We start from the raw sequence: 144179 nt of genomic DNA on the forward strand, positions 1-144179 counted from the left end.
TCAGAGTCCAGAAAACCTGGGTTTGGATCTTGGATTTATCATCACACCTGGATGATAAGATTCTGTTGCCTCATCTGTAAAATGGAGATGAAAATACCTTCCTTGCTCTCAGGATTCTTGTGAAGTCAAGAGAGGCAATGCCTGTACCCCTTCCCAGAGAGGCCTGGCCCATGGTAATTGCCTCATAAATGGTGGATTGTTCCATAGGTTGTGCAACTGAGACAGATTACCCAGTAGTGCAGGGAGCCCAAGTTTTGCAGTAAGTTAATGGCAGTCTTAGGCAAAAGTTAAGGCCCAGAGCTGTTTTCCACTCTGGAGCAAATCAGGCCATGTACAAGAATTTCTTCTGCAGGTTTTGGGAGGAGGCAAAATGAAACAAAAGAAAATGAAACAACATACTTCAATGAAGTAAATTATTAGGCTTTGATAATTTCTTAAATTGAGTAGACTATGGTTGGCTGGCATGAAAGGGAAGTTTTTATTTTTATTTTTGTTTTTGAAACACTAACCTCTCTCTATGTTTCAGTGTTTCTTCCATGTTTAGCCACAGGCATCTATATTGCTTTGAGGAGAGTTAGGATCGTTAGATAAGGAAAGCAGAAAGAAAGAAACTAATAAATTATGTTTGTACAGTCTACAACAGAAGCATAGATTCGAATGCCAGAGCTTTTGATTTATAAGAGACAGGTTTTGTTGATAGAGGGGAAAAAAAAAAAAACCTTGAGAATCCAAAGGAAAGGTCCTTAAGGAAGCAGGCTATAGAATCCATGGCATAAAATTAGGTGCCATTTAGGGGACAGTCATATTAGCTGTTTTAGCCTTTTTTGTCGAGGACCTTCTATTAACAGCAGCCTGAATGTCACCTTCACATGGGCTCTCGGAGGAGGTGAAACACCACAATGTCCCAAGATTTTTCTAAGCTCCTCCATAAGAGCTACCTATTTGTTTTTTTCAAAGATTTTATTTATTTATTTGAGAAAAAGAACATGAGCAAGAGAGCACAAGCAGGGGGAGCAACAGAGGGAGAAGGAGAAGCAGACTCCCCACTGAGCAGGGAGTCTAATGTGGGGCTCAATCCCAGGACCCTGGGATCATGACCAGAGCCAAAGGCAGCTGTTTAACCAACTGAGCCACCCAGGCACCCCAGAGCTACCTATTTGGATATTTCTCCTTTAGTGGACAACGACACTAACAAGTTACCCCAAAGCACAGCCACACTTCTCAGAAGGTGGGTGGAGATGTGGAGAGTGAACCCCTAGCACAATTATCCTGAGTCACCAGTCACCTTCATTACTTAGGTTTAATGTTAATTTGGGGAGTTAACAGAGCATAATGATTAAGAGTGTGTGCCTAATATACTGGTTCTCTCCCCTTTTTAGATGGGAAACTTTGAGAAAATTTATGAGACTCTCAACCCATTAGTTTCCTCATCTGCCAGATGGCATAATCACAGTGTCTGCTACATAGGTTTGTTTTGGTTAAAATGAATTAATACATATGAAGAACTTAGAACAGTGCCTGATACATAGAAAAGTCCACTAATTGTTATTTCTGGTTGTTCTTACCATCTGTTCAGCCACACCAGAGCAAATTTCTGTGTGTGTGGTATAGATCCGACAAACTGGCAGTTTTTTTACAATAACCAGGAGGTAAGTTACATTTCATTGTCTCAACTTTATAGATTTGTTCATTTGATTTTTTATTTATTCATTTATGCGTGCTTTCAAGAAATATTTATCTAGCCCCTTCTATCTGGCTGCCAGGCATTGTGCAAGGTGGTGAGGGTAAAATGACATAAGAGAGACATATTTCCACCCTCATGTAGTTTACAACCCCAGCTAGTCTTTTCAAATGACTTTTTCCCCTTTATCTGATCTGGGGACACAGGACAATCTCCTGAGCATATTCCCTAGTGCTGGCAATCTGGGGTCCTGCAGCAGGCCATAAAATGCATGGTATATGGGTTTAATAATGTCAGGGGAAATTTTCAGTTAATCCCTTGGACTGTGGGTACACTCAGGATTCAAAGGCCAGACCAAAATGGCATGAAGAGAAACAGAGAACTGGTAATTATCTGGTGAATTTGGGTCATGTGGAAAGCCAAACCAAATTACTTTAGCCAAGGAAAAAATGATTTTTTTTCTCTTCACATGAATTGGTAGTTTTGGTAAGATTTTGCAGGGGTCCCCCTTCCTCTCTTTGCTTTATTCCACCAGGTATTTCCTAGAAACCAGCATATCCTGGGAAAGATCTGAAGACAAGGGCTTTGAGGGAAATTACAACTGTCCATTATGGGGTATTATTTTGGGAGTGCTGGTCTTCTTTTCAGTGCATATATGGAAAATCAAAGCAAGGTTTTCAGTCACACTAGGTTGGCAGTGCTATCAAAAATCCAATCAACTCTCAGGTGCTCGAACTTTGAACTAAATCTGACAACTTTTCTTCATTTGTGAAACAAATGTTTTGAGTTAAATGCTTTATTTTAGTTCTAAATTGTATTATGAATTTGTATTTCTAAGGCAAAAAAGCAAATGAAGGGAACATGCTTTAATTTTTATGTTTTGAGTCATTTATTATCCTTTTAATAGAAGATTTCAATGTATTCCCATCCAGGAAATGGTAATGGAAATCTCCTACTTCAACGTGTAATCTATAAAATCTTGTTAAATAGTGTAATGAGACTTTGTCACTTTGTCACCTAGCTGAACTTTTACAACTCTGAGACCCAAAGTGGAATGACACCTTCCCCAAATCAGATGAAATGCCCACATATTTTACTGTGTTCTTACCAAGAAAACCCTTCAGCCAAAATCCAGCTAGTCCAAGTCAATTTTTAAGCAAAGTGCATAACCAGAAATTGGCACAAACATTTGTGTATCATCCTTTCCATATTCAAAAGCTGTCTGAGACTCATTTGATTAAGCATAAAAATAACTCTGCAAATGTCATTAGAAAGGCTGATGAACATTCCATGTCTGGTCCCTTGAATTTGTATTCTGAAGACGCATTATTAAGTCACTGCTAAATAGTTCCTCTTGTAAGAACCTGATCATGCTCTCTAGAGTTTGAAGGAATTATTTTTATATTGAGTTTAGGAGGTTTAATTTTTCTATTTCCATTCAACAGAAAGGAAACAGCTGGTAAATTAGGGAAGGCCTTTACAGTTTATTTGACTACGTAATCTCCACTGGCTTCTTTGGTTAATAGAACATCTTTATTCCAACCAGGGCCCCCTCCCTGCCAAATCTCCTCATTAAACTGAGTTGTGATTAGAAAAGAATAAATGACATTTTGTTTCATATGTGGCTCCTTCCAAGCTTCATACTCCTCTTTAAGTTTTCCTTTTACACGACTTTTCCTTGGCCTTAAGCATTTCTTCTTCCTGGCAGCTCTTCAACACAGGAGGTGCAAAAGTTCTTGTGCAGTCTTATAGACTACTACTGAATGTAACATCTCCTTGCCCCCTCCTTGGACTCAACTATTATCCATTCATTTTTTCATTCCGCAAACAATTCTAACACACAAAATGGCCTTATGTACTTTAGATTCAAGCAGTCATCTCTGAGGATGATTTATTGGTTCAGACATGGAAGTCCTCTTTCACTTTATCAGATTTTTTTCTCTATTAGGTGGGGCAGTGGTGTGTGTGTGTGTGTGTGTGTGTGTGTGTGCTTCTTTCCAGAGTCAAGAAAGACCAAAATCTACCTTGCATGTGGTAGAGTTTCAGATGTGGACAGATGTTGACTGAAAAAGTATCACTTGAGGAGTTTGTTAAAAATGGAGATTTTGGGAGGTTAGCCTGAAGATAGTGTAGGAAGATCCTGAACTCACCTCCCACAGACGCAACAAATCTACAGCTACTTATATAATGATTCCCTCTGAAAAGACCTAAAAACTTGCGGAATAACATCTCCAAAGCAAAGGATAAAAGGACCATATCGAGATAAGAAGGAGAGGCAGAGATGCAGTCTTGCTAAAAACCCCACCTCTGGCATGATGACCCACAGTTGTGAGGGATCTTACAAATATGGAGCTTATCCCTAAGGAGCCAAGTGTTTGTGCTCCACGTCAGGCACCCCAGCCCTTGGGATGTGTCCTGGAGAGAAAAGTCCCCAAAACATCTGGCTCTGAAAACCCATATGGCTCATGTCCAGGAGAACCAGAGGGCTGTAAGGAATGAAGATTCCACTTTTAAAGGGCTCATATGCAGACTCATTTAGCCTGGGACTCAGTGACAAACCAGCAGTTTGAAAAGCACCTAAACCATGTGATAAGATTAGTTTGCTAGTCTCGAAGCATTTATTAGAAGGGCAGGAGCTTGTTAAAACTCTCTGGGGACTGAGGCATTGGCAGGTGCCATTTTTTTCATTCTCCCTCTAACAGTGTAGCAGGCGGCCCACCTCTGTGCTGCTCCCATGGCCCCGCCAAAACCACACATGCAGCTCATACAGGGGATGCCCCTTGAGCACTTAGGTCTGGTGGCCAGGGGATTTCTTTTTCTGGGCCCTATGGATCTGAAACAATCAGAGAGATTGTTCCTGGTGGGCTACCACTCCAAAGCACTGCACAAACAGTAGACCAAGAAATACCTCAGTCTTCCTGTGAAAAAGGCCTATCAACTTGTCTTGGAGCTTCAGTCTGAAGGGCAGGCTCTAGGCTTACCACACATCTAGAGGCTCTTCAGGAACACAGGCCAGGGGATGCCACTTTTGTGCTCTCCCTTGACTGCACTACAGCTCATGATTACTTCCCAGAAAGGAACTCGTACACTTGTCTGGAACCCTGATTTTTGCAACTGTTGCTGAGGGGACATCTCCAGATCACATGGTTTGAAGGCCAACAGTGTTAACAATTGCAACCCCACAGGACTGGATATGTTTACATATCTTAAAAGCTGTTTCCCGAAGTTCTAGCTTCCAATCAGCTTGAAATTAGGTGCTGACTGAGATCCTGCCTTCTGGAACACTTGACATAATAGTAATAATAGAGTTAATAATAGAGTGCTATCAAGAATAAATCAGGCTGTTTAGACAATCATAAAAGTTCAGGAGACAACCAAGAGCTAGGGCAATGTTAAATGATAAGTTTCATCTTCTATATGAGGCTCCTCCTTCAAGACTGGGAGAGATGTTTCACCTAATACATTAAAAAAACAAACAAACAAAAAACCACAGAGTCAAGCAAAATGAGGAAACAGAGGAATATGTTATACACATAAGAAAAATAAAACTCCAGAAAAAGACCCTAATAAAATATGGATAAGTAATTTATCTGGTAAAGAGTTCAAGTGGTCATAAATATACTCACTGAGTTTGAGAGAATGGATGAACACAGTGAGAACTTCAACAAAGTGATAGAAAGTATAAGAAAGTACCAAACAAAGGTCATACAGCTGAAGAATACAATAATTATATAAAAAGCAGCAAGAGAAAAACAACTCGTTGTGTACAAGGGTACCCCTGTAAATCTGTCAGCAAATTTATCAGGAGAAACTTTGCAGGCCAGAAAGGAGTGATATATGTGATATATTCAAAGTTCTGGAAAGAAAAATATCCCAACTAAGAATACTCTACCTGGCAAAGTGATCATTCAGAATTGAAGAAGATAAGCAAAGCTATGGCAGTTCATCACCTACAACTGGCCTTATAAGAAATTATGTAAGTAAAGGCAATGGATCAATCAATTATAAAGCTGGTATGAAGGTTAAAAGACAAAAGTAGTAAAAATAACTATAACTATAATACTTAAGAGATATATAAAATAAGATGTAAAATGTGACATCAAAATCATAAAACATGAGGGGGTGCGGAGTAAAAATGTAGAATTTTAGAATGTGTTCAAACTTAATGCACTATCAACTCAAAATAGGCATATATATTTATATGTGAGCTTCGTGGTAACCACAAAACATAAATCTATAGTAGATACACAGAAGATAATGAGCAAGGAATCTAAGCATTAACATTACAGAAAAACCACAAGGGAAGAAAGCAAGAGAAAAAGAAAGGAACAGAGAGGAACTACAAACAACCAGAAAAGAGTCAACAAATTGGCAGTAAGTACATACCTACAATAATTACTCTAAATATAAATGGATGAAACTCTAATCAAGACATAGAGGGATTGAATGGAAAAAAAGACCCATATATGTGCTACCTACAAGAGACCTACTTCAGATGTCAGAACACACACAGATTGTGAAAGTGAAGGAATGGAGAAAAGATGTTTCATGCAAATGGAAACCAAGGGAAGCTGAGGTAGTTATACTTCTATCAGACAAAATAGACTTTAAAACAAAGAGTGTAATAGAAGACAAAATGGACATTACAGAATGATAAAGGGATCAATCCAGTAAGAAGTTATAACACTTATAAATTTTTATGCACTCAACTTGGGAGCACCTAAATATATAAAACACATATTAACAGACTTAAAGAGAGAAATTAACAGGGATACAATAATAATAGGGGACTTTAATATCCTATTTACACCAATGGATAGATTACCCAGACAGAAAATCACCATCAGCCTTAAATGACACATTAGACCAGATGGACTTAATAGATATATACAGAACATTTCATCCAAAAGCATCAGAATACACATTCTTCTCAGGTGCACATAGAACATTCTCCAGGATTGAACATATATTAGGCCACAAAATAAGTCTCAAAAAATTTAAGAAGATTGAAATCATACACAGTATTTCTGACTACACTGGTAGGAAACTTGAAAAGAATTACAAGAATAAAGTGGGAAAAACTCACAAATATGTGGAGGTTAAGCAACATGTTACCAAACAATCAATGGGTCAATGAAGAAATCAAAGAAGAAATAAAAATACCTTGAGACAAATGAGAATGGAAATACAAGATGCCAAAATATATGGTGTGCAACAAAAGCAGTTCTAAGAGAGAAGTTCATGGTGATAAGGCCTACCTCAAAAACAAGAAAAATGTCAGATAAACAACCTAACTTTACATCTAAAGGAACTAGAAAAAGAGGAATTAATGAAATCCAAAGTTAGTAAAAGGAAATAATAAAGATCAGAGCAGAAATAAATTAAATGGAGACTAAAAAGACAATAGAAAAGAACAATGAGACTAATAGCTGTTTCTTTGAAAAGGTAAACAAAATTGATTAATCTTTAGCTAGACTCACTAAGAAAAAAAGAGCAGAGCAAGGGTTCAAATAAAATCAGAACTGAAAGAGAAGTTACAACTGATACCAAAGAAATACAAAGGATCTATAAACAAGTATATGCTAATACATTGGACAACCTAGAAGAAATGGATAAATTCCTAGAAGCATAGAGTCTTCCAAGACTGAATCAGGAAGAAATAGAAAATCTTAATAGACCAATTATTAGTTAGGATATTGAATCAGTAATCAAAAACTCCCAACAAACAAAAGTCCAGGACCAGACAGCTTAACCAGTGAATTTCACCAAACATTTAAAGAAGATTTAATACCTATCCTCAAACTCTTCCAAAAAGATAAGAGAACACATCCAAACTCATTTTATATGGCCAGCATTATCCTGATACCAAAACCAGACAAAGATACCACAAAAAGAAAATTACAGCCCAATATCCCTGATGAATATAGATGTAAAAAAATCCCCAAACTCGACAAAATATTAGCAAATCAAATTCAGCAATGCTTTAAAGGATTATTCATTATGATCAAGCAGGATTTATTCCAGGGATGTGAAGATGGTTCAACATTCACAAATCAATCTATGTGATATACCACATTAATACAATAAAGGATAAAAACCATATGATCATCTCAGTGGATGCAGAAAAAGCATTTGGCAAAAGTCAACATCCATTTATGATAAAAACTTTCAATGAAGTGAATATAGACAAAATATCTCAACATAATAAAGGTCATATATGACAAGTCCAAAGCTAACATCAAATTCAGCAGTGCAAAACTGAATGCTTTTCCTTTAAGATTAGGAACAAGACAAACATGCCCTCTCTCACAATTTTTATTTGGCATAATATTGAAGTAGTAGACAGAACGATTAGAAAATTAGGGGAAAGAAACAAAAGGTATTTAAATTTAAAATGGAAGAAGTATAACTGTTACTATCTGTGAATGACATGATTTTACATACAATTGATCCTTCAACAACATAGGGTTTAAAGATGCTGACCCTCTGAACAGTCGAACATCTGTGTATAACTTTTGACTCCCTCAAAACTTACTTACTAATAGCCTACTCTTTTTTTTTATTAAATTTTATTTTATTATATTGTGTTAATCACCATACAGTAGCCTTTCCAAAAACATAAACAGTTGATTAGCACGTTTTGTATGTCGTATGTACTGTGTACTGTATTCTTACAATAAAATAAGCTAGAGAAAACATGTTATTAAGAAATTCATAGGGAAGAGAAAATGTATTTATAGTACTGTACTATATTTATTGAAAAATATCCATGTACAAGTGGACCCACACAGTTCAAACCCATTTTATTCGAGGGTTGACTCTATAGAAAACCCTAAAGGCACTAACAAAAACTTTTAGAGCTAATAAACAAATTCAGTAACATTGCAGGGTACAAAATTAATATAGAAAAATCTGTTATGTTTTTATACACTAACTAAAACTACCGGTAGGAGAAACTAAGAAAAAATTCCATTTATAATCAAAACAAAACGAATAAAATACCTAGGAATAAATTTAACCAAGGAAAAACCCATACACTGAAAACTATGACATTGATAAAAGAAATTGAGGAAGACAAATAAATGAAAAGATATTCCATGCTCATGGATTGGAAGAATTAATATTGTTAAAATACCTGTATTACCCAAAACAATCTATAGATTCAATACAATCCTTATCAAAATTTCAATGGCCTTTTCACAGAAATATAACAAATCTAAAATTTGTATGGAATCACAAAAGATCCCAAAAAGCCAAACCAATCTTTAGAAAGAAGAACAAAGCTGGAGGCATCACACTCCCTGATTTCAGAATATATTACAAAATGATAGTAAGCAAAGCAGTGTGGTGTTGAGATAAAAGCAGACACTATCTGTCAATAGAACAGAATAGAAAGCCTAGAAATAACCTATGCATATATGGTCAATTAATTTATGATAAAGGAAACAATATTCGATGGGGAAAGGGCGGTCTGTTTGATGAATGGTGTTGGAAAAAAACCAGCCACATGCAAAGAATGAAACTATATCCCTATCTTATATCACACACAAAAATAATTTCAAAATGGATTAAGGATTTCAGTATAAGACCTGAAACCATAGCGGCACCTGGGTGACTCAGTTGGTTAAGTGTACGACTCCTGATTTCAGCTCAGGTCATGATTTCAAAGTTGTGAGATCAAGCCCTGCATTGGTCTCCATGCTATGCGTGGAGCTTGCTTAAGATTCTCTCTCTCCCTCTCCCTCTGCCCTTTCCCCCGCCAAACACAAAACAAAACAAAACAAAAACAAAAAAAACCAAAACCCGAAACCATAGAACTCCTACAAGACATAGGAGATAATTTCCTTGACATCAGTCTTGGAAATAATTTTTTTGGATTTGATTCCCAAGGCAAGGGCAACAAAAGCAAAAATAAATGACACCAAACCAAACTGAAAAGCTTTTGCACGGTAAAGGAAACCATCAACAAAATGAAAAGGCAACCTACTGAATGGAGGAAGGTATTTACAAATCATGTCCAATAAGGGATTAGTATCCAAAATATTTAAGAGCTCATACAATTCAATAACAAAACAAACAAACCAACAATCTGATTAAGAAGTGGGTAGAAGATTTGATTAGATAGGCACATGAAAAGATGCTCAACATCACTAATCATCAGGGAAATGCAGATCAACCTCACAACTGTCAGAATGGCTATTATCAAAAAAACAAAAAATAACCAGTATTGACAAGGATGTGGAGAAAAGTGAACCCTTGTGTACTGTTGGTGACAATGCAAATGGGTGCAACCACTATGGAAAGCAGTATGGAATTACCTCAAAAAATTAAAATTAGCCAGCACTTGGTATCAAATGATACCATATGATCCAGCAATTCCATTCTGGGTATTTATCTTAAGAAAATGAAAACACTAATTTGAAAATATATATACACTTCTATGTTCATTGCAGCATTATTTAGAATAGCCAAGATATGGAGGCACCCTAAGGCCCATGGATAGATGAATGGATAAAAAAGATGTGGTATATATGTATACAATAGAATACAGCTCAGTCACACAAAAGAATGAGATCCTGCCATTTGTGACAACATGGATGGACCTTGAGGGTATTCTGTTAAGTGAAATACATAAGACAGAGAAAGATTTCACTATATGTGGAAATCTAAAAAACAAAACAAATGAAAAAATAAAACTCATAGACACAGAGAACAGACTGGTAGTTGCCAGAGGGTGGGGGTTGGTGGGGTAGGCAAAATGGGTGAAGCGTATCAGGAGGTATAAACTTCCAGCTATAAAATAAGTAAGTCATGGGGAAATCATGTACAGCAGGGTGACTATAGTCAATAGTATTGTATTGTATATTGGAAAGGTGCTGAAAGAGTTTTAAAATGTCCTCATTACAAGAAAATAATTTTTTGTTAACTTTGCATAGTGACAGATGGTAACTAGACTTATTTTGGTGATGATTTTGCAGTGTACAGAAATAGTGAATTAGTATGTTGCACACCTGAAATGAATATATGTCAATTACACTTTTATTTCTTTATTTACATGAGAGAGAACACATATGTGAGCAGAGGGAGGGACAGAGGGAGAGTCCCAAGCAGACTCCACACTGAGCATGGAGCCTGATGGGGGGCTCGATCTCATGACCCTGAGCTCATGACCGGAGCCCAAACAAAGAGTGGGATGCTTAACCCATTGAGCCACCCAGGAGCTCCATACACTTCAATTAAAAAAATGGAGACTTTAGAGTCCCAGTCTCTAGAAGTTTTGAACCAGTTTGGATAGAGCTTGAGGATTCTTATGTGAAGCTAGCTTTTGCCCCACTGATGTGCAGGGGTACAGTAATAGCAGTAACTATGGAACACATTAAAGAAACACCCAGAAGGCAGAATGGGAGGGCTTGACGGCTGTAGGTGGCTACACGAAGGAAGGAAAGAAAATGATCAAAGATCACTCATTTATACCTATTATTTCTAAGTTCATGTATTTACAAAAACAAAATAATACCACTCATTTAATTGATGGAGAAGCTTTCGGAATAGCTTTAATTCAGCAACACCAAACAATATTATCCAAATAATTCTTTGATTTCAAAAAATAAATGCCCAATAGAATGCACACTGTTTAATTGACTGTAAGTTTACTGAAAGTTGAATGAAAGTAAAAATGCTGTACATTTCTCTAGAATATTTAACCTATAGCCACAGACAAATGATCATATTGGCATATATATTTGTAATCCTCAATCTTAAATAGATAGTTTCAGCTAATACATTTCCCTACTAAGATTGTCCTCCTACCTACTACAATAAATGTATTTTAGACCTTTCACTCCCACCTCAAACTTTTATTGCCCCCACACCCTACACTGTCCTCACTTTTTAAAAATTATATGTTTCAGGTATATAGCATTATAATTCAACATCTGTATACACTAAAAAGTGATCCTCCCAAAAAAGTCTAGTTATCACCCATCACCTTACAGTTGGCTGCCTTTGCCTCTTTTGCCCATCCTTAACCCCTTCCCCTCCCGTAACCACTGATCTCTTCTGTGTATCTATGGGTTTTGTTTGTTTATTTGTTTGGTTTTGGTTTTGGTTTGTATTTTAGATTCCATTCCATATGGGTGAAATCATATGGTATTTGTCTTATTCATGTCATTTAGTATAATACCATCAAGTTCCATCCATGTTGTTGCAGATGGAAAGATTTCATTCTTTTTATGATGACCTTGAATCCTACTACTTCACAAAAAATGTAGACATCATCAAACATGCACACCTCATTTGTTTTTGCTCTCAAGTTTATAAGCCTATCTGCAGCTACATTTCTTTTTTCCTCCTTCCCTCCTGTTATCATTGAGGAAGTACCCCCTCTCTTATCAAATACCACTTTTTTTCCCCCTGTAAGGGTCTTGATCTTATCCCTTCTCATCTTTGCAAGGACTTTGTTCTTCATGTTTCCCCTTTTCTCTCACTTTCATCTTTGATCGTTACCTTTTTACTGGGTCATTTCTGTTAACATACATACCTTCTGTAGTATCTTCCATTAAAAATAACTCTTGGGCTCACATCCCCTTGTGTCTCTGATACGTTCTTGATCAAAAGTTCTCTATATCTTTTTCCTCATTTCCTCACCTCTCATTGATTCTTTGCTTTCACCTTAATGTGTATTCTGTCCTTATCCACCAAAATTACTCAAGAAAAGACACTGATATCTGCTACAAAAGTAACCTACTAATCATTTTTATCACCTTTCAATTTAGTGGAACACTGACGGTCTCCTTGTAACATTTTGTTGACCTCGCTCAGTGACACCTCAGTGTTCTGGTTCTCTTCCTGTCTTTGTGATTGCAGCTTCTCAGAACCCCCTTCCTTTACCCAAACTCTGAGTAATATAGCTCCTTGGGGTTTAGTCCTGGGCCCTTCACTCTTCTGCATACTCTTCCCTTAGGTGTTTCTATCCATTTTCTTATTCTAAATGATCTTCTTTTCTTCCTCCCTCCTTTCCCTTACCCCTCTTCCACCCTCTTTTTCTTCTATCTATCTATCTATCTATCTATCTATCTATCTATCTATCTAGTCTACTGCTATGGTCTGAATGTTTGTGTCTGCCCCAAATTCGTATGTTGAAAACCTAATGGTCAATGTGTTGATATTGGGAGGTGTGGGCTTTGGGAGAGGCTTGGGTCGTGAAGGTAGAGCCTCATGGATGGGATCAGGGTTTTTATAAAAAGAGACTCCACAGAGCTCCTTACTCCCTTTTGTCATGTGAGGATACAATGAAAAGTCGGCAGTCCAGAAGAAATCCCTAACCTGGTCATGTTGGCACCCTGACTTTGGAACTCCAGTTTCCAGGACTGTGGGAAATAAATTTCAGTTGTTTATAAACCACCCAGTCTGTGCTATTTTGTTATAGCAACTTGGATGGACTAAGATTTATCAACTATCTATCTATCATCTATCTATTTCCATAGAAAAATGTGTTGTTTTGCTTTCTATTGCACATATTATGCTACCATAGATATCATTCTAAATCTTCCTTTAGGCATCTATTCATGTAGTTTATAGAGATACACCCCATTTTTTAAAACTACATTATAGTGTTCATTACCATGAATTCAACAGTTATTTGATCATTTCCCCACTGTTGACATTGATATTATTTACAGGTCTTTGTTTTAACAAATAATGCTGCAACAGATATCCTCGTGCCTTCCTTTATGCACACACTTGTCAGGGCTTCTCTAGGGTAGTAAGTTGAATTGATGGAGGATATAGACATTTTAAATTTTAATAATTACTGCCCACTCACCCTCCAATGAACTAGAATATACATCCACAAGCAGAACATGAGAATACCTGTTTTTCCATACTCTTGTCAATGCTTGATATTACCAAGCCTTAAAATTTTGTTTCAATACAGGTTTCAGGGGGCTTTTATTTTGGATTAAATATACATTGAATGGTCAAATGTGTTGCTGAGGACGACTCCAAGGTTCTGAACTTGGTTGACTGAGTGATGGTGCCATAGACAGAAGTTCCAAATGGTAAATTCCTTTCAGGGGTGGGAGCTGAGAGAGGAAAATGGGTTGAAGTCGAAGTGATGGAAGATATCCAAGTGGAAATTTCCAGTAAGCCTTCAGATGATTAAGGGATTCAGAGAATGTAGTCTCTTCCCAAATCTTCTTTTCTTTTTGCCTATATAGAAAGTGTTTACTTTATGTGTTTCCCTGTGGCTCTGTTGATTACATTCTTATGTGTGGTTTCGAGCTTCTCTGGCTTCAAACCTGTATTTGTTTTGGGCATGGTTGGAGTAGAGTGCTAATGAGCCCAAGGTCATGGGTTTGATCCCCAGAAGGGCCAGTGAGTTTCATGGAGAGGAAAACTGTGTTCTGTGGTTCACAGACTTCACCCCTAATCTTGTCTACTTGTCTCTAAACTATGTAGCATTGGTCCCAAGGGGGCCCACGAGAAAGTGTGAGTGATTGTGTACAATCCATTCAAACTATTTAAAGAGTGGCTTCAAGTGGGTTTATCTGGGTTGCTTCTTCAAGAAATTTTGTCTGCCTTCCTCCTTCATCTTGTGGACAGTGATCATATTTTCAGAGACAATGTCATGATCAAAGGCACATGGAACTGTATTGCTTATGGCCACCCACATCTGTTTTCCCACATTTATTTACTTCTCAGGTAAAAGGCAGTGTGATGATCCAAGACTGTGTTGTTCAGTGCAAGCGTCTTCTTGGAAATATTTGAATATTATCAGTCTGACTTTGGGAATTGGCTTACGAATATTGTACAAATAAACTCTGGAGAGCATGAACATGCCCAAAAGACTCTCTTAGCAAACCTTTCACTGACAGATTTTCCTTATCTTATCAGGCTGTTCTAGCTTGCTGCATACTCTTAATGGGAAATACAAGTCTACACTCAGAATTCTTGCGAAATGGTCATACATGGATACAGCATAGAATGTGCTGTTTAAACGAGTGACAATGTCCATAGAACAACCTTTGGAAAAACCCACAGTAGGCATCTTCTACAAAAGCACAGAGTTGCCAGGATTTGCTGGGATGGCATCTGAAATCTGTTTCTGTGGATACTTCATTTTCAAAAATCAATCCTAGAGGTTCTCAAATTGCTTTTCCAGTTGCCTGATACATCCCTGGGTCCTGCAGGAGCAACCTCAAAGAGGATTTGGAATAATGTTACACACATATTGAAAGTTTCAAAGAAAATCCTCACAGCTTAAGAAGGACTTGAAAATAGGTTCACTTTTCTTTCATAGACTCTGTGTTTGCCACATCAGGGATATTTCTATTTGACATTATGGAAAATTTGAAAGGCTGAGGAGTAAGAGACCAGACCATCAAATATCATTTAATAGATTGCCAAGAATTACAGTGACGACTTAGAAGAATATGGTGTGGAACAAATATGACTAAAAGTAAAATGTAGAATAATTAAAGTTATATGCTGATGAATCCAAGAAAAGTGGTTAAAAAATTAGTGGACTTTTGGTTGTACATAATGACACACAAGGGACTTACTTAGATTGTTTTCTTGAATTGATTATGGTGACAAGAGCATTATTTTGGTACTATATAGGGACAACCTGAAAATACCATATAAGTAGTTAAAAATCATTATATGGAAAGTTTGTATCCCTGATGGCTGGGCTGGGCTGGGGTGAATAAAGAGAAAGGATCAGGGACAAAGCAAGAAAATGCTAGATTTGAGATTTTACATTTGCCTTTGTGGTGCAAGGAATTTTAGATTCAAACAGTACTTTCCACCTGATTTTGCTAAGTCAGACTCAAATTAGGGAAAAAAGTGACACTGATCTCTTGATAAGTGTCAGAAAAGTTGAGACTATGAACCAGAATGTACAGAGAAAAGAGTATGACAAGGTGCATCTGGGTGGCTTAGTCAGTTAAGTGTCCAACTCTTGATTTCAGCTGTCATGATCTCAGGGTTGTGAGATTGAGCCCCACCCCCACTCCCCTATCAGACTCTGCACTCAGCATGGAGTCTGCTTGAGATGCTGTCTCTTGACTATGTACTCTGGGAAACAAACTGAGGGCTTCAGAGGGGAGGGGGATGGGGGATTGGGATAGGCTGGCGATGGGTATTAAGGAGGGCACATATTGCATGGTGCACTGGGTGTTATACACAAATAATAAATCATGGAACACTACATCAAAAACTAAGGATGTACTGTATGGTGACTAACATAACATAATAAAAAATTATTAAAAAAAAAGATGCTCTCTCTCCCTCTCTGTCTGCCCTTCCCCCTGCTCTCTCTCTCAAAATAAATAAATAAATTAATTAATAATAATTTTAAAAGAGTGTGACAAGCCAATGGAGATGTTCTGCTTTGGATATCTTACATCGTTAATTAATTCTCTTATAACTAATAATAACAATGAAAGTAGTGATACCGAAGGTAACTGTACAAACTGTACAAACGTTAGGAACCACACCACACAAGAACTGATGAGCAGACCAATGCAGGACTGTGCCAGTGTTTTAATCTAGCCATAGAGAAACTGAAAAGATGAAAAAAAACAAGTTAATACAAAGTGATGAGTTTCCCTAAAGGTTAATGTATTAAACTTAAGACACTTCCCTTTATTCTATGATTTTATCCATGTTATTTAAATAAGTTCTCCTGTAGTGTCATAATGATCAATGTTTCTTTAAAAAAAAGTCCTTATTTTAGCCAAATATATTTTTCTACCTTAAGTCAATTTATACTTTTATTTTTGGAAATTTCACTCTTTTGAGAAATCTAGAAGTTTAGGGACTTGCATGATAATGTTTAATCCTCAAATAATATGAGGTAGATTATATTGTTATTATTACTATCACTTTGCAAAAGAGGAAACTGAGCCTCACAGAAGTTGTTTTAATTTGTTCAAAGCATCCAACTAGAAGTGTCAGAACGACAACACAACCCATGTCTGCCTGATTTCAGTGCTCCTGCTTCTTACCACTATGTTATTCCTTTGGGTGTTAGGGTCCAGTGAAGGAAGGAGAAACCATTCTAGGTATTGTAAACAGGGCGTATTTAATACAGGTGATGGAAAAGATGAGTAGCCAAATAAGAGAGGGGAGTCAACCCAGAGATCAATATCAGGAAGTCAGTACCTTCCCTAGGACTAGGAGAGGAGGTGGTGTTCCCATTTGAGAAAAACTACCTGGATGGGTCTAGATCCCCTCCAGCAACAGGGTGCTACTCAGGGTGGGGGCAGGGACCATGGAGGGAGGAACTGCCATTGCTGCCAACAATGCTACTTGAAGCAGAGAGAGAAAATGAGTGTGGGGGGGAATACCTTGCTTCTTCCCTCCTCCTGCCCTGCTTCTTTTGTTAGTGCCTCTTATTATTAGGCAAACTTACTCAGAAACCAGAGAGCACAGGGACTGGGAAATGTTCCTTGTGAAACAGAGTCAATGAAGGGAATATTGGGAAATGGATATGAGAGCAAACAGATAAACAACCAGTGTATTATAGCCTAAATATGTATTAAATTATTTCAGTGTACTTTTTACTATGGCAGTGAGGTCTAGAGATACCAGAAGAGACTTTTCAATATTAACAGTGTAAGAGAATTTATTTGGCTATGGGAGAGGGGGTGTGCATGTTTCCATTTCCAAATGACCTTTAAAGCAGAGAGAGGCAAAAGAAATGAGAGAATTTTGGTCTTGGGGTAACCCTGCCTTTGAGTATTTTAGGTTCTATAAAGGTGGCTGAATTAGAAGTTCTGGGCCAAATAAGGTGGCAGAGCCCAACCCTGGCTATCATTTCTGCCCCTGTCATTGTGTCTCTTTTCCTCTTTAGAGGAACAATCACTTTCTCCTCACTCTCTCTCCCTGTCTCAGAGATTTGGAGTGGGAAGGACAGTTCCGTATTTGTGGAGTAGAATGATGGATTCAGCCACCACACTTATATAGAGACTTGTCATGAATAGAGACTAGGACCTCCTCACCCCCAACTCTCCAATTTCCATTTAGAGAGAGAGACTATTACTAGTGTTTCCCCTGGAGGAGGTTGGTGGCTAAGCAGGAGCCACTGAGTTAAATAAACAAAGTAGAATTAGGAAATTATAGGGCAGGTACTCCAGTTTTAACTTTAACTAGCCATTAAAAAGGGAAACCTCCACGGGTGCCTGGGTGGCTCAGTTGGATAAGTGTCTGACTCTTAGTTTCAGCTCACGTTGTGATCTCAGGGTCCTGAGGTTGAGCCCTGCCTCGGGCTCCAGGCTCAGTGTGGAGTCTGTTTGGGATTCTCTCTCTCCCTCTCCGTTTGAATCTCCCTCTGCTCTCTCTCTCTCTCTCTCAAATAAATAAATAAAATCATTAAAGAGAGAGAGAGGGAGAGAGAGAGAAACCTCCTTTCTAGGCCACATTTCGTACCTTGCTTGAAATCCAAGGTCGAATTTTACTTCTAATGTACTGCTGCAATTGTCTCAAATCCAATTTACATCTGTTTCTGTTTTTACTGATTGCTTTATTCTTTTCAAAATCACCTCATCCCATCACAGGGTGAAGGAAAAGAACATTTAGAAACCAGATGTTATATTAACCATAACCATTACCCTTTATTGGATCCCCCAAAGATTTAATCTCTATCCATAAACAGGTGAGGAAGACACCAGCTTTCAGTTCAGCTCTACACTTTAAAGATGCCTCACTGAGAAGAGGGCAAAGGCTCTGCCATCCACCTGCCATTATGACCCAGAGAGGATCATAATTGGTATGTATAGCCCAGTAGTTCAGTTCTATCAAACCCAAAGCTCCCCTTTACGGAACAAATATTTTATGATATACCCTTTGGTGTCCCAAAGAGAAATTTATAGATAATGCTGACATATACAATTTAAATAAAAATCTAAATGATGCCTGAACCATAATATAAAGGAGAACTAAAATGAAAACAGTTTATAATAAGATAACATGCATTACAAGATAGAAAGGCTCAGGCACAACTGTATTAGAACGTGTAGTGAAGTGGTCAGATGTTTACACTTATGTGGAGAATCATGAATGTGACAGCTGCAAGCAGACTGATCTGCTCAGAGAATGAAGAGATTCAAACAGCACAATTAGCATTGTCATCAATGATATTTTTTCTAAAATAGTGGACAACACTTGGTAAAGTTCCAAATGAAATAAAGTACCACCTTCCTCTTAATATACATGGTAATTGCATTCCTGGAAAATTCAGTTTCTATTAAAATCATGCAAAAGTACTTTGATTTTGTAAGTAAATTGGAGTTATAGCTTAGGCTTAGATGATTACAAATAGGTTTGTCATCTACATGAAATGTCTGAAGCCCTAACCCCTTGCCCAATTAAATGCCAATAATACCTTCCTCACTCATGAATGACAACCCCAAATGTTCCTACACATTTCCAAAATGCCATCTAGGACTAGCATTATGCCCTTTGGAACTCCTGAGAGTGGTGTAACAAAGGCCCTTTCAAAGGGCAGAGATATAAGAACATGGGTCTCATGAAACTCACTCCCCAAATCCACATTTTTGTCTGTGGAAGCCCTGATTCAACCATGTCCCTTGACAAACTGTCAAGAGAGCAACAGGCATATTGTTGCCAAAGGTCTTGGCGAGGTTCTTCCTCATCAGCTTCTAGTTTACTTATGTGGAAGTGGTTTATTTCTGGATTGATAAGGACCCAAGTCACACACCCTCACTGAGGAATCCTGAGATTGGTTTAACATGGGTTATTACATACACCATGTGAAGGCTATCAAGAACCGACACTGCAGTGTGAATGAGCAGAGAAATGGCAGCAGGTGAGGTTGAAAGCCCAGTTAGATACATTGGTTATTGAGCAAAAATGTTTATTTATCCTGATAATATGATATTGATAAATAGTTTATCACTCAAAGGTGCAATTAGCTATATTTCTGCCTGTAGTATGTAAACCAAATTTTAATAGGAATGTATCTGTCACCGTTTGGAACTGTCCTTGTGCCCGGATTGGGGCATGAATTGCAAAGTAGTAAAAACACAGGTTTTGGTGTCCTCAGACACAGACTCAAGCCCATCCTGCCTGTATGTGACCTTTAGTAAGTTATGTAATGTCTTTGAGTCTCCATTTCCCCATCTGTAAAATAGGGTTCATAATAGTGCCTGACTCATAAAATTTTTGTAAAGACTAATGAGATAATAGAGGTAAACCACTTGACATAGTGACTGACCTATAGTAAGTGCTCAACACACATGAATATTATTTTTATTTTATTTTATTTGTTTTTTTGGGGGAAGGGGCAGAAGGAGAAGGAGAGAGATTCTTAAGCAGGATCCATGCCCAGCATGAAGCGGGACGTGGGCTCAATCTCACAACCCTGAGATCAGGACCTGAGCTGAAACCAAGAGTCAGATGCTTAACTGCCTGAGCCATCCAGGTGCCCCCCTCCACCTCCGCAAGTTCTTTCTAAGGGAGAGGATGAAGTGTTGGATAGGAAGTGATTCCAGGGAGAGTTTGCTGAAGAGAGGAAGGAGTCTTACTAAAATGACAATAGGCACATGAACAGCCAGAAATTCCTTAATGGATTTTAGTTAGCAGTGATGCTTGACATTAACAGCCAATTTCTGCCATGTGCTTACTTGCCTCCCACTTCATCATCCCCAAAACCTTTAGTGAGAGCCTGTACCCAGATTAGCCTAGTGTGAATGAAGGGGGAAAAGTATTGTCTAAGGAGAGAAGCAATGCAGTTAGAAGCTCATGGCCATAGGCAGCAGGATGTTGAGCACAAATAGGACAAGGAGGTTGGGAGCATAGGGTTAAAGAGAGCTGGGGAAACTCTGTGGGAGTGAGGGGAGTCAGGGTGAACTGCACGCGGGAAAATAATAAACTGGTATTGCTAGTAGTTCCTTAAAATCAAGTACAAGCCTCCTGAGCCTTTTTTTTTTTTTTTTTTTTACATCTAGGTAACTTTCCAAATAGTTTATGGAAGTTTTAAGAAAAGGAAAATAGAATGAGATACTTTCAAACAAAAAGAGGGAAATTACTTATCTTTCTACCTTGTGCTTCTAGAAATGCTGTTGTGAGTTTGATATGCAATAAAGATTTAGAAAGATTTGTTGAAATAAAAACTCGATGCTAAGAGCCCACAATTTTAATCTCACAATATGGGTGAATATTGAATGTTACTTGTATATTATGTGCCCTATTTGATAGAAAATCTTGTCCCAGACCCTTTGTGTCATGGATTATAACTCACTGTTGGGTTACAGTGAGTGGGGTCAGTTGATTACACCTGCTTTATTTTTAATGCATATATCGTACAATTCATACATCTTTTACATAGTTTGTACAAGCTCTTTGAAACATTTATTTTTAAATATAATCTGTAAATTCTATAAGATATCTCCATTCTGGTGTATGATTAGTTTTATTTTTCCGGGTAAGTTTTCTTGTTTATTTGTTGCAGTGACCTTAACTAATAAAAATGCTACATAACAATAGAATTCTTAAGGAATGACACATTACACCAACATTGTCCAAAAGAACTAGTTAATCAAACATGATTAATTTTAATGTAGTTACTAAAGAAAGATATATCATTTTATTATGACGCTCTAGCCATACATTTTTCCAAATATGCTTACTTAACAGTAAATGTAAGATAATGATTCAGTTAGTTACAGTTTTAGAAGTCATTAGGATTGATATTCCTCTGCCATAAATGAATAATGATTTCAAATACAATCAGAGTTAATTTAATAAAAAATATGCTTTTGAACTAAGACAGATATAACGAATGACCAATCATTATTTCCGGTTTCAAAGTAGCAGGGAAAAATTCAGTGTCTCTAAGTGCACTTATCACACTTGGCCTGTAAGTGTGATAAAACCATACGAAGCAAAACACATGATGTAATCCCAGTTCTCATAGTTCATTAACTCTCTCAGTAACAAGAGATCTGACATGGTATTTGGGGCCTTTATGTAAACTGAATACAAGCTGCATGGTGTTTGAAAGTTTTTAATATTTTGAACAGACATTTTAATGATACACAGACACAGATAAGAGATGTGAGTAGACAGTTCAAGGTTTCAGAGTCCCTCCTGCAGTGTGTTTAGCAGCAGGTACAAGATAAATATCCAAACAAAATCAGATTAAGGGATTAAAAGAAGTGACTTTGCTCTGGGTAGGTAAATGGGGCCAGTGGGTAACTTGGAAGGGATTTTTGACTATTGTTTTTATTTTTCCTACTTTTACATCAGTGCATTTTGGGCAAAAGAAAATGAATAATGTTTACTTTTAGGATGCCCTAGGCCTGGGCAATTAAACAAAAGACAGATTCTAAGGCTTGCAAAAGGTCATTCTGAAGGTTTCAGGTGATTTAGCAGGGATTAAGTAGGAGAAACTATCTCCATCTTAACTCACATTTCAATTGGGCAGTAACATTTGGACTTTTGTGTTCCCCTTTTAAAATTAACACTTTTTTTTCCTTCAAAGACCCTAACAATGACAGCTGAAGAATGGGGAGATAGAGGGACCATGTTTAAGATCAATGTATAATAAATTAGGAGGGACATTGTGGAATTTTTTTTTAAAAGGTCCCTTTAGTTCTAGGGTGTCAGCTTGGTCACCCTCTATAAAATTTTGAGGCAAATACCAAATGAATAAGGACTGGGAGGAATGGAGACAGTTTCAAAAATTCCCTGGGCCTCTGTCTTATCTATGAGAGGTTTCCCAAAAAAAGTATTGTTCTAGATAGTACTTGGTTATTTCAATTGGTATCTTTATCCTGTACCATATGCACTTTAAAGCTTCAGACAGTCCTCTCATCTCCTTTTTTTTTTTCCAATAGAAATCACACAAAGAAGATATCTATGTATCAGTTTCTAACACCTAACAGGAAAGTCTTTTAGAATATTAAAATAGCAATAAGCAAATATGTACTATAGGATTAAACACTAGCATTGAAACAAATAAAAAACAAAGAATCAACAAAATTTTCTTCTTGTTTTTGCCCCTTCATATTCTGAACTTCATGATCATTGCGAGAGAGGGGCATAAAGAATTACAATTCTTCTATTAAAATTTTTTAAATAAATGATGCCATAATGGATAAATCAGATTTATCTTTTGAAAACATTGGTACGAAAGCCCAGGTGATTTGAGTGGGAATGCTCTTTCTTATGAAGAGAGCCAAACAGGATCTGTCTCTAATAAATTAGTACACTCTTTTAAGATTAAAAAATAGCAAAAACATTTTAAATAGTCTGATTATAGCTTCAACAAGTCAAACATACACTTCTATCTAGCCTATAGTTTTAAAGAGTCTATGTGGGTTTAACTTATCATCCCTCATTCCAATATAAAAAAAGAAGAAAGAACCAAGTCATTTTGAACATTAAGATATTCATAAAGACTGTATAAAGTAAAAAACAAAAACAAAAAAACCCCAAAAACAAAAACAAACAAAAAAATCTTCACAGATTGTTAGCCATCTCTTTCAACGATTTCTCATAAATTCTTCTCTTTCCTTATCAGTAGATAACCCCCATCTCATAAGGAAATACTTTCCATCACTTCCCAATGAGATCAGTGATTGCTTTTTATGAGAGCTACTGCTCTTTGAGATGTTTAGATGAAGGGTGAGTATCTTCTATAAACCAGTAAATGCCAAAGAATGACTTAAGGGGGATGTGGCAGAAGCTATTTTTAGCAGATTTAATCTATGCATTTTTTTCTCTTTGTTTTTATTTTCTCCCCTTGCTGAATATCTGTTTTAGAGCAGAGGGCACAAAAATCAATAAGTAACTTTATCATGTTTTGTTCTGCCAGTTGCCTATAAGGTCTTTTTTTTTCCCCATGTATACTCTATGCTCTTGATCGAGGTGTTCCGATTGGATAACTTAGTATTGCTAATTTTGCCGAGTTTGAGAGCCAGCGAAAAACAGAGCCTTCTAACTTTACAAAAATTCCATCTTCTGTCCCTACACCCCCAAACTCACAATTTGGTGAACAGTACACTACTTGTGAGTGATAAAAAGTTGAAAGGTGGTGGTGACTAGACCTCATGCTATTTTATTAAGCCATCTATCTATAGAATTGTTGTTTTCATACTTTAAAAAAATATGTCTATGCTTTCTTTTTTTCTTTTTTTTCTTTTTTTTTTTTTTTTTTTTTAGTCAAGTACTTTCTTAAAGAAACAATAGCACCACATTGGCATAGCTGGCCAAACAATAAATGGGAAAGCAAAATGTGCTACATCTTTCATTTAAGCAGTCTCCCAAGTGCATAAACTAGGAACAGAAACCCTGGAGCCACAGTGCATGAGATGGTTTCATCTACACAAACATTGACATTCCAAGGAGGGGATGGATTCTCAAGGGAGGCCAGGCATTTTTTTTTTTCCCAATAAGCTTTTTCAAGGAAGTGATTTCTTCTCAGTATTCCACTGGACTCTTAGATTGTGTGCATGTGTGCACGTGCACGTGCATGCATGGGGGAGTGTTACAAGTTTTTCTTTATTTCTAGAAGAGTGGATTCTGATGGAAGGATACCTTAACTTTTTCAGTGGAGCCTCCTCATCTTAAAGTGTTCAAAAGATACTGTTAAATTATTTGGGAGAACTGGGAACAGAAATTTGTTCCAGGTATTCAGTATTGTCAGTTAAAATAGAACTAAGCTTGTAAGCTGAAAGCTCATGCTTACTGATATTTATAAGCTATTTCATAAACATTTTGAAATTGCCTCATTTGAAAAATCCAAAGCAAAGCTTATAAAAGTTTTGAGATGTGAAGTTTTAGGTGCTCCTTTTTATCGATCCCGGGTCATTCTGCGGCAGTGTGGAGATCAACTGACTTTTGAAGTTTTACATTGATTTGTCTTCTAGTTTTATTTAATTTAAAAATAGGACAGTGAGTTAGTAAAATTAGTTAATTTTTAATTCATTGACTTATGATACAGTTGGAGAGAATTATGTGTCAGAAAAAATTAAGAAAGATATGGTATTGCATATTTAAGCTTTCCTCACTAGGGTAGTTTTGGCTGTGAATAGAATTATTAAGTGAATCAAATAAGTCATAGACACTCTTAGAATTGCCATATCCAACTGCATCTGGAAACCCATAGGTCTGCAGAGGATTGCATGTAACGTGTTGCTGGGAGACAGTAATTTTAAAAGGTATACATGAAGAACAAGAAATAAGAACCAGAAGTGCCATTTTGGGAAGAGAGGTCCAGCATCTAAATCCACAGAACACGTCTGTTTGAAAACAGATAAAGGGTAAAAATGACTTCCAGTTTCTTTTACATTTGTCTATAGTGATCACGACATTGCTCAGCATGTCAGAGGTGCTCAATTCAAGTAATGCTGAGGGTCTGAGGATTTAAGCGCTTATTGGCTTAGCAGGGGTACCCACTATATAGGGCTTCTTTTTGCATATATTTGAAGATCCAGGAAGTCTTAGACTTTTTCTCGTTTTTGAACCTTGAGGTGAACCAGTGGGAAGAAAACTAGTGGGAAGAAAAGAGATGCTATTTTTGTTTTCCATGTACAATTTTCAAGAATAAAGAAATATAATTTGCATGAAGTAATCAAGCCTTGTTGCTTTTCACCAAAAAGTTTGAAGGCAGATAAAAACATCTGAATGATGGATGATTCATTTTTCTAATAAGAAAATCTTAATATGTAGATGAGAAACGTTTTCTAGGTCACCATGGGCCTGTCCTTACTGTTGGATTTTCCTGATATCAGTTGAATGGATAAGGTGCACCTGCAGAGGGCCAGAGGTCACTCTTGTAAGCAGACATAAAGGAAAATTTCTAGTTCTAAAGGAAAATTTTGCCTCTCCACTAGCAACTCTAGTCAAATATATTTTAACAAAATTTTTTTTAAAAAGTATATATAAATATAGCTAAGGATGAGAGCAAAATTTATTGAAGAAAGTGATTTTGTGATTTTTTTAGAATTAGATATTATTTCAATATTTGAAATCTTAAGCCATTTTTTTAGATTGCCCAAAGAGAAGGAATAGCTAGCTATATTGTTTAAAATGAATAGAGTATCATTTATAATATTACAAGAAGTATTACTAGATTACTAGTAACTGCCTGGAAGAGTCAATGAGTGCTAAGATGGAGTAGTCGCTCTTTCACCGGTGGAAGTCTTTTCGTTTTTCTTTTTTTCTTTTCCTTTCTCTCTTTGCACTTTGTATTCATAAATCCTAATGCAGAATTCAGATCAAATTGTAAATCAGATATTTCTAACTTACTTTGAGAGGGTTTTAAAAGAGATGGAGCTGGCAGCTTTTAACAACCAGGATAGTTGGATAGTTTGTGGGGTAGCTTCATTGACAAGAATTAGCATGTCAGAAACATTCAGCTGATCAGTTTCCTAGCTATGCCGTGAATGGGTTGTTTCTACAATTTGTTGCATCCCAGCAACTGAAGGACTCTGACCTTGTACCCTTATAGCAACCCAGGATAAAATCTGGAGCTTTATCTTTGTAATCTTCATACCACCCCTGTGAGGTAGGTAGATGGCGTATTACCCCCATTTTGTAGATGAGGAAACTGAGGCACAGAGAGGTGAAGTGACTTGCCCAAGTCACACAGTGGTGAGTCCATGACAGAGTCAGCAGATGTTTGTTACTTCAGTGAGAAATAGAAGCCAGGACTGTTAAATTCCTAGCCTTCTGTTTTTTCCACTCCTCTCTGGACTCCCCAATCAAATTTACATTAGCGGACTTTGTGTCTTAAGTTTTTCTTGGAAGGCATAATTGGGGGAATTTTGCCTTCTTTCCCAAATGGATGGATTTTTAGTACCCTTCCCCTTTGTGTCATCTTCGGCTCCAGGTTTCTTTTGTTTTGCTTTCACCTTTTACCGTTTTGGCCAGACTCTTTCATATAACAAACTACAAAATAGCACCATTGTACTAAAAAACAGAGTTTTACATACTGTTTGTGATATATCCTGTATTCTTGATATGCTAAATTTACATAGTGCTCTATATGGAAAAAATAAAAAGAGAGAAGTTACTAATCAGGTTGCACACTAACTCATCATTTGAAGGAACTGTTGGGAGTTTGAGACTTTCTATGCTTAAAACACATGCCTGAAAATGATTGGCCTCAAAATTGCAACTACTTGCATTTTTTTAGCAAGATGTGGAAAAATAAAGCTTTGTGTCTAAAATAAATGCAACCAACTTATATTTGGTACAAATGCCACAGATGGAACTTTTGGGTTAAAATCTTTTGGGTGTGCTACTTGACTGCTTGTTGCTGCTCTTGAGGAGGCCAAATTTGGCAAATATAAAGATGATGAAGTGGGGGAGGGGTAGTGATAGACAAACAAGATTATCAGACACTGTAAAACAAATGGCCTGTGTTGCGTAGAAAGAAGTGCAAATTAAAAAAAAAAAAAAAAGAATAAACCACTTAGACAAGACTGCTGAATGAATGGCTCCAGCAGTCAAGACTCAGAAACAAATTTAGTGCAACTGGATCTATACAACGCCCATGCATTTGTGGCTCTTGAGAGGCAGGGACTAAGATATATTTATATATATATATATTTTTCTCTATAGAACATTATTGATAAAGGATCAACAGCAATCTACCAACTCCAGGACCATTTTTGCAAGGTGCAAAGCTTTTAACAATTACTCCTAAAGACGATGTTGGAATGTTTACTTGCGTATTTCATTGGGGGGGAATGCCCATCTTTTGAAATGTTACCAAACTTATTTTTTTTGGTGGGTCTTCTGGTGTTTATCAGGTAACTCCTACAGAGCAAACGATCCTGCCGGTGACATGCCATTCTTCACAATTCAGGAAGGTCTTCCTACATTCTGTAGTTCTTGTTTCCTGCACTCCCTCTACTTGCGTTCTTCAAATGTACTTCCTAAAAATAAGGGAGAAAAAGTGACATTAACTTGATGAAGTTTTACGTACCCTACCCATCTATTTCTAACACTGGGTCTCCACCTTTCATATTTGATGACTCATCAGTCAATCTCACAGAGAGCTTGGGCCCATTTTTTTCTAAGAAAGAAGTATGTAAGTAGATAGGCCTTTAGTTTTTAGTTTAGTCAAACTTTACTCAGGCTACTTTTATGTGTCCCTGGTGTCATGGGGACTACAAATTGTTTTATAATCACATAGAAGTATGTTTCTATTCATCTGCCGCTATCACAGATTTGTTGACTGGAAGGAGACTCTGAAAAATCCAGAATTCTGGCCTGTGGCATCTTTTCCTACTAAGAGGAAAAAAAAAAAGAAAGGAACACACTCTGGGATCATCCTCTGCTGTTTTATTGCATTTTATTCTCGTTTAATTTTTGTAAAAAGGAGACATTTTTCATTTTTTTCTTTTTCTCCTACAGAGAGAGGGAGAGTTTTAGAAGTAGAGGATTGGGAAGTTTTATAATTGACTTAGAATCTGTAAAATCACAGATGTACTGAGCTGGTTTCAAATCCCGACTCTTTCAGTTTTAGTTACGTGAACTTGTGCAAGTGGCAATCTCTTGTGCCTCAATTTCATTTATAAACTAGCATAATAATAGTTCCTACCTTGTAGGATTAAGAATTAAAGAATTAGTACGTAAAAAGACTTATAATAGGTCTGGCACATGGTAAACACTACCTAAATATTAGCTATTTATTATTATTATTATTTACTCACAATTATTTCATCTTCATTGGAAACCATTCCTGGACTAAAAACCCTGGGTTCCTTGCTTTGGTGCTACCATTCACTTATTAGCAAACAATACTGTTATCCAAGGTATACTGAGTTTTGCTTAGAATAGAAGCCTTATATAGTAGAGACCCGTCTGTCTGTTCACTGTTATATCCTTGTGTCCAAAACAATGCCTGGAATATTGCAGTTGCTCAATAAAAAGCTATAGAATGAATTAAATGACTATAATGGGCCCTGTAATAATGTGTAGAATCAAGTCATTATACTTTTCCTATAGTTATTATTATTATTTTTTAAAGATTTTATTTATTTATTTGGCAGAGATAGAGACAGCCAGCGAGAGAGGGAACACAAGCAGGGGAAGTGGGAGAGGAAGAAGCAGGCTCATGGCAGAGGAACCTGATGTGGGGCTCGATCCCATAACGCCGGGATCACGCCCTGAGCCGAAGGCAGACGCTTAACCGCTGTGCCACCCAGGCGCCCCTATAGCTATTATTTTATCCTTGAATATATTAAAATAGTAAAGTTTATTATACAAATAAGAAGATGTGGATTAAATCTGGGAGGAAATGGCATCTGCACACATAAACATAAGGTGCTTTTTTTCTCTTGGTTTCACCTCTAGCCAGGAGGACCTTAGAGGAGGACATAATGAATCATTATTGGTACAGAATGAGTTTCAAGAATCCATAATATCCCTTTTTCCCAGAACATGTTTTCATCATGACGAAAAAGAAGAGTTCTCTCTATGGTGTCTGGAATCTCCAAATTCTTCCTTCTGGCTAAGGTAATGAACTCTTAACCCAGTCATTCTTAGGAACTTATAGGTCATTGTAAGGGACTTTGAAAATTGTTCAGATGTGAGACCTGCAGTGCGTGAGAAGCTGGGACAGAATTGATTACCATCCCTGGAAATAGTACCTATTGGCTAAGGCCCATGGGGATTTGGTAATTTTTCTTACATATAATTTTCAGCTCTACCTGGAATGTTAGAGCTATCATCAAGTCCTTCAAAAAAGCTAGTTAGCACTTTGTAAGTTGATGGTCAATATCCTGTACTGACTAAATAGAAGGAAGATAGTGTCATTGTATAAATACGTTTATTAAAATAACTAGCTCAGTGACCATTGAAAACTTGTGGGAAGAAGTTTGGCATTTGTATAGGATAGCTTGAAATGCATCTGTTAAAAATCTTGGCACTTTCCCCCCAGATACCACAGAAATTTACCAAGTCCAGTTAATATGCCTTTGTTGTTATACAAAGCAACCACTGTTAAGTTACCAGTAAATTTAAATTCCTAATCTTACACGTTATTCTGCATTTTTAAAGGGGTTCTCCCGAAAGATGGAAGAAAAACAAATGGTTCTACAGAGTTGGATCACTATTGTCCCGAACTCCTTGAAACATTTCTGTTTAGTATGCAATGGACACTGCAGATCATATGTGGCTCATCAAAACCCTCAAATGGCTATTATTAAGGATGCCACCTCTCTACCAAACTACTAATCAAATTAAATAACAGTTCTAAAAATATGCTAATTTGAGGTTGCCCTGTTTTCTCTTTAACAGGCATACCAGCTTAGAAAAAGAAGATTTTAAGAATCTGGATAATGACCACACTAGGAAATATGCTCAAGAATGAAATAGTAACAAATCAAAAGATGAGGTGTTTAATCTCCAGTCTTTCTCTCAAGCCAAATTAATCCCAGATTTACAGAAGAAAAATTTCAGGTATCTTCTATATGTCTGTCCCTCTTCAAATTCGTGAGGGCTGTGGCAAAAAGGATTGAGGTTAGCTTGGTCAACCATATGGATCTTATCCTTTTCCCCAACAGAGAGATTCTTCTTCTTTTCTCTCATAGTAGAGGTGTAAAGTGTCAGTCTGAGCACAGGGATCCTCTGGCCTATTTCTTCTGGATCTGTTTCGGCCTTGCAGCAAAGCCATGGGCAGAAACTCACTTGAGTAGAGCAGACACTGCTCCAAGTAGCATGGTTCCCAAGCACACTCGTGTAAGGTGGAGGCCATTCAAAACCAGCTGGGATGTTGTCTGGTTTGCATTTGGCTCTCTTCCCAGGCTCTCACATGTGACTTCTTTGTTGCAGACAATGACAGTGACAAAACAAAAGCACTCAGGGATTATGTCTCAGTCGCATCTGTTGCTTTGCTCATTGTCTTAATTTAATTATGCTAGCCACCCTTGACAATGGGCAGCAAGTGGAGGCATGTTAGAAGCAGCCGGAGCTGGCACCCACCTTCAATGCACTTCTTAAAGGGTTATGAAACTGTCCCACATGCAGCCAGGCAAAAACTTTTCACTTCAGCAGCTTGTCCAAGACAAACAAACCAGCAGAAACTGTTTCTAGTATGCAACTAGATAGATTTTTGAAAGGAAAGCAGTAGTGAGTAAATACTGTTTCCTATTGACACCAGGGAAAGTAAGATGATTTAAAAAAAAAAAAAGAGTGTTGCTCCTTTAGCTCACTCAGGTTGGTTGAGAAAATTTATCACTCTGAGGGAAATGTTAACCAACTCATCAGGGAATAAGTTTCAGAACATCTTAATTTGTGATATACATTATAAAACATTGTGTGCCATACACAGATATTTAGGAAGCTGGAAAATGCCTGAATTATTATATGACATTCACATTTTGCCATTGTCTCTTGGCTCTTATCCTAGCTCCTGGCTTTACAAAGGAAAGCAATCCACAAACTTTTTGATTAAAAAGATCACTGAGAGCTAATAACAATGGCAGTAACAATAACCTTGATTAACATTTGCAGACACTTTATAGTTTACATGTTAATCTCCAGTAAGGTGATATTATTTGGATCAGTCTTATTTATAACCTAAGGCTTGCTAAGATTTGGTGACTTGCTTGAGGTCATGTAAGAACAAACTGATAGACCAAGGACTAATAATTAGACAATTTATTATTTTAATAAACTACTTCTATCCCTCAGGGCTGGGCACTATATTATATATGTTAATTGGACATATTTTTCTTATTTAATTCTCCTAGTTCTCTTGGGGATGGATACTATGTCTTGCTCATTTTACCATTAAGGAATCTGAAGCTTAGAAAAGCTAAACAACATGCCTAATTTCTTATAAGGAAGACGTGACTATGGTTGGGATTTGTGCCAGTTTCTTCTGATTCTTGAGCTCACCAGTTAGCCAATCTACCATATTGCTCCCCCAAAAGATAAAACATTATTGGGTGCTTCATGGTCCAAATATCTTTCCAATAATAATAATTGACAATGTTATAAACTGCCCATAATCCCAGATGGTGGTATATGCTTGTTTAGAGGGTAAGGCAAGCTAAACTACGGAGGGGTACCGTCACTTACCACAAGAGTGAGCTGGGCCCCATTTATATTATTATTGATAGGAATCTAGTAGCACAGTATTCATTTAGGAAAAGCTAACTCTGTGGATATTATAAGCCCTTCTTTTTGCCCCACCTATCTTTATGAGATTTTGCCTGAGAAACAGTATCTAAAAGAAGGATGATAATAGTCTCTTTAAATTTCAGAGAGGAAGCAGTGATGTTTTCAATAGACTATGTTTCCATCTCAACTACTCCAAACAAGTAAGTATTGTATGACATAAAATCTAAGAAAAGCCTGGCATCCTATAAGAAATACTGAGAAAATACTGTCCAGCATGGAATATTAGCAGCCTATTGTATAGCATAAAGTCCTAACGCAGCATTGACCTTCTCCTAAAAAGGGCAAAATGGGGGGAAAAAGAGGAACAGATAACTGGGAAGATCGCCCAGATATCAGCTCTTTAACTGTTGAAAAGGATGTGCTCTAGCTATTCTCCTGGTTTGGCCTGGAGACACATGAAATTGTGGAGGACAATTTAGATGTTTCTGTATCAACTTTGATATCTCTTTACTTCAGGGAATCACAAGTTCAAATTCCAAGAGAGTTGGGTCAGCCTTTCATCTCTGGGAGCCAAGAGAGTAAGTGTCATGTGATCTACTCAGTGCTTTGGGATGTGACTTTTAAAACCAAAGGACAAAGGTGCACATTTCAAGAGACTTGTGCTCCTGGTGGGATGGTTGCCTTTGTAACAAAGTAAAAGGTATACAGATTGGGCATAATGTCAGTCTGCTCAGCCTCTTCTTTTTTTTCTGGAAATTACCTCATCCTACCTTTTCTGTCATTATGGTGGGAATGGTCATTTTTTCCAGTATTACCCTTTTCTCTGGCCATGGTCAATGGCCCAGAGCTGGCACTTTCCCAATGCCAAGACTGACTATGGTGGGGATACAAGGTAGACCCATTCCTGAGAAACACAAGATTCTTTTATTGGCAAACTTTTGGTTCAAGGACTCCCCAGTGGCTTTTCTGAACATTTCCTTAGACTCTACAGCAGTCTAAGACATTTCCACCTAACACTCTCTCCCCCTGCCCTTCTCCTTCACTTAGGGTCAGACGTGCATTGTGTTCTGATGGTTTGCCCAGGCTTCCCGGTTCCTCCCCTATTTCACACAGGTATTTCCCCTAATAAAATCCTGCTTATTTAACTCAGTTTCATCTCTGTTTCCTCAAAGACCTGGGCTTACAAACCTGGTTTGGATCCCACCTCCCCACACAGGAATTAAGGGACCTTGAGAATCATCACATTGTTCTCTCCTCTGTTTCTTCTTCTGTAAAATGAAAGGGTTGGGTAAGAGCACCCACCTCATAAAGTTGTTATGAGCGCAGGTGATCACCCTCACACATTTACCTGGCACAGTTGTGTGTGAGAGAGCCTATTCTTTTAAGGGCCCTTGATTTTGATCCATTTTATGAACTCATTTATTAGCAACATCAGTCTGCTCAGGCTTCGGTGCTATCGGAGTCCACTCTGCCTCTATCTTTGTTAAAGCATTGATGTGCTGTAGAGTAAATTATGTCCGTGTTTATTTCCCCACTAAAAAGTAAGTTCCTTGAGGGCAGGCAACATGTTTCCTTCACCTCTGTTTCCTCCCCAGAGGCATGGTGCTTCAAGCAAACATAGCAAACCAGGAAAAGCTTGCAGAATTGTTTAAACTTTTCTATAGAAGTAGTAGAATAGAGTTTAAATAGCAACCCTGGCATGGCTTCCTACTTCCTGCTGTGCTCTTTATGGGGACAAATAGCACAGAGCCCCCTCCTGTTTTGGAACTTAAAATTGGTGGGTTGTGGTACAAGAAGTATCAATGAAAAAATGCCAAAGAGTGAGGGCAGTGCATGGTTAACACACTAGAGTCCATCTTGAGTTTAGATTCTGGTCTGGCCACTTGTTAGAGCAAGACCTTGGCAAGACATTTAGCCGTACTCAGCCCAAGTTTTTAAATCTGTATAATGGGGATAATTTTAGTATTTACCCTATAGACTAATGGTAAAGATTAACTGAAATAATTCACTATAATCCTTTCCACAGGGTATGTGCTTAATAAATACCACCTATTCTTACTGGCCACTGCCCTTCTTATAGTTACTGTTGTCAAAGCACATCCCATAGGTGGGTGTTGCCTTTCCCTGGCTGGAGAAAGGGGATCTACTTACTAAGTGCTCAGAGCTCCCTTGAATGCTGGGATAGCAGATATATACCTTTTTTTTCTAGAGACTGGTGCATCCCTAGGAATCCCTAGGATTTAGGGAATTTATATTTGTCCCATAATTATTCATGGATTATCCAGATTTAGCAACTTTCTTACTCTTCAAAGGATACCACCTGACTCTATTTCAAATATTTCTGTCTGTGATGTAAGAAATCACTACCAAATTGTTTAAAAGCCTGGAAAAAAAAAAGAAAAGGAAAAAAGTGCTGAAGGGTATTTTCCCTTGTTGGCAAGAAGTATTTACGTTGCCTTTAATAGTCTTGAAGGATGTTGTAAAACACTTCAGGGTTCAGACTGCTTAGACTGTTGATTTTATGGGCAGCTTGTTTAGTTAGCTGTTTGTGTTTGTGTTACATTTTTAAATTAAAAAAAAAAGTTTAAGCACACTATCTTTCCCAGAGGGAGTTGATTTTGGAATTGCTGAAAGGTTCAAATGTTGTGGTATTTTAAAAAGTGAAACACCACATTCTAGCAATTTCACTGATATGTGCTAAAGATTCAGCACATTTTTACCTAAAAACTGGATTTGATTATTTTTTTTTCCTCAAGCCTCCAAAATGCCATACATCTGACATACAACTTATGCTGGAGTACTTAAAGTAGTGTATGAAGTGATTTATATTGCCATATTCTGAGGAGACGTGAGGCCCAGGGTTGTACCTTTTGGTGTCATTTCAACACCATAGTGATGAGTTCACAGGATCCGTAGGAAAGGGTGTTGCCCTCCTCCACTCATTCTTTGTGTGTGTGACACATCTGGGCAGAACACTCAAATGCTGTGTTCTAAATTTTCCTCCTCGCTGAATTGAGAGAAATTTTGGAAGTTTGGAAGGCTTGTCTGAACTTTTAGGATGAACAAAATAACACTATGACAAGTTAAAGTGATTTGCATCTGTTTGAGGTTGATGGGAGCCTTTCAGCATATAAAAGTAAACACGCATGGTGCCAGCGGAGCTTTTCCAAGACAGAAAATGGCGCAAGAACAATTCATGCGTGTATACAGTTTTTAGAAATCAGAATTGCTTCATTGTGCCAAAATCACTTCTACCCTTATCCTAATATTCATTTGAAGAAGGAAATAAATGTCATTATTTACAGAAAGACAAACCAGAGCACCCAACAGTGGCCTAAGTCAACTGATACTGATAAAGTAACAGTAATAATGCTATGTATCTAATTGATTCATCTATAGTTTTCTTATTTTCTAGTCCTGCAACGCCTCATAGAGCTATTCAAGCATGCCACATTCACACCATGATATAAATATTGCATATTCCCAACTCTACAACAGTCAACTGATTAGGAATCCTTACCCAACCCGCAACCTGCCACAGTCTTGCACCTAATCATTTGGAATTTTTGTCTTGCCATAATTGTTATTTATAGCTGTGAAAAGAGCACATCATATTTTCACAGATGGCAGGGATGGTTGGTCTTTGATTACTTGACATCCTGGAGCTGGCCAGACAGAAAGCCCCATACAAGCATTTATATATTTTACACAGAATTTTATGAAAACTTTTGGCATAAGAATCCCATCTTAGAAGACTGGGCCACTTGGTCAGTTTGGGTTTGTTGTAAAATCTCTTGGTCTCTCAGTGGGAACTTTGGAATTATTTTACCAGACAGGAGAACTACCATCATGCTCAGTCTTTCATAGGTCTTGCTCTTAACATCCCAACTTCCTATGGAAATCCTGACCCTACTAGTTAGAGAAGCCAGGGACAATGGTATAAACCATTGCCACCTTCTTTCCAGAGTGACAGTGATACATGCTTACTCAAATAAATGTATGTACATTTATCTGATCCAATGGGAACAAAAGTGGATGCCAGAATGAATTGAGGAAGTTAGAGGTTTACAGTTGTGGAAAGGGAAAGTGGTGGAAAAGGCATTAGATAGTTTTTTTACCAAATAACCCCAATTTCTAATAGAAGTAAGTGTAGGGTATGCTGGAATGAAGACAGTCTGGATGCACTGAACTTTGTGCTGGGTCAAGAAAGATTCTGAAGTTGCAAATTGGTTCTATGTGAAAGTTTCTGTTTTCTGATCTACAGAGCCATTCTCTTTCTCTGTAGATCAGATTAGAAGTAGTTGAAATCCATGGATCCTTAGAAGATACAATAGAAAGAAAACCAATATCTTTCTGCCCCTTCAATAATGTTTCCTTTATTTCCTGAATAATATTTAATTTAAGACTAAACCTGGGCATTGGAGAAGACAAAGGAATAATGTGATTTCTTTTGAATGATTATTAGTTTTCACATAAGAATTTGCCTTCACTGAAAGAAAAGCCAAGAAACTGTATTTACCTATAATTTTGGAAAGTGATTCACCCCAAATCCCTAGTGGTTGCAACAATGTTAAAACATAAAACTATATAAACACACACACACACACACACACACACGGAGAAAGTAGAGAAAAGAATCCCTTTTTCCTCAAAACGGTTTTCTGTAGTTAATTACAGATTGTAAATCATCAGCAAGGACATTTAGAATTAAAATTAGTTGGATGGATTCTTATTTCTATCAAACTGCCTCTTTTCAAAAGAGTTATTTTCCTGACCAATGGGTCTTAGAACTGTAACCACATTAGCTAATAAAATAAAGATAGGAATTTTCCACAATGTTTTCTAGCTCTTGTTACTTATCTAGCAGTAGCCCATCAGATCTGTAATTGAGCTTCTTGTATATGGTGAGAACTTTCCTGGCTGCTCGCTAGAAGTACGAGATACGGACTCACAGGTCCATTGTCCCACGTCTTGCATAATTTTCCTGACGTCCTCAATTTCTATTTCTCTCTTTTTGAGTTTAAACATAAGTCAGTATTTCTAAATAATATCTTTTGGTTGCTGGGTAAAAGTGAGGTAGCACTAAAGGCATTAAGGAGTCCCATCAAAGATGAACCCCAAACATGTGGACATCAGGGAAAGGTGCTCAGATTTCATTTAGCGCCCTGAGGATGGAGAAACTGATTTTGACCTGGAAATTTAGTGGCCACTGAAGAACATTTGCTAACCTCTCCTGTTCCTTCTTTAAAAGTGTGCTTGTCTTGCTTAGGTCAATAAATACTGTCACTGGTTTTCATAGCAATTAGTAGCTAGGCTTTTAATCATTTTGATGAGCATATAACCTGACGAATTCTTCACTGAAAGAAAAGCCAAGAAATTGTATTTACCTATGATTTTGGAAAATGATTCACTCCAAATCCCTAACCTCATAAAAGGGCATTCTGCTTTGTCTAAAACAATTGACCTTCTAATTGCTACCAAAGACATCAACTTTAACTTCAAACTATCAACTTTGTTCTTGGATTAAAAGTCAGTTCCCTGTTACCTATTAAATAGTGAAAAAGTCTTATTCCCTTCAGACAGACAAGTAAAAGAATAGACCTCATCTTTCCCCATGGATGCTGATGGGCTTGAGAAATTGCAAAATGTATTACTTAGGAAAACATTATTTCCTGTTGGTTGTTGGTGGGAGGGTGGTCAAGGGGTGAGGGGAGGGGGGAGGGGCTCTTGGAGGATTCATTTTTTTGCCTCTTTTTCCATCCTTACATCCTAACAGCACGCACATTCGAAGCTGTATGAGGTTTTGTTTGTTTTCAAGAGTTGTTTGAAAGAAGATCAAATGCTTGTGAAAGGCACTGGATCGGCAGCCCTAGAAACTGAAATGTCCCGGAAGCTGTGTGAGCCCGGAAATATCCCACATTTCTATTTATTTTGGCAATTTTACTTAAAACTAGTAAGAGCTGGAGTTCATGCTACAATTAAATTTTCCTCAGGCACCATGAAATGAAAACACATATTACATTTGATTTTAACTGGTTGAGAAAAATGGTGGTTTTCTGAAAGTTCATTCTGTGACCTTGAAATAAAAGTTAACGGTTCCTCACATGGGAGAGTTGAGCTTCCGCTTACGTTGGAATTATTCATAGAACTGGGGTTCTCTGGGTTGGAAGGGCTCTTAGGTCACTGAGTTCCCTTCTATCATCTGCTCAAAACCCTGCTACCACCTCACCAAAAAGTGCTGGCAAGTTTGGCCTTAAAGGTTTTAGTGATACAAGACTCACTTCCACTTAGAGATCTATTTATTTTTCAAATTGCTCTAATTTTCATTTTTTTTAAAGATTTAATTTATTTATTTGACAGAGATAGAGACAGCCAGCGAGAGAGGGAACACAAGCAGGGGGAGTGGGAGAGGAAGAAGCAGGCTCATAGAGGAGGAGCCTGATGTGGGGCTTGATCCCATAACGCAGGGATCACGCCCTGAGCCAAAGGCAGGCGCTTAACTGCTATGCCACCCAGGCGCCCCTAAATGGCTCTAATTTTCAGAACTAGATAAAATAATATTAACTAAAACTCTAATAGTGATTACTATGTGCCAGGAACTATTTTAAGCAATATAATATGTATTTGTACATACACACTCACATACACATTTATATAGATATTATCTCAATAAATCCTCACAGCCATAGGAGGTAGATTCAAATAGTACCCTTGTTGGACAGATGAGAAAACCAAGGCACAGGTAAATGACATGATTTGCTCAAGGCCACACAACCAGTAAGTGAAAGTCAGGAATTGAACCCAGGCAGTGTGACTCTAGAGTCTGTATTCTTAACTGCTATGTTTTACTGCCTCTTCAATCTTTATAATTCTCCTATATAATCCGCCTAGTACAGAGGTTGGCACATTGTACGTGCTCAATCAAAATATCTTTTGACAATTTTATTTCAGGATCATGATTCCTTCCATCTTCCCATTAGTTTTACATACAGTCATCAATTTGCCTCAAGAAATGGTAGAAACAGAATTTTAAATGATTATTAATACTCTGCCCACTTCAAAAAAGCATCAAGGAGGGCAACAGTGCATAACATTCAGTATAAAGTACTACTCGACCAGTTACCACCTTTAGCAGTGGGACCTTGAACCATTTCAGTTTAAGCTCTAAAAGGAAGTTCCAAACATGCAATGCAAGGCTTGTGTCAGTGCAACTCCTTTGCCCTCCTTCGTTTTTTTTTCTCTGTCCTTGCAAGGACGAGAGGAATCATTTCATCTCAGCAATGCTACTTATTTTTATGGTCTGTCTTTCTCTACCGCTATTCAGCTACCTGTCTCACTTATTTGTCCATCTATTTCCTCCATCTATCCATCCATCCATCCATCCACCCACCCATCCATCTGGCATTATATGCCATGTATCACTAGGTACTTGGTATTGACACTAGGAAGGAGGAGATGGAAAGACAATAATAGGTTCTTCCTGTTTACTTAGTTCATATTATTTAGAAATCACATGTAGGCATTCAAGATGACTGCTTTAGAGTTGATAAAACCCATTCCAAAAAGAAGTGTATTTTAATCCACAGTGTGAGAGTTAAGCATTTTTTAACTAAAAAGTTCCATTTGTTTTTTTTTCTTTTAAAGTCTTTGCCTCACTTCTTTTGAATGAAGTTTATCATAGAGTATAATTATAGTTTCTCCAAAGCCTTGAGTCATAATTGACATTTACTTAGTCAACAATGAAATAGGGAAGAGATAATCCCCTAAGGAAACTTTCCATAGGACATGAATTGTTAATTCTTCCGTGGAACTTAAAGAACCATCTGTATTTGCAGGCTACTCTTAGGTGGTGGTCACGATAAACATCGGCTTATGCCTGAGGCTGGTCTCAAAGCATGGATATCTTAGTGGAAGAACTCAGCAACTCCTCAGTAAGGTGGCTGACTAGATGGGCTTTGGCACCAGCCTACCCTTGTCTATTCAGATAGGCCAGGCTTTTGCAACCACAGCAGGAGTGGCTTAGCTCCCATCTGGGGTTTGACATTTCTGACTGGACCTTTTCCTCCTGGGTTGAGCCTTGGGCATGGCCTTATATGTTTTATTATGTTATATTTATTATATATCCTGGGTTTTCATTGCACCATAAAGGAAGGATGATCCTGAAGTAGAAACGGCAGGGGCATGAAGGGCCAGGCGGAAAGGAGGTTCCTTTATACCATGACATCTTCAAAGTAGGTTACTTGGATGAAATGCTTCACATCTTAGTTTAGTCATCTTCTTACCCCAAGTGTCATCATTTGCTTGGCTGACTACTTCTCTCCTACACCCTCTCTCAGCTCTTATAATTCACAATTTGGATTCACAATCTTGAGACTTTTTGATTTATATCTATGAAGACTCTAAGCCTACTAGTTAAATCAAAGAAGCTGAAGGAGAAGATTTACAAGACCTAAATTCTGTATTCTACTAAGCTTTTTTTTTTTTTACCTTCAGGGAAATCCAGCCCTTTGCTGTCATTCATGCCCTTCCTTCTGGTGGAAAACTATTAAGTTAACGGAAGATTTCATGTGCCATATATTTCTGTCCTGTCTTTTCCTTTCAAAATGCTTTCTTAGTCCATGTTGATTATGTGCTCTTCTCTGCCAGCCAGAAGGAGGGCAGCTTAGAACTCAAGCATGCCTTTACCCTTTTATGGATCTCAGTATTCTTGTCTTTAAAATGAAGGGATTGAACCAATCAACTTCAGAGGCCTTTTGTCCTACTGTGTCCATGGAACAGAAACTTGCAGGATTTCACATCTGAAAACCTAGATTTGTGTGTTGTGTGTGTGTGCGTGCGAGCACACACGCACGCGCGTGTGTGTGTGTGACAGAGATAGACATACACACAGAGTTTTATAGGAGATAGAATTAGAAGGCAGTAATCAGACATCATAAATCTTCTGTTACGGGGTAAATTGTGTCTCTCTTCGGCCATTCATATGTTAAGGTTCTGTCTGTCAGTACCTAAAATGCAGTCCTATTTGGAGCTAGGGTATTTATTGAGGTAATTATGTTAAAATGAGGTTAACACCTTCATCTGAACTTCCAGCTTCCAGAAATGTGTGAAAATATCTGTTGCTTAAGCCACCCAGTCTGTGGTACATTGTTATGGAAGCCCAAGTAGACTAATACAACTAATATATCTTTTATATCTGATTCCAAAGTGCAAAAAAAGAAGGAAAGGTTCAATGACTCCTCTTGTAGGTTACCTCACTGGCCTCACAGGTCTTTAGGCAAATACTGAGTGCCCTTTGGCCTGAACCTGGACTTGACTAAGAAACCCAGCCTCCAATGACACTGCAGGAAAGGAAATCTGGGAACTTCTATGACACAATTCAGTCTTGCTGAGAATTTTGGGCTAATATTTAACTCTGGACATATATTGACATGGGCAATTCTTCTATAATAGCTTCACACAAAATTTTAAAATACATATAAAAGCCTTGATTTTTATCTTAATTCTTTTACTCTTACTTAATTGGGTTTTTTTGGGAGGGAGGGTAATGTGTCTTATTTGCCTCTTTTATAATTTGTGTTCTTTTTTTCATTCTTGCCACTGTATTTCTTTGGACTTCTTTGGGCATTACATTTCTCTTTTCCATTCTCTCCATGTTTGTTATCCACATTCTACAACAGGTTCCTTCTCCTTCCATCACATGCATTATCTAGCTCCACCAGGCCTACTGTTCTTCATTCCTCTATAGCACTTCCCACTTTTCTTTATCGCTGTCTGCTTCTCTCTCATCGTCCTTGCCTCTGTCTGCTTAGTCCTTCTCTCCTTCAGTTTCCTTTTTTTGCCTCTGTGTTCAGTTTCTAGCTCCAGTCTCCCTTCTCTGCTCTTTCTTCTTTCCTTTCATCTGCTGACTTGTTTCCGTCCCCACCTTCTGTTCCCCTCTTGGGCGTTTCTTTGGCCCACCTTTCCTTCTCCTCTGAGACTTCGTTTTCTTGGTGGTAGATGGGGGACGATACTGTAAACATCACAAAAAGAATTGCATTGATAACAGGTGGTTCCCTTGATGTGTCCCAGAAGACAGAGCCTTTGAGTCAGCCCAGAATGCCTGGGCTCCATGTGGTACATTAGACAGCATTGATGCTGGAGGGATGTCTAGGCCTCAGTCACAAGACCCAAACTTCTAGAACTCTGGGACTCATCTCTGACCCCCACCCCTTCCCCAGCTAGAAATTGTGAGGCACTGGGTCACCTGGGAAGAGAAAGAATTAACCTGCCTTTGTCCCCTCAAGCACACTTCTCAGCCACATTCACCTAAGTTACTTCTATGATGCTTGCTCCTTGACTTACCCACTGGCTACTATGTTCTCTGTGCGCCAGATTGTGCCCAAGCCCTTTCCATCATTCACGGTGGCTCCCTGGGGTCACCTCTCTGCTAAGTTCCCTGGTCCTCCTCCAGCCTTGGCTGCAAGTGTAGGACCAGGAAGCAGCACATGTGTCACTGTGAACTTCTTGGTTTTTCTTCTTATGCTTTCTGCACAATGCTAGTTTTGGTTCCAAAGAGTAAAACCACAGTTTTTTGTTTTTGTTTTTTGGTTTTGGTTTTTTTAACAGTGTCCCCAAGGAGACCTACTTGGGCTTTACTCTCCTTACCCACCCTTCTTCACTTTCTTTTTTCTCCTTCACTTACACCCTATTCTTCAGTTCTTATTCTTTCTACTTCAGGACTAAAATTTAATTACTTTTCATTTGTTCACTCATTTATTCACTCATTCAACAAAATTTATCAAGTGACTCATGCATTAGATCATTTATGTACTTTTGATTGCATAGACAGTAGTTCTAAGGTTTGTTTGAAGTCTAGGTCATAGAAAAAGACACCTACATATTTTGATCATTAAAAATTTCTAGGTATTCTTAGAGCCAAACAGAAATTTCTATGTTTAATGGGGTTTTTTAAAAATTAAGCTTGCCATTGAATGTGAATTTCAAATAGTTCCCATTTTAGCATATTTTCTTTCCTTGTACCTTTGCAGAATACCAGGACTTGAAAAGTTACATGCTTTTTTACTAATTACAATTATGGAAGGCATTAGCACTTGTCCAACAGTTACTTTGTGCAGGTTATGAAAAGAATTTCATGTGTATTTATTAATTCTTGAAATTACTTGATGTGGTAGGTATTATTATCCCAATTTTACTGATGAAACTAAGGTTTGGATAGGTTATGTTATTTGGCCAAAGGCTCTCAGCGAAGCTAGGACTTCAGTTTTGTCTGATACCAAAGCTCACATTTAGTGACTTTTCTCCATTTAGGTTGTCCAGAGCAGTGGAAAGAAGAATTTGCAATGTGGAGTGACTAAAGGGATGGACATCTGAGGTGAGAATGGTGCTTTTTTGACCTGTAAGCCAGGAGACTGTGAGACATAATTTCTGTTTGGCCTACCCACTAGGGATAAGATACCTCAATATCTTGAGGATGGTGGATCCCTCCCCACCAGCTGGTTTACCTTCTGAGCCTTGGGCATGTCGGTGTGGCGCTGGGCACGGACTGAGCGGGCGGACTTGGCAGGCTTGAGGGGTGCGCAGTACATCTCTAACCTCCTCAGATCACAGCTCCGGAAGCAGCACTCATCCACGATGCCTGTCTGAGGTGCCCTCCGACTGCTGGAGCCATACCCGGTGGGCTTGTCTATGCAAATCAAACACAGAGTGGCCTGGCTTTAGTGGGGAATCTGCTATCTTCACAGTTCCACCCAGCCCCTGAAGCCTCTCTTCTCCCCACACCTGGTCAACCTACACATCTCAGACTCTTACTGAAGCTTCCCCAACAATTCCTGACCCTACATATCCTTCTAGATTCCAGTGTGTCTCTGGACTCGGCCCCGCACTCCTTAGCACTAACTCATGCACCATGTATTTTATTTCTGTTAATTCTCTAGTTCTCAGAAACCTGTAGTCAAGGAACTTGTCTATGCTCAAACCTAGTTTTTCTTTATATATTCACTTCATTTGGAGGCTTCTAGGAATATTAATTAAAAGAAGATCATGTTTTAAGTTTTCTTCATCTTTTTAGCAAATCTGCATAGTTTTCATGTGCAGGATAGCTCAAGTTTTTGCTCTTTTGCTTAACTGCTTCCATTGTGACATCAGGTTGAGTACCAAAGGGGTTTTAAGTCTGGAAAGGGCTCCTCATTTTACTGATGTGGAAATTGAGACTCAGTCATTCATGCAGTAAGGAGTTGAATCAGGATTCGAACTCACATCTTTCCCTGCAGAGTTCAAGTGCCTCAGAGAGCCCAGAAGACCTGTTGTGTAACTATAGATAAGATATTTAAGCCTTCTGGGCCCAGTTTGCCCATCTGTAAAGTAGGTTTAATAATATCTTCCTTTTAAGGATTCTGTGAAGATTACATGAGATAATGTAAGAAATGTGCTTAGAACATCACCTGACATAAAGCAGATCCTAAATAAATGTTGGTTCACTTTCTCTGAGTACCCTTTTCCATGATCTTATATAATCTGTGAAGAAACAGCTTTAGTATTAAGTGCATCCAGAAGCCTTGGAACTTGGGATTGATAACAATACTAGTATGATGGGGCTTCCTCTCCTATCACCCTGGAGAGACCAGAACAATCAATTCTGTTTTCTTATAGAATAACTACTACACTGAGACAGAATGAACTAAATGTCCATCTTTCACGTGATTCTAACTGCCCAGAGGGCACATCATGAATCAAATTTCTTTTGATATTTGCAAATCAGTTAGACATCTTTTCTTCACAGGTAGGTTTTAGTTTAGTTTTATTTTGCATTGTTTTGATTCGGACACACTTTTTTGGCTCTAGAATTGAAAGAGAGGGCAAAACAAGCTTACATGAACTTGCCACAGGAACTTAAATGTACCTGAGTTCTTTGTAAACTTTTTGTTAAAGTAGAACTTCTGTTAAACCAAATCTTGCTTATATACCAATGGATAAAGCAGACAAAAGTGAAACTGCTCTGGCTCAGGCAAAGGCAGGGGGAACTGGATCTTGGCTTTCTCTCATCTCCCTTATCTCCCTTGAGAAGTGGGGGGCTTGGCCTTTTGCACTGATATCTAGTCTTCATGGAGGAAAATTTGTGAACCACTGATCTTGAGAAATCCAGCTAATCAATCTGGCATATGTTCATTCTTTATTCCCAACACAGAAGACAATGTTATATTTTAAATAAGGTCTTATATTTGTAAAATAATGACACCATTCTTCAGGATGGCATTTTGAAAGTCAAAATCCCCATGTATGTTTTGAACTCCCTAGTTAGGGAAGATCAGACCCATGGTAATGGCCTGCTACCAAACTAGTTTGGCTGCCTTGCTGCTTGAAGGGCCAACCGTTCGTGGCATCTTCTACAAACCCAAATGTTTTCCTGATGTTTGGCACAGGAGCCTGGGGATGCTTCCTCCCCGTAAGGCAGGTTTATTGTCATTCTTAGGGCAGCTGGGGGTAGTAACTCAGTGAGGGTTCATTTGTGGTCTCTTTGGGTGGGGTCTGCTTTCTCACTTAGGGGCGAACCCTGTGGGCGCCTCATGGTTGAGGGGTTTGGGAGGGACCAGACAGCTGGCCCCAGTCGAAGCCTCACTAGTGCTTTCACTTGCCATTGGAGAATCCACTAGTGCAGAAGACTCTCTGGTTCTGCTCGCCAGCCAGGCCCTGGCACGCTGAGACTCGGTCAGTCCCCTGGGCAATGTAAACAATGTTTTTTAGTTTTTGTTTTTATAATCTTTTCCTGGGACTATAAATTAGAGGAAAGACACAAATGGGCTTACATGGTTCTTTGTAATCCACAAAGGACTTCTACATACTTTTTGCTAGGTGGTTATTTCAAGAGGTTGAAGGGGTCAGCCAGTTAAGAGTAGCTGATATACTGGTTTTCCTCTTGGGGTGGGAAGGAGAAGGTGACTTGACTTACTTTGAGGTATCCCTGTTGTTCACCATAGGTAACAGTTGCTCTTTGTTGAAACTATACATTTCTTAATGGGACATAATTGGGACTTTTTGTTGTTGTGTAGTATACAACAGTAATTTGATGTTTAAAGGTGGGGTGGTAAAGGTGGTTCCAAAAAACTTCAATCTTGGCTAACTCAGAAACAACTGATTTCAAAATTCATGCTTATGAGTTGAAGATGGAGAGGAATAGGGTTTGCAATTCCAGGACCTCTTTAGCATTTCCATTTCATGCATCTCTAATGTAATCTTCCTTCTGGAGGAAGACACCACTCTTAGTCTTGGGAATGCAGAAAACACTGTATGTATTGCATATTCCCTTCTTGGCAACTATCAATAGCCATGAAACTCACCACAGGTCTATTTCCTCTTATGAAGTAGAAAGTAATCATCAGCACAGCAAAAAAAATAATAACACACACACCCAAAGGTGCTTTGTCACCTTTCTGAGATGAGCTCAGAGTTTTACATGGCTCAGTCTATAAAATAGCTGTGCTTTTTCAGTCCATAGATCTATGAATTTAGGAACAGAAGTTTAGGACTTTCCTGCAATGCCCCATAAAAAAAGTTTACCTTATGTCCATATCTTTTTAAAAAAACATTGTTGAAATTGTGGTATACAGACTTGGATTTTACCATAAATGTAACTACTGGTTATCTTTAGTTACTGCAGTTCTAGAGAGATGTTTTTCTTTGTCTATTCATTACATCTACAATGGACTAATTGTACTTCATTGGGAATATATGAACATAACAAGTGTTTACCTATTGCCTTTTAAAGTTTAATTCATCCTTTGAAGTGTCCTATAGGCTTGGTTTCTGGTTCTACATCAAGATATGTAACTAAAAAAAATTATTTCTGACTAATTGAGAGGCCGCAGTTGAGGGTCAAAATTTTGTCCTTTATCTTCAAATGCCTCATATTACTTCTTTTTTTTTAAATTGAAGCATAGTTGTCATACAGTATTATATTAGTTTTAGTTGCATAACATAGTGATTCAACATTTATAAACGTTATGAAGTGATCACCATGCTAAATCTAGCTACCATCTGTCACCATACAAATTACGATGTTATTAACTATTCCCTGTGTTGCACATTGCATTCTTGTTTTTCATTTATTTTATAACTGGAAGTTTATACCTTTTAATCCCCTTCCCTTATTTTGCCCACTCCCCACCCCTTCCCCTCTGGCAACCACAAGACTGTTTTCTATATCTATGAGTCTGTTTCTGTTTTGTTTTGTTTGTTCCTTTCCGTTGTTTTTTAGATTCCACATATAAGTGAAATCATATGGTATCTGTCTTTATCCATCTGATTTATTTCACTTAGTATGATAGCTCTAAGTCCACCCATATTACTACAAATCACAAAATTTCATTGTTTTTTATAGTTGAGTAATATTCCATTGTATATACTATATACCACATCTTTTTTTATTCATTCATCTACTGATGGACACGTAGGTTGCTTCCATATCTTGGCTATTATAATTAATGTTGCAATGAACATAGAGGTAGACATATCTTTTCAAATTAGTGTTTCGTTTTTTTCAGATAAATACCCAGAAGTGGAATTGCTGGATTATATGTTCTATTTTTAATTTTTTGAGGAACCTCTATACTATTTTCCATAGTGGCTGAATCATTTTGCATTCCCACCACCAGTACACTCATATTACTTTTTTCTAGAACAAAAATAAAGACATTTGTTGGTATGGGCTAAAATCAGAAGTCTGAAACAATATGGTTTATTAGACAGGCTGTAAAATCATTTGTTCCAGTGTCAATTTTGAGAAAAATGGAGATTTTTAATCTCCTGTAAATTATAGCTCTTGTCAATATGATTAATTTTTAAATGAGGTGGAATGAATTTTTCTATCCTTGCCTTTATGAACTCCTCTTTAGGAACTATGTAATTCTGCTCCTGTGTGCAGAGTCAGAATTGGTGGGTGAATGGGAAACAAATATTGCTACTCAAAAGGTACTTCTTTTAAAGGTAATGCATTTCCCATTGCTAGAAATAGTTAAGTAAAGGCTGTATGAACACCTGCCAGAGATCTTAGGAGCATATTCCTGTATTGTACACAGTGTATGACTGCCATGATCCTGTCTACTTCAGATATTCTGAAACAAGTAAAGAAATGGAGGAGAAAACCCATCTAGGCCAAATACTCAGTATGGTTGGGAGCTACTTACATTGTCTTCAAGAAAGAAGTTCAAGTATTTTTTAACTTAGAAAGTGAAAATATTTTTTCTATTTATTACTTGAGTTCCCCAAGAAGCTTAAAATATTTTTCCTCACTTGAGACTACTACAAAAGAAATAGAATAGAAAAAGGACAGTCCTCTCTACAAGTAGGTACAGTCCCAGAGTTCTGTGGTACTGGCATTATGAAGTGACCATATACTCACTCAACCATTAGCATGAACAGATAGACATGTATAAAATTTCAAAGACTTTTTCTTGCTGACAGAGTCTTGACATTGAAAATTTATATATATATTTATTTATTTTGTCAGTAGTTTTGCTCCAAAGCATGCACACCAAATATTGCTTAGCAGACAAGTTGGCCACCACCTAACCTAGGCTTTGACTCCACTATGAGTAGACAGACATAATGCATAGTCACAGTGCACTGCTGTATCTTGAAAGTTGGCCAACAGACAGAATTCCAATGGTTAAGCAGCTGGCTTCTATAATAATAGCACTTCCCTTTAAATAATGCATGGTCAGTGGAGTAATTCAATAATCTTCAGGGCAAACTTGCTAGTTACAAGGGTTTTGGGCAGAATTGTGGCATCATCAAAACCACACCAATTAGCTGAGTCTCACATTTTGTCATGGATGCAAGCAACTTGCTTCCCTCCATCTCTGAAAGAGAAGGTGTAATGCTGAGATTAAACTGGGGTCGTCACTTCTAGAACAAAGAGCTCTAGCCATTCATTACTGGTAGAAATGGTACTACCTCTACTGTGCTATGCATGCATGTGTTTCTTATAGGTTTCTTGGGATGCAGCTGGAATGCTGTACTCAATTTTAATTTGCTTTGAAACTTTCCCTCTTATTGAGAAAGCTTTACTTTAATTATTTTAACCCTATCAATGGAAAGAGGAGACACTGATTTTAAGAATCAGTATTTAAACAACGAAAAATGCTAACAATTGCAAACAGGGAAATATCCAGTTCTGAAGACATAACCTGCTACTCTTTGGGTTCTGAGGAATAAACCTATTCTCTAGAAATTGCTAACAGGAGTAGGTTCTAAAGTCAATCATATTTTGAAAGCAGAAAAAAAGAAGTAAGACAATTCAAGTTGGCTATTTTAAAAAAATTCACAATTATGTGTTTGATGGAAAACACACATGAGGTTATTAAGTAATAAGAAACTACTTCCATTTAACTTTGATTAACTGAGGATTGATTTCAAAATTAACTACTACGGTAAGAATCCACAGAAGCCAGAAAATTAGGTTTCTTACACCAACTATTTATCCAAAACCTCCAGACATGTCGACAATTTAGAGTAACTCAGAATAACTAATTTCTTAGGGCAACGTTTCCCCATGGGCCACCTTGTCTAATAAAAAAATCATTCAGTTGACATAATTTTGCATGGTATACTTAGGAAAGTTGGGTAAAATATGAGTAATCTTGAGGTTGTTTCTACTTTAGCATTTTAATTGCTATTTTCATTGGTGGAAAAGTGAGAATCACTTCTCAATCCTTCCTACACATTTTACGGCTTTATATGGAAAACTAGGTTCCTTTCATGAATTCCTAACATAAGACTATTTATCCAAACACAAAATATGATACATTGATGGTTAATATTTTCTGAATTCATAAGATTTGCATTTAGCTTAAAACCTTTTGATGAGTCAGTATTTTACCTTTAAAAAAATTCTATGGTAATCACACTTGAATGAAAACAATTATTGAGATACATGTTGTCATGTACTTAGTAAAGATACAGAAAGAGGCTTTCACTTCTGAAAACTAGGCACATCATTATGCACCTAGAATAACATACATACACACACACACACACTTACGCATGTATCAGGGAGTCAAGTGACTTACCATCAGTATCAAGGCTACTGCCAAACACTTTGTAAATAGGACTGTTTTTGAAGAAGTGTTTTTTTTTTAAATGTATACCTATTGCCTGCCTTATATGTTGCTAGTGGACTCTATACATTTCTGCTTTTCTGCAGAAGGATCTTTCCAAGTAGGATTGACCTTTGGCATCTGTAAAAGTGAACACTGAGAAAATGTTCACTTTTCTATGAACTACATGTCATGAACTTTTCTGGAAAACCTATCACATTTAGGCATTGATTTCATTTTGTCCTATGTTAATTTTTAACTGCTGGTATTTGCTGGTCTCACTACTTCTCAGTTGGACGGGGCCATCTTTTCTAGGAATCTTGGCCCTATTTGACCCACCCCCCACCCCTACCACTCAGCAACTCTTTCTCAGCTACTAAATCCCCACAACCCCAAAAGACAAAAATCATCTCATTACCCAATCAAGTCAATGTTTGTATATCTGTGGGTCTGAAAGGAATGAAGCAGAGATCTATGGGGCTTCCCCTTTCTTTAAACCCTCCTTTCTTTTGGAAGCCTCAACTCAAGGGCAGGTGTAAAAATAGTGCTATTTAGTCCACCTCTATCTCTAAGACCAGGAAGCTAAAGCACAAGGCCTAGGAACAAGAAACCTAGCGATTCAGAGCAGAAACATTACCGTTTTAGGACTCTGGAGAAATGGGCCAACAGAGTGGGAAGCAACATGATGTATTACTTTAGCCTGATACAATGCCCTGGAGGACGAGCGTCTTGCCAGGACAGCACAATTTACTAGCTTAGGTCTGATTCCAGGGCTTGGAGGAGATAGATGTAGCCAACAAAATTATACTTTGGCAAGAGAAATGCTTTGCTGGACAGAAATGTTGTCCTAAGGGAATGGTTTGGTTTATCAACGTCTAAGGTAAAAGATAATCAGATGCCAAGAGGTCATTTTTATGTTTGAATGACTTCATTCGGGCCTGCTATATAAGTTAGCTACCATTTTCTAGTTACATAGTTTCAGTTATTTAGAATATATTACAGGATTTGGTATGATCTGCCTGTGACATCAGTCATACCAATGAAGGAGGCAATATGTGGAATGGCTAAAAGCACGGGCTTTGGAGTCAGACAGACCTGGATTCTGCCACTTATTCACTGTTCACCTTGGGCAAGGCACCAAATGTTCTAAGATGCAGAGGCTATCTAAATTGGGCATATGTAAAAGAGTACCTCCCAGGATAGATGGGAAGATTAAGTGATAATGTATGTAAAGTATTTTGCACAATGTCTGGTATGCAGTAAAGTCTAAATGAATGTTAGCTATTTTAAGTGGTATTATTATGGAGTTGAGTTGGATAACATAGCTAACTAGGCAGGTATCCTCTTCCCCCTACTCTTAAAAATGCATCCTTTCCAATGTTTGGTTGAAAAAGATCCTTTCTAGATAAAGGAGGACTGTTTGCCATTAAAATAAATGAATAACTGTTCCTTTGAAAGGATACCCAAACTATATGCTGTACAGATTGTTCTAAATAGTTGTAATCTAGAATAGACACTCTGACAATGGATGCTCCTATCAAGTCAAACAAATTAAAGTCGTATGGGCTTATCTTGACCTCTTGCTACCTTTGATTTCTCCCCAATAATTATTCAGAGTTACCATTCCCATCCATCCACTTATTTCAAAACAGTGTTGCAAGGCATGAGATGGGTGTGGGCAAAATAGATGGTTAGAAGTGGTTTCCCAATCACTTTCAACCATCATATGTGTTTTTTTCCTCTCTCTTCGCTTCCTGCCTCAGCTCTTTCTCTTCTTTTCTTCCTCTGTATCTTCTTCTCTCCTGCTATTGACAGCCGCTGATGTTTTTACTCACTGATGAATTTTAGGACAAAAGTTGATGCTATGCAGACTCCATAGTAGGCTAGGAATTAGAGTTTAGTTCCCTCCTTGGAATGACTGAAAACTAGGGCTCCCTCTCCTGCCAACCTCACTTTGGGAATAAGCAGTCACCAAGTATACAGTGTCACCAGGCCCACTTAGTCACTACTCCATCTTGGACCCATGCCTGAATGAGATGAAAACAGACAGCAAGAGAAAGAACACGAAGGGATATTGAGGAATTATGTATATGGACTTTACTTATCTCATTTTTTTGAGAAAGACTATGACGGAAATTGTAAGATGAGTCTGGCTCCAACCTGGAGATTGTAGCTATGCTACCAACATTATCTCCTATACTTGCATTGTTATTGTTCGTTTACTCTTTCAAATGTGGTAAGAGAGGCCTTGTAGGCAAAACATAAGGCACTGGTGAATAGAGGGTAACACCCCTCTCTCTGGTGCCACAGAAAGATGAATCAGCCAAAAGAGTATTAAAACACATTCTCTTTATTTTTAGTTTCACTCTGAAGTCTATCATTTCTCTTTTCTTTGCAACTTGGCACCTGCTCTGTGTTCTCAGGGGCCCTGTTCCCTGTCAGTCTCCTCACTCAGGCCTCTGTGTTTTGCTCAGGGCACATCTGGAGATTTTCCCAGGGGTGGGTGTGACACGGTCAGGATGGCAGGTGAAGGGGTGACAGCTGCCAGGGCAGTCTGGCTTGTCTGAAGGGAGAGTGTTGGGAGGTGGAGGCCCCGTAAGGAGAGGCACTGGGCCTGCATCAGGGAGTGAGCTTTTGGAAGGCAGCCTCCACAGCAGCAGAGACAGCCTTTGGCATTGCCGCAGAGAAGGAACAGCCAGAGTCAGCGACAGACTGAACACAGGGAGAAAAGGAGGAGGAGGGAGGGAAAAGGTGGTTAGGGCGTTACATGATATAAATAACCACATGGTGTGCACTTCAGTGCCAGTTGGGTTGTGTGTAATGTCCTTTTCATGCCGGTGTGTCAACAGTGCTGTTCCTGAATTGAAAGGTCCTGGAAAGTGTTTCTGTAGCACCTACAAGAGTGCCATATGCAGAGAGGGAATAAAAAGAAGGCAATGCGGTATGTTGAAAACAACATTGGATTTTAGCCCCAGATCCTTTGTGTAAATTCACAAGTCACCCAAACTCTCTGAGATTCAGTTTCCTTATGTTGATAACCAAAGTACTGGATAGTATCAAGCACTCCTTCTAACAATATGACCCTAAGGATTACCTGGATGGTTATGTTACCCACTTTCTAATCAATAATGTACATATGGGATATCAGTGCTTCTCCCTAATAATAGGGAAATATATAGTGAAGAGAAGTTTGATGAAAGAACTAGGAGTTTCCATTTTGTCAGGTTTAATTTTAGATGAAAACAGGATTTATATGCCGAATTTAAGGAAATCAGGGGTCAGTGTTGGATTTGATGGAGGAAAATAGGGAAAGTCCAATATGGAGGGGGATGTGAGTAAAAGGAGGGAACAAGACCATCTATAGGGATTGAAGAAACCAGTTCAAGGAGGATACAGGTGTGAATTAGATATAAACAATGAATCATGGAACACTACATCAAAAACTAATGAAGTATTGTATGGTGACTAACATCATAATAAAAAAAAAAGAGGGTAAGAAAGGGAGTCATTTATTGGAGCTGTTGAAATAGTAGAGAGAATCAAACTACATTCTGGAAATCAGGGTCCTGAAGGCTTTGAGGAATAAGTGAGGGATGGCCTTCACTTATGTGGACACTTGGAAATGAGAATTAGTGTGAAATAGTGGGTATAGTCTTTTACCATTACTCTTTACAAAGCTGCATCTTCAAAAAATGAATAAGCGACAAGCCCTGGGAGGGTTGCTAATATTGTTGACCAGAATGCTAATAAACTTTGTAGCACTCAGAGTGGCCAATTTTTTATTTCACTAGTTTCCTTGGTGTCTGTGAATGGTATATGAATCCTCTGTGAGATATTTAGTCCCTTCCAGGGGGACACATGCATAGTTTCCCTGGAAAATTCCAGCTACAACCATATGCTGTATCATCTCTGATAAAGTGAATGAGCTTCCAGACAGGTCATCATCTCTGCTGTTGGTACCTAACACCTGCCCGAGGGACTAAATTAGAAGACAACCATTAAAAACATGGTTTTTCAAACATCACCCCCTTTTTTGGTAAAATAAACTAATGTTAAAGTTATTAAAATTTTAAAATCTGTACAAGGAGTTCTCAAGCAAGTTGTAATATTATTTATCAAAATACCAACCAGGTATGCAGACTGAGGCTGAAAGCTTTATTTAGAGTGTTTATGTTATTTCAGGAAATTTCAGCTAAAATCTGGATTCGTGAGACCATCTTTTATTTTTCTTTCAATGGAATTTTGCTGCTATAACTTTTTTCCCTCTTCTCTTAATATTTGATAGCTTAAACATGACCAAAAGACTTGAAGTGCTTTCCTCAAATTATTGTGTTTTAGAATTTCAAACATCTTTGGACATGATAGCAAACTTAAGGTCAACTAAAGAGATTTCTTAGTAATCTGGCAATCACTAAGCCTGTTAGCTTTTAACCACCCACTCATCCCAACCTCCTTCCCCCAAATATTATTTTTCTGAATTGAAGAAGTAAATTATGAATAAGGAGAGAGAGAGGTGTGGTTAAGTTGTGGCCTGTCTCCATGATAAACACCGTTCTTAATTTTATTTCATCTAAGACTGATAGCATGCCTACCTCTTCAAAACTTATGAATGCTATTTAGCAAATATTATTCTCAATTAAGAAAAATCTCTGATTCTCTTATTTATTTTACTAAATTCAACAAAGAAACATACTTTCATCTTGTGATATTGGGAAATCACAAAAGAGAAACCAAACTCTTTTATTTTAATTTTTTCTCACATAGTCAAACATGCTGTGAATAACCACATTGCTCCGCTCTGGGACCCCACTCTGAAGCAGTGGCCTCTTGACCTTCTAGCCAGTCACTCACTTCCATGAATCTACTTTCTGAGAACTAGAGACAGTTGCCCCATAATTGTTTTTCAGTTTATCACAAAACCTATCCATGGTTGGGGAATTAATTAGCCTCATTAGGAACAAGCAACTTGAGGACTAATATATCATATTGGGACAGGATACTGCTTGTGGGACATTTTATTTCCCTTAACACTTGTCTTCTATCTGCTCTCTTTGGCTCAGATCTGATTTGAGAAGGTTGCATGGAGGCACTGTTTATGCTAATACTTAGGCAAATTAGCTCTGTCTTAACTCCAGCAGGAAGTGAGGGCCCAAGTTCAGAGGCTAACAGATCTCTTCTGATGCATAGTCTTTTAGCAGGGCAGCCTCTGTTTTCTCTTCCCAGCTTTCCAGAAAGTATCTTCTCCCCTGTAACCCCACACCCAAGCCTCTCACACTTGTGAGAAAGGAGGATATCAAATCCATTGACCTCTTGATGGGTATGGTCTCTATAATCTCCACTATGTCAATTAGATGCATATTTGTATAAAAACTACATATAGAAACCTTCAGGCTGATGAGAAGAAATGATCCTCAAGGTCTTGAAGCAACTTCTATATACTTGGTATGAGAGGAGAGTAGTAAAGCTTTTTAACTGAGTAGTGTGGATTCTGATAAGAGAATGTGGCGAGAGCTGCATACATCCTCATTCCTGAACTGTGAGTTCAAGTCATTGATGATGACTTCTTAAAAGAATGATAGGAAAAAGGGGGCTGTTGGTCTATAAACATTTTAATTACTTCTAAAGACTTGCTAACATTTATTTTTCTTCTCAAACAACTTCTTGTCCTCCTCTTCCTCCTCCTCCTTTGCTTCTGGTTCAAGATGATACTCTGGTAAAGGTCACTTGTGAAGTCCTAGTCTTCACATATCTTCTCACTGAACCAGTGCTCCCACGGTCCACTGAGATCTGCCCTTGGCAGGCATTTCCCGCAGTCAGACTACAAATCGTCATAAATTCCTTGCATTCTTCACAACATCTGTGCCTTCTTTTGCCACATCTTTTTTCCTGGTACTCAACAGGCCACAAATTACCCTGGACTTCTCTTTCCAGGCTGTTGATGTCTTAACACTCTCTTTTCAAACCAAATTCCTCTCTTGTCCTTGGCTGTGGCTCTTGGCTCCCCAGACTTCTCATCTCCCTCATCTGGGTTAGTCATCTGTAGCGTCACCAGTAGTGTCTCTTTCTCCTAGCCTTCTATCTGGCCTAAAATTAAACGTTTCTTCAAATGTCAGAGTTACTACACCCAACCATGCTACCTGGTTGGATGCTGAGTTAAGCTCCCTAATATGATTGAAACACTGTAGTGCAGACAGTACCTCCATACAGCAAGAACACTTGTCGAGACTCAAACCCAGAGGATGCTGATTAGCCAGTGTAAGGAAAAGAACTATAATAAGACCCAAAGATACTATCAAATGAGGTTGCAAACTTTTCCATTAAAAACAAGTTTCTCTTGAGAGTGAAAGGCAGCATTTCATTCTTTCGTTCATTTTATATTTAAACTTATTTCTTTGACATTTAGAACAATGGGGGCCTTTGCAATAAAAACATTACCCATAGCTTCCCTTTGTTGAGTGCTTTCTATTAAACTACTATCGTAAATATTACTTTTCCTGTTTTTTTTTTCACTTACACCCTACGGCACTACATGGAGTAAGCATTATTACTATATCCATTTTACATATGAGGAAACTGACACTTAGCAAGGTTAAGTAACTTGACCCAAATCATACAGCTAGAGAGTTGCAGAGCCATTTCCCTTCAGCTGAGGACACCTTGAAAATGGGAGAAATCCCAGGCGAGGAAAAACTCTGAAGTTGATACTGTTACTGGGATTCTCAAAGGCATGTGCTGTTAATATCCATGAAGGATGTGGGTGAAGCCGTTTATGTCCATCAACCCCAGGGTTTAAGCACATGCGGTAGATAGTTTTACACTAGCTATTCTAGAGAGTGTCAGAGGGAATGCCATGGCTTTTGCCCTTGAGAGAGAAGTCTATGCAATCCTATAGTTTGGGGTGCAGCTGGGTATGTGATGCTCACATCTCACTCAGTATACTGTGATTCTTTCCAGTTCCAGAAGGGGCAGCAGCCAGACCATCTTGTTTCCAATTCTTTTGAATTGCCAAAGTTATAACAACTTTAGCAGAAATTGAAATAAAGAAATTTTACCCATAATCTTGGTATCTCAACAAATAAAATTATCTTCGCTAAATTGTTTTCTAGTCTCATCCAGATGCACACATCACTTTGACATAGCTACAGTCACAGCCTAAAATTAATGCAGTATTGTGTTTTCTTTGCTTAACATTATATTGCAAGCATTTTCTATATTGCTAATAATCTTCATAATTATAATTTTAAAGCAGCACAATTTTTTATTGAGTAGATTTTTCATCATTTATTTCTTTAACTATTTTCTTGCTACTAGACATTTAGGCTATTTCCAGTTATATCATTATTTTAACTAACATAACACTGTTTTTGTGCCCGTAACTTTCTACTCTCTGAGGTAATTTATAAGATTAAATTCCCAGTTGGGACGCCTGGTGGCTCAGTCAGTGAAGCATCTGCCTTCGGCTCAGGTCATGATCCCAGGGTCCTGGGATTGAGTCCCACATCGGGCTCCTTGCTCAGTGAGGAGTCTGCTTCTCTCTCTGCCTGCAGTTTCCCCTGCTTGTGCCCTCCCTTCTTTGACAAATAAATAAAATCTTTCAAAAAAATATTAAATTCCCAGGAATGGAATTGTTAAGTCTCAAAGGATGTTGTCAAACAATCCAATTTTGATGAAAGACCATGATTTTGCATAAAGATCAGAAGAGAAGACCAAAGGACTAAGACAGAGAATTATATCCACATATTTTCTCAGGATTAGAAAAGACACAGCCAAGGTGGAGCACAAACAGGAATCTTACCTGCATCCCATGAATTAGAATAAAAGAACTGATTTCTGTTTTCAATTACTAGTGCAGTTTCCTCTGAAGGAAACATGGGGTGTAACCAAGACTTGGCCTTGGCATCCAAAGGTTTGCTAAGTAGAAATAAAACCAGGGAAAATGAAATTGATGACAAGAGACCCTGGTTCTCAACTTTCAAAATTACCAAGTACCTATGAGGTTTCTTCTTAAGGTGGGGGGAGTGGGAGCTCAAGGAGCCAAGACAGCACCACACCCCACTGTATGGAGTAGGGAAATTTGTATTGTAAGTAACAAAAGTCTCTGTTCTTGTTCTTCTTCTGAACCCAAGTTCTCCATGGAATACCAGGCTTTTGCCCAATCCACTTTTGGGGAGTAATATCCCTGACCATCCATTACAAAATTTGGCAAACTATACCTGTCCTTCTTCTCCCACATTATTCTTCTCCTGCTTATTATGGAGCACCTAAAATGTTCTAGATACTGCTCTCAGTACTGAGGATAAGTGAACAAAACAGACAAAAATGGGGTAACGGGTCACCATTCCCTTTATAACCGTGATTACTGTTATAGCCCTGAAGGAGACTGTGTGCAGGGATGCTGAACTCAACAATTCAATGACAGTTGCCCAGAGCAATCGAAGTCTGAGTCTAGCAATAGGAGTTTCCTTCAGGCCCTTGTGAAAATTCCTGTTTGAGGACTTCATTCCCACCAACCTCCCTGAAGGTGTAAAATGATTACTTTATATGTCATAACCAGCACTTAACTACCTATTAGTCTTTATTTTCTGTTTTATGAAGAATGGCAATTTTTGCCAACTTGATTTGAAGCATCTTAAGAGCAGAAACTGTCTCATATTTCTGTGTCTAGAAGGACAGCATTGGGCTCTAATCAGGAACTTCATAGATGCTTATTGATTAGTGGATTGGTAAGTCAGGTGCACAAACAGTACACATAGAGGTGCAATATGAAGACATTTTACCTTGGTAAGAAGAAATCCAACATCAGGACTAGTCCCTGTGTCTCTGTTTATCTTAACTCATGTAGCAGTAAATATCTTCATTGAAATAACTTTCTACTCCTTGAGATCATTTATAAAAATAAATTATATTAATAATGGGATGATGATAGTATGTACCTCTATCAGGTTGTGATGAGGTAAGGCACAAAGAGAGCCTGGAACAGTGAGCAGCACAGAGCAAACATGAAATGCCACCTCCCATCACCATCCTTAGCATCACTACTCATAGATTAGTTGGGAGGCTGTGCAAGGAAGTTAGCGCTCCAGAGCCAGTTTGCCTGAATTCAGATGCTGGCTCCACCATTTCTAACTATGTGGGCATGGGTAAGGTACTTAACATCTCAGTTCTCATCCACAAAAGGGGATACAAATAGTACCCACCTCAAAGGGTGTTTGACGAGTGCATGAGTAAACATTTACCAAATGTTAGTTATAATTATTCAGCAAAAAGTCAATGAATATTGCCTGGATTCAGGGTGTAGAATACTGATGAGGACAAAGGAGACACAGTCCCTGCCTACACCCTGCCCCCCGCCCCTGCTCCCCAGGAGCCTGCAGTTCATAATACACTTCAGCATTATTGATTTGTATAGCTAACTCCAGAGTTACTGCATAGAGTGCCTTGCAGTTCAGGAATCACATTCACACACATTCTGTCCTTCAGCCATTTCAACAACCCTATGAGACAGAGCTGGGAGCTACAAAACGGGAATAACTCCCATTCCCATTTTGTAGATAAGAAAACTGAGAGTTCAAGTGACTTATGAATCTGGAAGTTCCTTTGATTTCAAATGGTAAAATCTCCCCACCCACAACTTGTCTCCACTAACCTCCATGCAAGGATGGATTTCAGATTTATAAATCTGGGGGGATTCCTGAAGCAGCCAGTGTACAACATGACTAACAAACCAGGAGGTGGGTGGTTACACAATGATGCACATCAAGGCTTCTCCTGCATCAGTATCTTCTGGAGGGCTTGTTAAAACAACATCACTGGGCCCCACCCTCAGAGTTTCTGTTTCAGTAGGTCTGAGGTGGTGCCTGAGAATGTGCATTTCCAACTAGTTCTCAGATAACACTAAGGCCAATGCCTATGTGTGATGTAGACTTCCAACATGTGCATATAATATATGATTTAGTAGAACACTAGCAAGAAGGAAAAGGCCAATGAGAACAGGCGTTCTGGGAAAGACCTCTTATGCTTTAAAAACTCCAGAAATGCTTAATATCTCTTTTGATAATTGCCTAATAAAGGTATCCACATGTTAGTCTGGTAGCAGGACCAGTTTTATTGCAAAAAGGAAAAAGAAATAACCCTCCAAAGTAAGAAACTAAACTGAAACGAAAAACACATGTTGACCTTTTCCCCTTCCCTGCATTTTTTATTTGCACAGTCTGTGTCATTCTGACTTTCAGCTAGCACCTGAAGACAAGCCAGGTCGCAGGGAGGGAAATTAGAGCCTTAACAAATTCCCCAACCACATGGAAAGCTAGAAACACAGGGACGTCCTCTGATATTGAAAGCCACCTTTTCTAAGTACCAGGTTCAATTTATTTTTAGGCTTTCAAAATTGTCAGGTGGGTATTCAAGCCAATCTGCTCAATTGTAAAACTTACTTCAGAAGACAGACTTCCCAAGGACCCAAATCTACTTTTTCTATGCCTTCACCCTTTATAACCACCCGGGATAATGCAGAGAAGCCAAAAAGATGGGGTGGGGTTTTGGCACACCATCAGGACGCACAGCATCAAAACATCCTTTCATGGATCATTCAAAACTCATGGCGAAGGAGAGTGAAAGGGAAGTATGCCACTGATGATTGCCTATAGAATCAAGGTGGTTATATAAACCAGAGGACATTCAGTTTTGCAAAAAAGAAAAAAAATCGTAATTTGTTATTTGTCAGTCAGGCTACACATAATCATCAAAATTTTTCAAGCAAGTGTCAGGATCAATCCTGCTGAGGAAACAGGGTTAATTAATCTAACTGCCTTCATACAGAAGTGGCAGGAAGAGGGCAAATGCTGCTCTATTTCTTTTCCAAGCCCTTCTCATGAGAGTGTGTGTGAGGCTCCCATAGCTCTAAATCAAACGGTACCCTGCAGGCAGGAAATCCATATTGAGAGCATGGGGAGGAAAGCAGGAGCCACTGCTGGCTTGGCAGTTATAACCCTCCTCCAGGTCCCTGTTTCCATTTCCCTTTTAAAGAAGAAGTTGGGTTTTTAATAATTCCCCTTCTAGTCACTTCCTTCTCATTGCCTTGCTAGGTCATTTCAGTGCACGCCTTCTTCACAGATCTATTTCTGGAAAAGATCAGAAGGAAAATGATCTCATTCACTAATTGGGAAGCCAACTGGGTATCCCCAGGGTTGGTTGGTACTTCTTTGTTGGGGGGTCTCTCCACTCTCTCTGGCTGTTTCTCAGGCAGCAACCACCATAGGACCCTCTAGGGAGGTGACCACAGGCACATGGATACTTATTAGCATCCTTTGTGGGCTAAGCACTCCACCAAGGCTGAATGAGCTTGGGAAAAGGTAGAACATCCAGTCTCAAGAAATCCACAGGCTAATAAAAAAAATATGAACTGAGAGGTCAGTATGATCTGAGAGCAGAAACTTAGAACTTTAACACTGAACAGGTCCTTAGAAATCTTCTAGTCCATGCATGTGTTTTTGTAGGAGACCTGTGAACCTTCTGCATGATGTGTAATTATGTACGTTTGCATATTTTCCTGGAAAGAGGAAATTCAAGATACTCAAAAGCCTCTCAAAATGCTCCATGATCTATAGAAGCAAGAGGAGTACAGGCCCAGGCTCATGGAGAAGCTCATTTTGTTTCTGTCATACCATTCAGAAACATCCAAGGCTATCCTGCATCCTGGGTGCTTATGATTTGGAATCATATCCCCAATGCCAAATCCAGCGTCAAAAGACACCAAAGGATCCAAGACATCTCCTCAGCCCAGCTTTCATCATAGAATATTCTTTCACAGATTCCATGCCTAAAGCTTAGGGAATAGCTGTAAACATCCCATTTGGTGGAGTCCTAAAGTTTATCAACCTATTCAAGGCTGTATGAAACCCTGGAGTGAAGAAATCTATGTGATGGTATTGAAGTCCACTCTCTCCACACCTAAGGGACCACCACTAGATCCTTCCTATGGAACTAAGACACCTGTATCCTGAAACTCATCATTCCTTTTGATTAAATGTAAATAATTTACTAAGGTACAGAATTTTCAGCCATTAACTTTTGCATCCCAGCAAAAGTTAGTTCTGGGTCTGAGAGAAGAGACCATGAGGAAGGTTTGATTTGCTAAGGAGGATTGGTTCAGAATAGCAGAACCCTGCTAGGCTGTAAGGTCTTCAGAGCCCCCTCCTTGGGGAGGCTCTCCTGTATACCCTCTAAGATAGCCACCACTATGATGTCTATCAACCCACTGTTTCTTTTAGAACACTTACCAGGATTTCACGTAGTACTACTTATCGGTTGACTTGTACTTTGTCTCCTTCCTCCTCTACTTCCCTTAGAATGTGAGATCCACAGAGGCAAGAGCCTTATATGTGCTGTTCACTGTTACAGTCCCTATACCCACTACAGGTTTGCAAAGAGTAAGTACTTCAGGAATACATTTTGTATACACTATATGTATATGTTACTGGATGGATAAAGAAATTATGATTTATCCATTACTGTATCCCCAGTGCCTATCATTTGTGCTTGAAAAGATATTTGTTGAATAGATGACTGGAGAAGGGTGGTCTGTGGTGCTCTTCCTGCTCAAACCATGCTTGTGGATATTGGGAGAAAATTGAGACTACTTCCTTGATAAAAAAAAATAGACTAGAATGTTTTTCAGATTGCACTAAGCCAGGAAAAGATCTTCAAATATTAGAAGGTAGGATTAGAATTTACCTTAACAATGTAGAAAGGGGGAGGTCATTAAAAGCAGGAAGATGTTTAAAATGGACGAAAACGAGCTCCAACTGGCAGAGACAAGTACTATAGCAAAATGGCTGTGGGCCCCAACTCAGCGGGAAAGTGCTACAACAAAATTGTAATATGAGGCAGGCGTATGTCAAGAATTATGAAATGAAAGCCTAGAGAGTAATCCTTCTACAAAACTTGGCATTGCTGAGGTTTTAATTAGAGTGGGAACTCAGATTTCGTCCTCCTATTTTAAGACTCATTTGGAGAAGCTGGAAAGAATCCAGCTAGGAGTAAAAAAAAAAAGAAAGAAAAAGAAAAAAGATTAACTGAGTGGAAAATGGAGTTAAGATTTAGCCCCCAGAAAAGGCTAATAGTTGACTGACACGACTGCCAGGTGTAAGAAGGATTATTATCACACAGAATATTCTTCCTCATCTCCACTGAGGACTAGACTAGTGCTATACTGAAAGTGTCTCCACTTAAATACCAGGAAGAATTTCTTGATTGTAAGGGGGAAACATGCTGACCCAGGGCGCTGTGGGAAGTTGCCCTGGAAATCTTTAAATGTAGAATGACAACCATCTGCCTTGGAAGGCTTAGATAGACAGGGGACTGGACCTAAGGACCTCTTGGATTTCCTTCCATCTTTGATTTTGTGTTCAGAATCACAGCCACTAAGCACCCCCATTCTACAGTAATCTTCCATTCCCGTCATAGGACAGACCCCGCACTGTCAAAATCCGAATGGCTTCCCCTGAGAGGAGCTCGATTGTTCTCTTCTGAATGGGAAGGAAACTGGTAGTGTTGCTTCAGCTGCTTCCCTTCTCCAGCCCCCACAGAGAGAGGCCAGTTCTTGTCCTGATGGGCCTCCCCAAATACTGGAATGGGCCTGTTCTCCATCTTGTGTGGGATTAGAAGATGTGGATCCAGTTGGAGACAGCTGATACCTCCAAGAATCAAGGAACATCAGAGCTGCAAGGCATTTCAGAGCTAATTCAGACTGATCTCTTTGCTACTCAAGTGAGAAAATGGATATCTTGAAAGATTAAATGACTGTCTCCAGTTCACATAGCCAGTTCTTTCTGTATGGGACTAAAATCAGGCCCTCTGGCTCCTTATTCTACATTGTCTCCTCACTATCTGGTTTTTTTTTTAATAAAGATTTTATTTATTTATTTGACAGAGAGAGAGACAGCCAGCGAGAGAGGGAACACAAGCAGGGGGAGTGGGAGAGGGAGAAGCAGGGTCCCAGTGGAGCAGGGAGCCCAACGTGGGGCTCGATCCAAGGACCCTGGGATCGCGCCCTGAGCTGAAGGCAGACGCTTAATGACTGAGCCCTCCAGGCGCCCCTCCTCACTATCTGTTTGTACTTCAGTTGGAAAGAACATTTTTAATCAGGTAAAATCTCTAAAAGCATATCTGGCAGCTGAACTGTAGCTGAAAAAAATGAACAGGGAAGAAGAGAAATTCTACTAGTACGTTATAGTTACCTGGCATCACTATTTAGCTTGAGTGAACAATGAACTATTTAGATTGAGTCACCTGGACTCTCTAGAAGATCAATTTCCCCATGTAAGTGAGGCATTTGGATCAGGAACATTTTAGGGCTTATTCCAACTGTAGCATGTTTTGATAATAATGAGTAAAAACTCAGTTGCTGTCTAAAGGAATGAGTTTTTTGGGAGATCATTTGTGATGTAATTGGATGATGCTCTTTTGAGACTCCAAAATGGCAATTTTATTTCTTCCTTCTTATTTTAAAAAAATAACTTAAAATTTAAATCCTGGGGTGAGGGGGAATCATGTTTTGGCTGTCATGTGTACAAGGAAACGTCCAAACCTATTTCTTTGGGCTGGTGTCTCTCTGAGCTTTGAACCAGCACCAATAATGAGCTATGGGAATTATCTCCTGAATGCACCATCATGATTCAGTATCTCTAAAACCAAAGTCAACATCTTTGCCATTGACTAAGTCAACCAAAGTCAAATCTTCCTCTGGACTTGTCTATGTCTGTACCATCATCCTCTTGCTTATCCAGACTCAAAATAGTCACCTTTGTTTTCTTGTTATTCCATTCCCCCCTTATCCAGGCAAGCAATATATTGCATCAAGTCTTATTTATCATAGCTCTCGGGGCTTCTGCAAAATTCCAGGCACTCACAACTCTCTTGCCTCTAGTTTTTTCCTACCCTTGATTCATCTTTTGATGGGCTAGGCAGTTTCAGGAGTCAAGAGTGACAACGAGGAGAAGGAAACTGTGGTGTGAACTAACTAAGGAGAAGCCTGGTCCCCCAAATATTCAGAGCTTTTGGGCAGTGCATGCACTTCTCATGGAATGTACAAAGGGGTCACAAGCCATTTTATGTAGGTAGTGGATAAAAGTATGACCCAAGCAGATGAGAAAACCTGGGCACATCTAGTTTATACATATGCTATCTCATTTAATTCTTACAATAATCCTATGACATGAAGGCCATTATTATCCTCATCTTACAGTTGAAAACACCAAGGCTTAGAAAAGTCTATTAATATGTCTTAAGATCACCCAGCTATTAAGTGGCCAAGTCAGGATTTAAACTCATGTCTGCCCAAGTACCAAATCATTCTACTACAGTACTTTTCAATCAGAATAGTAACTTCCTGACTAGATAGAAGACAATGGGAGGATCTTAGTGCATCTTAGAGCATTTTCTAAGAGGAACTTAGTATGAAACAGTGGAAAATAAAGCCAGGTATACCTCTTAACCCATTTACTTGATTTGGCATAGTGGGCAATGCCAGGTGGTATATATATTTCTTTACCCTTTTCCAGAGTGGCTTTCCACAGTAGTTTGCTTGACCTGATAGAGTGAAGTGGAATGAATACTCTTTGTATTCTAAAAAGCCCACTATCTCCTTCATCATTTTAGGCTCCTGTTTGAGCATTGCTGATTCTAATTGCCATCTCTTGCAGTGCTGAGTAGTTTATTAATTGCTTTTGTCTTGTTTGACACCATCCAACAAAGACAGAAAGGAAAGGACAACTAAGGATAAAGACATTCTCTTGAGCAGACATTCATTTGCTCTAACACATCTGGCTAATGGATAGGATGTGAAATTATTCAAGAAACATGGCCACCAGGAGCTTTGTTAATGTTTTCGTGCCCAACTTGGTCTAAAGCCTGGAACAGAGCAGATCAGTCTCTCATATGTGGGCAGAATGATAATAATAAATGTTGGCTGAGGATCTACTCTGTGCCAGGCACTGTGCTATGCACTACCAGTCATCTTACATCATCCTATAGGAACCTAAGTGGGAGGTGTTATTCCCATGTGTGATAGCATGGGAAAAGGTTCAGAGATCACACAGCTGATTATGTGATACGGCCAGAATTGGCATCTGGATCTGGCTGACCCAAGATCAGCCTTTGATTTTTGCAGTGCATATGTGAGCACCTAAATGATATGACTTAAAGATTTCTGGGATGGTCCTTCTGGCAGGGATTCCTTTTCATCGCTTAATATCCATTTTCCCTCTTTCTGTGATAATGGAAACATTAATTTTCAGCTGACTATATTTCCCAGCATCCCTTGAAGCTATGTGTGATCATTCGCTCAAATTCTCAACAATAGAATATAAGTGAAAGTTTCACAAGACAACTTCTGGGATCCTTCCTAAAAAGACAACCAGCATGTATCCTTTCCTTTTTATTTTTTTATTTTTATTTTTTTTTAAAGATTTTATTTATTTATTCGACAGAGATGGAGACAGCCAGCGAGAGAGGGAACTCAAGCAGGGGAGTGGGAGAGGAAGAAGCAGGCTCTCAGCAGAGGAGCCTGATGTGGGGCTCGATCCCAGAATGCTGGGATCATGCCCTGAGCCGAGGGCAGACGCTTAACCACTGTGCCACCCAGGCACCCCTCCTTTCCTTTTTAAAAAATCTTCCTGCTGACAGGAATGTTGTTCTAAGATGCTCCAGCAGCTATCTTGGGCCATGTAGATGAGGGCCACACTATAAGCATGGTGAAACAGAAAATTAGAAGGAGCTTGGATACCTGAGCTGCTCTGTTCAGCTGATAGTTCAGCAGCTCTGAACTATGTATCTCGAGACTTCTATGTGAGAGAGAAATAAACTTCTATGTTGGTTAAGTCAATTTAATCCTGGGACTGTTACTTGCACAGAATCTTAATGATAACCACTTCTTGAAAGAGCAAAGTTTATTGAAGGTCACTGGCTTATTATTGGTTCCTCAAATGACCCCATTATGGCTTTGTCCCATTGGATTAGGATATATTTATACAGAGCTTCTGGGAAGGAAGGTAACAGATCACTCAGGGTGCATGAATGGAGTAGGAAGAGGTATAAAATAGGCAAGCCTGAGGTTCCTATAATTCTGTGGCAGGGCTTACTAGGTGCTGCTGCAAGGGGTGGGGCTCAGGATGAAAGAGGCAGAGCAGAGTTAGGACCTCCCTTGCTCTTGATAATATGGAAGAGGCCCAATTTATACTTTGTCTACTTAACAGTTTAGTTCAGGGACTGTTCTTTTCTAAGAAATTCACCCAGACCTGTGATTACACAGAACAAAAGTTCAGGTTACATCAGTATTGGATTAACGGTGATGATGACACCTTTTTATCAGCAATACTAGACTGAAACAGGAGAGTGAAGGTCAGATAGATAAAGTATTCTCCCAATGCTGCTTTAACTTCACAGGGGAAATGGGGAGCACCCTCCATGAGCAGTTGTTCATTGATTTATTCACTCATAAATTCATTCAACAAACTTATTCATTGTCTACTATGTGTTGGGCATACTTTCTATGGATTAAATGTTAAGAGAATATTAAGGAAATTTAAATCTATGGTGACAGAATAATTTCTAATCTGAATAGTCTTCCTGTAGAACTAAGATGAAATTCAATTTAAAAATAAGTCACTTTATGGGGCGCCTGGGTGGCACAGCGGTTAAGCGTCTGCCTTCGGCTCAGGGCGTGATCCCGGCGTTACGGGATCGAGCCCCACATCAGGCTCTTCCTCTATGAGCCTGCTTCTTCCTCTCCCACTCCCCCTGCTTGAGTTCCCTCTCTCGCTGGCTGTCTCTATCTCTGTGGAATAAAGAAATTAAAAAAAATCTTTAAAAAAATAAAAAATAAAAAATAAAAATAAGTCCTTTAAAAAGGAAACAAAACTTTTTGTTACCTGCCATTTTTAAGATGCACCATCCTAAGTGTTTTAGGGTATATGAAAATAGTTGGGTAAGGCAAAACCCTTGTTTTGCAGGAGTTTATGACCCAGCAGGGGATGAAATAACCCATAAATAACCATAATAAAAAGCAGAATAAGGCTAAGTGTCTGAGCAGGTACAAGGTACAATGGAGGTTTAGAGAAAGAACCCTGCTGAATCACTAAGGGGTGACCTCTGTTCATAAAAGATGACCATCTCATGGTTTGGTATAACACCCCATTGCTATGCTTTTCTGCTTGCAGACTGGGAGGGCAGTAAAGTTGGGGGGGGGTTCAGCAGAGTCCTTCTGTCAAGATGTTGAAAAGCAGAGAGATTTTATGAGTTTGAAGTTTTTTTGCAACCCTATAATTCTACAGTCCCTCTATCTCCATCCTTTTTTTTTTTTTAAAGATTTTATTTGTTTGAGAGAGAGAGAGAGACAGAGCACAAGCAGGGAAGGAGGGGCAGAGGGAGAGGGAGAAGCCAACTTCCCTCTGAGCAGGGAGCCTGACTTGGGGCTCGATCCCCGGACCCTGAGATCATGACCTGAGACAAAGTCAGATGCTTAACTGACTGAGCCACCCAGGTGACCCCCTCTATCTCCATTCTTGACAGAAACTCTTACCCTCTGGTTTACCAAGGGTTTCTAAGTCTTGTCATATTTCTAAGTCTTGTTACTATGGTAGAAATGAAGCACAAACATGGATAGGCATAGAGACCTCTGAGGGACTACACCTCATGTGTTGTTCTTTTCATCTCTAGTAGATGTAGGGTAGAGAGAGGAGAGAGGAAGAGATAGAGCAAAAGGAAGTAAGTGTTCAACCACATTAAATGACAAGTCACAAGATGAAGACTTAAAAAGCATTTAGTAAAGTGATAAATTTTTCCCGAACTGAGAAAATCCATCCAGAGTGTATCTGTTTTACAAGTGTGGATTTTCACATAGTAGATTCTTTAAAGAGGAAGTACTCTTTTCCAGGGCTTTTATATTATTTCCCTATCACTCTTTCCCTCACTGAATTTCCTGCTTTTCTTGCCCAATTCACTCATTTGCTGCTTAAAGCTAAAAATCTCCTTACTTTTACACAACTCTCATAGAAATTGCTCCATTACAGAGTAAAAGAGCAACACAAAGAGCTAAGTGAACTATTTTGGCTGTGACAGGAACCGTATTTGCCTGTTGGCACCGTTTTCTGACTTTCTTTGTGAAGTCTCTCTTGCTCTGATGGCCCCACCAGCTTTCTGCATGAACAGAAACACAGACACCAGGCAATGCTCCACTTGGAGACAAATGGACTCCCAATAGCTCTAGGACTAAATTAGAACTGATAAAACACTGCTTTTCTGGACTTCTTAATCTCTTTCACCTCCCATTTGAAGGCCAGGGTTTTCAACCATCTCATTTAGAGATTATGATTTTTACTTTATTCTGGCAAACACAGATAAAGGACACATTGGCTCTTCTTTCAAGTTCATTTGGTGCACTTAAAAAGTTCTTCCCTATTCCTGATTTTATTTTATCAAGTTCTACATGCTGTTTATCAGTATTCTATCCTTCTATCTATGCATCTAATTTTGATTCATTCTTTCCATTCTAATAAGACTCCAATAAGACCTTGGGTAGATTTTCAGAAGAAAAGTCTTGGGTCATTTCTTCTAAACTTCTGTTAATTAGAGGATTTGGGGTCTAGGGATACAGAATCACAGAGGTTTAGTCTTGAATGAAGCTTCAGATGATCTTATTATAGCAGGTTAGTCTGTGATAGTGTCAGAGAACAAAGAAAAGGATTTTGGAAAACCAGATAGTCTGCTGGTGAGAAAAATAAATAAGGTCAAAATATACATTCTCATATCATATCAAGTGAGTCAGTTTCATATCTAATTTGATATGATTTGATCAATGATTCCCCATATTAAATCTGGCTTGTCTATTCCCAGAACTCCTTTAGGTAAATCAGTTGGCTCCTAGATTGGGATTGAGTCCATCAAAGAAGTTGTATCAAAACCTGTGACTTCCTTATAGATTCAATCAAGGACCAGAGACCATTGCTTTCCCTTGCACAAGACACTTGGGTATTTATCAGACAAGTAATTTGAGACCTACCCAGTGTTTCCTACTATTCTCTATTTTGTTTGTTTACACAGAGTAGGTAATAAATTTCCAGGAAGCTGGAACTTCTAAAAGCTTGAGATCAAGGTGCCAAGACATAGGCCCATTGACATTTTATGGTTTCCTTTACTTAACACCTCAGGAACTGTGGCTTTCCCAGAACAAGAGACTCCAGTGTACATGGAATATCCCAGTATGTGTAGAAAAACAGAGGGGAACAATGAGTCTGACTCCTGATAGCAGCAAACTAGTCACACAATTTAAGCTGCCTCCTTTGATTGTCTGGGATAAGAAAAGGAAACAGCAAGAGCCCAAACTGAACCTAACATCGAGGTTTCCTTGCCACAACACATCTAAACCAATGCCTGTTAACAGTGGGTATGCAACAATGCCCGCTATAGAGGGCAACAAAAATAAGAGATGGTAAGAAGAAGATGGGAGATTGATTAGAAAAATATTCCAAGAGTTAAAAAGAAAAGAAAGCTTGGGGAATGTACTGTATATGTACTGTATAGTTCTCCCCCCAGACAAATGCAGGACATAAGAGTCTCACCATTCCTTGTTCACCCTTAGCACTGGACCGTAGCACATTTGTGGCTAAACTCTAAGCACCTAAGGCAGGAAACCTGTCAGTTTGGTTCAGCAGTAAATCCATAACACCTGCTTCAGAGCCTGGCATATAATAGATGCTCAGTAAATAGCTGTGCACTCATCCATCACATTTCAGCACTCAACTTTACCTATCTCAATTTGTGTAGTGTTGGCCTTGACAATTAGATAATTGTATAGGCCATTCCACATGCTTGTCTGACATCCTTCCAAAGGCATCACATTGTGCTTACTTGCTGTTATTGACTCTCTGAGCTTGGAGGTAACTCACGACAAACATTAAAAGGATACTTTCTAAAAAAGATAAGACCTTTTCTTCCTATTGAGTAACCTCACCTGTGGGAGAAAGAAATCAGGCCAGAAAAGAGTTGGGTGAAAGAGGAAGAGATTGGGGCTGGAATCTGCCTAAGTTACCTGGCCCACAGTTATATCTAAGCAGCAAAGCAATTTAAGGACATGGGCCGTAAAAAGAAAACAGCACCTGCCTTGCTGAGCAGTCTAGTCTGGAAATTGCTGGGTTAGCAACACGTTGCACCCTGTGAAAACTTGTGACTTCAATGTGAAAAAAGAGAGGTTTTAATTAAATTGGGTGTTTTTGAGTCTCCTGCAGAGAGTTGGGATTTGGGGGTTGAGAAACTGAGAACTTTTTTAGGATAAAGGGAGACTTCTCAGAAATCCTGGAACCCCACAGCCCTTGGTAAGATACTTCTTCATCCACGTGTGGCCACGTTTAAGCCTGTAAAAGCACTTTTAGAGTTAGCATTCTTTTGCAGCCAAGCAGGGTAACCCTGGAATGGTATTCTTGGTCTGTGGCCTGGGATTGTCCACACTGTGCTTTTCCAAATGGTTTTTGATGGGCCGTAGGATATCAGGGATGGGAGAGTTCCCTGTAGGGCTCAAGATTTCTTAGTCTTTTGTTGTTTTTGTTGTTTTGAATTTGGAAAGATGGTATAAACGATATAAACGAGGTATGGTGGGATTAGGGGACATTTCTCTAGGCTTCAATCAGTGGACTCTGATACTCAATTCAGCTGTTGATTGAGCACTTCCTACATGTAAAGCACTATCCCGGGGTCTGTGTATATAAAGGGGGATATGTTGACAAGTCTGGCCTACAGAAGTTTCTAAGTGAGTACATACTTAACTCTAATATTAGTAAGATTGGAAAAATTACTGCAAATACAAATAAAGAGGAACTTGGAGTAGGGAATGATAAATTCTTACCAAGGGAGTTGGAAGAGATCTCACAGAGGATGAAATATATGAGCTTGCCCTTAGAGGTTACCCAGTATTTCCATAGCTAGGGAAGATGGGATGGAAGAAAAAGCAAAGAATAAAGGCATGCTATGGGCAGTATGCTGAAAGGCTACCAGGTACAATGGATGCTGGGGTCAGTTGCCTGAGTTAAAACCATGGTTTTGTCTCACTTAGAAGCTGTGTGCCTTTATACACATTATATCCTTCTCTGTGCCTCAGTAGTCTCATTCTAAAGTGAGGATGCTGATAGTATACACTTCACAGTTTTGTTGTGAGGATTTAAAGAACTAACACATATTAGTGCTTAGAATAGTACCATGCATATAATAAACACTTAGAAAGTGCTAGTTATTATTATTCTTCAATACAAATGTTTCTCTAACCTATCTCTTTGGGCTTATTTTACACTATTCTCTACTAGCCTACTACCCCAACAACTGGCTGGATGGTTTATGCACGTGCAAAGATGCCCTATATTTTGCTGTTCACGGCTTTTCCACTAAGTTGTTTTCTCTGCCCAGAATTTCTCCATCTAGCAAAATCCTCTCTATTCAAAACCTCTTTTAAACACCAGATGTAACTTCTAGACAAATGTGAGTATCCTTATTCCATTTCACAGGCATCATAGCAAATTTTTGGAAGCTTCCTTTCTGAAACTTCCCATTAACCAAAGCTACCACTGACCTTCTGGAGTGATTTATGAGGTCTGGGGAATATCAGGGTTTTCCCTTCCTTTTCCCTTGGGGGAGTGAAGGGTAGATTCATCTCTCTGCTATTTCTAGATTTCCCTGAAAGATGACAGCAACACAAAAAGAACAAGGTAAACCTGGTCTCTTGAATGTGCTAATGTTTTACTTAACCCAATCTGAAGGCCATTGTCACCTTTGTGAATCAAACAGGACTCAGAGAGAGCTCTTCATGAAGTTCCCAAGAACATTCTGGACCAGCCTATTTTAGAATGGAGAAGGGTCTCATCTCCTCAATTTAAAAAAAGCATTTCATAGATTGAGTTAGAGGAGTGATCCATGTGGATGAGGATGGAAGTTTCCCCCATCAAAGAATCAGCAGGTTCAATGGCCAACATTGGAAGGAGAGTTGGGTTGGTGGACAGAATCCCAAAGACTTGATTGGTAATGCAAGGCTGAGTGGAAAGAAGCCTTTCCTATTTTCTGTTTACCTATCTCTCTGGGAGCAAATGGACAATCTCAGTCTCATGTTTTCATATCCTACTCTGTTAGAGTCCACCATAATGTAGTGCTCAGTGGACAAGTTCAGAACTGAACCTGCAAGGCCTGCAGCTTCGTTCCCATTCAGCTCTCTCAAGCCTGGAGAATTTTGGCTGGGAGTGTGGGGGAAGGGAATAAGAAAAAGGGAGGACATGGCCCCAACCACCCACTGTGCCATTCCTGGGTTTTGATTAAAGAAGAAAATATTGGCTCTGACATTCTTGATTTGCAAGATCCAAATGTATTTTGACTTTTTAGAAGAACCAAGGGCTCATGTTTCATGGGAATGATCCTGCTCAGAGCTTCTGACTCAAACCCTAAAGCTGCTTCTCGGTAGTTGAATGTACAGCAAGTGCAGTTAGCAAAGTGACATTGCAATGGCTGTGAGTTGCACAACAGCATGATGTCAGCCTTCTGATGAGAGCTGGGCTGTTGAGCAATGCCATTTGGAAGAGAGAGGTCACACACAGAAACCTGTCCAACAGTTCTAAGAATTTTATATCTTTAAAAATATTCAATATATTTCTTTATGTGTTGGGGCCCAGGCTTTCCAAATCCCTGATTAGTGTTTTTCCAGAAATCTCCCTTGAATCTTGGGTCAGGCAGTGAATTTCCAGTTGACAAGCTAAGTTCATTTTAAAATATCCTACAGTGAAATCAGGATAGGGCATTTAAAGTGTGTGGGGGGGATTTCCCAGAAAGGTCCCTGCTCATTGCATCTCCCCTCTCCTCCCAATAACTCTCACCTACAGCCTCTTTCTTCATGCTGAGTCTGGGATAACTGAGATCAAGAGTCTCCAAGAGGCAAGGTAGTTTAGACTCAGGTAAGGTTTTCCATCCCTTCATCCTAGCAGGCAGGAGACATGCATTCCATTGCATTCCATCATGCCTGGTACAGCAGCACCCTGCTGCTCCATCCACAAACCCTCGTCCCAGGATGAACCTAGCAGACAGCTTGGATAGGAAGCTGCCACTTCTCTTTCTGGCCCTGGGAAGAGATGAGTCATGAACATGAGCAGAGGACGAGGAGTTGGCTAACCAGACCGAAAGAGTTGGGATCCCTCTGGATATTGCTCCCTGTAGAATGAAAGGAAAATGGCTGCATATCTGACAAGTGCTCAGTGGCAACAGTCTATGATATATGACCCTTCCTCTACTGATCTTTTACTTTGGCCCTTTAGTCATTATGCTAATATTTGTTTACTAAGGACCTATGATTTGGTAAAGAATTTCCTTCATGAAAGGGCAAACTTTTGTAATAGGTTATGGTGACCATCTTGGGAGCCTCTGAGGAGAGTTTTACCTCTTTTGAATTCCTAACACTGATAATCAATTTGTTCAATTTTTCAGTTTAAAAAGTGGTGTGTGTGTGTGTGTGTGTGTGTGTGTTTGTGTATTGTAATCTAGATGATAAGGAGAGATCCTGAGGAGGTGATGAAGTATGAATAAATGTACTTCAAAGACTAAAAGTGGATTCTAAACACAAATGTCTTCATTTAGGGAAAAATCAGAGAAAATACCTCAGGGAGGAAAAGGTATCAAATCTAACTGTTAGCATGTAATAATATTTTGTCAGGAGTTTTTCCCTCATTTCAGTTCAACTATAGACTTTCAGCTAGAACTAGTCTTCTAATCAAAAGGGAACAAATCTATTTATAATTGACATAAATGATGGTCCTATTTATAGTTCTCTTTGGTGTTCCATGTTTCTCTGTGGGAGATTTTCCTGAAACAAAAGCCTACTTTTTGAAGCAACTGTGTTCCAGGGACAGCATTGATCATTTCTGTTGCCCAAGAGATATATTTAATTAACCTCTTATCACTACTCATGGGATGGTGGAATATGGGAAGCACTGACCAATAATACAGCTACTCCTACTTTTGCCCTTGTAATTCCAGCAGAAAAGCATACACAACCCAAAAAGGAATGGCTGTCCCAACCTCTAGAGAAAGGTGTCTGAATGTCATCTTAGCTAACCCCGCTGCAACTGTACAATATACTCTAGCCTAAAACTCCATCAATTCAAACAACACCTCATTCAAGTTATCTCTAGAAACCTGTAGCTGGCTTTGATTCCCTAGAAACTTTGTGATGACTCCAGAGGTATTGACTGATACAAACACACCCCCCCCTTTTGGAGGCAGAACAGGGCTGACAGTACCCCGTTTACAAGCAAGGGAACTGCCTAAAGTCACTCAGCTTATAACTAGCAAAGCCAAGTCTCCTGAGGGTGTTCAGGTCCTCACCTCACAATCAGAGCCCCTTTTGACACCTAACATCATCACTTTGATAGAAAAATATATATATATTATTCAAATATGTCCAGATACACATAGTTAGATTTCTGTTTAATTTGGAAAAATACCTGTTTTGAGGAGTACTTGTGCTGAAAGAAAAGGAGTCAATGATGCCCATGTTCTCTGTGTCAGATCCTGTCTGAACTGGGAGATACAGAGAATCAGGTGGACGGGGAACCTCATGACTCCAGGTAGGATTTGAATACATCATTGAACTTGAGTTGGAAAGATTGGCCTGGCAACGTCACAAAGGGAGGGATTTTTTCATGTACTTCCCATCAATTCAAAGTCAAAGCAGCTTGTTCACCCAGTATTTCTTGCCTCTCTCAAACACCAGAGCACATCCATACCTCTACCTAGTTAAGGACCCAGGCAGACAGAAGGTACATGAAAGTGACAAATTCCACCTTCCTTTTAAACATCAATGGAAAACCTCACAAGACTATATATATAGAGAGAAGAATGAAAATTCTCAATATTCATCTGGAAATTTAGTAAACATGTTTTGACATCTGCCATGTCCAGGAGGAATAGAAAAAAAGAATGCCATTTTTATATTTTATTAATTATTTTAATGCTGTCAGTTTACCTTGATGATAATTCCTACACATGGGTAGAGGTTTCATTCTTAACCAGACTGAAGGCAACTTAAGGCAGGCTTTTACGTCGTATCTGGAGAACATGGTGTGTGCTTGTTAATATATTAGCTGTCTCCACTTGCATTCTTGTTTTAACTTTCTCTTGATTTCTAGCATTATCCTGGGTACATATTAGTCCATAAAACATTGTTTAATTGAATTACATTTTAGAAGAATGACTTTCTTCCTTCTAGTTCATATTTTACAACCAGTTATTCTGCTCAAAATCTGTTAAGTTGGAACCATTTCTGGAGCCACTAAGTTCTGACTCCATAACCTTGCATCTTGTTGATGGGTTCTTCCTTCTGCCAGGGCAAACAGAAATGAGAGTGCCTTTCTGGGTGTTCAATAACTCTGGAAATGGATACCTTTGAATGCAGTGTGCAAAATTCTTTCTGTTTCATTTTTTCAAGGGTATTTGTGCTCTACCTGGCACTGGCTCAACTCACTGTTTCAGGCCTCCTCCCCCAGGCCCCCCCCCGCCCCCTGCTGGAATAGACTGACTCCTGTAATTCTGACAAAGTTGAGCATACCAAAGGGTTTGCTGATGCTCCTTGTGAGACATGCAATAGGGATTTAATCAGAAGATCACAGCCAGCTTCCAACAAAAAGGATCATGTTCTGTTTACCTAAATTCCCTCAGTAGTTTCCTTTAGATACAGCATTTCTCACTCCCTACTTGAAAATGCTTAAAAGTCCATGGGGACCTTTCGATTCAGCCATGTCTGCATTTCAAATGAGTTACTACCTTCTTATGGGCACACACAACTAATCTGGGCTGGAAGGCCAAAGAAAAATGGATAGCTTAATTAATTCCATGCAGGCATGGACTGTGTTGTATATAAGGGGGTATGTGGGATTTTACAGAAGATTAATAAAACAGCCCTCACCTTCGAGGAGCTTATAGCCAACCAGATGGTATAAAGCATGAACATTTACTAAAAAACACAATATAGAATAGATTATAAGTGTTGTAAGGGTAATAGTATTGTTATTCAGAGGAAAGAGAGTTGACATCTGGCAGAAGGTTTTTCAGAGGAGGTAACATTTGAAAGAGGAACAGGAGGAAAGCCCAGGAAAATAGTATATATGGTAGGAAATCATCTAGGTTAGATGTTGAATATGTAGGGAGCATTTGTAAACTCAAATGCCTATAAAAGCCAAGCAAATCATGTAAAGGAATGAGTGGACCTTGGCAATGCAATAGAAAGTGGTGAAGATTTTGGTGCTAATGTAGAAGTAACAGTCATTTATATTGACAGATAATTCAAAGTTTTGTAAAAACACTGCATTTGCCAAACAAAATACTTCTGAAGATTGGATACAATTTACAGACTGCCAGTTTGTGAGATTTGCTGTAGGGAAATGTGAGGAAATACAGTTGAAAAGTTAGATAGAGGTCTTATATAAAATGCCTCACTGTCAAATTGTGGAGTTTGGATTCAATTTACTTAGCCATGGATGGTCACTGAAGTTGTTTAGAAAAGGAATAAAGTGATTAGAACTGTGCTTTAGAAAGATTAATTTCATGGGTGGGATGGCTGGTGTCAAGCAATATTGGACACAGAGTGATCACTGAAGAGGCTGTTGCAATAGTTTTGGTGAGTGATGAGGAGGACCTAAATAGTGATGGGAATGGAAGGAAGGACACATGTGTAATCTTCCAGTGAATTGGTAACAGCTGTTCTGGATCTCGGTGCAAAACAAACTACAATGCTACAACTCACTTTGTCTGAAGAGTTGGGTTTGATGGTCTTCATTGTCCTAAACACTTGGAGTGATTGCGTAACTTGTCCATTGCATTGGCTGGGAACCTGGTCTTTCTTGCTTTACAAGGTCACTGGCCAAAAGTTCCACTTACTCTTGAAGAAATCTCCCTTTGATGATCTCTAAATTATTGAATGTTCAGTTTTTCAGATTTGGGCTCTTCCTTCACCAGGAAGACTTGATCGTCTTTTAAATTTTACCTGAGCTATATACCCTTGCTATGTTTGAGGAGAACAATGAAACACCTTAAAGAAAAGTTTTGTGTCATATTTACATGAATCAGAAGTGGCTAGTCTAATGTGTGGGTGATAGTGCAAAGGCAATAAATGAGTGTTGTGTTGAATAAAGAAGAAAGGTACATGGTTAATATCCAAAGAGATCTTGCATATCTGGGGAAGGGGTGGCACAGGTCCATGTATGCTGAGGCCCGATGGGTATATAAACAAATAAAGCAAGCCTGTAAGGCACTGTGGTGAGCTGGAGGGTCATATATCCTACCTAACAAGCTCTAGCCAATGGCTGCTATTCAGGAATGCTGGCCAGTAATTCTAGATCACCTACCTTTTCAAGAGAAGCTGTTAATCTTTTTTTAAATTTAAGATCTCTTGGTTTTTATAATTCCAAAATTTAAAAAGTATATTTGCTGGTGCATACAAAACACTTTTGTGGGCTAGATTCAGATTGGGGGGGAATAGGGTACCATTTTGTGACATCTACTCTAAAGTAACTCCATGAGGGTAGTTAGTGTCTTTACTCACTCCTTTCATTATTAGTGTTTTACTAAGCAGAGGGCACTCAATGAATGGTGTAGGTTGAAATAATATAGGGAGGGAACATTTCTGTCTTATCCAAGCTTGGGGTTCATGAGTGCTATTTAATGGGTCCTCACACACAAATGAGAAATCTCTTTGAAGGCATGGGTTCGTCCTCTCTTGGGTAGTGCTTAGCAGAGAATAGGTGCCCAGTCAATGCTATAATTAAATAGGTTAGTGCCATAATTTTACTTCCATACATTTTACTAAAGCTCTGAATAAAAGTAATGAAAGAAGAATTCTAATAAAGAAACAATAGCTCTATATCCAGTTGGATTTCTTAAAGGATTTTAGAGAATTCCATGAAACAACAGTAAATGTTAGTTTTGGAAAAGGTCTTAGAGAGTATCTTGTCAACATTCTTTCAGTGGGTAGAGTGCCAAGGAGTAAGGGATGTTGCATTAAAATTCTGTGGATTAAGTCTAAATAAACTAAATATATAATTGTGAGCTAAGTCTAATACCACCAGTTGAACTGAATATAATCAAGAGGTGACAGATACTTAAAGCTTAAGGAAAATGTATATGAAAAAAATGTGAAAACTATATCTATGACTTATTTTTTTCCCTCTGGAGAACTGTGAAAAGAGATCATAGTGACCCCATTTCAGAAGTCGAATGTCATGGTTCAACTTAATATTATTGTTCCAATGGAAATAGGTTTTGAGACTCACGGGACTATTCACCAAATTTACCAAGTCATTTAGTGGTAAACCTCTGAGTAAATCCAAGATACCCAAAGTACCTCATTCAAAGCCCTCCCTCTTTTTTCTAATGTCATTCAAGGAAAAGAAGTTATAAACTGTCCCTCTCTTACTTTTACCTGCCTTGCTGTGGGATGAGCTCTTTCTAAACAAGCACGTCCTTTAGCTATCTGAACTTTCAGTGATGGGTTCAGGTTAGGGAACTTGCCAAGTTCCAGAACGGGTCTAGTGAAGGCTTTCAACTGGGGACCCAGCTGCATCTTTGCAAAGCAGTTTTAAAGTTTACCCTTCATCTTCCAATAGAAGACAGAAATCCACTTAACTCAAAACCATTTCTTTTAAATTCCAATAGCAAACCTAATGGAACTAATTAACTGAGAGTCATAAGAAATAATACTAGAACCTGGCTAAGCATGACAAAGGAAGCAATTTGATATGAGTAAAACACACATTTGTCCACTCAATGCAATTAGAAATATTTTTTTTAAGGACACTTGCTTGGCTGTTCTTATAAAATGTAACTATTGAAAAAGAAGCTGGCAAGATCTGAAGGACTGGATCTCAGTTCCTGGCCCCAGTGATGGGTTTGGAAATTGCAGCCACAGCAATTAGGAGTTCCAATTTCCAGTTCACAGAAGGTCAGGCCTTGGTGTTATCCTTGGAGCAGTTCTATACTTCCTCCCAGGAAAGGTTCTACCAACCTGAAGGAACTGGGGACTTGATATGGTTGAATCAGCATATATATTGTTAATGATCAAAAGCATGTTTGGCCCCAACAACACTTTTCAAATATTCTGTGGAAGTTCAGCTCTGACTAGCTTGTGTTCTCTTTCTTAACTGATGAGTCACCAATCGACATGTACCTGTTATTCCCTATGATTCCCTAGACCAGGGCTCCTCATATCCCGATGTGCATATGAATCCTCTGGGTATCTGTTTTAAAATGCAGATTTTGTTTTAATTGGTCTGGAGTAGAGCCCCTGATTTTGCATTTCCAGCAAGCTATCAGGTTGTTTTGAGTAACAAGGCCTTAGTCTTCACACACTAAACTCTATTTTTACTATGTGACATGTGTGACCCTTAGAACGTTTGTTAAACCAAATTTTCCTGTCATAAACAAGAGACTATTTCTTGCCACTTTCCATGGTCTTCAATAACTTCTGGTTTCTTCTAAGAGACTTCTCTGTTCTTTATTATTGCCATTGTTTTTTTGTTGGGGGAGCATATTGATATCATTTATATTGATTGAAATCAATTACTTGGTAAATGACTTTAAGACACTAAGAGATCAGTGCCTACTTCAGAACCAGCCAGAAGTGAGTCCTTCTGTGTCTTTAGCTTACACAGCATAGTGTTTTCATGAAATGTTACTGAACACTTGTCTGGCTTTTCTGGTAAGGGAGATTTCCATAATTGCATGCAAAGCACTAGTAATCTACAGAAATGCCAGCCAGATTTGTGGCACTAATACCTCTTACAAGTCTTATGATTCAAATGACTCAGGGCCCACAGACTGTCTATCTTAAGGTAAGCCTGAAATGATGCTTATTGTATGAGTATGTCATTGATCTTCGTAGAATCTATCCCCAAATATCTGTTCCATAGTTGGAGGCAAGAATCAGCAAAAAAGAAGGAATCTTTGGAAAGCCAAAAACATCTCTACACCAAATTGAGAGAATGGAATTATAAGGTGAATGCAATTAACTGGCAGTCGTGTCTATGCCGAAAACATAATCATCCCTTTAATAAGGAACATTTGCTGTCCTTGACAAACTCACAGTGAAATGGTTGAATCCATAGGAAGGAACATGCTGAAAATGGTTTCAATATGATTCTGTTTTTTCACTCAATAACCATTGATTGAGGATGTCCAGCCAAAAACAATGAGAAAATGAGCCAACAATAGTCTTACCCTTTGACCATATTAGATATAGTTGCAGCTGAAATTTGTTATATGTTTCAGTAATAACAAAGCATCCATATGGAACAAATATTTGGCAGTATGGCAGCTGATGAAACCAGGAAAAATTAGACAAATTATCAATCGCTTGCTCCCAAATTACCCCAAAAAGAAATTAGATCCATTTTCAGTAGCTTTGCTTTCAAATTTCTTCATTCCATGAGTCACCACTACCTTCTGCCAAACTAAATATGTCTATGAACGGCTGGAAACTTTAATGGAAAGAAACATAAAACTCAAAATACGTAGGAAAATTTAAGCTTCTTCATGGAAGACCTTCATGGAAGACTAGCAAGTCAGGAATGCGTGGAGACAGAAATAACGCATCGACAATACCTTTTGTTTTGGGTGGCTTCTGAGTTAACAAGCAATACAAAATGCATAAACTAGGCAACCGGCTGACATGACCTAAAATTAAAGGTATCTCTAAAAAGAAATTAGCTCTTTACTATTTTCTTTTAAACCTCTAATCAATCAAACTACTAGAATCTATGAAGATCCATAATCCTATAGTCACGTTCATCAGATTTGGAATAAAGAGACTTGATGATGGGTGATAGAAGTTGGGAAAAAAAAGTTTTCTGGTTGGTTAAGGGCTCAGATTTTCAAACACTATTCTAATGCATTACACCAGAAGTGACTGACATAGCAGTTCTGAGTTGCTAGTACTACCTTTATGTGAATTTACCAAGGTTAAGTTTAAAGTGTCCTCTTGTGCAAAGAGCCCTGGTCTAAGAGAGGTGACAGAATTGCAGTTCTGGCTTTCCCACTAGTATACTTTGTGACCTCATGCCCATTATGTTATTTCTGGACCTCTCTTCCTTTATCTGGGAAGTGAGTATACTGAATCAGATTGCTCTATATGGTTCTTTCTAGATCTCCAATTCTTCAATTATGTTGTGGCAAACAAAAATTACTTATTCTCTGAGGGCTGGTGCTCCAGCTGTTATACCTACCTTGGGGGCTTATTTGCCAAGGATATAATTTGTTATGTGCCTTCCCTTGACTACCATCACTCCTTTTAGTCTGAATATCTCAGATGAGATAGAGAGGAACTGCGTGGAGGTTCTGTTTGTAAAACCACTTCCACAGGTGGAACCTCTTTGTGAAGGCTCTTTTGGTAGACCTTGAAAATTCTCTGTTGACTAGAATTAGCTCACTGTTGAGCTAGGAGAAATTTTTACTGGGGCAATAGTGAAGGGGTCCCAAGAAATGATATCTCAAATAGGCTTTTTTATTTTATACCTTAAATCTCAGATCCTTAATGGTAGCAGTAGCAAATGGAAAGTCACGGGGGTATATTCTGGGGACTGATAGAAAGAAATAGGTATTGGAATGACTTTGTTAACGTCAAGTCAAGCAGTTTTATTAAGTGCCCAACACTGGAGGCTATGGAGGACAGAAAAAAAAAAACACCTTGAAACTTTATTTTTCTGAAAGAGCTCAAAATAGAATGAAAATTCATGGCAGCAGTGACCAGTACTTGATTGTGAGGTTCAAAAGTGTCTTTGCTAAGTCAAATATTGTGTCTCTGAGAGCTGTTGGATGTGAGCCTCTGAGATAGAAGAACCACATGCCACATGGTCACTGGACCATATGGTGATAAAACTCAATTTTGATTCCATCAAAGCCATGCCTCCCCCCCCCAAAAAAATTCAGTTCCCCTAAGTCAGGGTGAGATAAAGAAGCAGTTACACTGGGCAACCTGAGAGTGCACAGATACTTTTTTTTTTTTTTTTTTATTCTACAGAGACAGAGACAGCCAGCGAGAGAGGGAACACAAGCAGGGGGTGGGAGAGGAAGAAGCAGGCTCATAGCAGAGGAGCCTGATGTGGGGCTCGAACCCATAACGCCGGGATCACGCCCTGAGCCGAAGGCAGACGCTCAACCGCTGTGCCACCCAGGCGCCCCACACAGATACTTTTCTGATTAGCGAGTACATTCCCTCTGCTGAACGCTGCATTTTAAGGCTGAGCAGAAATCACCAATAGCCGACTTGGGAGAATGGAAATCTTTTGCCTACATGTGAAACCTCAGTGACTACCTAAACACTTTGAGGAGACGGACTCTTTAAGCAAGCTTAGTGTGTTAACATGATAGGCTCTGTCTTTTTTTCCTGCTTTCTGCAATGAGGGCATGAATAGTAATACTGGGTGAGCATTCTGAAAATCCATTAGTTAACTCTTGGGCAGTCTAAATGCAAAGTGATATGTTAATAGAAGTTACCAATATACTTTTCATTTTAATTAATAATTTTGAGATGATACACTGCTAAATTAACTTTTCTAGATTATAATTATTAAAGAACAATTGAACTAATAGGTTAATGTCATTAATAACTGAAGTTGAACCACTGAACTAGATTGTGGTGATGATTAGAGGGACAAGGCAAAGCATTCAACTCAATCAATTACCAGTAACATATTTGGATGGCCCCTTAGGTTTTCTAAGCCTTCTATAGTTGAGCCTCAAAGCAAGTCTTAGGTGTAATATTTTAACTCCCACTTTACTAATAAGGAGAATGTAACACCCAAGGATATTAACTAACTGTGCCAAGGGGGAGAGGTGCTATTAAGTAGGGGAACTGGGTGAGGCTCAAATGTGGAACTTCTGGTTTCCAATGTAATACTTCATTGATCTTCTTTCTGTTTTCTGTGGGGGTTCTTTCTGGGCAATAAAATGCCTCTATTGATATTTAGATAAGGAAGACACAGAAGGAGTGAGAAAAATTGTGGCCACCATACCTGAGCCAGGCCTTTCATTTATGGGATATTGACAGCTATTTATTATACGATTAAGAAGGAAACGACCATAAATATTGAGGTCATAGATAACGGGCTTCTTTTTCATTTGCTCCAAGTGGTCATAATCATATTTCTAAGCACAAAGTTTTGCTTTACACCATTTCTGCCTTCCTTTACTGCTGTTACTAAAATAAATGAGTTCCATAGCTATAACACAAAATGGAGTGCCTACAAATACCTTCTAGATAGCCTATAAGAAGAGCTTTTTATTTTCAGAGAAAAGTTTTTAAAACCACAGTGAATCTTCTCATTGTTTACTCTGGGCAATGGAACATAGACTCCTGATTAACCAGTGACTGATAATTAGTTTCTCTGTTACTTTCATTCGTGGCTTTCCCATGAAAGTGGCTTCTCTTTTGGAAACCTCTAGTGCAGTAGTTCTCAACTAGGGTGATTCCACATCCTCACCCTGGGGGCATCGGGCAATGTCGAGATGCTTTTGACTGTCATGACCCAGAGGAAGGATACTAGCATCTAGAGGGTAGCAGTCAAGTATGGTGCTAAACATTCACAATGCAAAGAAGAGCCCCACCCCCCCAATAAAAAATTATCTGGCCCAAAATGTCAATAGTGCTGAGGTTGAGAAACTGTTGCCAATGGCACTCTGGGGGAGGTGAGTCGGGAGTATGAGAATGAAGTAGGATTTAAAAACATCCACTTGGTCTCACAAAGGGGCTGGGGCTGGGGCTGGGGGCAGTGAGGAAGGAGAAGTGAAGAGGCCAAAATCTATAGTATCCTCAAATCAGTTTAATACAGAATTCTAACTGTTGGTGCTCCTTTCCCCAGTTTCATAGATAATCAGGAGTTGTTGGCTGCATGTGGGTTGGCTCAGTGCAGACTTTCTTAATCACTTGCCTCTGATGAAAGAGCCATTTCACCAGGGTAAATGGCACAGAGGTAGTACCATCTTCCCAGCAATATTCATAGAATTGACTCTATGACTAACCTGATTTCAAAGTTTAAAAAGACCCTCCAATAGCCTTTTTAGTACCTCATAAAGACCACAGATGAAAGAGGAAAGTCTGAAGAGATTCATAGAGTATTTGCTTGGAAGGCTGCAAAAAAATCAGGTGTAAATTTCTTTTGGCCTGGGGCCGTGAGAGAAATCTCCAGAAAAAAAGCTGATCCAACAACTCGTCAGACTGTTTCAGATTTTCCAGGAGCACAGCTTTGCTAAGTCATTCCAAAGCAGCTCTACCCAAGTTGACATTGGAGAGAGTGACCAAAGAGTCAGAATAATATAATATACAATAATAGTCTAAATTATGACCTTAAGTGGACTTGGAATGTCTAAAGCACATCTGAAGGTTTTGTGTAATGTATAAGAAAGAGGCAAGGAATTACTTTGGTTTGTGCAAATTTCTACAGCAAGGGAAAAACATTAAACTTAAGTTTCAGGTGAGTTTATTGGAATGAGAAAGCCACCAAGCTCTGTATTCATTTGGGTGAGCTTGATTGGAGGCCTCTCCCAGGCCATTTTAACTTATCTGGTAACTTTGACATAGACATGGTTCATTGCTGCCAAAGGCCAAACACTGCATTGGAATCAGAAGAGAGCATCAACAGTATCTTTTTCTATTTCTGCCACTAAGTAGCAGTGTGACCTTGGACACATTACCTGTTTGTGAGTTTCATTCTTGATGTTTGACTATTTTTCAAGGGTTTCCAGGCTTGTAGCAGTCTTTATTTTTACTTCCTTTGAATAATCAGGTTTTTTTCAGAAGGAGATATTAGAGAGATGTATACTTGATCGATAATCAGGTTCTTGGGTGTCTTTCCAGGGGCTTCAGCGTGTTTTTTGTTTTTGTTTTTGTTTTGCATGAAAACCCTATCCTGTAGTCCTGTAGTATGCCTGAGCATTAAATGCAAAAGGTTTTAATTTAAGAGACTGTGTGGTCTCTACTGGTTGCACAATTTCTCTTTGTGTCCGTGCTGCTGCTGATCAAATATTGCAAAGCCATTAATTACCTTAGGACAAATGCAGAGAGCCACGTGCAAAAGTTCTGGCCAATTGCATAAAGCAATATGCCAGATATAAAGTAAGTGAAGGGTTTTTCTTGGTATTTAAGGTTCAGTGAAAAAGTAAGAGGGGCAGTTATGCCAAGAATGAAAAGCCAGAGCTTGCCAAGTGCTTCTTTAAGTGGCTTTAGCCAATATGAGACTAAACAATGCATTAAATAGGCATACAACTTACTGCAGTTAAGGAATTGCATGTCAAATAACAGCTCTTTGCTGTTTTAAACATGATCTCACATATAGATAAAGACAAACAAAATGCTATGTTGTCATCTTCTTAGCCTAACAGCTAATAAGGCCTGAGGATTTGAACTTTCCAGGCAACCAGAAGTAATTCTTTGTGATGTAAGAGCTTGCTGATGTTTCACAGAGAGGTATAGGATGGAACACTGCCAGGGCAGCAGCTCAGTGCAAGAATGATTTTTTGCCACCATGGTTGTCAAAGACATCTGGCTGAATAAAAGAGCAAAGGCTTTGTGGCCCATTATTGAGAACAATGAGAAATCTACTTGAGAGAGATCTTGTACCTGTTTTCAGTGTCTGATTCTTTGTTATAGGCTGTGAAATGGGAAGGAAGCCTGCTAGAGGGATGAGGTCGGCTCTTAACAGAGGCCCTGAGGAAGGCTGGCATGGTATGTGACGTCTGAAAAAGGTATATGGTGGCCCAGGGAACTTGAAGAATACCAAAACTCTCTTCTGGATCCAAAATGCCTAACTTACCAGCCATGTAAGATACGAGACATCCAAAACCAAAAGTGTCAAACAACTGGTTGAGTGATACCTGCACAGGTGGAAGCCTTATATCCAGACACCTGTCTGCTCTCATAACTCCTTCCATGGTTAAGCTGGAGAAGCTTCTTCCTCCTGGCACACTATCTGGATTATGGAACCTGTGACCACCTCTCCTTTACCACCTCTCTCCCATAACGCCCAGAAAAAGATTCCTGGTCCAAATAAACAGCCCTTCTTCAGTTGGTCTTTGAGAAAAACCAATAGAAATAATAGCTGCAAGAAATGAGGTACTTGAAGTTTGCTGGCAGAGAAGGAAAAAAACTTGAAGTTGGCTAGAAGAGGAGCTCCCCCAGATCATACTGCATATCTTGGTGCTCACAGGTGAGCTACAGTGTTTGGTCTGAGTAGGGTCCAGTCTCTTGAACAGCAGCAGCCCATAGTCAAAGACTTTTCTTGTGTACCCTGAACAAATTCAATTAGTATTTCCTAAATTTTTCTGGAAGATAAAATGTAGGGTCATCACATGAATATCTCCCTCATGCCTCCTTTCAAGGAAGTGTTCAGAATCAACTGGGTTTACTCTCTCTCAGAAGAGGACTGGGATTTTTGGAAGCATCTCCCTATGCCATAACATTTTGGACCTCTAAACAATGTAAATGGCCAAATGAACATGCTTCTTGGAGACAAGAGACCTTAACTTTGGTTCTAGATCCATCCAGTGAGGTAAGTCACAAAATCTCAGTGTCTCACATTTCTCATTTGTCCTGAGAAGCAATAATTCTTGCTTTCCAGGGGGTAAAACCAAAGTGAGAGAGCTGATGCAAGTGGATTTTGAAAAAGTAAATATAGTAGTCAAACGTAAGACATTCTTCTTCCTACTGATATTGCTATATGCCTATTACTATTAATAGGTTTTATCAGCTACCCTTAAGGAGATAAAATGAGTGTATAACTAATTGGGTTGTTCAGATACCTCAACCTTTGCAATAGACTGCGACTGGCCCCACAAGAGAGTAAATAAACACTGCTAACATGCATATGGTGCTTACTATGTGCCAAGCACTATTCTAAGTTAATATGTTCTAATACATTAACTTATTTAATCCTAACACCAGTTCTATGAGGTAGGCCCCACTTTACAGATGAGGAAATTGAGGAACAAAGAGGCTAAGTAATTTGCTCAAGGCCACCCACCAAATAAGCTAGAATTCAAACTCTGAATTATTGGCAATACAGACCATGCTCTTGGTCTTGAACCATTCACTCTTCTGCTGCTTATAATTCTCCATCAGGGAGATGGTCTTAAAGAATATTAAAATGTCGGGAAAATGCAAATTATTTTCTAATTTTGCACAGAAGCTATCACTTTTTAAAGCTGTCCTTTGGTTGCATAGACTGGTCCACTTGGGCATATTTAAAGAGTAGTAGCAAGCATTTAGGGTCAATATAAAAACTCATTACTTTTCTTTAAGAGTATCTGTGGCCTATTAGCTTAGTGGTGCTAATGAGGCTGGGGCCATAAGGTCAAACCCCACATGTGCCAATTAATTTCAAAGAGAAAAGCTTTTCCACAGCCAGAGACTGTACCCTTAACTTTGACCAGCTGTCATACAAATGCATGGCTGGGGGTGTAAGGGGTACCAAGCTATGGAATATGAATGGTGTAGCTCAAACCCAGCCCCACTCAAAGCTAATGATGTATATCTTTGAATGCCCTGAACTATAGGCTGGCAAAAGGTGGTTGGCCAAGGTTTAGAAGCCTACAGATTCTTATTTGTCCCATCTGATTCAATAAAGGGCAACTAAAAACTGACCTACTCACTTGTTCTCACATCCAAGAGAGTGAGAAAATGTAAAGATGAGAACTGTCAGCTGGTCCTTCCTCACAAAGAAACATGGCAATCTGCTTGCATGAGACATGTGCTCCTTTGGCAGATGACCTTCGTGTATTTGGTCCTGTCTGAGCTTCTATTCCATTCCTGAGGGGTTGGAACCCAGCTTAAAACAAAACAAAACAAAATAAAACAGTAGCTGGCTACACTTTCTTTAAGTAGGTGGAATCTTCTATCTTTGGGGGCAAATGGAAACTCTTTAGGGAAGATAAAGGACACTAAATGTTCTTTGGTCACTACTTAAATCTAAGGTTCCCCTTTCTTGAATAGCATCAAATCCTTGTTCATTACAACCTGGACTACGAGTCTGTTAAAGTTAGAAGAAGTCATTTACTTTAACAAAATCCCCTTGTTTTATGGACAAGGACATTTTGACCCAGGAAGTTTAAACGCCTGCCAAAGTCATACACTAATGAGTGACAGATCTGGGAGCAGTTTTCTGAGGACTATATTTCAAATGAAAGAAGCCTGAGTTAATAATAATACCTAGATCTAGGAAGGTTGTTGCAGTCAATAACAAATTCATTGCAAAGTTTCACTTAACCTCCATAAAGTGGTATGTTTTAACAATGAAGAATGCCCTTAGTTTACTCAGACCTGTTCTTAATAACTATGCATTGGAAGTATGTTTTACAAAAGCTATAAATCTGTGATAGCTGGAAGGGTATCCAACTTTCTTTTCTAATTGATTTACTTCTCCTTTTTCCCAGACCGCTGAGGTAAAGCATATACAGTTTATTTAAGAGACTGTTTATAGACTCTTAAAACTAAAAAGGACCCCAGAAACTTGCTTTCTTTTGGTTGCTCTTAATTGAAACCATCCAAGATGGTTGGTTGTCTGTCAATTTTTTAAGTATCTCCAAAGAGAGAAATTCCACAAGCCCCTAAAGTACATGTTAAAACGGTTAATCACCATGACTGTCAAAAAATTATATCTATCGCAAGCTCAACTTCTTCTTTTTCACTTGCAGCTCTTTTCCTCTTGCTATGTTTCATGCAAAATGAGGTTATAACAAGCCCTTCTCTATGAGAGCTCCATCAATCTGGCGAGATAATAGCTAGCTCTTTCCCAATGTGCCCCTTCATTACGCCACCATTTTTCTCACAGGACTGTGAGAGCACAAGACTGGCTGATACCTTCTCTTACTGTGATGCATAGGGAAGAATTAGTAATTAGCTCTTCATTGGAACTTTCATTTCATAAAATGTCTGGGGAAGCTGCATTAATTATAGAGGAACTGTTCCACTTATGCTGGAAAAATTGTTCACAAAACAGATAATCTAGAAGTTTGCTTCCACTGTGTTGTAGTGAAACTTGTGCTTATAGAGAAATATGAGCTCATTCACACACTGGGTCAGTCTATACAAAGTAAACATTAAATTTTTTTTTATTCAGAACTGTTCTGTTTCTAATAGGGTAAGAAAACTCCCCTTGTTAAACATTCTGACCTGACAAAAAAGATAAATATGGAGGCAATTTTCTTTTAGATGTTTTAAGTTCAAATGAAGATCAGAAACTGCTTTTCGCTATTAAAAAAAGAAAACAACAATGAAACTATACTTTCAAAATGGATTTGAAGCAGCTTAACATAAAAGGCACGGCCGCAATAAAACTTTGAAAATAAGGGTAAAAACAATGAAAAGAGTTAACTGACTGGGGATAGAGGTGAGGAAGACTGCTTTCCTCTAAATAGTATTTCAAAGACCCATAAATGCTTAGAACTGACTTCTCCACACACACTAAATCTCAGGGGACAAAAAGGAAACTCAATAAAATTTGTTGACAACAGTTAATGCCTGTTAGAATAGTTGGCTCAGACACAAAATGGACCATCGGTGTAGCTTGGGGATGATGACCAAAATGTAGCATCTAAGTCATTGTTAGTATATGCCATATTCAGTTGAATAAAAGAAAAACAATTTTATTCAATAGCTGGGTAAATAGGAGATAAGAATTATCCAAAGTACTTGACAAACCTAATTCTTTATGGTTTAGAAGACTAAGATCCCAAATAAGTAATTCCACTCCATTCAATTGGATTCAATTCAATTCAAGCTTGTCATTTCAATGATCAAATATGAGCCTCTACTGTATCAGTCATTGAGCTAGATACTGGGATTCAATGGTAAATAAACATAGTCTTTGGCATTAAGGAGCCCATTGAGGGGGTAGATCCTGGTTAGATGATTTTAAATGGGACAAAATATTCAGGAAAAGCATAAAAGACTATAATCTATTCTCCTATGATTATTTTTCTCTTATGACACTTGATAATACTTATGTGTATTTTTTTAATCTCCTAACTAGACTATGAGTTCTTTGAAAGCAAAGTCAATTTCTCATTCATTTCTAGGCATCTCATTCATGCCTAGTACAGTGTCTGACATATAGCAGATGCTCCATTGAAGTTTTGAATTAAAAAATTTAAAGAGGCTAACTTCTCTTGGGCAAAAATGATTGTCCAGTTGACTAGAAAGTTAACGAGAATACTTTTGGTCTATGTCAGACAAAGAATTTACATAAGGCATGGAATTCTACAAGGCAGAATTTATGAAACATAGTCTCAATGACAATACTGACAATAATCACAATCTTTGAAACCACTTTCTATCCAAAGTCATAATCTAAACATCAAAAGTTGCTATATATAACCTTTCCCTTTCAAGTTATTAGAATGGAGTTGAAAAATATTTGCTAAAATTTGATCATTGTAGTAACAATAAAAGAACCTTTTTGGTGCTTTGAAATTGGTTTCCATCATAGTTGTCCAATACTATTAGCTGTCTGTTTGCACATATATCAGTATTATATCACACTTGGGACCAAATCATTATTTACATTCCTGTTTTTCATTATCTAATGCAAACATCACAGGCACAGAATGATCCAGTTTCCTTGCACTGTACATGGAAATTTGGAGCACATCAAGTTGAACAAGACAATTCATCCTGGCACATAACAGAAGACATAACATAATTATGGGCTTGGCAATCACCTTGATCCTTGGATCAAAGGAAATTGCACAAATGGATTATCAAGGCAAAAAAAATCCTCTTGGGCATAATATGTGAGGATTACTTTTTCATTTTTTTACATGTGCATCAGTAGCAGTAAAGCAAAGAATAATGACAACCCATCATTGGGTGATGTTGATGTAACACATTTGCCTTTCACTATATATTTCAAAGGTAAAACAAATCTGCTATTTGAAAAGTACCCACCCAATGAACTTATTCATCTGCACTACAACAGAGAACTGGATAAAACTGCTTTATTGCCAGAAAAATGAATTCACTCTATTAAAGCATTAGCTGGAAAAAGAGAGGGTTGTTTGCCCATTCAAGTAGTAAAAAGCACTTCTCATTCTGTCACTTGTTGTTTAAAGACTATTTGTTGCCAAATCTATGGTGAATACAAATCATCAGTCCCCCATCAGCCTCTCCCTTCCCATCTCCCAGACTCATCCCAGAATGCTATATTCAGGCCCCTCCCCCAGCCTCTCTCCCTCTCTCTCCCTCCCTCTCTCTCTCTCTCTCTCTCACACACACACACACACACACACGCACACACACACACATGCACACGTGCACAGGCACACAGGCAGACACCACCTTCCCTGGGAAGAAGATGAGAAAGACTTGAAGTGTGCGAGTCATCAGAGGAGCTATTCAAAGCTTAGTGGGCAACTGAGGTAAGCTGTCTACACTCGAGTGATAATGAACCTCTAAGAATGATTCATGCTCACTGAGGACCTGAACATCAGTTTCCTGGAACTCTCTAAAATTCCAAATAATTATATAGAATGAGCAATTGGCTTTAAATCTTTCACTGTCCTATAATATACAAGGAGGCAGATGCCTCCGAGGTAGATTCTGTAAGTGCTCAGTTCCCTCAGGCAACATCAACTTATGTTTGTGTTTATTATTTGCAAACATTGACTGGGCTATCTATTTTTTATTGACTGTCAGCTTTTTAATCACCTGAGACCTACTTATGGGATAAGTAACCCCACACTTGTCAGAAACTCTTTTCCAGATGGATATATCACTGGAGAGTCCCAGAGAAAAGCTAAGTCAAAAGAAGGCAATAACAAAACATCAAGGTCAATTTGCATAGAGGACAAATTAATATGGCATTTCAGTTTGCATTCAGAGAGTGCCTGTGTTTTTGCAAATGTGCCTTTGAGCAAAGTTCACCTTCTGTCCCTGGTGATTTCATATCCCAGGGAGACATCTGGGATGTGCCCCCTTAATTCTTTTTCCAAGTCCACCTTACTGTTTTATTACAAATTACCTAGCTTTTAAAACAGGCCTCCATATTCCATATGTTTATATGGGCACCCACGGATCTAGAAAACAAAAACCTCAATTCCCCAGGGTCATTCTGTCCTTTCCTTTCACTGAAAGGAAAGGAATAGTGAGGATAGAACACAATAATTTTGGGAAAGCTCAGCAGGAAGTAGTTAAAAGACAAACTGCTAAGGAGGAAAATTCCATCCTAAATCTGCAAAACCTGCCACAGCCCCGCTGAAACACTAGGCTTACTTTAAGGTGAGGAATCTCAGAGGCTGAGGAGGGCTGCCAGCCACGGGCAGTCATTCAGTTATTCACACACTCCTTGCGGTTGTAAATCCACAGAGCAGTGAGAGGGAGGGCTACTTACTGAAATAAAAACCCCTGTCTCCACACACGAACTGAAGAGCGTCCACCAACTCAGCCCCACAGAGTGTCTCCGGTCCAGCTGTGGCAGAGCTGGTGAAGGTGAGCAAGCACAGGGCCAGGTAGAAGAGATGCGAGGAAGACATGATGTGCATCTTTACCTGCCAAAAAAATAGAAGGATGGTCATGTTTCCTCCTTGGTTCTTGCAAGGGCTGTGGGGGTGAGTCAAAGGTGCATCACCCCTAGCATTCCATTACTGCCATTAGTCAGAACCACCCTGCCCAGAAGTGCAACAGAGTGCATGACGGACCATAGGGTGTTGTGGACTGAGCATGTCTTGGCATCAAACAACCTGTGTTTAACCCCCTTGCCACGTTGGACTTCACTGAACCCCTTCTTTGCAGATTCCTATTGCAATTCAATGAGATAAAATATCTAGAAACATTTACTATGTAAATGAAAAATGCTATTATTGCAGTAGAATCCCACACCACCCAGAGATCCTGGTAAACCTTTTGAATTATCAAAGATTAAACTATGCTCAGTCCAGATTTGGGGCCAAATACGTTTTATTAATTTAAATTCTCTAAAGATTGGCCATCTACAGATGGCATATGCGTTCATTATGGACCAGAATATTAAATTAACTAGAACATCATTCCCCAGCTACTGATTAAAGATAATTTACTGTGGATAAAAAAGGATTTGTGAAAATACTATATGTCATTACAGGGTTTTTGTTTTTGTTTTCACTTGAGAGAAACAGAGACAGAGAGGAAGACAGAGAGACAAAGAAACTTCTTACCTGGGGAATATCGGCAGTTAACACGACCACAAGTGGAAGTGAAAAAAAACCCAAGAAACAGGAAAAATAGGATTTAGGAATGAAATTAAATAGACCCTACATCTTCTGTATTCTAATGCCCTCTGTGTCAAGTGCAATATCAAATCAACATATGTGGGGAGATTGCCTTCCATGAACAGGGCATTGGGCTCAAAACCTGCAAAAGATTTTTTTTTTTTCCTGTCACAGGAATTCTGACTTTATGTCTTGGAGGGACTTATCTGCCTCTGTATCCATTTTATAACAAAATATACTTAAGGAGCCCCAGTGATAGCCAAATGGCAGCCTGGCCGAAAGCAGGATTTCTGTGGCTCAGGACTCCATCGTCTCTCAAAGTAGTAGAAACAACGCTAAGGTGATCACTAACTTTTCCGTATCGCTACTTATGGCACAAAGATGTGGTTTCTTCCAGGAAGCCTCCCAAGGTGAGTAGCTTCACCTCTCTCAGATGCATCTACTTTCAGTGGCCTTGCTAGAGTCACTGGTAGGATGTAAGTGAAGGACCTTATCAAAAGTGTCATGGAGTTACACTGGAAGTGATCATTGTAAAAAGAGGCTTTTCTGAACCTCACCAGTAGTGGCAGGCCCATTCAACCCCATCCCTTTTGGAGAAACAGACTCAGTCATTTGCCTTCCTTGCCCTCCATGAACTCTCAACTTTATGGCTCTCTACAACAGTGGCAGAGTTTGCTCCATCATTTTAATTAAGATTTCCATTTTTGTGGCCAGACCTTCAGCTCAGCAACTGGGAAAAAAAACCCTTAAGCCCCTAACTCTCATTAACACAACGTAAATATGTAGTTAATGCTTGTAAAACAGTTGAAGATGAAAAGTGCCCTCTATTTGCAAATCATCATAAGTAATGGGCATAAAATAGAAGAGGAGGAGAAAGCTCCACCGAATACTCCTTCCTTTTCTCAATAGGACCTCCACCCCCACATAGACAATGCCACCAGGACTGCTGGAAACAGGTTCTCATCCAATCTACCTTTTTGTTAGTTATAAAATAATTGGTGGGGTTTTTCCCCTTCAGTATCTCCAGGGGAAATCTCAATAGTTCCAACCTATCTGGACTTCATTGCCTTTTTCAAAAGAGCAAACTCTGAATTGATCTTACAGAACATACTCCACACTCTGGCAATGGGCCAGTTCTAGAATGCATGCTACTCTACCAATCTTATTTCTCCATCCCTCCCTTCTTTGTCGAGTTTATAGTAATGCTGAAGGCCAAGCACCTGCAACTGTAGATGGCTTGAAGTTCTTCAGTTCTCGTGAAATCCATGGGAAGAGGTAGCCTTAGTGAATTAAGAACTTCGTGAGATGTTAAAACTATATTTTTAATAGTTATTTCTGGCATAACACATATAAATTCAACAATACATATAGACCACTAGCATTTCAGAATATAAGATTTATTTTTTATAGCTTCCCCCCCCCCTTTTCTTTCTTTTTTTGCTGAGTTGTGTTGTTAGATAAATATCAGCACTTGCAGTTCTAGGACAAGACAGAACCTCCATTGCATTTTCCTTTAGTTCAGGGAACAGTCCAGTACACCCAGAGAGAATCAGAGAATTCTATCACATTATGTTCCCCCCAAAGAAAACAATAACAAACTTGCTTAGGGGTTAAAAGTTTGAAACAAGTGGTCCCATATGTCCATCCTTTCTTGGTCTTTTATTTTGCCAAACACAAAAGAAACAAAGAGAGAGAAAGGAAAGATATAGAGAGAAAGGAAGCAAGAACCAGAAAGAGAAGAGGAAAAAAAGAAAGAAAAAGAATTCAGAGCACTGTTTCTCAAAAATCATTTGCAAATTCAAAATTTAAAAGACCTTTCTTTTTTATCTTAAATAAATGGAGTATCAATTGATTCCAGATTTCTGGGCTACAATGAAAATGCCCAGCAAAATTTGAGGGCAATAGTCATAAGAAAATACTCACTGTAGGTGTAACCATTTTTTGTTTGTTCCAGATCTTTTACAGCAGGTCAGGGTGGGTATTATGAGGCTGATGTGAATAGAAAACTGAGGACTTAAAAACGTGTGCTGCTTTGTGGGTGGGGTTTGTGAAAGCATCTAGTTACATTTGGACACCCAGGCAGGTATGCCATTAGCCTGGGTAAACTGCCTTTTGTCCATTCAGACAATGAACAGATTGCACAGCTGGGGTTTGAGTCCATCTCCCCCCCCCCGCCCCCCCTCCCCCCGCAATCAAGGCACCAATTTCCATTGTGTGCCTATTGTAGCGGCTCTGAACAGGGATCCCAAGCTCTTGTCCTCTGCCTTAGCCCTTCCCTCTGACTCGAACGCTTACAAATATCTTGACACTCACAGTACAATCAGCTTGTGAGTTCTGCCTCTAGGCAGGACACCTTTACTTATCGAATTACATTTGAAGGACCACACAGCCCTCTCAAGCCACTTCTTGCTCCAGGTACAGGGGAAAAGTAACAACATTGCTAGCTCCACTTCTGAAAAGTTCATTTTGGAGACAGTTTTCCAAACTTGTAATTAATACAGAGATAACACTCAACAACCCCTTTTATGGTCATCTAAGTAAGGAGACAAAAACCTTAGCTGTCAGACCACATAGTATATTATATATACTATGTATATAGTATATAGAGAGACCCCTATTTCTTTTAAAAGCAAAGTAGCCAGCATGTGTCTTGGCACCTGGAAGGTAGCAGGATCAGGTGCCTGACAGAGATGTATCTTAACTCCTAAGCCACTTACTTGACTAAGAAAAATCCTAGTGGTGGAGTATTTGAAAGCAGCGAATGAATGCTGCACTAAGTGGCAGGGACGTTTTATGAATTGAGCTCTTAGGCAATTGCATTGAGGAGCCAGTGACAGCGGCTTAAAAATGCTTGCAAATTGGAAAAACACAAGTCTTGAAGGATATAATTTTGCTGAGAATGGAAACTTGAACTAGGGCCAGTGATTGGAAACGAGAAGTTGGCATTAACAGCGGCAGCCAAATTTACCTAAAGAGACTTTACAACACCGAGTATAAAATCAGAGTTTTACAACACGAAATCCCAAGTCCAAACTTCACCCATGAAAGTCCTTTTCCAAAGAGAAAACTTGGACATGCAGTTGCTAGAAAGTTTCCGCTTTCCATATATACAGTATGCATTTGTTTAAATTATACGAATATGCAGGATCAGCAAGAGTCAGGTTCTTTTTCAGAAGAGCAAATTAAACTTTGCTCTAACTTTGACTCTCTGGGCATAAGTGCAGAGAGTTCTGGGACCTTAGCTCCAAAGATCATATTTAAAAGCTTTAATATCACCTAAAAGGTAACTCTTCACATGCGGCATACCTTGTAATAAAAAGTCCTAGCAAGTTTTACACACACACACACACACACACGCACACACGCACACATGCACACACATGAACATGGTCTTAAAAATAAAACATCTGCACCTGCAAAAAAAAATCTAAAAGTTCATATCCATGCTCTATAGCCCTTAACCATAGACAGGATTTAAAGGAATCTTCTATAATGATACCACTGAAACCCTGCAGAAGTGGAGGATTTAGCATAAGTACCTTGCAATAGTTTCTACTCATACAGATATCTGTGCAAAGGCATCCATCTCCCGGAGCTAGTTTTTCAGATCCCACAGAATTGCATATTCAGCAATTTATAAATAACTCCCAGTTCCGAAACAATGAAAATTCTAAAGTGAATAACATTTCTAAGCAGAAGCAAACAGTACACAATTTAAAGAAAATTCCCCAATGACTTCAAAGAGTAAGAAATATTTACCTTCAAGAAATCACAAAAGCAGCACTTAAATAATTGAGTTGGAAGACTGCTGATTTTTCCCATTGCTTCTGAAGTGCAAAGTCTGGAAATGAATTGGTTAGCAGGAATAATGAGGCAAAAAGAAATCCAGAGAGATGGGAGATGTTGAGAGCAATGTCACATTTCAATTTTGAGGACTTTATTCCATTGCGCAGGCTCTATCTGCTCTGAATTTAGCAGTGACAGTGAGATTTAGCAAACAGAAGAGGGATTTAGAGAAAATCCTCACATTTATCTACAAAACACAGACACTGTAGACAGGAAACAGCTGGGGGAACATTTGCCTTCTCTCTCTCTCCCTCTTCTGGCAAAGTTATCGAGTAAGGACTTTTTTGGGCATGGTGACAAATAACATCATACCTTTGCATTTTAAAACTAGAGCACAGAAGCATTTTTTTCCCTTAAAAGAATGTGTGTTAGTGACAGGGTTAGCAGACGTTAATATACTGATGCTGCCATAGAAAATAAGGATCTGTTCTCTGATTAACTTTCTACTGGGCATGGAGACACACACATCTGCTAATACACCTTACCGGTATTAAAGGAACATACAATGGAGGATGGGCAAGCATTTTTATATTCTAGAGCAAATGCAAAATTAAAAAACAAAAATGAAGAAAAAACCATCTCGAGCAAACCCTACAATTTTAACCCTGAAATGACTGGGGTAAAGTAGGTTGGAAGACAGCACTGGGGTGACCCCTTGTCCTAGTTGCCAAGCAAGGGGAATGATCTCATTTCCTAGAACCTAGAAAAGGGGCAGGCAGCATTGCAATTGGCTCCCTTTAGGACACTGTCTCATGCTTTTTGCCCGCGACAGGGCAAAGACTTTGCTGAGCTATAAAGCCAACTGAAAAAATAAAATCTTGTTCTTCCTTTCTCTACTAGGCTTCCTATCACCACCCCCAGGGGAAGGGCACCTGAGGGGCAAACTATTTTTCCATTGTTCGTGTTTTTCTGCATAACTTGAACCTGTATGTGTTTGTGTGTGTGTGTGTGTTTTCTTTCTCCAATTTTTGTGTATTCTAAATAACACCAGCTGGCTAGCAATACCCTCTCAAGGGTTATGATGTCATTCAAATCCCTTAACTGGATGAGTGGCCGGCAACATGGTCCAAGCCAGCTGTTTTGCTATTTATAATGTATACTTGTCTTTGCCATTGAGAATCAAGTTCTGATCTTTTTCAACACAGTTTGTACCGATTGCTCTTTGGTTTTGCGAGTTAGTAGATAAGAAAGTGGATTATGAAATAAGGTTGCAAAAGCCCAGATCAGACATAACACTTTCCCTAGATGTCTATCCAAGCTTGGTTTCCCAGGGTTGGTGGAAATAACCTGGACCTTGCATTTCTCTTTCGTGATTCTCAGGGGACTTGATGAGACTGACGCAACAACTAAAAACAGAGGTCTGCTGGATACCTTAGTCTGGACCTTTATGTTGTCCTATGGGCAGAAAATTATTAGCAGAGGTGAGTGCCCTCAAAGGAAAACCTGGTTGGTTTTGAAAGGGAGCTGGGTTTGGTGAAGTCTTCCATGTAGTTAATAACCTGTGGCAATGTTTACCTTCCAAAAAGAAGAATTAGAAATCTGGAGTTATGCTGTTTTGATGGCACATTATATTCAGCATTATTTAGTGAGTGTCTGCTATGTGCCCAACACACGCATCATAGTCAAGGTCCTGCCAAGTCTTTCAGCTGAGTGGCAGAGCTAGAGAGGAAAATGTCACTGTCATGTGGTGGGTATGTACTCTTAAAAATACGAACGATGCACAATGAAAGGGAATAAGATATTCTCTAGAAAGACAGGGAAGTGAAACTCTTTTGAAAATCCAGAATGAGGGATGTGTCACGAGAGGGTTTGGGGTACAAGGCTGGGAAGTTTTGGTGGATATGATTTGACCTGAAGAGTATACACACACGCATCATCAAGAGGTGGCCTGGTAGGCAGCCACAGGCATGCGGGCAATTCCTGTCCTTAAAGAATAATCCAAATCTTCCTTTAATGAGCTCCCCTTCATGCAGGGGAATTTGTGACTTTTTATCAAAAATCTTTTCTGCAGCCTTTGTGGATCATGCCCTTTGTGAAAAACAAAGTCCATCCTTTCATGGACTATAATGATGTAGATTGTGTTAAACCAAAGAACTGTACCTATTGCCCAGGTAGAAAGAACTTCATTTTCCAAGTGTGCACTCAGGTGTTGGCTGGAGTCTTGGCGCTGAGTGCCTTGCTCCACCAGTGGGTACCTTCACAGTGAAGGCCAGGACGTGCCTCTTGCAGTTTTAGCATATTGTAATCTTTCCAAGATGTCCTAGAAGCTCACTGCACTTCTCCAAGGCTGTCACCCGGTCTGATGTACTCTCTCAGGATGCACTGTGCACAGATCACCTTATCCCCAACCATTTCATGTGAAAGGCTGTTTGGGATACAGAACACATACTGTTCCATCAGACACTGTGCTCCTGTGATATCGACACACTGACTCACAGTCTCTTGGTTTTATAACCCCAATTACCCTTAAAGGATAATTGGGTTTTAATTTATGTCCCAGTTTTTATGTCACAATCAAAGAAAACTGAAATTTCAGTGAGTCGTAATTATCATCAGCTGTGCTGTGGAAACATTCCGATGTGAGCTCTCAGTTTCCAATAGGGAAAGCAATTTCCTGAAGTGATTATTGTAGACTTCGATGTGGAGAATGGTCTGTATTTCTGGGTAGGGTGAACCAGCGACAGAGCAGGGCAATAATTCCTAGAGACATGGCCATTTTCTTTGCTAATTCCAGGAGTCAATCTGAAAGGAAAAGAGGCAATAAACGTGCCACATGATTACCTTTTAATAACTGAGAGCTGTACTTGTTTAGGAGAAAAAGAAATGAAATGTGTCTATTACTAGACAGACTAAGGTGGTAGTAAATCTAATCCCAGGAAAAGTTCAGGTCATGCAGTCCCACTGGGAGAGAAGCATACAGGGTCAGTCTAAAATTACTGAATGATTATGTAGTCTCCTGCCTAGAATAATCTGACAGTTAGGTATGGGAATTGTGTGCCACCAAAATAGCTAACTGCAAGGATGCGCTCATCATGAGAACATCCACTCCTGGAAATTCAGAGACTCACAGTTTCACCTTTTGCATGTGTAATGCCTGTGGGATATAAATAACTCTCCCCTAAAGCCGTCTTCTTGAGTAGTGTATTTGCATAAAGCTGCAGCCTCAGAAGACTTCTGATACCTCTCTTAAAAAAAAAAGAAAAAAAAGTTGTTCATCTCCTTAAAGAACAGGCTGATTGAGATTCACAGAAAGGGGTGGGCAAGGCCCACTCTTCACTCTTTTTGCTCAGACCCTGTTCCTGGTGTTCCCCATGTCAACTTCAGAGGAGCTCATCCAAAAGGCAATCTCATATCCATGTGCAATAGGGCATATTTACAATTTATTTCATTAATGTCTTTGCTGACTCCCAAGAAAAGCTCAGAGTGGATATTTAAAGGGAAGGGGAATTTAGGATCAGATAAAGGGTGAGGTCTAAGATTCTAGGGCCACCCACCAGGCGAACAACTTAGGCAGCTCCTGGATGTATGTCTTGGATCATGAGTTGTAGGGACAGTTGGTCTGGGAATGTATTCTGCAGTGTTTGAAAGCGAGGGCTTGTCAATTCAGAATGTAAAATTCAGAGAAACAGGCCGGACCTCAAAAATACAACATGCTACTGACAAGGGCACCAATGTCAGCTCCAAAAGATCTGCTGAGAAAGATCTCTGTTACTCCTCAGAAAGATCTTTAGCTCAAAGGAGCTGCTTTAAATCCTTAGGGGAGCATTTTCTCCACAGCTAGGGAAAACAGTAACAGGGAGAAGAAGTCTTCTCACTAAATAAATCAGCGCTTTCTTTTCAACATTAAACTTGGATCTTATTTCTTCTAAAATGTCAAAAGGGCAAATGCTGAAAACAGTCAGAAGCAAAACTGTTGTGGTTTGGGGAGCAAAAGAATTCTTCGTAATGGCGGACAAGGAGTCACTGCATGGGTCGAGGATGGCTTAGTGGAGGGAGAGAACCTGAGGGCTCGCCACAATTGTCCCAAGTTGAATANCGCTTTCTTTTCAACATTAAACTTGGATCTTATTTCTTCTAAAATGTCAAAAGGGCAAATGCTGAAAACAGAAGCAAAACTGTTGTGGTTTGGGGAGCAAAAGAATTCTTCGTAATGGCGGACAAGGAGTCGCTGCATGGGTCGAGGATGGCTTAGTGGAGGGAGAGAACCTGAGGGCTCGCCACAATTGTCCCAAGTTGAATAGAAAGCGGGGAAAGGAGACACCAATTCCAAAGTTCAGGGGTAGTATCCACATACGCACTTTCTTTCGGAATCGAAAAATGTGCGCGCCGCCTAGTGGCCTGCGGGGAAACTGCCACGGCAATCTTCACGGTTAATGTGTGTTCGGGAGTAGTGGGGCGTTCTGAAAAACTCTGGATTCAAATATTCTTTAAGCTGCACTGATCTTTAATCTTTTCATCTGTTTGAAATAAATAAGCCGAGTATTTGATTCGCTGTAATTTTAAAAAGGGGAAGAGAGCTAAGGGGAGAAGGAAAGACGATAACTCTCAGCTAGGGTGCGAGTATCTTCCCTGTGGCTATAGTCCCAATGCTGAGCTTCTGGTTTGGGTTCAAAACATTTTGTGGATTTAATGTAAGTCTGGACAATAAGTGATGATTAAAAGTAAACTATCTCACGTGAAAACTATCATAAACTCTCTTGAGCGTGAATAAGAAAAATGAAGGGCGGGGCATCGATGGATAGAAAAGTGACTTGTTTAATGAAACAAATTTAGGTGCTTTCAAATGATCTTGAATCCTCTGTGCTCGTCAGCGTTCAAAATGTGGGTTTTTACACTGATGGTCAAAGACAGGGCTTTAAAGAATCACACAAGTGTGGAAGTGGTCTCATTGTCAATTCTTTCTACCCTGAGTTTACCAGGGAGAAAATCTCAGTTTGGTACTAGTGTGTCTTCAGTTTTCTCTAAAACTTACTGATCTTCCTGTTTGATTACTACAACAACAAACACCCTGAAAACAGAAACTATGGACCTTAAGTCCAAAGTCATTGCATGCAGTGGTTTTATCCAGAATTTAACAGTACTGTTTTATTTTCATGGTGTTTATTTTTAAGGACAACTTCTATTTAGGGTAAATGATGCTGTTTTTGAAGCAGATATCTAACTCTTAAAAAAATCAATATAAGAAAAAAAGTTCTTAAAGTAAGTAAATACTACTACAGGTGGCCTACAATTATGACAAACAAAAATGTGTAATTGGTATTTGAATGTCTAGTGTTTGGGACTCACTGAAGTAGAACATGCCATGTGTCAGCGGGGAAAGTACATAGGCACAATGAAAAAGCAGGGAACAAAGACCCTGCATACTAAAAATATCACCATATGAATATATTAATTACATTTCTTGATAATTTAAATATTCTCTAAGCTCACACTCATTTTTATTCTTTTTTTATAAAGATTTTATTTATTTATTTGACAGAGATAGAGACAACCAGCGAGAGAGGGAACACAAGCAGGGGGAGTGGGAGAGGAAGAAGCAGGCTCATAGCGGAGGAGCCTGATGTGGGGCTCGATCCCATAACACCGGGATCATGCCCTGAGCTGAAGGCAGATGCTTAACCGCAGTGCCACCCAGGCGCCCCCACTCATTTTTATTCTAGTCTTTCATAGAGCTCAAAGATGTTGAAAAATGTTTGGAGGAGTGAGTAGCATTTGAGTTAGGTCTTGAGGTATGAGTTCACATCCAAGATGACAAGAAAAGAGTAAACACTGTTCTGGGCAGAAGGAACAGCATGGACAAAGTTGTGTAAGAATGAGGAGGTTTCCAGTGTGGGGCAATGTGGGGATGAGGCTGTAGCCATGTTCTCAGATTCCTGCACTATGGAGGCCCTTTGGTCTTCTCCTTTCCCCACCAGTTAGCGCTCACTTAGCTGGAAGACTGGAAAACAGTCTTAATCTGTCATGATCCCCTTGTATAAAAAGATATGTATGTAGCTGAATCTGTGATTAACTCTGGAAATGGCATCATGTCTCAAGGTACACATGGAACAACAGACCTGGTTTACATTATAACATAGGTCAATTTGAGAGCAGTGCTAGGTAAGAAGAACTGCGGTATCTATTGCTCACTTAATGTTCTTTCCAGAGCTTCCATTTTGAAAGATTAAATTGTGTTTCTACTTTGGTAAGTAAATTTTAATAGAAAAATGAAATAATTATACTTGGTAAAGATTTTGCGGAATAAAGGTTGATGCAAAAAGGTCTTGTTTCTGGTGAGCCCTGAACTTGCTAGAAAAACTGGTTCATCAGAGCATCCCATTCTTCATGTAGGTTGGTTAGAGAAGTTTTGTTGTATTCTTTGAGAGCAGGGAACACAGCCTCCAGCCTTAATTCTTTACTTAAACATGGCTGCTAGGGAACATATCCGACTGCTTTGTGTTAAGGTTACCTGCATAAATAGCAGTTTAAGTAACCAATTGAAGAGGAGATACAGACTCTAGGGGAGCACTTGGTGATCCATTTGATAAGCATTTACCCTTGGAGACTGTGTCTTATCCTCTACCAAGCACAGATCCCTGATCCTGGAGTGAAAGTCAGCTGTGGACACCTTGCAGGCACTCAGATAGGTCTACAACACATTTTGCTCCTTTTCATAACACTGGTGTAGTCTTCAGAGTTCTCCAGAGAAACAGTGTCAATAGGATCAATATCTGTCTATCTATCTATCTATCTATCTATCTATCTATCTATCTATCATCTATCTATCTAAATTTATTTTAAGGAATTGGCACATGTGAATGTGAAGGCTTAGCAAGTTCAAAATCTGCAGATAGGCCAGCAGGCTGAAGACTCAGAGGAGAGTTGCAGGTTGAATCCAAAGGTGGTCTGCTGATAGAATTCCTGCTTCTTCCAGGGAGGTGTTCAACTAATTGGATGAGGCCCACCCACTTTATGGAGGATAATCTGCTTTTACTGAAAGTCTACTGATTTAAATATTAATCTCATCTAAAAAATTACCTTCATAGAAACATCTAGAAGGTGACCAAATAGCTGGGTACCGTGGCTTAGCCAAGTTGACATATTTATTAACCATCACACCACTGGTTCTCCAAAGGTATACTCACTAGTCCTCCCTCACTAAAATTGAACAACAATAGTCCTTTCCCGGTTTCAGAAAAGAAAACTCAAGTTAATGGATTATATTTCCCAATTCTGAGTTTCCTCCCATACATTTTTCTTAAACCTTTGTCTCCTGTATTCACTATTCCCTGATTATTGATAAAAGGAAGTCACAGGGCACTTGCCTTGACTATGTCATTATATTTTATGAAGATGCTACTCATCGGTGCCCCCCAAAAACCTGTTTTTCTCCCCCTACCACTAAGGGGAACAAGTGTGCATATAACACACATACACACACTCATATACCCCAAACACATGTACACAGAAACATCTGGGCTTAGTTTCTCTAGATAATAGGAAATGTATCCATTCCCTTATTTTAAAAATAGCTGTTTAGATCACTGGAGAATATTTTCAGGCCTATGGTGGTGTTTGGGTAGGGTGAAGTCTTGCCTTTTGGCAAAATGGAGAGAGAAGTTTCCTACATGCTTCTGCCTCTAGAGACTGACTCCATGCCTGGCTTTATGGGGCGTGATGACCCTTTTTGTAGCTGGACCACAAGTGATTTTAACTTTCTTCTTAATACTTTTCTGCATTTTCCCGTTATTATTATTTTCTATATTCAGGAGGTATTACTTTTATAGTCATGGAAAGTTTCAAAAGTTATTGAAAACATCATTGATAGGTGCTATCTGTCCGTATTATTGACTGAATATGTAGCATATATGTGTGTATTTGAGTGGATGTATATCTAGTAACTCGGTTTACCTCTGTAAATCTTTTGAACTACGATTACCGTCTTGGTCTTGGCTTACTTACACGGCATGTATTTGTACTAGCTCATCAAACCTCGCCCTCATTCTTCCACCTTCCCTTATAATGTCTAAAAAAGTTTAGCCTCCTTCTCTCAATTTGCCCAGCACTGTTCTAGATTGGATTAATAAATTTCCTAGATTATTGCATGGGCTTCTAAACCATCTTCCCTCATGTCAATCTAGTGAATTCTGGTTTCCTCCTCAAATATCATGTTCATGTATTTCATACCTCCTCAGAGTCCCTTGGCCACATCTAAGTCTCTCTCCTCCCATTCAAAATACCCCCTTCTTCAGCAGCCTTCTCTCTTGCTAATGCCCATCATGGCTTCTTCATAACCTGTTGTCCATCAGCATATCCCTAGCCCCAGCATAGTACTTGCTTTTTAATAAATATATATTTGTTAATTAATAATGATAATAACCACTAACAATGAGTATGTGTTGTATTCAATTCTTTATTTTATATTACTTTCATTGTCTCACTTAATTCTCACACACCTCAATGAAATACTGTATTTCCACTTTCATTTCAAAGTGCCTGGTGCAGTTCTTGGAACATAATCAGATTCTCAAAAATATTTGTTGAATGAATGAAAAGAAAATTGAGCTAGGAGAGTGTAATGATTTGCCTAATGTCCCATAGCTGGTAAACTACAGAGCTGGGATTCAAATTCAGGCTGGTCTAATATACAACACTACATGATTTACACATCTTTAGTAGCTGGATGATCCTATTCAGTATTTTGTTATATGACCCCTACATCCCCTATTATAAAATGTGGTACTTTCATTGCTGCTCAACAAAGGGATAATTAATTCTAAACATGAATTTAGAATAATTGTAATAGTAATTTCCGAAATAGCTAGTCTGAAAAGTTCAGAGGTGAACCCTTAAGATGGAGTCTTGTTACAGCCACGTTTGGAGCATTTTAGGAAAAACTAACAAAGAAAGATTATGCTACCAGCCTGAGCTGCTGCCTTAGAAACATAGAGAAAAAAAACAAGTCCCTAATGATTTTTCACTATACAATGTGCCTCTAATAAAGCAAAACAAGTAACCCAAGTTTCTTACATAGACAATTACTCTCAAGACGCAAAAGTTGCAAGAGTCCAAGGCAAAAACTCAGGCAGAGCTTGCCTCAGACAGGAGGCAATAAGAACTTCCAACTGCAATAAGAACAGAGTATAGATTTTCTGGGATGTAAATGTGGGCAGCTGTAGTAAAGCAACTTACACTGTCAAGCATCTATCTACTGAATCCTTCTCTGATTTATATAAACTTTGTTTCAATGAGACATAAACACCTTAACATTTCCTATTTAAGGGTAATTTATGCTTAGACTTCTTAGACTCTCGGAGGTTAGGACAAACTCAATCTTTGGGCAAACTCAATCTTTGTTTTCTGTACTTCTTAAGGTTAGGGAAACATCTACAGGTTGTCCTGGGTTAGAAAACATAATAAATCCCTCTCAATCTGCCTTAGAACCAGTACAGCTTGAGGGTTCTCAGAAAGTATAATGGGAGCTCAGAATGAATTAGGGACAGTTCCTAAAGTCTTATGGACTTTTCTCAATTCAAGGTAGGATGGTTTGACCAGACTGTACACTCACTAATTAGTATTTTGGCCTTTTGTTCCCAGTTATTTTGTGTTTGTTTACATCACCCTCTCTTTCCACTCTTCCTGGCTAATAAATACTAGCTGAACTAGTTCCCTTTAATCAACTGCTCTCTGGCTTTCCATCCCTGATTCTTCACAAGGAAGATGGTGACTTCAGATTTGGATCTTGCTGCGGCTAGATCACTGCCAATCCAACTGGCAGGCTCCTTCCCTGCTTGAGTTCCCATCAAGGTAGCAATCCCATATCCTGAAATGGCTAGCTTCTCTGCAAAGTGCCAGGGTTGTTAAACTCACTCCACTACTTTGGAAAGCGAGAGACATCCAGAGGCATTTGTAGCATTCGTAGGGTTTGGAGAGAGGCTGGGGCTGTTAAGTGAAGGCACCTGTTTTTCCCAAGAGGCTATCTCGTTCAAGTTTTCCAATATCTAAACTTTTTCTACCCACTCATTTTTGTGAATTTTTCGGATAAAGCAAGTGTTGCCAAACCAAGGACAATTTGCCAGGTGTTGCCCCCAAAGACAGTCTCAGTGGGGCAAGGGACTCTTGCAATCCAAACCTGACCAACTCTTAGGACCCAAACACAAAACAGACAAAACATAAAACCCAACATTCATGGGGGGAATGAAGGGAATCTTTTCAGTGGGAGAGAAGAACCAAGAACAGATGCTAAGTATAGTCAGGAATAACCAGACAATAGCAATCGTCAGCATCTAGCACCAGTGGTGATAAATTTTCATTTTTTGCAGTTTACAAATAACAATTCTACAGGATCCTTGTTGAGCTCTTTTGAAAAATTTTAGTGGCAACCATGTCCCAAACATGCCAAACCCAGGGCTGTGTTATCCTACACAAGAGAGATTTTCTTTGTGAAAGGAGAGACATTTCTGAAACATAGGACTAGAAGATGCAACTTCTCAGTTGGGGGCATTCCAGCCACCCATACTGAAGCCAGAGTCACCCCAAACTGTAGAAAACATTCTCTTATAACTACTAAACTATGCTGCCTTGTTAATAGTTAACACTAAAATATGCTTACATAGCTAGTGTCAAGTAATTTGGTTTAGTCCAGAAAATGGGCAAGAAATGCCATGGCAGGGCTGACATGGGTGCCCTGAGTTACAGTATCACTTTGAATGAGGCCATTATTTACTTTTTAAAGTAAATATCATGTGGCAAACTCATGCCTTATACAAACCAGCTGAAGTGTGTGATGTAACCATGTTAACACGTTTTTATAGTCTTAGAAGAACGCAACAGGGTTGGGTCTATCAGTAATCATGTAAAGAAGCCGAGTATACATTCCAGATGCTCATTATGTCTCAATCATCTGCTGGGAGCAAAGTGGAGGCTTTCTTGTTGCCCTGGAAGTCTGATTTTAGTAACTGAGACAGAGACACACTTGAAGTATGATATGTGTAGAATTATAATGCTAAATCCCACAGTTCCAGTTAAGTAAGTGTATGTGTGCAAAACAAAATAAACACATAAAAAGCGGTGGGAAGAAAAAGAAAAAGAAAAGAAAGAGCAAGCAAAGGAGATACTGAAGGACCTTTCCATCTGAGATCTTTCACAGTTTAGCCTCACTGTGCCATGCTCATTTCCACTGTCAAACATAACCTTTGCTGGAAAGGTCTAGGGGCATGGAATGCAAATGCAGATGTAGCTCACCTTGACTGTATCACTGAGTAACCAACCTTTGTTAAATCAGACCTTTCAATGTCCTGCATGATCAGAGCAAGAGGCTTCTATTTGTTGTGTTGCTTAAATTTGAAAATCTCCTCCAAAAGGAGGAGTTATAAGCAACCTCTAAAGAGTCATCTTAAAAAGTATTTAGACTTTTAGACTGCAGATATCTGCTTCACAATGTTCTCTATCCTGGAGAGTAATGTTTTGAAATACACCAACTTTTTTTTCTTAAGTTATTATGAAATTAATACAACTTCCAAGTCCTTTCAGTTAAATCTGAACTGATCTTTGCAAACAAATGTACCTCTTGTTACATAACTTCATCTGTCCCTTGGGCCGAGTTAGACTACTTGCTATACTCTAAGCATGTTTTGCCCATTTGTACCTGTAGCTCCTACTAAGTATCTTCACTCCTGACTCAATCCCAGCACATTTATCTTGATAATTCTGGTGCATTTTCCACCTACCCTTTCTTAATCCTCCTGTCATTTCTTCTATGCCCTCCTCACCCCTGTGCTAGCTAGAAGTGATGACTCATCCCTGTAAGCTCCCATATCACTTGTTCATCCCCTTCTCCTCTTGTATGCATTTATGTAGGTATGTAGACATTTATTTGTGTATTTATTCCTTCATTCATAAAGCAATCATTGAGCACAATAGGCAACACACTAAGAAGTGGAAATACAACCTGTATTCTTCTAGCTGTAGTCTTCTATCCGGTACCTGGATTAATTGATCATGTCACTGACCCACTTTGAAAAAAGGCCTCCTAGAAGCACAAAGGGAAAATGTGCTGTGGGCACTAACTGGGCTTTAACTAAACAACATGAACCCAAAGTAACTTTTTTTTTTTTTTAAATGCAGGTAGAAATAGGTTGGACTCAAGAGATGGTAGACAATTTTAATTTGAAATAAGATTAGAAATATAAGAATCTAGAGGTAGTTCTCTAAAAAAGTGAACGTATGGAAATCATCTGTTATAATAATCATGGTGTTAAGAAGCAATAATAAAAACTAAAATCTCAAGTTGTTTAAACCTTTTAGCTGGCAGAATAAGCTTAATACTATAAGTTGAATCAATGTCCTCCTCATTTGAAATTATAGTTTCTATAAATTGAAAGCACAGGGTTAGGAAACAAATATTCAAATGTTCTTGAAAAATGAGCAAGCAAATAGATTAAGAATAAATTTCAGTCAACTCATCTAAATGCTACAGATAAAGATTTTACTGTATTTGCCATGGGCCACATAAAGTTTTGTCATGCCTTCCTGGTGACATTACTTGAACACAGTAAGTCTTTCAAAGCCATCACTGTGGTCTGAAGTCTCCACAGAGCAGACGACTCTCCAGTATTTGCATCTCAGTTGGTGCCCTCCTAACCATTATGCCCAGCCCAAATCCCCAAGCCCCAAAGGCCAAGGAGCTCAAAATCAACCATTCTGAACCACATCTCTTTCTGTGTTGGCATTGGACTTGTGAGCTCTGTCACACTAGGTCAGTTTCTGATTCTAGAGAGGTAGCAGTTATGGTTCTAATTGAATCCTTTGGTAGCACTATAGGGTCACAAAGAAATATAAGATCTGATCTGTGATGACCTTGAGGAGCTTGCTGTCTTGCTTAAGAGACACTAAACATAAAAAAAATTAGAGATGACGGGGCGCCTGGGTGGCACAGCGGTTGGGCGTCTGCCTTCGGCTCAGGGCGTGATCCCGGCATTATGGGATCGAGCCCCACATCAGGCTCCTCTGCTATGAGCCTGCTTCTTCCTCTCCCGCTCCCCCTGCTTGTGTTCCCTCTCTCGCTGGCTGTCTCTATCTCTGTCGAATAAATAAATAAAATCTTAAAAAAAAAATTAGAGATGATATGATCATGAAGTCTTAAACTGAGCATGTAATCAGTTTCTAGATTATGTGATCATTGATACGTGTTTATTGCTATGGTGAGCAGAGAGGGGAGAATGGGCCCCTGACCTTGGCTAGCAATCATTCTTTATTTTCCTTGTCTATTCACTCACTTCCTCTTGTAGATGGCTGTTTTCATTTTCTCTTCTTTCCCAAATTCTCTACTACCTTGGCCAGCATCCTCACTTTTAGTTGAAGACCTGTTTCATCAAAAAGCTAGAAGCTTCATAAGAGACTTCCTACAGGCTCCTCCCATAATACTTTTCTATCTACCCATTTTTTGTTGCTACATATATTGTTTTCTTTTCCATGTGTAGGTATAAATATCCATGCTCCTAGTTGATACTAACCACCATTTGTATCCCCTCTTGCCTATTCAAGGACCTCACTCCAGAAACTCTTCCCCTCTCTCCTGTATTCTCTATTAGCCTTCCGTCCTGCATCATTCTCACCGGCACATAAATAGGCTGGCTTTTCTCCCATCATGATTCTACCTTCCCTTCTAGCTGCCACCTAATTTTTCTCCCTCCTTTTACCACAAGCATTATTTTGTTGAACTTTTTCCCACTGAATTTTACATATATATGGAGCAGGGGAACTCACAGTTTATCAGTGGTAAGAATTTCTAAAGGTCTGATTCCAACTGTATAGAAATGAAGTATTTTCTTTAGGAAAAAAAGCACTTCTCAAAAGTAGGTACAGTGGGAAGAAAATTGGGATAAAAATAAGGGCTTATGAATTGTAGTGTGACTTCATAGCCAATATTCTAGTAAGTGGGTTAATGCCCACAGGCCTCAGTTTCTTCATGCAGCTATAATTTCTTGAAGTTCATAAACATTTAGAACACAAAACATGTAGAACACATTGGTGAATTAGATACTGCTGCTTATATAACTGAATTATAACTATGATAATTTTAGTTTATTGGCAGCAAATAATTTAATCTATCTCGTAAAACTGCACCAAAATTGTGTTAGGTGTAGGTGGATAGCTATTTGAGAAAACTCATGAAAAATCAGAAGCTGCAATAGACGTAGCTCAACTGGTAAATTGCCAAGACAATTTCTAAAACAGCCAATCTGTAGACATCTACATGAAGCACATAAACCACTTGATATATACATACCTATTCTCAGCCTCAAAAACAGGCTAATCAATGTCATCTTTTCATCTTACTACTGAGTATTTGAAAACTTGGATGGCAAATACAGAAAACCATGACCACCTTCCATCTTTATGATCAAACCTTATTACTTGACATCATAGAAGAAACTACAGAAATGCAAATCTGACATTTAAAATAATTACTATGCATATTTTTGTTGGAGTGGGGGGGAGGAGGGTGGTCGCAACAAAAGCACATATCTGCTATCACTGCTTAATGTACCATATTTCAAGACAAGAATCAGAAGTACAGATTGAGAGATTCATGGCATTTTAGAATTGGAAGGGACCCTGGAAACTGCCTCAAGTCCAACTGCCTCTTCATTTGATATCTTACTGAAATGGAGAAAGGGAGATCTGATGAGGGATATGTACAGAATAATGAGGTACAGTGGTCTCAACTGGGCAAGAGAAAAAGAAGGAAGAAATGTGTATTTTTGCTACATACATTCGTTCGTGTGGCACTTTGTAGAAGAGGCAAATGGTAAGGATGACCTCCTTGACACGTTGATGGGCACTTGCCTGGGAAAAAGATTTTTTTCTAGATTTGCGTGCCTTAGAAAAGGCAGGTAACACAAAAAGAAAGGAAGTATAGACATAGGTTTTTGGGGTGAAAAGCCAAGCTTCAAAATGGTCCAGGTTGGGGCATAGAAGCATCATGTTGGAAAGAGTAAATAAGAGTCTCCCAAAATAAGTGTCACAGAAGTGGAGACAAGACCTGAGTTTAAATCCCAGAAGTATTGCCAAATAGTTCTATGGCCTTGGACAAGTTACTTATTCTCTCTGACCTTTCTTATCTACAATCCTAGGTTGAAACAGACGGGAACTTAAATCCCAGCAGCATCATTAACTCTTTGTGTGACCTTGGGCTAGTTATCTATAAAATTAGGTTATGGATACCTACATCACAGATGGAGCACACAAAGTGCTAATAGAATAGATGTTGTTAGTATGAGAAAGTTTGTATATATTTAGTACAAACCACTAACATAAAGTTTTCCAATTTGGAATTTACTTTCATTATCTGTATACAGAGTTTCCTGATGGCCTCTTTTTAGTAGAAAAGTTGGGTCAAGGTCAAGGTGACCTGTTTCAAACTGATTTGGGTAATCCCAAATTTTTGTCAGTCTTGATAAATAAGCTAGCTAACATGAATGATTGCGAAGCCCTTAGGAAATATCACCTACTATAAAATGTACCATCCCTGTCATTAATCCACAGTGGACACCAAATCTGAATATCCAACCTAATAGCTATCCAAAAAATTTCAGATTCTTTAATTTCTTCAAACCACAGATAGTCACATCAATCTCTCTGTCATATTTGTTAGCTTTAATTTAGAAAAAAATTACATTAAATATTTGTATTTATTTTATTTTGATGATTTGACGACAGGAGAGTAGCAGCTGTAATCTTTGTTCTGCTATATTAACTCTCTAGACAAATAGCTGAGGTGAAGTGAGGAATATACATGAAAATGGGTCAGAGGAGGCAAGATACACAGGCTCAAATCTCTTTCCTCCATACACTTAAGGAAAACAGCCTCACTTAAAAATATGAACAGTCCCTGGAAAGGTTACAGTTCATGCAGAGATTAATAGGAATTGCTTTGGGGTTCCTTACAAGGCTAACAGAGCTTCTCATGCTTTTTAGCAAGACCGTGTTGCTTTCCAACACTTCCCACCTCACTACTGAAAACTGCTTCAGAGACTACTCTCAGAAAACAGACCATAGTCAGAACTGGTTACTGATTTCCCTCTAAAAGACGACATGGACTAACCCCGTTATGTTTTTGATCCTGTTTACATTCCAGGTCACATCTCATCGTAAGTACTCTTTATCCTGCTCTACACATTCGTTAATCTGACTTAGTCTTCTATATTCCTTCCCTGAACTCTTCTGCTGTGTTATCTGGAACTCATGACATGTCATCAGCAAAATCCCCCATTTCTTCATCTTCTTTTGCTTCCCCTTTTTACTCTAACTGAAACCCATCTGTCTCTCCGGAGGACAGTGATTTTTCCCAGTCTTCTCTTGAAACTGCTTTATTTTTTTGTGTTATATTTCATAAACAACAGGGTCTGGGGATGATGGATAGGTGTCCTCTTTATTCCCTATGATTACTTTCTGATTTTTGCTCTCTCTTCCCAAAGCTACTCCACTTCCAACGCCTCGGGAGCACAAGCTATCAGAATATGCCACCTTCTCTGACACCTTATTGCTATTACCTATTGTCTTCTTGGTCATTCACCTTTATGCACTGAAGATTTGTTGTCTGGATCATTGCTTTCCCTTCCACCATTGCTCTTGTCACCATTCTCGAGGACTTCAGCATCCATGTGAACAGTACATCTGACAACGTGGCCTTTGAACTCCTTGACCTCCTTGCATCCAATCATCTGTTCCTCCACTCTATCTCAGCTATCACCTCCTCTCCACACACACATACCATACCCCAGACATTGCTATTTCAATTACCACTGTCTTGGATATATCAGTTGGTAGGACATCAGACTTTTAATCTGAGGGTTCAGGGTCCAAGTTTCTGTTTGGGAATTTGTGGCATTTGCCACTTACTTAGGTTACCAAATATTATCACTTAAAATTCCATTGTTGAAGCATGCATCCACTTTAAATTGAATCCAATCCATTTTTTTTCATTATTTTCAGAATATGCTAGGTAAACATGTTTTCAGGAAAGGAAAAAAAAAAAAGAATCATCTCCAAAATCCTCATTTTAAGTATATTACTCCCTGCATACCATTCTCTATCTTTCCAGCTCATTTCTTTTAGTACTCTTCCTCTAACCATTCTTTACCCCATTGGGATATCCAATCCTTTGATTCTACCATATTTCCCTATTATTCCCTTATGCCCTTGCTTCCCTCTCTACTCAGTTTAGATTCTATGACCCACCACTTTAATCCATCTCCATGTGAATATATACCTTGTCCATCACTTCTTCTACCATACTTGTCAGGCAAAACCCCAATTCTAAATCTCTGTTGACTACCTGGGTGCAGCTGAATGTAGCTGAAGAAAACACTTAATCAGGCTGGACATCACATTTGATTTTTTTTTTCTTTTACCAGAAACATCAAGTCAACCTACAGTGCAGTACTGCTTGGAAATCCATGACCTTTCCAGAAATAATGTGAAGAATGTTGGGGGAGGGGATAAGACTGCAAGAAGAAGATTGGGTATGATTCAGATGAGAGAATCAGAAAAGAAATGATGAGCCATGGACTAGAGAAGTGGTCACAGGAATGTGGGTCAGGGAAAATTTTCCAGAAACATTTAGGAGGCAGAATTGGCAGGATTTGATGAGTGAAATTTGACTTGAGAAATTAGATAATCAGCTTTGCTCAAATCAGGAACCACCAGGTAGAAGCTAGAGACAATGGACAAATGAGGTCATTCTAGATTTAAGATTTTACCCAGAATACTTCATTGGATGATTGGAAGTTCATTGAAGCTTCATAGGAAGTTGTTCATTTCTGTTGTTTATAAGTTGTTCATTTCTTTGCACTCAGACCATCCTTCCACAAGCTTCCTACCTAAGACTTCTCAACAATGGTCTTTGTAGCTTCTCTCCATTCCTGTTTGTGAGGTTTCCATTCTATTATTCTTTGTTATTTGTAACCTCCAATTTGAGGGGATGAAGAGAAGATACTGATCCTCATTGGTTTAAAAAATCATTCATTTGAAGAGAAAAATCCATTCAAAGAAAATTGAGTAGGAAGTTAAAAGCGGGGAATATGCTAATTTTAGTTTGGGACATTTTAATTTTCCCATTAAGTGACAGGATCAATAGGTAATTGGTTATAATTGTTAAAGATGTAGACTTGGAAATTGTATCTATTGTTTTTACCCACCTAGAATTCATTTTTCCTATTAACATCCTGATAGTCTCTGGGAAGTTACCCCTGTCCCCCTCAGCAGTCTCATCACTCTCCACCCCTTTATCTTCCTATGCTTATATTTATATGTTTGTTTGTTTTATTTGTTTACTGACTATATATCCCTCTGTAATATAAGCTCCATGAGCCTAGGGACTTTGATTGTGTTGATCACTGTTGCATTCCTAGAACCGAGAACAGTATTGGGCACATAGTAAATGTTCAATGTATCTTACATAAAGATCAGTTTGTATAAGGTTGACCTCACTCCTACCTCCAGAGATGGTGATATGACTCAGGCTTAAGGAAGTAATCATATTCTACTTTGTTGGAGACAATCGATGGTTTAGGATGGGCACATAAACTACTATGGCCCTGGAACTGAGAACATGTACTTTTGGAGCTTCAAGAGACCACATAGAAGGGGAAACCAAACCAACTCAGGTGCAAGCAGACAGAGACAAAGAGAATGAGGCCAAATCCTGATAACGTTATTTAAGATCCTGGGGCAAGACAAACATGTTACATGAACCAATAAATTCTATCTTTTGTTTAACATTGCTCAACATCACTTAAGTGGAATTGCATTTTCTGCCATTTATAACCAAGAGTCCTGATTAACACAGGTTGTAACTGAAGTGTTGTAAATAGATGACATCACATGGGCAGGGCAGATAGTGAGATAATAGAGCACCAGAAAAAAAAAACCATTTTTATGGATGAATGGAAGAAGGAGACTAAAAGGAATAGCTTAACATGTAAAAGAAGAACCAGCACTATGTAGCTCACAGAAACTAAGTGAAGAAAGAATTTTGCAAAGGGAGAGAAGAGGTTAGAAGTATTAAACTTAAACTCAGAGTCACCTTGGGGGCTTACTAAAACACAGATTGCTGGGCCCCACCCCAGCAGTTCTAATTCAGTAAGTCTTGAGTGGAGCCCAAGAATTTAAGTCTCTCGGGAGTTCCCAGGTGATGCTTTTTTTTTTTTTTTTGGCTGATCTGGGGAACACTTTTGAGAATCACTGCTAGAGAGATTTTTGAAGAAGGTGACCTTTGAAAAGAGTTTATTGGAATTGAAAATGTGGAAAAGGAGAACAGTGTGTTTGTGGTGGGTGGATGAAGATGTAGGGAGTTACGAATGATTGGAATAAAAGCAATGAGGATAGGCAATTATTTCAAGGCATCAGACTACCAAAGAAATAAGACTGAGCCAGTTAGAGGGAATGACAGAAAAAATGCCTTTTATTTAAAAATGGGAAAGATCTGGGCATGTTTATTTGTTAAAAATAAATGGCTATAGTAAGGCCTTGAGAAGGTGAAGGCGTAAGAGCTACAGGAGATGAGCCCTAGGGTAATGAGTTGGAAAAGACCAGAGACATAGGTGAGGTTCTTGAGTCCTCTCAGTAATAGAGAACAGGAGTTGGTGCAGATGTGGAGAGATTTATGGATGGAGAAGCTCCTTTTGGATTGCCCATTTTTTCCCTTAAAATAGGGAAAAGGTTCATGTGCTTAGATTAAGGCAAAAAGTAGAAGATCAGGGGTTTAAAGAGAAAGGAGAAAGTTTGAAATAGCTGCTGAGAAAAATGGGGAAAAGTTAAGCATAGACAAGTACAAGTTATATTCAAAGTATCCAGGGCCCAGCTGTGGTTGGAGTCCATGATTATAGAATGGAGGGACTTCTTCCCAGCAAAGCTTGGCAGCCTGGTTTAGGAGCAGAGAGGCAGACTGTGGCATTTATCCAGGATAGGGGTGACTTTCCTTCTTGTTCTTTTAAGAACAATAATACCTCCATTAATTAGTGCTCTGGGAATAAAACTCTTTACTACGAAAACAGGCAGCCTGAAAAACAAAAACATGTCCATAAATCATGAAAGCAGAACATTTGTAGCTGTATGACAGAATTGCTCACTACACAGTTTCTTTTTGTCCTGAAATCTCTGAAGAATATCTTCTGTCCCAGGTCCCCTTGACCTACTTCAAGGGTCTGACATCTCCTGTTCTCTTCAACTCCAACCCTCCACAAACCTGGGGAGGATTTGATAATCTGTCTTGTTGCTGCTGATTACAGATTTTTGGAATGCCTCACTTGTGTGTTTCTTTAGTCAAGATTATGCATTTTCAATGCTTTTGCTCCAACTGTGGAATGATATTGGACTTACCTTTCTTAAAAGAAATTTAGGTGTCAAAGGAGGAGGAATACAGGTAATGGAGGTATGTCTGATCTTTAGTGTTTTGTATTGTATCCAGGGGCCAGCTAAGTGCCTGAAACATAGAAAATGCTCAAAAATTATCTATTGAATGAATGAATAAATGAATAAACAATAAAACTGATGGTGAGTTGGGGTGGGGATGGAATTGAGGCGGGGATGGGGAATAGACATTGTTGGTGGAAGTGCAAATTATCACAACCTTTGTGGAGGGTGCTTTTAAATTGTGTTTCCTCAGAAGTAAACCCTGAGACAAAGATTTGAGGGCAAGTAGTTTACTTAGGAGGTGATCCCACGTAGCACTGGTAAAGGAGAGGAAAGGGAAGGAAGTCAATAAAAGGGTATATTAATGAGAGATTTACCATTGTGGATAGCTGAGGCTCAGTTCCACTGGGGACCTCTGTATAGAGTTGGTCCCAGCCAAAGGGTGAAGAAAGTGGGGGCATTTATTTGTCATTGACTGAGGACTTCTCTTGGGTATGTTCAGTCCCCAGTTTTTCTGGCCTACCTTGTGAGTGCACAAAGCCCACTTTTATAGCCAGAGAAAAACCTCAAAGAGGTACAAGTGCGTGCAGTAGGAAATCATTAGTGACTGAGGAAGGGGTATGGTGGGGGCATCAAGAGCAAAGTTAGAGAGCCTATCCAGCATAATCATTCAAAATTTTAAACACCTATACCCTTCTATGCAGTAATTCCAATTCTATAAATTTATGTACTTGTTAAATGCTCGCATCTTCACAAATACATACATGTATACATACGAGGATATACATTGCATAATTATTTGTAGTAGCAAAAGTTTGGACACAGTCTCAGTGTCTATCAGTGTAAGAGGCTGATTAAGAAAATTATTGCACCACCATATATTGGAATCCTATGTGGCTGCTAAATAAATAAGGCTCTCTCTGTACTGATACATAAAAATCATCAACGTGTATTATTAACATAGAAAAACAAGATTAATAATGGTTTGAAAAGTATGCCACCATATGTGGAAAAATGTGTGTATATATGTATGTGTATATATGTATATATATATTTATATATCATAGAATATCACAGGAAGGATATTGAAGAAATTGGACATGATAATTCCTCTGACATGGAAAATGAGAATGAGAGAAAGGCAGACAAGATGAAAGAGAAAAAATCTTATTTCTTTACTATAATATGTTGTACTGTGTAATTTTTTAATGTGCTCAAGTAGGAACTATTTTAAGAAATTAAAATGGTAAGTGAATTGGAGTAGTTGTGTGTGTATGTATGTGTAGATTGTAGTTAATGAAACAAAACAGACACTTTTCTCCCTACTTCCATTCCCTACCTTCTAATCACAAGGGAATTGGATCTCAAGGGGTTCCAACAATTTTCTGGAACTCTTAGATGCCCTAATGCTGAGATTACTCCATTCCCAGCCAATCATAAAAACAACCTCCTCCAGACTTCTTTTGTTGTTGCATGTTTCACAGGTCTCTGCTTTCCTGTGAACCAAAGAAATGGTGACTGAAAACTGTTTTTAAGACAAACACAAACAACAAATAAGTTCTGGCACAAGCTGGACTAGATGTTCTTGATAATACATTGCCAGCAGAAATATTCTCATCCTTGAGGGAAGTCCCCGAGTGGTCATGACACTCTGGGGCAGGGAAGCCACTCCTCAGGGGTGCCCAGAATGTGTTACTATTTGGCTGGGCAGTGGTGTGTCACAGAAATGTCTAACACAGATCTTCATTTTGAAGAACTGGTGCTTTCTCTGGTGTACTGGGGGCTAGAGGAACTGTTTTTCCCTAACAAAACTGGTGAACTGCATAGTTTCTTCTGCCTTCTCAGCCTCTCCACGGAAGAGAGGATTAATCAGCTAGTTGCTCAATTGATTCAGTACAGCCAGCTACATTTAGCATAGACTGACCAGATTAGATGGTTTAATCTTTGGCAGGGAGTTGGGGGAAAGGTATGGAATTCCCATTTTTCAGACGCTTGGATGGCTCAGTCGGTTAAGCGGCTGCCTTTGGCTCAGGTCAAGATCCCAGGGTCCTGGGTTTGAGTCCCCCATCTGGCTGCCTGCTCAGCCAGGAGCCTGCTTCTCCCTCTGCCTGCCGCTCCCCCTGCTTGTGCTCTTGCTCACTCTCTCTCTAGCAAATAAATGAAAAATCTTAAAAAAAAAAAAGAATTCCCATTTTTCTTAGTTGGCACCATTGAAGAATAAAACGATCATAATCACATCCAGATCATTGCTACAGCAAACCTTAAATGCTCTTCCTGTTTCTAGTCTTGCCATTTTAAAAATCATCTTCCAAGATGTGGCCATAGTGATCTTTCTAGAATATGGATATAACTCTGATGATCCATTTCTTGAAACCCTTCAGTGGAACCCTATTTTCCTATAAAGTAAAATACATTCCATTAACCACGGCACTGAAGTCACTCATGGTCCAGCATGTGAAACCTTTTTCTAGCTATATCACTTACCAGTTCCCATCCTTTTGTATTTTTAGCAGTGTCTATGGCTTCCTATATGCTGCTCATGTTCTCCTGCATTTCTAAGCACAGAGACACATTTCCTGGTCCTCTGGGTTCCCATGGATGTGTTAGAATCCTTCTCTGTCATAGTACTTATTGCACTGTATTACAATTTCATGTTTGTCTATAACCTGTATTAGATGGTAAGCTTTTCTAGATAAAGACTGTCTTATTTTTATATTCCCGTGCAGTAGGCAATCAATAAAAGTTATCTACATAGACTAACTTCCCTCTACCCTATTCCCATCAAGTACCTGTGCTTGAATGCCTTCAGCTTATGTCCCTTGGTAGACATCTCATTCTATTTTAATGATGATAAGAATAGTGTTGCAGGCTGGGTTCTCCAAGAAAAAGATTCTGAAATGGAGATTTGTGTGCAGAAAGTTTTGATGGAGGTTTCTCAGGATCTGCCCTGTGGAGGAAGTGAAAGAAGCAGATTGGGACAGAGGATGTACTGTGGCATGGCAGCAGCAAGGCCTTAGCTGACCACAGAGAGTTCTGAAGCTGGGGAAGCCCTGCAGAGTTGGCCCAGACTGGGGGAAGGAGACTGAGCTTCATATCTCTACATGAACCAGATGTTGGATGACCCTGGAAAGAGTCATGACCTTAGGCAAGGTGTCTCTTTTCAGCCAAGAGAAATTACTGTGGAAGCCTGAGGACTGAGAGCTGTTGGTGAGCAGCACACCCAGCACTTGGATGAATATGACTTTCTTTTCTACAGGGGAATCTGGGCAGTGCAGCACTTTGTATAAACTGCAAATGTGAATTCTGAAATTAGAATGCCTGTATTCAAATGTGAGCTCCACCATTTGCTAAGTGTTCCAGTTATCTATTGCTTTGTGACAAACTACCCCGAAACTTAATAGCTTTAAAACAACAATAATTTATTTACAGCATAAATCTGCAATCTGGGTAAGGTTCAGTGGGGACAGCCCATCTCTGTTTCATATGGTATCAGCTGGGGTGGCACATTTAAGGTTGGAGGACCTACTTCCAAGATGGCTCACTTACATGGCTGGCAATTTCAACAGGGACCTCTCCACAAGAGAGCTTGGGCTTCCTTACAGCATGGTGGCTGAATGCCAAGTTTAAGATAACTAGGCAAAAGCTGTATCACCTTTTATGACCTAACCTCAGAAGTCACAGAGCATCACATTTTGATAGAGGAGTGCCAAGGCTATATTGTAAGAACATGTGAGATTGGAGCTATTGTTATGCCATTTTTAAAAGAAAATACAATCTTCTGTAATCTACTTTCTGGTCACAATAATTAACATTTGTTCTTTATGCAAAATATATTTATACCCATCTCTAGATCCCCAAATCTCATCTCATTATGGCATCTGGTGCAGTCATTTGAATACTGCTCTGAAGACCTGTGACTAAAGAGGCAAGTTATCTGCTCTTTTCATGCTCAAAATATAATTTGGACAGGCATTAAATAACTTCACAGACAAAGAAATTATCTTTCAGAGAGAGGGAAAATAAGAAACACACAACTGTTTGGGGCCATAATAATTTTGGAATCCAGCCAGATACATATGTTAGTTCCTTGATTAGGGCTCATCCTACTCTCTGGGAATGGTTCTCCATGGCTCTTGGTTCTACCAACTGATTCTTGGTTCCAGCTCCTGAATTACCCTCTATTTTCCATAAACTGTAAACCATGTTTGCAGCTGAGTAATTTTCTTAGTCTACATTCCAGCCCAAATATCTCTTAATTTTGTATAGTCTCTGTTCCTTTCAGCCCAAATTGGTTGTGCTTCTACCAGAAAAATTATCTTAAAAACATTGTGGGTTTTCTATGTACCATATTGATGTTTACCCATTAGACAAAAGTTATACCCACAAACTTATTTGAAATAGGCTTTTAATATTTGGTCCCCTGTGAGTCTACTGAATGACATTGCCTTTAAGATTTTTGGAAGCCCTTTGCTTAATGGAGAGAATTAGTGATCTATGCTTCTCACATTCTCAGAGGTCCTTTTGTCAAGGTCTCTGAGGCATCAGCTTAAATATTTCTGAAGTCCTAACAAAGGGATTTATAGTCACATCCTGTATTTAATCATCTTTGCCTTGATGTCATTTAAAGATTTGAAAATCTTGGAGAGGCTAGGAATGAGACATGGTTTTATTTTCAAACCCTGCAAATCCTGGCTGATTTGTATATAATAGTTTGTTCTTTAGCTGATCTGTCTCCTCGAACATTTTATCATAGATCGTGAGAAGAAGTAAAGTGGCTTTTCCAATATTCTTGGTGATCCCTTTAGCTAAGTCCTTAAATTCGTTAGGTACATTTCCTATTGGCCATATTACCCTATGTGACTGACCTGTCCAAATATGGATACGCTTTCCTCCAGATTCAAAATAACACTGAATTCACTTTTCCTTTTGATACCTTCTTGAGGTTTTTAGGCTTTCACTAACACTCTTTTCAAGACACTTTAGATTTCTGCCCTGTTCAATCCCAAAGCCAGTGTGGTATATTTCAATTTTCCCCACTATTCTCAGTACCAAATTTTGTCTATTGCTCCATAACATACCATTTCAAACTAATGGGTTAGAGTAAAACCAATCATTTGTTTGGTTCATGAACCTTCAATCCACATAGCACTCAGCAGGAACATTTCATCTCTGAGCTCCTCCCAGTTGGGGTGGCCCATCTATTGTTGGATGATCCACTTCCAAGATGGCTTATTCACAGGACTGACAACTTGGTGCTGACTAACAATTTCTCTCCATTTGGGTTTCATCACAGGGAGACCTTAGTTTCCTCACAGCATAGTGTCTAAATTACAAAAGCAATCACCCCAACCAGGGAACCAGGGAACCAGGTGGAAGCTATATCACTTTTTATGAACTTGTCTCAAAAGACATATAGTTCCATCATGCCATAGTCATAACTTTGCCCAGAGTTAAAGATACGAAATGTTGACTCCACCTCTTGATGAGAGGTGTCAAAGTCTCATTGTATGAATAGCATATGTAATGGGAGATGTTGTTATAACTATATTTGAAAAATATAAGCAACTACAGGCATATTATGTAACCTCTCTGTGCCTCAATATAGTCTAACAGCATAGTACCTGGGAGAAAACACACTGCTGGAGGGTAGAGAGAACTTGCCTTCTCCTTTTTTCCTTTATATCAGGGTTCTGCAAACTATAGTGCAGGGTCAAATCTGATTCACTGCCTGTTTTTGTTGATTAACTTTTATTGCAACACAGCCGTACTCATTCACTTATGTATTAACTATGGCTCTTTTCACATTATAATGGCAGAGTCTAGCAGTTGCAACAGAGACCATATGGTCTGCAAAGACTAAAATATTCACTATTTATTCCTTTAAAGAAGTTTGCCAGTGCCTACTTTACATCCTGTTCAATCATAGAGAATGGGAACTGAGAGTCACCATTGAGTTAGATAGCTTTGAGCACACTATTCTATGGATGTTGCTGAGACTCACAGAGGACTAAGTGACTAGTTAGAAGCAGAGTAATGACCATTTTTTGCTATTTACTGTATACCTTGTTAATGTGTTTCTAAATATTTTACAAACATTCTCTCCTTTCATGTAACAGGAAGGTCTTATTTTCATTGCCAATTTATATCCAAGGAAAGTGAGAACTTAAGTAATTTGTCCAATTACATAGGGACAGAGGGCGAATTCCAACCCAGGTCTTCCTGACTTCAGAACCCATGCTCTTAAACATTGAAGTTACCTTCCTCAAAGAGCAGTTTTCATTCTACTTGCCTCAGAAGCCCCAGTCTGAGACCCACACTGCACTGCACATATGTCATACTCAAATTCTCAACCCTGGCTTTACATTGGAATTACTTGAGGAAGTAGTTGAATATACATGTGCCTATAAAAATACAAACTTTGTCTTACTCCATTTGGGTTGGTATAACAACAGACTACGTGGCTTATAAACCTTATAAACAATGGAAATTTATTCATCACAGCTCTGGAGGCTGCAACATCAGGGTCCCAGCATGGTTGAGTGAGGGACCTCTTCCAGGTTGCAGACTTTTTATTGTATCCTCACATGGTGCAAGGGGCAAGGGATCTCTGTGGGACATCTTTTATAAGGGCACTAATCCCTTTCACAAAGGTGCTGTCCTTATGACCTAATCATCTCCTAAAGGCCCCACTTCCTAATACTATCACCTGTGGTGTTAAGATTTCAATGTATGAATTCTGAGGGGACACAAACATTCAGGCCATGGCCAACCTACAGATTGAGGAAATTTATAATGGATCCTGAGGCATCTCTGTTTTTAACAAATTTCTTTGGTGATTCTGATGCTTAGTCAGAGTTGAGAACCATTATTCCCTACCCACTAGAACAAGGTCCCCCCAACTCTTATTTAGGAGTTCAATGGACAGTATTTTTGTTCAACTCACATCTTTCCAACACCTCCTCCTTACTCCATCTTACAATTGTGGCCTCAAAGAGACCATGTGAAATGCAGTTATGACTGCTGTGCCCAACACTGGGGGATTTTAATGCAGTGACCAGAAGGAAGTCATATCTTTTCCCACCTGGCCTGACGCTTCTTCCTAAGGCAAGTTCTCCTTTGAAGCAGGAAGAGCTTCATGGGTAATGACCACCCAAATCCTCACTCTGGAGCTGTGGAGAATTAGAGTAAGAAAGGAAAAATGGGGAAATTTAGGAGAGGAGAATGTGGCAGCTTCTATGGGCTGGGGAGCAGCTTCTGACCCAGCGCTATGATGTGGAGCTTTTTACATTCAGGTTTCTTCTGCCTTCAATCTTAAGTGTATTTGCAGAGGATCTAAAAATGGAATAAAAATGCCAACAACGGCTCTAACCAGTCAAAGTCAAAGAAACTAACAACTTTTTAAGTCATCACTACACTCATGAGCTCATTTGAACCTTGGAACTTTGAAACAGTACAATTGCATCTCCATTTTACATATGGAAGTTTGGTTTTATTTATAGGAGATGTGATTTTTACATGTTGTCACAGAAGTTTTGTGTGCTGCACCATTGGGAGGGTAGGAATTTAATCCCCGCTCATCAGGAACAAGACTGGCAAGAAAGAAGCTTTCTAATTAAGGTTCTCACATTCATAAATAATTTAAAGCATTACTATTATCCTGGGAAGCGGCTTTTGAAAAATTATGCATTCTCTGGATGCGGGAAGATATGTTTTCTTTCCCCTTTTGCTCATTTAACCTGTTACAAAACTTGACAGTGTTTTGCACAATTTGACAGTCCTTTGAATTTTTAAGAAGTTATTTTGTAAACTAGATGTTAAACCAACTCCCATAAGTACGTGTGTTGCCCTGGAGTGATTAACTACCCTAATTTGTCCAGGACTGAAGGGCTCCTGGGACATAGGACTATGACCGCTAAACTGGGAAAGTCCTAGGTAAACTGGGATGATTTGGGACAGGTCAACCTACTGTTTACCTACTGCTCTTGGGTACAGAACACAGCTATTTAATGGATCTCCCAAAAAAACAACTACTCACCAACATTTCATGACCAACATTTCTCTTTCCTCTTTCTTCATCCTTTCCTTTTAAAGGAACAAATACAATTCTCTCCTCTTGTGGAGAGGGGTTATGCCCCCTTTCCTGAAGCCTTGGCACCAAACCATTTCATGGCCCCAAGCCTTCAACTTCCAGTCCAAGTAAGCTTATCACAACATTCCTTGAAACAAACACTGTGCTCTCCTCCAGTGGAATGTTGGCGAACACAGTTTTCTTCTCATCTTGTTACTGTTTTTGTACCCACCTTGTTGCGAATGGATAGTTTTGTGATGGGTCTTTCTAATCTGTGATAATCTTTCCCATTCATCATATGGACCTCAATGTACTTTCTACATTGTGTCATATATAAGGATGTGACTAATTCTGCAGCCTAAGACAAGTCATTTGGCTCCTCTGAGCTTAGATGCCTCATCTAAGAAAGGGAGCAAAACAAATTGATTTTGAAGATTCCTTTCTGCCCTGAAACTCCATTGTATTATTCACTGAGTTGAATGCAACTGGTCAAGGCAATCTTTTACATGTAGCCTGGAAAACTTATAACATCCTTTAAATGTGTAACAATATAGAACAGGAAAGTATCGACAAGGTTGATCCTTAAATCTTTCATGACCATAAATGGCTATTTGTGTCCCCATCATTCTCAGAAGTCACTGCTCTCTACTCTGTTCTCCTATGGTGGAGTGCTATTTAAAGAGTTGTTTTAAAATCAACTACTTAAAAAAAAAAGATGCATCCTTCCCCCACCTCCTAATTTGAAAGCATTGTAAGTACTTTATATAGATTGAAGAAAATTAAGAAAATATAGAAAATCACAGAGGGTGACAAAAGCCACAAATAATCCTTTCACGAAGATGTAACCACTGTTAAACTTTTGGTGTATTTGGTAAAAACAACAAACAAAACAAAAAACAAAAAACCCATTGTACCGTACTGTTTTATTTATTTAGTTAGTTCAATTTGCCAACATATAGTACATCATTAGTTTTTGATGTAGTGTTCAATGTACTGTACTGTTTCATAATCAGCTTTATTCACTTAGCAATGGATTACAATTTCTCATTTCATCATGAAAAGTCTAGTGGCCCATTGTATTCCATTTTATGGGAAACTGTACTTGATTTAATTAGGTTTCTGGTTGGATATTGAGAAGTTCCCCTCCAAGGTTTTATTAAAAAAAAATCTAATGTATTATTTTCCTGCCAGATATTCTTAATGGTAAATTTCTAGAATACAAGTTATATACATTTCTGGGTTTTTAATATGAACTGTCAAATTGTTTCCCAAAAAGTATCCTCAATTTATACTTCCTTTAGCAGGATAGAAGAGTGGCTCTTCCTTGCAGCTTTGCCAGCAATTAGTCCCTATGACCAATGATCACATTGGCCAAGGGCTTTGGGCAGTGGCAAAGTCCATTGTGACAGCCAAACTCTGATATTGCTCTTTGATATTAGTGTGTTTATCAAACATCCAAAAATAGAACAGGAAAGTAAACGGCAACATCGATCATTTGGGGTCATAGTCATACACTGAGTATTAGAGCATCTAAACGTACATCAGGGATTCTTAACCTGGTGTCTATGAACCTTACCCCAGAATTTTATACCACTTAATATAAGTGTTTGCTTCAACCTGTACAAACCTATTGGAGCCAGAGTCTATGGCTGCCACAAGGAAATTTGAGAATAAATAAAGTGTTTATGAAAAAAGAAGAAATAAAAGGAATTTTCTCATAGTGAGTGCACTTGTCGTATGGGTCAACTTATCATTTTCAAAGTATAGTGTAAGTATTTTTTATACCCATTTCATCAATGAGAAAACTCAGAACTCAGAGTTTGAAATTTGTCCCATGGTCATGCAGCTAATTAAGAACAGATCTGGGAGCTAAAGCTTGGTGTTTCTGACCCTAAAGCAGTGCTGTTTTGTTGTAACACAAAGGTCTTCCTCGAAAGGAAGAATAGGCTGGGATTAAAAATAAAGTATAAAGATAATGTGAAGTCAAAGGCATAGTGCCTAGTGCACGTAGGACTTGAATGCATTTCAGCTGAGGAATTGAATGAATGACTAATATTTCCTTCTTGTCCTTGGCTTTAAGTATCCTAAGCAATGGCAAAGATGTTGAGAAGTTTTTCCTTCCATAGAATTGTTTGGTCCTAGACTTCACCCTTTAATTATGGTCCATATTTTCTTCACTCCAGATTAGTCTAAAACAGCTAACAATAGATTTGGGTGCCATGACTGGGTGGGAGAGGCAGGTGGGAAATGTGTTAGGCTGAGTGATATGAACCTTCTTTTTTTGGTAGGTAACATACTGGCAATTTCATGTGGCTTGCCTTCATAGTTCAATTCTGGAATGTTGATGTTTCTTTCTATTCTAAGTGTTGATGGGAAAAACAGATCCACTTCCTCTTTCTTTTCAAGATCTTAGGGACACCCTTTCTATCTTCTATAGAGGAAAAGCAAGCCAAGTTTTCTTGATCTTGGTGTACTAGCACTTAACATGGCCTACCATTTGGGTGTTGTCTGATTTGGTCAAAAGTTGGTGGAAGGGAAATGTGAAAGACTTTGATGGGGTATATGGAGATAGATCCAGAGGAGACCCAGCATGCCAACAGCAGTGTGGCCCCAGCACAAGGATGGGATAAGGACCAGGATCTAACACCTAAGACTGAGGGTGAGTGGATATGAAAAAGGCAGAGGGAGAAGCAGGGAAAATCAAGGCAGATTATATATATATATATATGGTGTGAGAAATTATGTAGATATTTAGGTGAAGGAATAAGCCACAACTTAGGAGTTAAATCTCAGGTCCAAGGTAGGAGCAGGCCTAACATGAGGGGGATTATGTGTGAGATCCAAGAAAATCAGGGCTCTTTCAAACTTTCCTAGAGTCTGGGGCCAAGTGGAGCCATAGTGTGTCAAAAGGCTTAGCTGTGTATTGGGTTGAGGCCCAGGGTAGGGGAGCAGGCAAGCTGATGCAAGAATTCAGGCATTCTGCATTCACAAGCTTTTAAAGGTTTGCCTTACTTCATTCACATAATAAATAGTTACTGAGCTCATTTTCTGTTCCAGGCACTGTGCTTGCTGTTGATAATAGAGTGGTAAAAATACAAATGATCTGTCTTCATGGAGCTTCTATTTTAATGGAGCAGAGAGACAGTCAACAAGGGAGGAAATAAATAAAATAATTACATATGATGACAATGTTATGAAGTAAATACCCAGGGTGATGGAATAGAAACACCATGAAGGAGGCCCATTTTAAATAGGGTTTTCCCAGGGCAGTTGATTAGAGGCCTGAAGGATGAAAATAAACCACCCTTAGGAAGAGCTGCAGAGGAACAGGCCAGGCAGAAGGGAAAACAGGTGCAAAATCCTTAGGTGAGAACAGGCTGCAGGTTCTAGGGTCAGGGAAATTAAAAGAGGCCAGTGCAAGAGAAGAAATGCTGAGATGAGGCTGGAGAAATAGATATGAGGTAGGATGGGTGAGAACTTGGGGGCCCCCACTTGAAGTTTGGGCTTTATTCTAAGCACAATGGAAGGACATTAGAGAGTCTTCATTGGTGGAATGACATGATCAGAATTGCATTTGAAAAATTTCACCCTAGCTGCTTTCTGGAAATTGTAGAGGGCCAACAGAGCATCCAGGTAAGAGACTTCAAAGCCCTTTGGGGGAATCAAAGCCAGTCCTTGACCCCTTGTGAGATCTCCCAGAAAAGGCACTTGGCAAAGATTTACACTGCTTTTTTACAAGTGTCTAAAATTTATATTGAGATGGAATCATGGCCAGAATCTATTAAAAACTATTTGAGCATTCTTTTATGAAGATGTCTGTAAAAACATGTGTAGAAAAGTGACCCCAAAGTTCATGCATCTTTTAATTAAATCAATTAATTATTCACTCATTCATTTTTGTCTTTTTTTATATAACAAATATGTATCAGTTCCTTGCTCTGTGCTATCTACCCAAAGAGTTAAATGGTGAATAAATAGATAAACTCTCTTCCTTCCTGTAGCTTGTGGTCTATACTAGGCAGTTTTTTTTCTTTTTTTAAGATTTTATTTTATTTATTTGAGAGAAGGAGAGAGAGAGAGACAGGGAGAGCACAAGCAGGGGGAGTGGCAGAGGGAAAGGGAGAAGCAGGGTCCCCACTGAGCAGGGAACCTGACACAGGACTGGATCCCAGGACTCTGGGATTATGACCTGAGCCCAAGGCAGATGCTTAACCAACTGAGCCACCCAGGTGCCCCTCTAGGCAGTTTTCATAGCCTACTAAGTACTTAAGAACTGAGCCACATGGAAGCATGGGGAAGAGCAATGGAACCTTACATGGAAAGAGGCTTGGGTTCTCTCACGCAGTCATGGGGAGTGGGAACTTAATAAATGTTGGTTGAAAAATGATGTTGAACAAATCACTGAACTTCTTTGATCTTGTTTCTTCCTGTGTAGAGATGGGAAGAGCTGGTCAGAGGATCATAAACTCAGAATGGTTTCTTCCTTTTTCTTTTTTAAAAGACTTTATTTATTTATTTATTTGAGTGGGGGGGGACGGAGCACAAGCAGGGGGCAGGCACAGGGGGAGAGGGAGAAGCAGACTTTCCGCTGAGCAGGACCTTGAGATAATGACCTGAGCTAAGGGCACACGCTTAATCGACTGAGCCACCCAGGTGCCCCTCAGGTGGCTTCTTTCAATGTTGAAATTCTATCACAAAGAAATCAGATAGAAGGATCAGGGTGACATCACCCGAGCAACCATAACATCACTAAAAGCAGGACAATCAGACGTCACTGGTCTCCCAAAAGGCACAATACAATGTATGTTCCACTCCCTGTGAATTCTTCTTGCCAAAAAATTAGACAGTAGTCCAAGTCTGGTACCACTAGCTTTCAGGAAATATTGGGATTGAGAAGCCTGCCAAATCCTTTCCAGGGAGCATGGGTCAGATCTAACATGGGCATGCCCTATTCTATAGGACAAATAAACTGCTTTCTCTAACAAATGAATGGCACAAAATAGTGCCAAATTTTATGTAAGAGGTCACTGTTAGATTAAAGGAAATTTATCTTAATAATATCATATTCATTTTTCAAGGATAAAAATGGTGCTGGATTTTGCTACATTAAAAAGTCCTTAGGGGTTTCATGCTGCAACATGGATGAACCTTGAAGAAATAATGCTAAGTAAAATAAGCCATACATGAAAGGACAAATATCATATGATTCCACTGTAACTAAGATCTAGAGGAGTGAAACTCATAGAGACAGAAAGTAGAGTGGTGGTTACCACCGCACTGAGGGAAGGGAGAGTGGGGAGTTAGTGTTTAATGGGCACAGTCTTTCAGTTTGGGAAGAGGAAAAAAGTTCTAGAGATGGGTGGTGCTGATGATTGCATAACAATGGGAGTGTTCTTAACACCACTGAACTGTACACTTGAAAATGGTTAAATAGTAAATTTTATGTCATTTTTATTTTACCACCAAAACAAAAAAGTCCTGGAGTAGGTACAGATGAATAATACTATGACTGGGATTTGATTTAAAATAATCTAATAAAGCAAAATGAACAAAAACCCTGGAGGACAGAGAGGAAGCAGAACTGGTAAAATGAGCCTACTTGTTGAAGTCTAGAGATGAGTAATGGGGGTTCAATCACACTGCTCCTTCACTTTTATGTATTTTAAACTTCACTTGATAATACAAAGTTTAAAATACATCTATCATGTTCTGGTATGTTGAGTTTAATTTTCTGAGATGCTCTGAGCATTTATACTTTTTAAAGGACTCAATTTTTTAAAAAATCCCCTGTAGCCCCTTGATGTCCTGAGCTGTCATAGTATGAAATTGAGCACGGAATAGGCCCAAGCTTGAGGAGGAGGTCACTGAGGCTGCTTTAAAGTGCACGATCCCCTCATGCGTTATACTTGATACTCCTGCCAACCTTGCCAGACTGCAGGGGAGAATAAACGAAATTGTATATATCAGTGTTGCTTACTGCCGCCTCCACCTTAGAGTCACTAGGGAGCTCTTAACAATACTAATGCTTAACCCCCACCACATACCAACTGAGTTAGAATCTCTAAGGGTGGGCCCCAGGGAGCAGTAGTTTTAAAAAGCTCCCTCTGTGATTCCAATGTGCAGTCAAGTTTAAGAACCACTATGAACCACCGGGTACCTAGAAGGGCTCACAAAATGCTGATTGAAAATGAATCTGGAACTAGTTACCTAGTATGCTCTGTTTCAGTCATTTGATAAAGCCTTTTATGGAAAAAAATTTATGTACAACCTTTTCTCCCTCCCACCCAGGAGATCCAACTTCCAGAGGCTATAAACTTATTTCTCGAGCCTTTGCTAGAGCAGGCGCACTTATGCCCAAGAGAGTATTGTGGTGGCTGTTAGCAAGAGCCTGGAAAGATAAGAACAGTTTCAAAAATGTTTTTGGGGCATCACAAAAACCCCATTGTAACACAACGCTCTTTGGAATAACATTAAAGAAAAGTGAATTATGCCCCTTTATCAAAGGGAAAATGAAAGCCCCTTGGACAAGAATTTTATTTTGAAGCTGAAGCCTTTAATCAAATTGACAATAAAAGATATGGTCCTTCTATGAACTGAGGAATGATAAGCAGCCATTTGCAATCTCAATCTGTGGCTGCTGGAATTTAACTCTATGTTTCACCTCTGATATGTTAAGAATGGACAGATTTTCACAAAGGAGAGAGAAATGCAGTCCTTACACTGATTGAGTCAGCTGCATGAACATAGAGTATGAACAACTCCACATGTCTTCCTTCCCTCACCTTGCACCTTGGGATTTGGCATGAATATTCACCGGGCAGTCCCTTCAAACTGACAAAAAACAAACGCTCTAAACTCTCATTGCAACTCTCTCTTCCATGAGGTGATCGAGTAAGCGGTCCTAAGTCTGAAGTGTGTGTTGTGCAGCAACAGCACCCTCTTTTTCCAGCACCAACCCGAGTTAAGTAGTAGAGGAGCAGGGTTGTCAGATTTAATAAATAAAAAGTGCAGAATGCCCAGTTAAATTTGAATTGTAGACAAATACTTGCAAATATCGCTCAGACCATACCAACACTAAATAATATTCAGATCTTATTTGAAATGCACATTAAACTGGGCATCCTATATTTTACCCAGCAGCCCTGCAGGGAAAAAAAAGGGAAGTCTTTTCACATATAAAGTCTATCTCTCTTACTCCAAGATACTCAGGATATCTAGAAGGTTCAGGTCGTCAGTGAATGTCCACGAATATGGGCCAAGAAGGTGATATCGACAGCCTGTTTAAGGAAGTCAGCGTATCAGTTAGCAAATGCTACATAACATATTGCTCCAGAATATGTGGTTTAAAATAATAACCATATAGTATTGCTAATGCTTTTGCAAGTTGGCTGTGGTTTGTTCATCTAGAATGGACTAGGGTGAGCAAATCTGTCTGTATATGTAGATCTTTGGTTAGGTTCGGGTAACTCAGTTCAGGCTATTACAGATGGGAAGGCTGTCACAAATCTCTCATCCTCTTCCTGGAACCAGTGATAACAAAGTGTAAATAGAGGTATGTGAGTCCTCTTAAGGCCTAAGCTTGGAATTAGCATATTGTTATTTCTGCCCACATGCCATGGGCCAAAGCAAGTTATATGGCCAAACTCAAAGTCAAAGGGTAGGGAAGTGCATTGCTCCCATGAAGAGGCCATGGCAAGATCATGAATGCAGGAGGAGTGAAGAACAGGGGCTGATGATTTTATCTACTGTGGGCAGACATGGGGAAAGTGAAATGCAGGAGAAGGAAGTAAAGTCCCTGGCAGCTTCAGAGCCAAAAAGGACTGAGACACAGGGGGAAGGGGGAGCCAGAGGCCAGTTCCTGGGGAGAGTGGCTTCAAAGGTTAGAGTTACCCAGATATGAGGCCTATTTGATTCCAATACATCCTTGTTTACTTAGAAAAGTTCTCATGAATGGAGGTAAGACTGAGTGCGCAGGTGGGTCTTTAATGGTCTTAACTGTGAAAGTTAGAGGCCAGGCATATGGTTTGAAGTTCTTTTAAATGTTATCCACAACTTACATGTATTACTTGCCATCTTGTCTCCCAGTAATTACTCCTTTGGTTGCAGAGGCAAGACATTAAGGCCATTATAAAACGACAACTAATTTGTATCCATCAGTGTGGTAGTCAGTACTTTTCCCATTCAAGTAAAAGAAACCTGACTTAAACTAGCTGAAGCTGAAAAAGGAAATTATTAACATAACCAAAAAGACTGGGGACTCTAGCTTCAGGTAGGGTTGGACTCATGTGCTCAAATAATGTCAATAGGATTCTGTGTCTCTCCATTCCTAGGCTCTGTGCTGGCATCATTCTGAGGCAAGTTATTGTTTCATGATGCTGCAGTGGTTTCTGAAAACTCCAGATTTACTTTATCAACTTGGCAACCCAGGAAGAAAAAGCATGTGAAAATCCTTTAGTACAGTGAAACTCATCGAATTGAATTTTAGGTTTAAGGCTGGTCAAATGTCCACCTCTGAACCAACCCCAATGATCAGGATACTGATTTGCTATACCTGGGTGTCCAAACCTGGATCATGAGATTTGGTCAGCTCCACCTAAACCATATGGACTGAGAATGGGAGAGGGAAAATGGAAGTATGATAACAGATGGGAAATGGGTGCTAGGTAGGCAACAAAGCAACAGATGTCTCCATCCAATGGCTCCCTGTTTTCCTTAGAGTAAAAGGTACTACAGTCTCTGCCCTCCCTAATTCATTCCCTCATCTCCTACCACTCTCTCCATTCCATTCTACTTCATCTGTACTGGGCACCTTGCACATACATAAGCATTCAAGGATTACCTGCTCTTAAGGACTTGGGCCACCTGTTTGGTCACTTTCTCACTGAGACCTACCCTAGGGAGATCCAGTGCCCACTGCCCAATCTCCATTTGGTTTTCTAAGGAAGAAATGTTTGTCATTCACTAATACTTAGGTTGATGATTTGGAGAGATGGAGAGTGATCTGGGATTAGCAGTGAGTGGGAATATGTGCCATTTCTGGACAGAGCAAGCATTTGGAATAGAATACATTTGGAAGGTTCTATTTGAAAGGTTATTTTTTAGAGCCTTGCTGATAGAACTGCACTTTAATTTAAAAAAAACAATAAAAAAATATAAGCAGCTTATGGTGAAAGGAGAACTAAGGGGAGAATCCCAAATTAACTCTTGGGACTGTCTTAACTTGGGGATCTCCAGGACAGCACAGATCCTTGGGAATGTCTTTCTTTGCCAGTGACCTCATGTGTTTATTTAACTGTCCCGCTGAGGGCTCACCCTGACATTTTAGCAACCAGGCAGAGTCTGCCCATTTAGGACGACATGAGAAAGGGAGAGCTGTCCCACAGGGCTGCAGGAAGACTATTCAGGAAACTTCTGCTTTTCAGGATTTTTCTTTTTGATCTTTTTTTTTTATTTCTCTCATCGCAAGATTCTAGCGACTGAGCTTTCATCCTTTCATTCAATGGTTGTGCTCAAAATGACTGGACTGTGCAAAAGTTGGCAAAGGCAGTTCCTCCTTCCAGCGGAGGGCAAAGAGGCCTTGGGGTGGAGGTGGGGCAGGGAGATGGGAAAGATATAGGAAAAAGGCAAAGGATGGTTTTTGTCCAGAGAGTGCTGCCCTGAAAGGTGAGGGAAAGTAGGAAAATGTGACTTAAAAGGAAAATCTGCTTTTTTTGCATATGCAAAGGGGATTTCTGCAGAATACCTTCTAGAAGGTTCAGTTGTTACCCTCACTGAGGTGGACAGGAAAGCTAGAAAGTGACAGCCAGGTACAGAGATTTCTGTTTCTTACTTTATCACTCACTCTACACAATGTTCAGTTAGGTTATCTTGTGTACCTATTATTTTTTAATGGAAACTTTTAGAAAAGACAAATTTAATGAAAACAAAGTTTCACCTACTCTATCTTTATTTTCTATGATCCAAGAAAAAGGGCTTCATTTACTTGCTGTATGGGCTTTGGCAAATTATTTAAGCTTTCTGTGACCCATGACCTCATCTGGAAAATAGGGTTAGTGATAGTGCCTGCATCATGGAATGGCTGTGGGGATTCAATGAGAGAAGGTGTGTCAGGTACTAAGCACTGGTTATCACAAGCACTCAATCATCCTAGCAATCACTGGTATTGCCCAAATTCTGTCCTAACACAGAACTCAGCATTTTAGACTTGTTCATCCTAAAGTCAGTGCCTAATTGTCATGGCAGGTGTCCACAGCATCTGGGGCTGTGATGGATGATGATGGTCGTGGTGGTGGTGATGGTGGATAGATGGTTCCTGAACATTCAGCACATTAGAAATGGGGAAAGAAGCAGGTGTTTGAGACTGAAGCCATAGAAATAGGCAAAAGGCAAGGTTGATGAGGTCACAAACACACCTGTCATCATCTTAGTAGAATAAATTGTCTGCCTTTTGTCATGTCCTGAATATGTCTGAGATAGGCCTGAGAGGAATAGATAATGTGTAATGACCCCAGTGGTAAACAAGAAAAGAAGTATTCTTTAATTTGGTGAAAATGTAGTCTTCCCTGCCATCTTCTACCAGAACCCCTTTGAATTATTTACCTTTCTATTGAATATATACAGGGCTAGAAGCCACATCTAGATCTTAGCCACATCTAGAATCATAAAGGACCGAAAAGAACCATACAAATTAATTTGCCAGTATCTCAAATAACAGGAAACATGATTCAATCTAACTTATACAGTTAGGACATTTATTTGTCTCATGTAATAAGTTTAGCAATAAGGTGGACTTCAGGTTTGGTTGATTCAATAGCTGAATGATGCCATAAAGTCCAGGTTCTTTTTCTCTCTCCTCTCTGCCATCCTTGTCATATAAGTTGTGTTTTTGGACTGCTTTTTTCCTATGGTCATAAGGTGTTTGTTAGTGGCAGGTGGGACAACATGCTTTCTTGTTTCTAACCAATGGAGAGGGTAGAGGTGAGGGAGAGAGAATGAGACAGAGGAAGAGAGAGAGACTCTTTTCTAAGCATGGGGGAAAAATCCTTCTTTGCAGTCAAATGAAGCTAATTTAGGATAGTGCTCACTCCTGGACCTATACTAGTGGCCAGGTGGATGCTGTGTGGTGCATGAATTTTAAATCAATCACGAGTAAGGGGTATAAAATGATTTAGCTTAGACCGGGGTTTTCAACTTCGACTCTATTGACATTAAGGGATAATTCTTTATTGCGGGGGCCTCCTGTGCATTGTAGACTGCTTATCAGCATTCCTCATGTCTACCCACATCGTACCAAGAGCAAGGGACAGGTGAGTGTAGGAGGAGGGCAGAGACTACATGAGGGACTTTGGTGTTTATCCAAAAAGTACCAGTAAACTACCAAATGGTTTAGCTGGAATCTACAGAAAGAACAGGAGGAGACTTGGAGGGAAAACAGTGGGACCAGTTATTGTAGGAGAGCAGGTAATGAATGAGGGCAGTTTCATTTAGGGTGGTGGCTGTAGAAACAGAGAGAGATGGACATGTTTGAGTGTTATGTAGGAACTAAACTAGGACCTGCTGAATAAATATGAAGAGTGAGGAAAGGAAGATAGTAAGGATGTCTCATAGGTTTCTTGTTTTCTCACTCCAGTGAACAATATTATCTCTCATGAAATGAAGAACACTAGAGTAAGAGCAGACTGTGGAGAGATTAAGTTCTAGTTGCGTTGAATTTGAGGCCTGTGTAAGTTACCCAAGTAGAAATGTCCAGTGAGCAGAAAGAGATACAAATATGATACTAAGGGGAGAATACAGAACTGGAGATAATAACTGGAGCCATGTGTGTGATAAGAACTCACCTTAGGGACTCTGTGGGGTAGAGATCCACAAATCTTGGGAGGAGCAGCCAGAGGAATAGAAGAGATTCCCTGAGAGGGTTTTATTCCTTAATCTATAGAAGAACATTTTGAGAGAGAGAGGGCTGGATTAGCAGTGGTATGTGCTATTGAGAGGAGATGGGATATAAGAATCAAAATATTGTCCTTTGGATTTAGTGACATGGAAGCCATTGGTGAGCCCAGCAAGAGCCATTTGGGAAATAGTGGGTATTGGGTTCAGAATATAGGCTGGAGAGGCCCAAGCAATGCCTGAGACAAGACTTGGAGTAGATTCCTCTTGGAGAAGATTGGCTGTGGAAGAAGGGGGAGAGGCTAGCTAAAGGGGAAAGTGAGAACCAGGGAAAGTTTTTCTTTAGGACAAGAGACCCTTTACTATGTTTAAATGGTTTATGGGTACCAGAGAACAGAGGTTTGAAAATATAGGAGAGATAGAAATAGAGATAGAGATAGAGATAGAGATAGAGAGAGAGAGAGAGAGAGAGAGAGAGAGATTAGAAATGGATAATATAAGTTTCCTGAAAAGGAGGAGGGGATGGAATCATCCAGACCCATGAGCCTTAGAAAGGAGAAGGGGCACCTCTGCAATTATAACTAGAGAGGAGGAGGAGAGGAGGGACAAGCTGTAGGTGGACTTGAAGGGTTTGTGGTGGGAAGTTGATAGTATTCCTGTTTGAACTCTTCTATGGTTTCTGTAAAGCAGGAGGCTCAGCAACTGTATGGAGAATGGGGGGAAGTTTCTGTGGTCAAATAAATTTGGGAAACACTGTGTTAAAGTCAAACAATTATCGTCACTGATGAGCTTTTCAGAGCCTTTACTGCACAAGAATCCATTGTGAGTGTCCAAGAAGGGGACAGAGCACCTATCGTCAGAGGAAACTGCAATCCAAAGATGGCAAGGGGATTGAGAAAATCACTTGGTTGGGTTAGCAGGTGTGGAGGGCCTTTCTGTAAGGAGGACAGGAACTTCCCCAAACCTTCCTTTCTGTGAGCATAGCCCTCTCATTCTTGACTGTGCTGTGTGACCCCAGACCATGGCCATACTCAGCAATCTGGTTTTACTTGGACATATGAAAATGAGACAGAGATAGCCATTAAACCTTTCTATGTGACATGAAAGAGTATGAGGCAGGACACAAATCTATTGCCTTTGAGTTCAGCATACCTAGGGTCTGTAATAGAACTAGCTGTGTCCTTAAGCCAATTATTTAATTTCTCTGTATCTTAGTTTCTTTATCTGTACAAAAATAACAATCATGGCATCCTTACCATGTTGTTGTGATGATTAAATATAACAATACTTATAAAGAGCCTAGAATAGTGTCTGACCCATGTGAATAGTAACTATTAGCGATTACTGGGAGAAGAAGGACAGCTGTGTTCCATCCCATAAACAGGGCAGAAGAAAAATCTACTCTGGCAAAGAAAAGAAAAATGAACAGATGTGTTGAGCAAAGTAGAGAAGAATAATAGAGAAATAATGGAGAAAGCATATTCTTTCCAGAGGCCTGGATCTGCCTTTGGGATCTATGAAACACCCCATGTCTTTATGATAAATCTCCCTGTTAGTTCAAGCTATCCTGGTGACTTGCAAACAAAGAGATATAATGAGTACAGTGGCTGAGACAGGATTTGAACCCAAGTCCCCGGCTTCCAATCCAGTATTCTGGTGATTACTGTACATGGTTTGTTTAGGATCTGGATGTGACTTAGTGAGAAAAATCTTCTCCCAGAGGAAGAAAGCATATTTTTACAGCCAGCGGCAGATTGTTTCAGAAATTAAATTAAGTGTCCCCGGTTTCAAGAAAGGCAGACTTTTGACCTTCCAGCTGCTGCAGCCCACACCTGATTGAAAAAGCTAAAGGTGTGACAGAGACTCAGGCACTGAGGGCTCCAAACGCATTTCAGCTCTTCCCTTTAAGATTTTCAACTCAGCAGTTAGTCTATGACATTATCTAGAAATGGATGCAATGGATAATTTTTGCAGATTCTGAGTTTTCATGAACGTCCATAACTCCAGACATCGACTTACACACTTCTCGCTTGCCTAAATGTTCTACCCTTTCTTTTTTGCCTACAGAGGACTGCCTTCAAACTGTAGTGGGCTGGAGAATCACTTGGGGACTGGGGGCTCATTAAGCTGCCACTTTTCCGGAGAATCTCTCCTGAGATTCTGACTCAGGCAGTCTGGGATGAGACCCAGGAGTCTGCCTATTAGATAAGCATCTCAGATAATACTGCAGTTGGAAATTCAGGGACCACTCTGAAAAAAACTCCATATTCTTTTATCTAGACATTCTGCAAAGAATTCCAAAATTGAGGAACATAAAAAGGTGGAGTTTTTTAAACGCAATTTTGATATTCAAAGTCAAAGTTATGTAGGGGCTAGTTTTTTTTTTTTTAACCTCAAGCCTCAGTTTTCTGGTCTGTTAAATGGGGTTAATAATGGAGACACCTCTCTCTAGAGGTTGCTGTGCAGCTCAAATGAACTCAAGCAAGTGAAGGTAATTTATTAGCTATAGAGTCAGTGGCAGTAATTATTTTGTATTAAAATGCAAATCTCTTCTGGAAAGGATCTTAGCGGTCCTTTAAATTTTCAGCAGGAGAGGGCTGGAGCAAGAACCACATCTTATTTTCCGCTGTATCTATCCCCTGTCTTAGCTCAGTGCGTAGTGTGTAGCAGCAGGCTTAATTTTTGTTGATAAGGACCTAATATTTTTAAACTTTTGAATGCAAATGAGTCATCATCCAAGATGCTGATTGGCTGACACCAGTTCTCTTTGGTTGGATACAAAATAATGAGGAAGAAAAAACTGGTTATTAATGCAAAGAGGCTAAGAAAAGGCAGTGAATAGCAGCTCAAAAATAGCCTCAATAATTATAAGTCTTACAAAGCCTGTTGTGACACACTTTATGAGTCAAAAATGAAGTGTGTGTGACATGAAATGAATCATTGTGTGAATAAGAGAAGGAATCTTATTTATCCAAATGTGTTTTGTCAGCAGTAATGCTCTCTCCTGAATAATGTGTGCCCTTAAACAAAAGTGATGGATAGCTTTGTTGTTATCTAACAAAATATATAACACTTATGTACATAATATGTATCAACGTGTAAAATAACATACATATCTAACACAAAATAGGTAAAATTCTTCTTTAAAAAATCATGGTAGTTCAGTATTAAGTTGGTTCTGGTCTCACTTTAATGCAGACACTTAAGTAAGTTTTCATGTATCAGCTCCTTGCTCTTTGGGAATGTATGGCTAGCATCATTCTTTGACTTTGAAATTGGATGTTGTATATAAATCAGAAGACCATATTTTCGTGCTTATCTTCCTCAAGAGCAACCTCTCAGTATTGTTATATGCTATTCTCATAAGCTGCTTGTCTTATATGTTAAAATGTACATATTTTCATACTTATACTATCTGTAATTATTTCTAGTGTTTTTATTGAGGGGGGAATGGAAGGTGTTTCGTTGGCATATCTGTATCTTGTTTCCAGAAGAAAACTCAGTCAGATATATTCAGTTTACCATCTGTACTGATTTGCTGTGATACATCGAAGGTATTGGGTTTCAGTAAACAAATCCCTTCTTTCACTTCTGAGTTTGAAACAACTGAAAGAATCACAAAAATGGCAAGCCAAGGGAGATCCACATTTTTCTTTCATCACTCATAAGGTGAAAATGTAGGTCTAAACCATGGCTAGATGGGTTTGCTAAGATTTCTCTTATGAATTAAGTAGACAAGACTGCTAGTCCTAATATCCAATCTCTCTTTTTCCTTAGTAATAAAATTCCCAGGTTTTAGTGGGACACATAGACATCCAGAATAAAGATCACATATCCTAGCTTCCTTTGCAGCTAATTATGGCCATATGATTGTTTAAGATCTGTTCAATGCAATTTAACAGTGTGTGTAACTGCTAGATAGCCCTTAAAGGGAAGTCTTTCATTATCCCTCTCTTTCTTCCTGTTGAGTGGAAGGTAGATGTGATGGCTGGAACTAATAAACCATCTTGCACCATTACGTTCTAACCACATGTTGACAGTGATGGAACAATAGAACAAAAAAAAAGCTGGTTTTCTGATGGCCACTGTGATGACTAATTTTATGTTTCAACTTGACCAGACCATGGAGTACCCAAATATTTGGCTAAACATTATTTCTGGGTCTGTCGTTGAGGGTGTTTCCAGATGAGATTACCATTTAAATTGGTGGACTCAATAAAGCAGCTTACCCTCCCAGATATAGGTGGACATCATCCAATCTATTGAGGGCGTGAATAAAATAAAAAGGCAGAGGAAGGGAGAATCTGATCTCTCTGTCTGACTGCACAGCTGGAACATCAGCCTTCCCCTGCACTCAGACTCCAACTAGGACTCTATCATTGGCTCCTCTAGTTCTCAGGCCTTTGGTCTCAGAGTCAGACTATGCTGCTGTCTTCCCTGTGTCTCCAGCTTGCAGGTGACAGATCATGGGACTTCTCAGCCAATTCTCTCTCTGTCTCTTTCTCTGTCTTCATCTCTGTTTCTCTCTTTTTCTGGTCTGTTTCATTGGAGAACCCTGACTAGAACAGATTTTGGTTCTGAGAATTGTCCAGAAGGTGAGCCTATTGCTCTAGTGTGTCTGAAAGAGCATTGAGCTAAAGAGGACTATTCATGAGTGTTAACATCTCATTGCTAAGTTTCAGATAAGCCTGGGACCCATCATCCCTTCTTTCTTTTCTATTTCTCACCTTTGGAATGGGAATGTCTATCCTATGACTGTCCCACCATTGTAGGTATTCATGTATTTGAAGCACCTTGTTTGGTTTCACATGTTCACAGCAGGAGAAGCATTTTGCCTTAGGACGAATCATATCTTGAGTCTCACCATATCTGATTTAAATGATATTTAGATAAGACCTTGGACTTCAAACTTTAGAGTTGATGCTAGGATGAGTTAAGACTTTGGGGCCATGAGGGTGGAATTAATGTATTTGCATGTGAGAAGGACATGGATTTTGGGGGACCGGGGCAGAGTGCTATGGACCAAATGTGTCCCCCCAGATTTACATGTTGAAGCCCTAATCTCCAATGAGATGGTATTTGGAGGTGGAAACTTTGGAAGGTAATTAGGTCATGAGGGTAGAGCCCGCATGAATGGGATTAGTACTTTATGAAAAAAGACAAGACAGAGATGATCTTCTGTCTGTCATGTGAGCACACAGTGAGAAGGCAGCAGTCTGCAAACCAGGAAGAGGGTTTTCAGTTGAGACTGAATTGGTTGGCACTTTGGTCTTTGACTTCTAGCCTCCAGACCTGTAAGAAAGCAATGCCTGTCTTTTAAGCCACTAGCCTGTGGTATTTTATTATAGCAGCTCAAGCTGACTAAGGCAGTAATAAGGTGCCATGCTGGTCTTGAGTGCTTACTTCTGAATTTCATTTACACAAGGTAAAGGATAAACTTCTATATGACTTAAACTCTAGTCATTTGGGGTTTTCTGTCATTTGCAGCCAAACTTAATCTTAAATAATAGTTATTTAAGAAGCTGAGAAGCACCTTTGAGATCATCCAGACCAATAATCTTGATTTTACTGATGTGAACCAGAGTGGTTAAGAGAATTTTTCAAAAATTGGTTACAGGATTCCTATGGGTGTTATTAAACAAATCAGGAGCAGAGTTTTAATCCCTCAAAGGTCTGTGCTTTGGGACTTTGACAAATTAGGAGGAAAGGAGGATCAACACAGGTAGAAGAGAAAGACAGGAGCAAAGGCCGAAAAATAGAATTGCCAAAACGTATTCCACAGACAGTAAAGTAGTTACAATAGGTGATTCAT

General features: G+C 39.1%; 1 protein-coding gene across 3 annotated transcripts; it reads right to left on the bottom strand.

Annotated features, from left to right (window-relative positions):
• Positions 1-21238: 21238 nt before the first annotated feature.
• Positions 21239-98190, bottom strand: IGF1 (insulin like growth factor 1). 3 transcript variants are annotated; one of them, XM_019795530.2, is made up of 5 exons: positions 97930-98189; positions 93315-93471; positions 43288-43469; positions 41744-41795; positions 21239-27591 (listed from the first exon to the last, which is right to left on the bottom strand). In XM_019795530.2, the coding sequence occupies exons 1-5, from the start codon at positions 97990-97992 to the stop codon at positions 27566-27568; spliced, it is 480 nt and encodes a 159-aa protein (XP_019651089.1). In that variant the 5' UTR covers positions 97993-98189; the 3' UTR covers positions 21239-27565. The 3 variants fall into 3 exon arrangements, with proteins under 3 accessions (XP_019651089.1, XP_002915500.1, XP_011218339.1); XM_002915454.4 differs by lacking the exon at positions 41744-41795 and having other exon boundaries at positions 97930-98185; XM_011220037.3 differs by lacking the exon at positions 21239-27591 and having other exon boundaries at positions 41276-41795; positions 97930-98190.
• Positions 98191-144179: the final 45989 nt, after the last annotated feature.

Source organism: Ailuropoda melanoleuca, chromosome 15 (assembly GCF_002007445.2).
Source record: "Ailuropoda melanoleuca isolate Jingjing chromosome 15, ASM200744v2, whole genome shotgun sequence".
Lineage (NCBI taxonomy): Eukaryota > Metazoa > Chordata > Mammalia > Carnivora > Ursidae > Ailuropoda > Ailuropoda melanoleuca.

Coding starts and splice junctions, on each gene's coding strand:
- IGF1 (XM_011220037.3), bottom strand. CDS start 97,992: ATGGGAAAAATCAGCAGTCTTCCAACTCAATTATTTAAGTGCTGCTTT. Junction 43,470..93,314: donor AGACAGGGGTTTTTATTTCA/GTAAGTAGCCCT, acceptor TGATTTGCATAG/ACAAGCCCACCGGGTATGGC. Junction 41,796..43,287: donor ACATGCCCAAGGCTCAGAAG/GTAAACCAGCTG, acceptor TGATGTTTACAG/TATCGTCCCCCATCTACCAC.